The 134569-nt window shown below is 35.3% G+C and overlaps 25 protein-coding genes, 2 long non-coding RNA genes and 1 other non-coding gene across 44 annotated transcripts in view; 17 read left to right on the top strand and 11 right to left on the bottom strand.

Moving 5' to 3' along the window:
* Nucleotides 1-849, bottom strand: part of LOC105645578 (Tetratricopeptide repeat (TPR)-like superfamily protein) — a 6430-nt gene extending 5581 nt beyond the window's left edge. Inside the window, exon 1 of the mRNA XM_012231214.3 lies at nucleotides 315-849. Coding sequence (XP_012086604.1) covers nucleotides 315-733 — 419 coding nt within the window. The 5' untranslated portion in view covers nucleotides 734-849. The remainder of the gene's footprint in view (nucleotides 1-314) is intronic.
* Nucleotides 850-1071: 222 nt separating this feature from the next.
* Nucleotides 1072-5477, top strand: LOC105645579 (esterase/lipase/thioesterase family protein). 2 transcript variants are annotated; one of them, XM_020683895.3, is made up of 8 exons: nucleotides 1072-1560; nucleotides 1662-1790; nucleotides 1890-2021; nucleotides 2543-2685; nucleotides 2767-2864; nucleotides 2983-3077; nucleotides 3819-3903; nucleotides 4922-5016. In XM_020683895.3, the coding sequence occupies exons 1-7, from the start codon at nucleotides 1168-1170 to the stop codon at nucleotides 3858-3860; spliced, it is 1032 nt and encodes a 343-aa protein (XP_020539554.1). In that variant the 5' UTR covers nucleotides 1072-1167; the 3' UTR covers nucleotides 3861-3903; nucleotides 4922-5016. The 2 variants fall into 2 exon arrangements, with proteins under 2 accessions (XP_020539554.1, XP_012086605.1); XM_012231215.4 differs by having other exon boundaries at nucleotides 1078-1560; nucleotides 3850-3903; nucleotides 4922-5477.
* A 4366-nt stretch (nucleotides 5478-9843) lies between these two features.
* On the top strand, nucleotides 9844-11893 carry MGL (methionine gamma-lyase). The gene is made up of 3 exons (XM_012231216.3): nucleotides 9844-10347; nucleotides 10431-10832; nucleotides 11204-11893. Exons 1-3 carry the CDS (start codon nucleotides 9966-9968, stop codon nucleotides 11779-11781), a joined length of 1362 nt encoding a protein of 453 aa, XP_012086606.1. The 5' UTR covers nucleotides 9844-9965; the 3' UTR covers nucleotides 11782-11893.
* Nucleotides 11894-14337: 2444 nt separating this feature from the next.
* On the bottom strand, nucleotides 14338-16346 carry LOC105645581 (cytochrome P450 78A9). Its single transcript, XM_012231217.4, has 2 exons — nucleotides 15265-16346; nucleotides 14338-15091 (listed from the first exon to the last, which is right to left on the bottom strand). Exons 1-2 carry the CDS (start codon nucleotides 16225-16227, stop codon nucleotides 14468-14470), a joined length of 1587 nt encoding a protein of 528 aa, XP_012086607.1. The 5' UTR covers nucleotides 16228-16346; the 3' UTR covers nucleotides 14338-14467.
* A 3493-nt stretch (nucleotides 16347-19839) lies between these two features.
* On the top strand, nucleotides 19840-24773 carry LOC105645582 (mediator of RNA polymerase II transcription subunit 10b). Of its 2 annotated transcripts, none has more exons than XM_089720023.1 (6): nucleotides 19840-20196; nucleotides 20301-20381; nucleotides 20480-20582; nucleotides 20660-20749; nucleotides 21471-21565; nucleotides 21900-22356. In XM_089720023.1, the coding sequence occupies exons 1-5, from the start codon at nucleotides 19973-19975 to the stop codon at nucleotides 21540-21542; spliced, it is 570 nt and encodes a 189-aa protein (XP_089576149.1). In that variant the 5' UTR covers nucleotides 19840-19972; the 3' UTR covers nucleotides 21543-21565; nucleotides 21900-22356. The 2 variants fall into 2 exon arrangements, with proteins under 2 accessions (XP_089576149.1, XP_020539516.1); XM_020683857.3 differs by lacking the exon at nucleotides 21900-22356 and adding an exon at nucleotides 24529-24773 and having other exon boundaries at nucleotides 19841-20196.
* Nucleotides 21745-22954, bottom strand: LOC105646019 (uncharacterized). Its single transcript, XM_012231789.4, has 2 exons — nucleotides 22358-22954; nucleotides 21745-22255 (listed from the first exon to the last, which is right to left on the bottom strand). Exons 1-2 carry the CDS (start codon nucleotides 22658-22660, stop codon nucleotides 21866-21868), a joined length of 693 nt encoding a protein of 230 aa, XP_012087179.1. The 5' UTR covers nucleotides 22661-22954; the 3' UTR covers nucleotides 21745-21865.
* Nucleotides 24774-26336: 1563 nt separating the features above from the next.
* LOC110010705 (uncharacterized) lies at nucleotides 26337-29934 on the top strand. Its single transcript, XR_002285704.3, has 2 exons — nucleotides 26337-27053; nucleotides 29520-29934. It is a non-coding gene; the product is annotated as an uncharacterized LOC110010705 (long non-coding RNA).
* Nucleotides 29935-31535: 1601 nt separating this feature from the next.
* On the top strand, nucleotides 31536-33364 carry LOC105645583 (aldehyde oxidase GLOX1). Its single transcript, XR_016320556.1, has one exon. It is a non-coding gene; the product is annotated as an aldehyde oxidase GLOX1 (transcript).
* A 6324-nt stretch (nucleotides 33365-39688) lies between these two features.
* Nucleotides 39689-41419, top strand: LOC105645585 (transcription factor bHLH14). The gene has a single exon (XM_012231220.3). The coding sequence runs from the start codon at nucleotides 39755-39757 to the stop codon at nucleotides 41213-41215; it is 1461 nt and encodes a 486-aa protein (XP_012086610.1). The 5' UTR covers nucleotides 39689-39754; the 3' UTR covers nucleotides 41216-41419.
* A 1993-nt stretch (nucleotides 41420-43412) lies between these two features.
* LOC105645586 (hypothetical protein) lies at nucleotides 43413-46474 on the bottom strand. The gene is made up of 4 exons (XM_012231221.4): nucleotides 45415-46474; nucleotides 44998-45326; nucleotides 44595-44794; nucleotides 43413-43997 (listed from the first exon to the last, which is right to left on the bottom strand). Exons 1-4 carry the CDS (start codon nucleotides 45965-45967, stop codon nucleotides 43673-43675), a joined length of 1407 nt encoding a protein of 468 aa, XP_012086611.1. The 5' UTR covers nucleotides 45968-46474; the 3' UTR covers nucleotides 43413-43672.
* Nucleotides 46475-48331: 1857 nt separating this feature from the next.
* On the top strand, nucleotides 48332-50183 carry LOC105645587 (GDSL-like Lipase/Acylhydrolase superfamily protein). 2 transcript variants are annotated; one of them, XM_037639638.2, is made up of 5 exons: nucleotides 48332-48613; nucleotides 48858-48988; nucleotides 49067-49252; nucleotides 49391-49649; nucleotides 49756-50183. In XM_037639638.2, the coding sequence occupies exons 1-5, from the start codon at nucleotides 48376-48378 to the stop codon at nucleotides 49995-49997; spliced, it is 1056 nt and encodes a 351-aa protein (XP_037495566.1). In that variant the 5' UTR covers nucleotides 48332-48375; the 3' UTR covers nucleotides 49998-50183. The 2 variants fall into 2 exon arrangements, with proteins under 2 accessions (XP_037495566.1, XP_012086612.2); XM_012231222.4 differs by having other exon boundaries at nucleotides 49067-49309.
* Nucleotides 50184-51353: 1170 nt separating this feature from the next.
* LOC105645588 (beta-carotene isomerase D27) lies at nucleotides 51354-53312 on the top strand. 2 transcript variants are annotated; one of them, XM_012231225.4, is made up of 6 exons: nucleotides 51360-51896; nucleotides 52262-52354; nucleotides 52494-52555; nucleotides 52691-52797; nucleotides 52879-52974; nucleotides 53056-53312. In XM_012231225.4, exons 1-6 carry the CDS (start codon nucleotides 51513-51515, stop codon nucleotides 53103-53105), a joined length of 792 nt encoding a protein of 263 aa, XP_012086615.1. In that variant the 5' UTR covers nucleotides 51360-51512; the 3' UTR covers nucleotides 53106-53312. The 2 variants fall into 2 exon arrangements, with proteins under 2 accessions (XP_037495567.1, XP_012086615.1); XM_037639639.2 differs by lacking the exon at nucleotides 52262-52354 and having other exon boundaries at nucleotides 51354-51896.
* An 816-nt stretch (nucleotides 53313-54128) lies between these two features.
* On the top strand, nucleotides 54129-56645 carry LOC105645589 (endoglucanase 1). Its single transcript, XM_012231226.4, has 6 exons — nucleotides 54129-54753; nucleotides 54843-55052; nucleotides 55241-55441; nucleotides 55533-55787; nucleotides 55877-55988; nucleotides 56074-56645. The coding sequence occupies exons 1-6, from the start codon at nucleotides 54532-54534 to the stop codon at nucleotides 56559-56561; spliced, it is 1488 nt and encodes a 495-aa protein (XP_012086616.1). The 5' UTR covers nucleotides 54129-54531; the 3' UTR covers nucleotides 56562-56645.
* A 520-nt stretch (nucleotides 56646-57165) lies between these two features.
* LOC105645590 (Lung seven transmembrane receptor family protein) lies at nucleotides 57166-59006 on the top strand. Its single transcript, XM_012231227.4, has one exon. It carries the CDS (start codon nucleotides 57389-57391, stop codon nucleotides 58691-58693), a length of 1305 nt encoding a protein of 434 aa, XP_012086617.1. The 5' UTR covers nucleotides 57166-57388; the 3' UTR covers nucleotides 58694-59006.
* A 953-nt stretch (nucleotides 59007-59959) lies between these two features.
* Nucleotides 59960-64037, top strand: BLT (branchless trichome). The gene is made up of 2 exons (XM_012231229.4): nucleotides 59960-60670; nucleotides 62628-64037. The coding sequence occupies exon 2, from the start codon at nucleotides 62756-62758 to the stop codon at nucleotides 63782-63784; it is 1029 nt and encodes a 342-aa protein (XP_012086619.1). The 5' UTR covers nucleotides 59960-60670; nucleotides 62628-62755; the 3' UTR covers nucleotides 63785-64037.
* A 1481-nt stretch (nucleotides 64038-65518) lies between these two features.
* LOC105645592 (growth-regulating factor 8) lies at nucleotides 65519-67926 on the top strand. The gene is made up of 4 exons (XM_012231230.4): nucleotides 65519-66101; nucleotides 66221-66397; nucleotides 66480-66783; nucleotides 66981-67926. The coding sequence occupies exons 1-4, from the start codon at nucleotides 65759-65761 to the stop codon at nucleotides 67579-67581; spliced, it is 1425 nt and encodes a 474-aa protein (XP_012086620.1). The 5' UTR covers nucleotides 65519-65758; the 3' UTR covers nucleotides 67582-67926.
* Nucleotides 67927-68110: 184 nt separating this feature from the next.
* Nucleotides 68111-70237, bottom strand: LOC105645593 (protein IQ-DOMAIN 17). Its single transcript, XM_012231231.3, has 5 exons — nucleotides 69932-70237; nucleotides 69556-69843; nucleotides 69225-69470; nucleotides 69011-69148; nucleotides 68111-68933 (listed from the first exon to the last, which is right to left on the bottom strand). The coding sequence occupies exons 1-5, from the start codon at nucleotides 70055-70057 to the stop codon at nucleotides 68172-68174; spliced, it is 1560 nt and encodes a 519-aa protein (XP_012086621.1). The 5' UTR covers nucleotides 70058-70237; the 3' UTR covers nucleotides 68111-68171.
* Nucleotides 70238-72228: 1991 nt separating this feature from the next.
* On the top strand, nucleotides 72229-73467 carry LOC105645594 (Glutaredoxin family protein). The gene has a single exon (XM_012231233.4). It carries the CDS (start codon nucleotides 72364-72366, stop codon nucleotides 73321-73323), a length of 960 nt encoding a protein of 319 aa, XP_012086623.1. The 5' UTR covers nucleotides 72229-72363; the 3' UTR covers nucleotides 73324-73467.
* Nucleotides 73468-78424: 4957 nt separating this feature from the next.
* On the bottom strand, nucleotides 78425-80917 carry LOC105645595 (NAC domain-containing protein 43). The gene is made up of 3 exons (XM_012231234.4): nucleotides 80566-80917; nucleotides 80195-80463; nucleotides 78425-80102 (listed from the first exon to the last, which is right to left on the bottom strand). Exons 1-3 carry the CDS (start codon nucleotides 80870-80872, stop codon nucleotides 79314-79316), a joined length of 1365 nt encoding a protein of 454 aa, XP_012086624.2. The 5' UTR covers nucleotides 80873-80917; the 3' UTR covers nucleotides 78425-79313.
* A 7386-nt stretch (nucleotides 80918-88303) lies between these two features.
* Nucleotides 88304-95236, top strand: LOC105645596 (RING/FYVE/PHD zinc finger superfamily protein). 2 transcript variants are annotated; one of them, XM_012231236.4, is made up of 8 exons: nucleotides 88304-89692; nucleotides 89956-90287; nucleotides 91547-92665; nucleotides 92778-92936; nucleotides 93079-93430; nucleotides 93545-93615; nucleotides 93723-93845; nucleotides 94382-95236. In XM_012231236.4, exons 1-8 carry the CDS (start codon nucleotides 88804-88806, stop codon nucleotides 94733-94735), a joined length of 3399 nt encoding a protein of 1132 aa, XP_012086626.1. In that variant the 5' UTR covers nucleotides 88304-88803; the 3' UTR covers nucleotides 94736-95236. The 2 variants fall into 2 exon arrangements, with proteins under 2 accessions (XP_012086626.1, XP_012086625.1); XM_012231235.4 differs by having other exon boundaries at nucleotides 88305-89692; nucleotides 89911-90287.
* Nucleotides 95237-95817: 581 nt separating this feature from the next.
* On the top strand, nucleotides 95818-104095 carry LOC105645597 (ubiquitin carboxyl-terminal hydrolase 9). 2 transcript variants are annotated; one of them, XM_012231237.3, is made up of 14 exons: nucleotides 95818-95978; nucleotides 96243-96409; nucleotides 97160-97414; nucleotides 97899-98046; nucleotides 98383-98442; nucleotides 98775-98870; nucleotides 99724-100122; nucleotides 100245-100385; nucleotides 100855-101025; nucleotides 101531-101788; nucleotides 101869-102011; nucleotides 102262-102825; nucleotides 102911-103181; nucleotides 103462-104095. In XM_012231237.3, the coding sequence occupies exons 1-14, from the start codon at nucleotides 95880-95882 to the stop codon at nucleotides 103624-103626; spliced, it is 2937 nt and encodes a 978-aa protein (XP_012086627.3). In that variant the 5' UTR covers nucleotides 95818-95879; the 3' UTR covers nucleotides 103627-104095. The 2 variants fall into 2 exon arrangements, with proteins under 2 accessions (XP_012086627.3, XP_012086628.1); XM_012231238.3 differs by lacking the exon at nucleotides 95818-95978 and adding an exon at nucleotides 95985-96138.
* Nucleotides 104096-104247: 152 nt separating this feature from the next.
* LOC105645598 (Glycosyl hydrolase superfamily protein) lies at nucleotides 104248-106947 on the bottom strand. The gene is made up of 3 exons (XM_012231239.4): nucleotides 106416-106947; nucleotides 105219-106336; nucleotides 104248-104924 (listed from the first exon to the last, which is right to left on the bottom strand). Exons 1-3 carry the CDS (start codon nucleotides 106465-106467, stop codon nucleotides 104844-104846), a joined length of 1251 nt encoding a protein of 416 aa, XP_012086629.1. The 5' UTR covers nucleotides 106468-106947; the 3' UTR covers nucleotides 104248-104843.
* Nucleotides 106948-107729: 782 nt separating this feature from the next.
* On the bottom strand, nucleotides 107730-111630 carry GBSS1 (UDP-Glycosyltransferase superfamily protein). Of its 4 annotated transcripts, XM_037639636.2 has the most exons (15): nucleotides 111435-111630; nucleotides 111291-111365; nucleotides 110850-111185; nucleotides 110688-110768; nucleotides 110473-110571; nucleotides 110289-110378; nucleotides 110008-110071; nucleotides 109799-109899; nucleotides 109587-109696; nucleotides 109240-109483; nucleotides 108977-109153; nucleotides 108697-108888; nucleotides 108459-108545; nucleotides 108247-108375; nucleotides 107730-108155 (listed from the first exon to the last, which is right to left on the bottom strand). In XM_037639636.2, exons 3-15 carry the CDS (start codon nucleotides 111174-111176, stop codon nucleotides 108039-108041), a joined length of 1818 nt encoding a protein of 605 aa, XP_037495564.1. In that variant the 5' UTR covers nucleotides 111177-111185; nucleotides 111291-111365; nucleotides 111435-111630; the 3' UTR covers nucleotides 107730-108038. The 4 variants fall into 4 exon arrangements, with proteins under 4 accessions (XP_037495564.1, XP_012086630.1, XP_012086631.1 ...); XM_012231240.3 differs by lacking the exon at nucleotides 111291-111365 and having other exon boundaries at nucleotides 111435-111627; XM_012231241.3 differs by lacking the exon at nucleotides 111291-111365 and having other exon boundaries at nucleotides 111431-111603.
* A 1735-nt stretch (nucleotides 111631-113365) lies between these two features.
* On the bottom strand, nucleotides 113366-114423 carry LOC105645601 (hypothetical protein). The gene is made up of 2 exons (XM_012231243.4): nucleotides 114150-114423; nucleotides 113366-113845 (listed from the first exon to the last, which is right to left on the bottom strand). Exons 1-2 carry the CDS (start codon nucleotides 114258-114260, stop codon nucleotides 113720-113722), a joined length of 237 nt encoding a protein of 78 aa, XP_012086633.1. The 5' UTR covers nucleotides 114261-114423; the 3' UTR covers nucleotides 113366-113719.
* Nucleotides 114424-114693: 270 nt separating this feature from the next.
* On the top strand, nucleotides 114694-115804 carry LOC149497250 (uncharacterized). Its single transcript, XR_016320450.1, has 2 exons — nucleotides 114694-114824; nucleotides 114912-115804. It is a non-coding gene; the product is annotated as an uncharacterized LOC149497250 (long non-coding RNA).
* An 826-nt stretch (nucleotides 115805-116630) lies between these two features.
* Nucleotides 116631-119717, bottom strand: CP5 (Polyketide cyclase/dehydrase and lipid transport superfamily protein). Its single transcript, XM_012231245.2, has 6 exons — nucleotides 118873-119717; nucleotides 118586-118748; nucleotides 118296-118472; nucleotides 118124-118207; nucleotides 117579-117660; nucleotides 116631-117445 (listed from the first exon to the last, which is right to left on the bottom strand). The coding sequence occupies exons 1-6, from the start codon at nucleotides 119211-119213 to the stop codon at nucleotides 117006-117008; spliced, it is 1287 nt and encodes a 428-aa protein (XP_012086635.1). The 5' UTR covers nucleotides 119214-119717; the 3' UTR covers nucleotides 116631-117005.
* Nucleotides 119718-123168: 3451 nt separating this feature from the next.
* Nucleotides 123169-127398, bottom strand: LOC105645603 (Galactosyltransferase family protein). The gene is made up of 11 exons (XM_012231246.3): nucleotides 126995-127398; nucleotides 125706-125808; nucleotides 125559-125620; nucleotides 125176-125387; nucleotides 125027-125090; nucleotides 124865-124937; nucleotides 124641-124761; nucleotides 124453-124540; nucleotides 124242-124367; nucleotides 124058-124167; nucleotides 123169-123670 (listed from the first exon to the last, which is right to left on the bottom strand). Exons 1-11 carry the CDS (start codon nucleotides 127096-127098, stop codon nucleotides 123522-123524), a joined length of 1212 nt encoding a protein of 403 aa, XP_012086636.1. The 5' UTR covers nucleotides 127099-127398; the 3' UTR covers nucleotides 123169-123521.
* Nucleotides 127399-129290: 1892 nt separating this feature from the next.
* LOC105645604 (uncharacterized) lies at nucleotides 129291-134342 on the top strand. 8 transcript variants are annotated; one of them, XM_020683890.3, is made up of 8 exons: nucleotides 129291-129511; nucleotides 129849-130152; nucleotides 130827-131102; nucleotides 131179-131316; nucleotides 131645-133211; nucleotides 133425-133518; nucleotides 133623-133671; nucleotides 134008-134342. In XM_020683890.3, the coding sequence occupies exons 2-5, from the start codon at nucleotides 129862-129864 to the stop codon at nucleotides 133193-133195; spliced, it is 2256 nt and encodes a 751-aa protein (XP_020539549.1). In that variant the 5' UTR covers nucleotides 129291-129511; nucleotides 129849-129861; the 3' UTR covers nucleotides 133196-133211; nucleotides 133425-133518; nucleotides 133623-133671; nucleotides 134008-134342. The 8 variants fall into 8 exon arrangements, with proteins under 8 accessions (XP_020539549.1, XP_020539552.1, XP_020539548.1 ...); XM_020683893.3 differs by having other exon boundaries at nucleotides 133425-133522; XM_020683889.3 differs by having other exon boundaries at nucleotides 133335-133518.
* Nucleotides 134343-134569: the final 227 nt, after the last annotated feature.

Here is a 134569-nt window from a genome sequence, read left to right as displayed (position 1 = left end):
TTCAGGAGAATTGAGCAGATAAAAAGCATAATGATGCTGCTTCAATTATAGGCAAAGGCACTTTAACATGAAATGAGATCATACTACCATGCGTGCCATCATTTTAACGGACACATAGAAATAAAAGAAAGTGATAATTTTAATGCGTAGCTATTTTCAATTCAACTCCACAATTAATAGGATTCTAATCCAGTTTCCTACATTTTCTAGAAGATCCATCGAATAGTACACAAAATGAATAAACACTGAGCAAAACATCAATGAAAATACTAAGAAGCGTCCTTCGAGTGAATTCTGTATAGAAAAGACAGTACCTTTGAGGAGAGCTAACATCATCACCTTCATCACTTTTCAACTCGCTAAGCAATTCTCTCATTGTGAAAGTTCGGTTTCCTTCGTCTTTTCGCAGGTCGGGACGCGCATTCTGCTCGTTGGATTGAGGTTGCGTGGCTTCACTCGAATCGATCAACACTTCTTTAGGCTCCTCCGCCTTGGGATCTACATCCGCTACTGCCACAGCAGTTGATTCAGGTTCTGATTTCGACGCTTCTTCAGGTTCAGGAGCAAGATTTTGTTCTGGTGTAGATGCTGGTTCATTATCAGGTACAGGATTTGGTTCTGGTGTTGATGATGCTGGTTCATCATCAGGTACAGGATTGGGTTCTGGCTCTGGTACCCGTTGAGGTCCGGCTCCATTTTGCAATTCAGATTCTTCGGAGGTGGAAGTGGACATTGCAGGGAGGCTTAGGGGTTTTGCGAAGAAATTGCTGTCTGGCTTCAAAGTCGGAAAGTAGAGATCTGTTACAATGTGCAGAGTGAAGAGAAAAATCGATGAACGAATAACAGAAATTTCTTTTTTTATTATTATTATTATTTGTTAAAATTCACTTAGGCACACAGATAGGACGTGAATGCGGCCCAATATTTTTTTATGGATACATCCGGCCCAATATCGATACTTCGGTTCAGCCTTTTACGCTAAGTTGGAAATTGCCCCAAAAAGAAAAAACAGTTGTTTGGTCATTAAATATTAAATATTCATAGATCAAAACGAGCCCAGTCCCCAACTAACAATGTCGTTGCAATTATTAGAATATATTTCAACTGTATACTAACAGCCATTCCTTTTTGTTAGCTCAGTAGCTAAACTTAGCTTTCGCCCAATAAATGGCGAGAGCCTCATTTGGCTCCGTTCCCGCTCTTGTTTCATTTCGTCTACCCCGTCTCTCTCCCCAGCCAATTTCCGCCGTCCACGTCGCCGCTGCCAGCATCCCTATGGCCGATGCCAAAACTCCCCACCCTTCTATCGAAGTCATTGGCGGCGGACGTGACCTCTTCCTCCCGGCCTTCAAGACCATAAACCATCCCTACACTCCCTTCCCTTTCATTACTAAAAACCGTCACGTCGAGACCATTTTCGCTTCGCTCCTTAGAACCACCCCATACGTTCGATACAAGCGAGAGTGTATTCGTACCAAAGATGATGGAGCCGTTGCTCTCGATTGGGTAGCCGGCGACAGCCGTCGGTTGTCGCCGGATTCTCCTGTTCTCATCTTACTGGTTTGTCCTCTTTCTATGCATTGTAGTAATTTTAATGATCAAGGCCTATGGGAGATATGGAGAATTCTAGGAGGTAATTAATTTTGTACTTGAATTTGCAGCCGGGTTTAACCGGCGGGAGCGAAGATTCATATGTTAGGCATATGTTAGTTAGAGCGAAAGGAAAAGGATGGCGCGTCGTCGTTTTTAATAGCAGAGGTTGCGGAAACAGCCCTGTTACTACTCCTCTGGTACATTTCTTTTTGGTTTAATTTTGATTTTTGGAGATGCAAGGAAAGTTAGTACATAATTATGTGATAGTTTTCAATTTTACAAAACTGATAATGCAGTTCTATTCGGCTTCATTTCTAGGAGATATGCGTGAAGTAGTTGCTCTCGTTACTACTAGGTATCCCAATGCTAAAATATATGCTGTTGGTTGGTCTCTTGGTGCCAACATTCTTGTCAATTATTTGGGTCAGGTAAGATGTATTTCTGCATTTCCTTTTTCCTTGTTCTCTATTTAAAGTCTTTCCCATGATGTAATGACAATGAATATATTCATCCTTTTTTGTGTTTGTTCTTAGGTGAGGGTCTGGGTGTTGAACCCATGAAACCCACCTTGCTTTAGCATTTAGTTACTTTCGGGCTTTCAGCACATCTGATTAAGCCATTTAACCTTCAAGTTCTGAGTAATTTGTATATACAAGACTTTTGCTCTTGAATTTCTCTCATCAAACCTGTGGATGAACAGCTCTCTTCTAATATTGTGTAAAGATTAATGTTGTATTGTATTTTATTTGGCATAGTTGGAACTTTGAGTTGAAATTAAGGTATTTTCTTTTGTATTTTGATTGATATTTCTGCAACATTGATTGGTTGAATGCTCAGTTCACTTTACTATAGAAAATTGTTATTGCGTTGAAGATGTGATCTTCTCGACTCTTTTTCTCCCCTGAATATTATTTCTCGCTGTTTCACACATCTTTATTATCTCTTGCAGGAATCTCAAACTTGTCCTCTAGCTGGTGCTGTGTCTTTGTGTAATCCTTTTGATTTGGTTATTGCAGATGAGGACTTCCGTAAGGGCTTTAACATTGTTTATGACAAAGCTCTTACAAGAGCTCTCTGTAGAATTTTCCAGAAGTAATCCTGTGATGAATTTCTTTCCTTTTGTTGCCAGTTATTTCTGCTTAGAGATGATATCATTATCGCTTGTTTGTACAGGCATGCGTATCTTTTTGAAGATATGGATGGTGAGTATGACATCTCTTCAGTTACCCATGCCAGGTCTGTTAGGGAGTTTGACCAAGGATTAACACGCGGTATCTGATTCTGTACATGGAACTGATTTTGATTTTTCTTTTCCATTTATGTGGTGATTGGTGTTTCAAAATGACATGGCATTAATTTAGAGCGTTGCTACTTTATAAAACAATGCAGTTTCATTTGGTTTCAAGTCAGTGGATGACTACTATTCTAAATCAAGCAGTTCAGATGCCATAAAGCATGTCTGTAGACCTTTGCTCTGCATTCAGGTACTGCGTATAAGTGCCATTTCAAGAGTATTCTTCTGAGCCTCACAATTGATATTGAACTCCATAAGAATTTATTACTGATTCAGTTGTAATTGGTCATGTTCTATTGCAAATTTAAAACGTTTCCTATGTGAAGATAAATGGATTTGAAAATCCTAGTAAATTACATACATAGTCCTGTTAGCAATTTAATTCACTTTCTTTGGGCCTTTTCTACCATCTTGACCCCAGAGCTCATTGCTGCCATCTAGGTCTTCTTATATAACTCTATTTTAGTTTATGCAATTGTGCAAAGGACTTATGTAGTTGATATACATTTTTTCCTCTCATGGAGTTGTAACCCACATGGCAATCTCAAATGTTTAAAGATGAACTAGCAGATAAACCACATTATATTATGTGCTGTTCCTTAATACGAAGCCAAGCTTGGGCTCTGCAAGCCCAAGAAAATCTTAACCTGCTTAACGATGGCAAAAATGATGTCTTTTGAGTTCCAACTCACATGGCCTTGGTCAAGGTATTAATTTTGATGCAGATCAGTAAAAATAAAAATAAGAATTGTAGAAGTCCTATGAAATTTCATATCAAAATTAAGCAAAACCCCATTTTAGATTGAAATTGAGACCCAAACTTTGGCATTGCAATTCGTGGTTTGGTATATGTTAACTACATTTGACAACAATAAATTTGTCATTATTATGAAAGATTTGAAATTAGTCAGGCATATGTTGAATTTTCCAGACTTACCGGAAGCCATCTTCTCAAATTGCAGGCTGCCACTGATCCGATTGCTCCTGCTAGGGCAATTCCTCGTGAAGATATCAAGGTAAAGCTGGGTGCTTTTTATTCTCAATTCATATGATGCTTCTATTCACTCATCCTATATGATCAGATTATCTTCCTGGATTGCTTCTGTTTCCAATTTTTACTGTCCTTCTTATGCGATGAAGTTCTTAATTTTTTCTTCATCCATTGTTTAGAGACTTATAACGCACACATATGTAATTTGTTTTACCAGATTCTTTGATTGTTGTTGGACCATGACATGTCCATAATTATTTATGGTCTAGGTGTGGTCTTTGATTGTGCTCTATGCTGAACTCAACTCCAATAAGCCTTAATCCCAAACTAATAACAGTTGATTATTTAGATGTGTTTCTTCCACTCAATCCTGTTTATGGCTACATTTTTAAATAAATCGAGAACCACCGAGTCTTATAGAGATATGTAATTTAATCCACCATTTAAATTTTGAAGTCTTGATGCTAACATAGCTCTTATTCATTTCTTCATGTTGAGAATCCATTTCAAAGTAGCTTAGTAATTTTAAGTCTGATACCCCATGTTCTAGCTCCTATACATTTCAAAGTAAACTAAATATTAGTCAGAAATAATTTCTTTCAAATGTCTGTATATGAGGTTATGAAATGTCTTTAGGAACTCTCTTATTCATTGTAAAACTTCTGTGCAAAATCACCCTGGGTGGGCAAAATTCTTTTTCTTACCTGTCCGACATGGTTGAATTTCAAAGGCATATTCTAGTATTTTCCAATTATGTGGAAGCATAAAGTAGTCAATCAATGATTTATAGATAGATAGGGTTCATTGGCAACCATGTCTTGTTAACTCTCCAAAAGTGTTGCCATCATGTTCCTCTGATCATTTGTTTAGTTGAGTAGTTAGTTTTGCATTCCCCCCATTTCATTGCACATGTTCCAGGCAGTAATCTAAAATTCCTTTCATCACGACATTAAATGTGATGAAGCAATGCCTTCTGTAGCTGATTGCAATGAATATAATGTACCCGCATCATATTCTTAGCCATTCGTTGCCTGTTGTCCCAGAAAAACCCAAATTGTTTGCTGATAGTGACACCCAAGGGTGGCCATCTCGGGTGGATTGCAGGCCCTGCAGCTCCACTTGGTGCTCCTTGGACCGATCACATAGTGATGGATTTCCTTGAATATCTGGAGGGAGGTGGAGCTAAGTCCACCGGTTATGTGCAAAGCGAGCTACAGTCTCCTGTGGGTATGCAGCAAGTGGAAGTATAAGTTGCAAATAGTTAAAGACATTTTTCGATATTCTCCAGAGGGCATACAGCAAGTTGAAGTATAAGTAGCAAACAGATGAAGGCATTTTTTGATATTCTTACATATTTATCTTCGTTAGTGCGTAAAGCGATTGTATACCATCATTAATAAACACTAGAATAAGCGATATTCATTGGGCTAGAGGCGCGCCTTCAGTAAAAGCTTCCATGGTTGATTGACCAAAATGGAGATTCCAAATTGTATGAGCAATAGGTCTTCTATACCCGTGCTTCATAATTGGTCATTTGTATCATACTTGCATTTACCATTTATTATTCAATTATTGTTGTTTCAGCTGATAAGAACATTACACATGCTGAGGATTCTTTTTTTTTTTTTTTTTAATTTTATTTCTAGTGATATTTGGATCAAAGGTTAAGCATTTGCCGTAATCCAATTTGCTTTGTTGGTGTGATTTGTTGAAATTTAAGATTTCTATCTAATATTGAATATAATTCCAAATGGCATTCTATATTACCACGTGGGATTTAGATTGTACTGTCTATTTTGTCTTTGTCATCTAATTAGATAGAGATCCATATCCAATAGTCGTGGAAGGTTCTCGTTTTTCCATGTTTTCTGTACATGACTGTCTTTGGGGAATGATTCATGGGGATGAATTTAGCGAGTAGATAGAGATCCATATCCAATAGTCGTGGAAGGTTCTCGTTTTTCCATGTTTTCTGTACATGACTGTCTTTGGGGAATGATTCATGGAATGATTCATGGGGATGAATTTAGCGATTAGATAGAGATCCATATCCAATAGTCGTGGAAGGTTCTCGTTTTTCCATGTTTTCTGTACATGACTGTCTTAGGGGAATGATTCATGGGGATGAATTTAGCGATTTAGCAACTGGCCGCTGAATGTTCAAAGTCGAATATTTTATGATTAGAGTGTTTCGACCTTGATGGATCTCATTTCCATTCTTTTTTCTTTTGTGGGACTCGATTCTTTAAGTTTGATGGTTGAAATACGAAGGAAAGTAAGAAGAAATTGATTTTCCCCAAAAAAGCAGAGACAAGGATCTGTCGTTTTTAGTAATGTAAAAGTTTCCTTTTAATTGGTGAACGACAGAAAACTTTGAAAAGTTTTGCTCTATGCAGACAAATTTGAAAAGTTTTCCTACTTAATGCAAACGACAAGAAAACGAATCTTAACCAAAATTCAGTGAAATTTTGGAGTTCTGCTTTTTTTTTTAAAAAAAAAAAAAAAAAAAAATCAAATGAGGGTATTAAACCCGAGTTACACATTCAGTAGCCGAGGCCAACAAAAAAACACCTGCATTACCAGCTTGGAGCAATTTTCCAATAGCAGAAAAATGAACATTTACCATTCGTAAACATGAGCCTCATTTGATAACTCAGCAACAGAATTAGCTTCTCGATAAAATCTTTTTAATAGCGGCCTCGCATGCTCGATTAAGCAATTCAAAACAAGCAAGCAAGAGATTAGATCTGGTAATTGGTATAGAAGCATATTTAGGTCGGGGACGGGGGCAGTGACAGCGATGAAGATAATAATGTAATGTGGAAAAAGCAAAGGAATTTGGGATGTGATGTGGTGTCGTTTCGTTTTTGGTTGAACCTATGTGGGGACAGATGTTCTCCAACTTATCTTCTGTGGCACTGGCCACTCCACCTCACTTTCCTCCAAATTTCCAAATGAAATTATAGCAGTTGACAGATAATAACATCAGCGTCTAATATCCAATTCTGAAGAAGATAATGTAAATATGGCTCCATCTTCAAATGGCCTTACTGCATAATATATTTCATTTTGTAGATAAAATGGAATAAAATAAATGATATTAATATTTTCTCATCACTTAAACCATTTGGAAAAAAGTTTGAATTGTCAAACATAGACAGAGCAAAGAAAAACCAAACCAAAAAACAGAACAAACAGAAGAAAACGTGATGCAATAATATTATAACCTAACCTAACACCCAAAAGTTCTTGAATGAAGGCACGTAAAAAGAAATTGGGATTGGATTGGAATTACACCTCACGAAAGATCATAGAATTTCTTCTTTCTCTTTAGTGGTGGGTTCTGCCTTATCCTTCAATGGACCCAGACACCACATATGTGCACAGTTTAAGGACTGTCCATATTGTAAATTACATAAATGTACAATGTGGTTTGTGTCCTATTTTAGGGTGAAGTTACGGTGAAAGAAATTCTTAATCTTCGTGCTCATCTATTAATGCCCACGTGCTACACAATGGAGTTCCCTTACCTTTGGAGGTCATTATCAATATAATGACTTTGCAATTTGGATATTTGTAGGTAGGGGGCGGAGTCAAACAAAATTTTCCTAACTTTTAGGGGATTGAAATATAATTTTTGTATATTTTGAAGGATCAAAATGTAACGTTTTTGGAAGGCCACGGCCTCTTAGGCCCTCCGACAGCTCCGCGCTCTTTATAAGTGTCGTAGGGTAATTTTTTTCGTATATAATATATTGATCAGCAACCAGTAAATTTCATTGGTAAATTGATAAAAATCCATCAAACTCAGAAATAAAATCCAAACAAAATATTAACAGATTTCAGAATTCATTATTTTGGATTTAATTATAAACAATTCCATATCTAATTAATTAAAAATTATGAATTTGTAAAGACACTCAATAGGATTTTATATATATTTAATTGCTTATTTAAGGCAACAGATTCCTATAAAAACAATCCATGTCATTAAATAAACATAAAAAAAAATTTATAAATAACAGTATTAATGCACACCTAACTTAATTTTAACTTTTATACAAATTAAATAAATATGCCAATTTGTCACAGTTTTTAATGTGTCCATTTTTTATTTTCATATAATAGGATTTTTTTTTTAATTATTTTTTTCGAAGCATGTCCTGCACGGGTAAATAAATAAATAATCTTAATTCTTAGGTCCACTTTGTAAGCCCATTAATGATTCTATTCAACCTAAAGATCTTAATTTACGGATCATTAGGCTTAATTAAACACCATTATCATAAAATTAATACAATCCCTTGAATTCTTGCATATGTTTGTCTAATATCAAAACCTTTCTCTAACAACTTTTTATATATGAAAAAGAATTACAATAGCTAAAACTGACGTGTACGATGACGCGTGATTTTATATTTCAATTATTTTATTTAGGTCATTAAATTTTCAACTCAACTGAGAAATATGCAATATTTAGAACTACAATTTAATAAGTTATGTAACTAATAAATAAATTTAATATTGAGCTTATCTACGCTGATATTTGACTCAAAATATGCTCGTATTAAGGATAACTTATTTCATAATTATTTATTTTTTTAAAAGCATTTGCCCTTTAATACTGGTGTCTAAATTTAATTGGTCAAAATTAGAAAATTAATTGGTAATTATATTTAATAGTATCAATAACCAAAATAAATAATGTCTTCTACATTAAGCATTTTTCTGTTATATTATATGTAAAAGTGGGAATGAAGGGAATAATGAGTTTTTCTATTATTAAAAATTTAAAATACTCTAAAATAACTTTAGTTATAGCCAATTGAAAATTTTTAACATAAAAATATATATAATATCTCAAAAATTGGATTGGATGCTTTTTTAATAGATAAATATATATAGATAATTAAGCATTTGAAATTTAAAATTTTACTATTATTATCTTGTTATGTCTAATTTATGTTTCATTTCATTATATTATTATATAAATTATTAATAATAATTTTAATAATTTATTATTATTATTTATTAATAAAATTTTTAAATAATTTTATGATTTTGATTGTTAAAAAAATAAAAATAACATTATTATTATTTATAAATATTTAATTTGATTTAGATTAGTTTTTTATTCTATTATTAACGTATATTTATTTACTAAAGGAGATTATAATGAAAGTTATTAATATATAAGTTAATTATAAAACATAAAATAAAAGATATATGATGATTTTTATAAATCAATTTGGTATTTAAACAAAAAAATAAAAGCAACTACTTAAATAAAAAATAAAATCAACTACATGATAAAAACTATACGCATCTATATGTTATATAATATATAAATAATATATTTCATTTTTAAATTGCTATTTTAAAAAGAGAAATAAATATATTGATTTTTTTTCAACTACGTGATGTTTCGAAGCATTTCCTGCACGATAATTAATTCTTAGGTCCACTTTGTGAGCCCATTAATGATTCTATTCAACCTCAAGATCTTAATTTACGGATCATTAGGCGTAATGATTCTATTCAACTAGGTAAAGTTTGGTACGAAAGTAAAAATTTTCGAATCGTATAGCTTATCAAGAATTAAAAAAATAAATAAATAAATAAAAGAGGAAAAGAAGGAAGGCATGTATATAAATGAAAATAAATAGAAGACAGCCAATTAGGAACTACCAAATTCCAATAATAGGTCTTTCATCGTGAGCTGTAAGTATCTATTGAAAGAATATAGCTAATAAGGTAACTTAATAAAGGATTAATATTTACTTAAAATAAATATACTTCTAATCAGAAATTAACAAACTAATTAATTGTTCGCATGGCACGCCAAAATTTGAATGAACGATAACGATATAAATTATAATGGTGTGTCCTAATCCAACCCAACCAAACCAAACCAAACCTATTTCTTCTTAACCTGTCTACATTCACTGTACTCCGGTTTCCATACAATTTCCACAATTTATTTTCAAATTACCATTAAACCTTTTATCATTCACTCTCTATAAATAGGAATGCCCAATCCCTGATTTTACCAAATCAATCTTCTCTTTACCTCTCATCCTAACAGTTATGGCTGAAACCAAAACAAACAACGTCTTTGTTCCATCAGGGAAGAAGAGAACTGGCCAGGACGACTTCGACGGCGATGATGTTATTAAAGCTAAGAAATCAATGTTGCCATCGGCTTTGTCTTTCGGGGATGATCCTGTCGCTGCATTAGCCGCCGCACGCCACGAATTCGGTGAACATGGTGGTGTTAATATGTCCATTGAGGCCTCTGCTACCTTCACCGTAATGGAGCCTGACACCATGCGTCGCATGTTCTCCGGGGAGCTCGGTCCTGATCGTGACTTTTTCATCTACAGCCGTCACTTCAACCCCACCGTCTTAAATCTTGGCCGCCAGATGGCTGCTCTGGAAGGCACCGAAGCCGCCTATTGTACTGCCAGCGGTAAGCCTCAATATTTTTATTCTTAATGTTTTTTTTTTTTTTTAAAGGCTACAAGGAATAAAAGGTTTATGTTTCTTGGACAGGTATGTCTGCAATATCTTCGGTGTTGCTTCAGCTTTGCAGCAGCGGAGGACATGTGGTGGCCTCAAGGAATGTGTATGGCGGTACTCATGCTCTGTTAAGCCATTTTTTACCAAGGGCATGCAATATAACGACGACGTTTGTCAATATTTTAGATCTTGATATGGTAAAAAATGCCATAGTTGAAGGCAAGACCAAGGTCCTGTACTTTGAATCCATGTCCAATCCTACTCTTCAAGTGGCCAACATCCCTGAATTAAGCAGAATTGGCCATGACAAAGGGGTCACGGTGGTCGTGGACAACACTTTTGCTCCGGTTGTCCTATCTCCGGCTCGTCTAGGGGCTGACGTGGTTGTGCATAGTATTTCCAAGTTTATTAGCGGTGGAGCTGATATAATTGCAGGTATGATCAAGATCAACAATGATTTATTAATATTAGATAAATTGATCCCTTTAACTTTTGGAAAGTAATCTCTTAATTTTAAGATAAGATTGGGTGATTAATTAGCATAATTGGTAGAATCCAAAGGATAAGCATGTGATCTTTTTTCTTGATTAACATATATAATTGGTACGTGAACTTTATTTTCTCTGTCACATGAATGTTGGTGTCCTGAGTATAAGATATTATATTCTACTGTTAGGATCTCACATGTGATTCTGAGAGTGATGTTTGTTTCTGGAAATTTCTTGTCCTCCTAGTCCTGCCTTGAATGTGACGTGTCCACTTTATTCAGTTGATTCATGGCATGTCCGACACATATGAATATGCAGGTGCTGTCTGTGGGCCAGCGAGCTTGGTGAACTCAATGATGGACCTTCAACAAGGGACGTTGATGCTTCTTGGACCAACAATGAACGCCAAGGTAGCTTTTGAATTATCAGGAAGGCTTCCTCACTTGGGATTGAGAATGAGAGAACATTGTCACAGAGCAATGGAATATGCCACCAGAATGAAGAAACTGGGACTCAAAGTCATATACCCAGGTCTTGAAGAGCATCCACAACATCAGCTCTTGAAATCCATGGCTAATAAAGATTATGGTTTCAGTGCACTTGTTTGCCTTGACATGGAAACTGAAGAAAGGGCTAACCGGTTGATGAACCACTTGCAGAACTACACCCAGTTTGGGCTTATGGCAGTTAGTTTGGGATACTACGAGACGTTAATGTCAGTTTCTGGGAGTAGCACCAGCAGTGAAATGAGTCCTGAGGAAAAGAAACTAGCTGGGATTTCGCCTGGGTTAATTAGGATGTCTATTGGGTATATTGGCAATTTGGAGCAGAAATGGTCACAATTTGAGAAGGCAATTTCCAGAATGCAGGACTCAAGCTTCGGTTACAAGGGTTAATATATATATATATATAAATAAAAAATAAAAAAAAAAAGAAGGTGCTGTAATCTTCAATGTTTTGTGCCTGCAATAATAAAAATCGACCATTGTTTGGTTTAAATATTCTAAACTAGCTGAGTTCATTTTTGTAATCATCAAATCAGGTATAAATACTAAAAGAGCGCACAGATAAGTGATTCACCACAATGGGTTTGGGCCTCAAAGCCAACCCATGATTATTAATGTATTAATGGTCCAAATAATCCATAAGAAGCCCAAAATACAGTTGGGCCACTGTCCCATAAAATGTAAACCCAGATCGTATTCCTGTCTTCTCTGGTCCACAGGAAACGATTTCACCCGGTTGGTGAATACTGTAGTCATTGTCAGATGAACAAAAAAAATTAATTAATTGATATTTTTGATAAACCACTCATCATTTTCTTCTTTAAGCGAGGTGGATAATTCAATCCTTGTCAGTGAAGTTAAAATACCCATTCTTTTCTTTCTTAAGTAAAGTGGAGTATTCAATTTTTATGACCAGAGTAAATACCCATTAGAAGGCTTAAGCAAGCTTCTCAATTATGTGTTTGCAGGGGTTTTGAATCATAGAATTGGACGTTTACAGGTAAGTAAAGCCACTAGGCTTTGAAAGATATGGATACAAACCTAACAAGATAACTACAAATATAGAGCAGACACAAGAAGATCACAAAATCTTTAGTAGAGCGATGTGGACAAAATTTCTCCCATGTAAAGGAGCTTTCAGTAATTACCATCATTGTCCTTTCTCTCCACGTTTATTTCACGTGCTCTTGGCTGCTTCTTCGTGAGACGTGATTATCTCATTAATTGTAAAAGTGGGAGAGGAGGTTTTTGATATCATTTCTTTACTTATCTAGCTCACAAATTTAAACACAAGAAACCAATTAAAATCAGGTCGGTAGACGCAGATTCTTTCACTATGCCAATTTCTATATTTAAGATTCGAATCTGAGATTTTTCATTAAGAGGAAATGAGTTTCGATCACTCCATAATTATTCCGACGCTAATGCTGAATAATTTGTTGATGAAAGAATTATATATAAATAAATGATTTCATATCAATACATCAGGTCGATGTAATAAGATTGTGAAAAGCTTTAATAATACAGTGGATGATAGAAGACAATAACAAAATTGTAGCCCATACATTGAACTATCTTAATCCAAAATCTGGATCACTAACTTGTTATAATGAGTCACTACCTGTGCACCCCATTTGCTCTTTCTTTTTGGCCAATGCTTTAGCCTCCTAATCAAAAAGATAATTAGGCATGCGCATGGGAAAGCAATAGGGTCCAACAATAAAAGATCTAATTATCTACTTTCTAGCTAGGATGGTCCATTGCTAATATAAACTTTTTTTTGTTTAATTTATTAAAAGTTTAATAACCCGAAATAATAATAGAGGATTTGAACTCGAGATCTCTTACTCTTTACGTAGATAAGAAAACCAACTAGACCGCTACCTAATTAGACCGCTGCAAAATTAATTAATTAGTTGTGCTTAATCAATTCTTGAATATGTACCAAGTTTCTATTATTTAAGCAATAATGCACTTAGGGCCCAATCTGAGCACTTTCTCTTGCATTAATTGAACTTGGCTAAGGTTTTGTTTTGTGCAGTGATTTTCTTAAGCCCACTAGCCAGTTAAAGTAATGCAAAATATTAAATCATTAATACATTTAATTGTATGGAATATTCCAAAGTATATACCACTATTTAATTTAATAATAATTTATAGTTATTTTTTTAGTTAATTTTGTTTCATATAAGTTATGGATGCGGTTGAGCTCAAATTATATGTGTAGTGATATAAAAAGAAAGAAGTTTGAAGTAAATAGTAATGGTGACTATTTCACTTAGCCCAATCTCCTTAGCCAAAATTCCCAACTTCAAACTAATATCCCTAAATCTATCATCTGTTAAACGAAATTTACCAAGTTAGATCTTTAAAATAAAAAGTCCAATTTTAGTAGACAAAATCAATCCAACAGTAGTAATTATGCAATGTTTAAAATTAAAAAAAAAAAAATCAATTTTACTCATGATTTACCTTGATTAGTGTAATCCTGCATTGAACCGGTCTTTAAATTTTTCCCAATTTCATACAAACTTGCAATTAACCGCCGGTTATAAATGGTTAAACTAGAGTTTTAGGTGCAAAGTTTATCATATTTTTCCTCTCAAAATTAAGCAAAAAGACGATATATATTCTCGAAGCTCAAAGCCACCTTTTTTCACGTCATAAAATTAGCTTTTAATCGTTTAGGTTTAAATTTACTTTCCATGCGCGCTGATTTAGGAAAAATTGGGTTAAGTGAGAATAAAATGTCGAATTGGTAGATTTTTTTTATCCAAAAATTCATTTAGGGGTTTCTTGAGAGTGCAAATTGAACATTTTTTCCTTTTGTAATTACATATTTATGTGGCATAGGCTGTGCCGTCAATCACTACTCTTTCTATAAATTGAATTTATTTTCGTTTTATTTTTAATATTAACTATATGCCATTAATTAATGATTCAGAATTTACAATGAAGAGGTATATTATACTTGCTACTTATTAGCCATGGAAAGACGTACAAAGGGGATATTTACAATGTGTTCTTGTACTGTATATGTTATTAGGACACAACTTAATTAACTACTAATTAGCAATTAGCAACCTCTCCTCCTAGGATATACTTTGACGCTAAGAGGGTTTGCCAGTTCACAAGAAAGCCTTAGCACTTCCGTGAGATCCACCGGGTCACGATCCGATTGCACCCACTCGAACTCATGCAACAAGGTCCCCACCCAAAAGCTAACTGTGGCTAAACCCAATGCCTTCCCGGGGCAAGTTCTCCTCCCCGACCCGAATGGAGCCAGTCTAAGGTCCGACCCTAAAACTGAAAACTCCGTGTCAGTGTCTTTGCACATAAATCTTTCTGGCCAGAACTTGACTGGGTCCATCCAGACCTCTGGGTCCCTTGTTATGGCCCACATATTAACCATAGCTGTGGTCCCTTGAGGCACCTCATACCCATCCACTTTAGTATCCGTGATTGCCAAACGGGCCCAGGATAAAAGTGGGCCCGGTGGGTGTAGCCTAAGTACTTCTTTCACAACTGCTTGTAGGTAAATCATTGATTGAATATCTGATTCCATCAACGGCCTTGATCTTCCCACGACTCGATCAAGCTCATGATGGACTTTTGATTGGATTTCAGGATGGAGTACCATTCTTGCTAGTATCCACTCTATCAAAACCGCAACAGTATCGGTTCCTCTAAAAATCATCTCCTGTAAAATATATATATATAAAAAATTAATTAATTAACCTCTTAAAATCCATCAACAATTTAATAACTATTATTTAAAGAAAAGAATTATATATATATATTTTTTTCTCTTTCTCTTGATCCATAACAATAGTCATGATCATAAACATGCAAATAGTCATGATTATGGCTTACCCAAAGAACAGCAACCATATCTTGGTCTGACAACTTGTCCGGTCCTTGAAGTGAGAGTAAAACGTCCACAAAATCTTGCTTCCTTTGGCTGTAGTTTAACTGCGATTTGTGTTGGTCAATAATCTGGTTGACAAAATGGTTGACCTTAGGAACAAGTTGGGAGCACCTGAACCTGATCTTTTGAAAATCTAAACATGCAAGCCAAGGAAGATGATCGGACCAGTTGAGCTTCCCAAGTAGTTCATAACCTTCCTCAACAAGCCCTCTCAGTTGTTCTGTTTCACTATTATACGAACTCAGTTCGTATCTACGCCCAAACACAGACCACATCATGTTGTTAAGTGATGCTTTTTTTAGTATACTGCGGATTTGGAAATCCCCTTTCTGACATGCAATTAGTGATACCATTTGAGAACCAATATCTGATCTCTGTGTCTCTGTTAAGTTTATTTGTTTAGGACAGAAAAGATGAGTTGCTGCGATTCTCCTTAGGGTTCGCCAATATAGTCCATAAGGAGCAAAGCCAATTGCTCTGTTAAACATAAGTCCATAAGCAGATTCTTTGAGTGGACGATCTGCAAAGACTGAGCTGTTTAGAATTTCTTTAGCCACATCAGGATTGCATGTGACTATAACCCTACTGTCTCCCAGGCTAAAAGCCATCAGTCTTTTTGCCTTAAAAAGATTAGCTGCAGCTGCAAGCTTATGATGAGCTAAGTTAGCCATGAGATTCATGCTGCCCAGCAGTGGAAACCCTCGAGGACCAGGAATTATTTTGCTTTCTCTTTTAATCAACCAGTGTTTACCCCAGGCAGGGCCTCCAGGGTAAGCCCAGTAGCACAAAGACATGGTAAGCCAAGCCATGCAGAGAAACATAAGAAGAAAAAAAGTGCTATGAGAAGAGAGAGAGTTGCATTTGGAAACAAGAGCTAAAACCCAGAAGCTCTCAAGCTGTGTTTCCATGGAAAGAAGGAGAAAAAGTAGTAAAAGTAGTTGTTTTTTAGAGTAGTTTTTTTGTGTGTGCGTATGCGTGGGCTTTCCTTTTTTGGGTAGAACTATGAAATGGGAGATTGGTTTATATAGAGAAAGACTGAGAGGGAGAAAGAGGGATTGAAGGGTGGAGGATTATTAATTTATTAATTATTTTTGTACCAAAGAAAAAAAAGACTGTTAAACAGTGAATTATGAAAGCATAACAGAAAATGAAAGGGCCGTTATTGAAATATCTGCGTGCGCCGCCATGGATATGTAACGCAGCAGGAGATTTACTGGAAGGATAGTACTCAGCACACAACCTTTAATATTAAATAAAGATATAAAGTTAGAGAACTTTCTTAAAATTCGTAAATAAATTATTTGATAATATTATAACATTGCAAAACAAAAGAGGATTAATAACTAATTATAGTTAATAATAATAATATATATATATATATATATATATATATATATATATATATAAATGAAACTGCAAAAACTGATTGTTTAATTCAACTTAATTTAGCTTGAAAGAAGCACGCTGTAATTAAGGTAGCATAAACTAAGATTATTATTCTACATATAATCTAACGAAGAATAATAGTCTAAAAAAGAATAATTATATATGTACGGCTACAAACTTTAAAATAAAAATAATTTTATACTTGAAAGATATGGGGATATTGATGACAATTAAAAAGAAATCTCATTACAATTAATAATTGATATTCATTTTCATAAAACCATAATAATTTCATGCAAGCATACTAACCTATTTTTGATTAAAATTAATAAAAATATTTTATTTTTATGATTTAATAAATATCGAAATATCTAAAAAAAGATTACAGTATTATTATGTTCAAGTCCTTTTCAGCATATGATTTGATGAGTGTGTAAGAATTATGGATTCGTGTATTGTATGGCCTTTCGATCACTTAGCATCCACTGAATAAAAGATAAAAAGAAAAGCTAGTGTATTGTATAGTAAGAAGAAATATCTAAACCAGCTGGACAATTGCTGGAGAAGCTTACAGGTGTCAAGCCAAGGTCATCCGAACGCAAAGGTGGCCTGTGCTGGTGTGGTGGGCATTCTGCCATTTTCAAATCCGAAAACAATTAATTAATTAATACCATAAACATCTTTTTTAGGATTTATTAATGGAGAGCTATTTATGTTAAAAAAATTTTATTTTTTTCCGAAATAACTATCCTAGCTCCGGTCTCTCGCGTTGACACGTGGTTTGAGGGTGCATGCAATGTTCATAAACTTGACAATTAATCCGCCAGGGGGCTTGAAAGGCCAACGCTATATTTTTGTTTTTGGCAGGAAAGGATCAATTATTTATTTTATTTTATTTTTTTTCAATTTACTTGTCTTTATCATGTGCCGTTAAGTGCAGGGACATAATTGTCTTGTTAAAACATAGGATAAAACAAATTAGGCCACAGCACAGGAGATGGTCTCAGTCATTTGTCATTCCCACTTGGGTTCCTCCCTGCATTTGAGATAATAATAATAATAATATATGCCCCACTGTTGGTTTCAGGTGGTGAAATTATTATTAATCAAATTGATGTTAAGTTTGATTAGCGGAGGACAGACCAAATCTTTTGCTTGGCCATTTCATTTTGTTCCAAATTATCCTTTAATTATATTCTCTGTCTGAAGATTTTTTAAGAATTTTCTCAATATTTTACAGCCAGATCTTTTTTTTTAAACCTTTTTATCAAACTGAATTTGCTTATAATATCTTGTCCTCAGGTACATTTTGTAGATATGCAATAAAATTAATTTATATTAATGTGGGTTCTTGGAAAAAATATTCTTTTTTTTTAATTCATTAGAGATCCAATAGGCCGAAATAACACTGTGAGCTACACAATGATATAACTCTTTCATTAGATCATCAAATTGGTTAAAACAACTATTGATCGTGAGTACTGAAATTTAAGACTTTTTGCTACTCACATAAGCAAAAAGATCAACCAGACTATCACATGATTAATTAATAAATTTAAACGAGCAAAATCGTGACTATAGCAAGTGCCAACTGTCAGGAAAATTAAAACCTTAATTGATATCCTACACACACCTTATGGTTATAAAATAATTAGATATGTTTTCATGTGGAGATGCAATAATGAGCAAGAAAAGTAAATATAACACTTTCACATAATATATGTATATATCTCTTTTAGTGCCATAAGAGAATCAACATTGCCTTGTTATTTTTGTACAGATGTGAGAGATTGCTTTGGTGACATCATATGAAATTTGGATTTGGTTCAACACTGGGGACCAAGAACATTTGCATATTGTAATTATTTAATTATATGATTTTATTACAACATAAAATTTGATCCTAAACGCTAAAAAGAAATGAAACCCTTGTATTAATATAGAGTTTTTGGTCATAATATATACAGTCTTGAATTGTTTTGGTCAATAATGTTCCCATTCAGTGGATTTGATTGGTCTTAAGCAAGTAAATTAAAGAGCAACCTATCAAAGATTTGGTTGGATTCTTGTTTTAATTATATTATAATCTCCAATGAATAAAGGTAGTACAAATTGGTAGGTCTATATTTGCTCAACTTGCGTAATATATGAATCTTTTGAATATTGCTTAATCGGAAATTATATTCTCCTTTGTATTGTATTTTCATTGCTTTTTGAAAGTATTTTCTTTTATATTGTAAGCACACAAGGTATCTTTCCCTCAAAGACAAAAAAAAAAAAAAAAATATTCATTTCCACCTTCATTTACTTATTTTTATTATGATATTCGTGAACAATTAATTAAATTTTCTTAATCTATATACAATTAATTACGGAATGCTCATGTGAAACAAATCTAATTATAAGATTAATCTATATATCTAATTAAGATTTTCAGGTGATAGACAATGACACGTTCACTCTTCAATTAACATTCGAGGGAGAAAAGCAAGCAACTATGAACATATGAATCCAAGAGGGACCCTTAACAAAAGCAGTTAGTGTATATATATTGCAGCTTATCATATATTGATGGTAATGGTTTCTAAAGCTGCCTTTTGGGTGGTTATTATAGTTTTCTATTGATTTTTTGGCAACTAGAAATTGCTGACAATTGGTAGAGAAAACACAGGTGGCCATCTTCCCAGAAAACAAAGATTTTGTTTTTATGATGCAGATGAAATATGCACTCAAGGATGCGTTTTGCTTTATGATTTTTTGTGTTCCTAGTGCAACTTGATTATGACTCTTGTAAAGGTGTATATAAAGCTAAATTGCAAGTTGGATAACTCCTTGAAAACGATATTCGCTTAAGCAGTATCACTGATTATTTAATTTTGTGTTTATGTTTTAAAAAAATTATATAAATATATATTAGCACGTGAGCTTTTTTCATTTGGTATATCCAAGTGAAAGGAACTTAAATATTTCTTCTAACTTACAGTAGTTTCCTATTTTGGGTCAGGTTTCGTGTATTGGGTATTAGGGGGTTTAGGCCCGTCCCAAAAGGAAGGTCCAATGGCCCAATTAACTTGGGTTGTCTGTAGGCAATCGGCGGTTTTTGTAATCTAAATTCGATCCATTTCAAATTGACAAGTGTTTAAACAGATACAGAAAATCTGATTTGATTTTGATCAGTTTGGATTTGATAAAAGGTATCGGCATTTCTTTCCTGTAATTACGTATCGGGCGATAGAATTTTTCACTTTGCTACTGCAATTTTTTTTTATGATGGATTCATCAGAGAATACATCAATGGAGAATAGTGGCAATGGCGTATTGCCAACACAAGCCAACGATACTGATACGATAGAAGCAGTAGATCATGATCCGAAACAGAATCTAATCCAGGTTATTAATTCCATTCAAAGGACGCTTGCCTTCCTCCACCACCTTTATCTGACCGTCTCCACCTTCAATGCCGCCTCCCAGCTCCCTCTCCTCCGACGCCTGTACTTTTTTTTTTTTTCAATTTTTTGTTTTTGTAATGCACAATCCTCGATTAGGATTTGTTTGGTGATCATTTAATTTATGAAATTAATGTGTTCTTTTGCAGCAATGTTCTTGTTATGGAGTTGGATAATTTGATTAAATTGTCTGACAAATTGAACATTCAAGTCCCTACAGAGGTCCTCAGGTGAGTTTTTCCTTTTCTTTTAAACAAAAATTAGAACAGAAATCAGTCTAGCTTGGCTTGTCTGGATTCTACTATTAAGTTGAATGATTTGTACTTAGCTACATTGACGATGGAAAGAATCCAGATGATTTCACTCGAGATGTTATAAACAACTGCATTTCCACAAATCAAGCTACTAAAGGCCAAGCTGATGCCTTCAAGGTTCGTCTTATCCAATATTTTGTGATGGTTTTCTTTATGATATGTGTTTATATTTATAAGTCTTATTCATGTTATAGAGTTTACGTAGTCATCTTCTGGAGGAACTTGAGCAGGCTTTTCCAGAAGAAGTTGAACATTATAGGGAGATCCGTGCAATTTCTGCTGCTGTAAGTTATAATTTCTCCATGGAATTTGCCCATTTCTTTTTATTGTCAAAATCTAAATTCTACTATTATTCGTCTCCTTCAACCTGAACACAGTTTTCTGTTCACTTCATCTTTGGCCTCGCTTTATTGCGGTTATTCATATTCTGTGTGTAAACTTGTTACGGGATTGTCTAGATTCAAATTAGCTGTGCAAGCATCCGTTAGGATAGGTAGTGATTTGAATTCGATGTGGTAAAATTTTTTTTATTTTTTTTGATTCCAACACATCTTTAACGCCTACACTATATACTATCATATATAATACGACAAAAATTATAGTTATTGATTCATATTTCTGTTGATTTTAGTATTTAGTGGCTTTTTTTTTTTTTTGTTAAACAGTAACTTCCATTTTCTATGATTTTGGCTGATATCAATCTTCTCCATTTACTTTGCTGGTTTCAAGATATTGATCTCTTCATGTCAGTTTTGGTGACTGGATTATTTGCAGGTTGGAATATTTTGTGTAGGTTATACAGCTAATTTGGGTTTTAAATAATAGTATCAAGGCCTTCCTTTCGAAGATATCTATTTTCATACAAGATATTGCAGTGTATATATTAACTTCGTCAATTTTAATTAAGCATGGAGTTGGCATGCATAGACCTTGTACCTTACGTGTGAATCAAGTTAAAGGTGTCTGAAGATTTAAATTTTAAAGCTCTTCATCTCACCTCTGCAGGAATCAAAACAGCTTGCTGAAGCACAAAGTTCATTACCGAATGGGGATGTAAAGGTTAACAGTGAACTTTAAAGGCCACTTTGTTTATGAATCAGGTTTTTTCATTTCTTTTTTGCTCTCTGCACACTCTAAATTTTATTGCCCTATAAAATTAGGGACAGCAACATGAGCAATATTATTGATATGATATAGCAACGTTTTTTCGATTAAGTAAGCAAGCTGGTATAGCAACATTGACAGTTTAGGTCTGTCAGTTGATACTAACGACAAATAATTCCATCCAAATTTATGTGATCTTTATTTTGAAGTTGAAAATTGTCACAAAATATGTACATATATTGAAGTTTTTTTGTTTTTTCATTTCATTCATTAAATTTAAGCAATAATTGTGTTGCTCAAGACAAGAACTCCCACCATTGTGAACTACAGGTTGACTCATCAAGAAGATAATTTGACGCAAAACGATGCCAGTCAGATGAGGTCATGGAACCATCTTTGCTTTCAGTCAGATGGTTTAAAATCTTAGTTCCTTCCCTACTGCAGCCAATATTTCTGCTGTCCTGATTGCTTGAAAGAGTCTCTTCTTTGCTTGAACGAGTCTCTTCTTTGCTTGAAATAGTCTCTTCTTTGCAGCTACATCCTGCAAATAGCTGGCCAAGCTTTTCTTTGGAATCTGAGCTGGGTCCCCTGTTCTCAGGTCTCTGTTCCTTGCAACTTTCAGTTTGTTCCAACCCACAAATTTTGTTTTCCTGTTGCCTTGCTTGAACGTTCTTTAGTTTCTTTAGCTGTTCAAAACTAACACTCTTGTTAGTGTCAGAAATGAAGTGAAAAACAGTATCTTTACTCGTATGAATGTCTAGTTAGACTGAGTATATGGTTTTTGGTACCTGGATGAGCAATGACTGATTCTCTCTTTTCAAAGACTCCAAGCGTGAAGCAAGAGCATCATGACTTGCTTTGAGCCTATTGTACTCTCTCTCAACTTGCTTAGTTTTCAATCTAGCCCTTCTATTCTGAAACCAGATGGATACCTGTCTAGGCTGTAGCCCAAGCTCATTAGCAAGCTGCTGTTTTATTTGTGCCTCTGGTCTTGATTCTGCCTCAAACATGAATTCCAGGAATTTAATTTGCTCATCACTGAACCTTCTTCTGTTTGCATTACCTGATGTAGGTTGCATGCTCCTATCCATCTTTCTGTTCTGCAGATTTTGTTTGGAGTTTAACTGTGAATAAATAGTCTGCCAAGTGAATTGCGTATCTCATAACTTTTTGTATGGGGGGGAGAGAGAGAACAAATCCTTTGTACATTCTTTAAGGAGACACCTGTTCGTCTCATGTTTATACAGATTTCACCATCGCAGACTTTGTAAATTGTCCTAAACGCCCTTCTTTGTCATACATCTGCACTTTGTGCTGTGCGATTTTGAGTAATCCTTTCTAATGCATTGATCCTTCAAACAGTGGTATACGTAGCTACTATGTTTCATATATTCAGAATTTTAGAGCAACAAAAAGTTAAAGGTGATAACGAAAGCCTTTTCCAATGGAAAAAACATTTCACGGAAAGGTTGTCTTAGGTTGCCACGTTGATTCAAAGTGATTTCTTTTGATAATGGCAACTTGGGATCAAAATGCATCGAGACAAAATTTGAGAGCAAAAGCTATCCTTGAATGACTAATGATTTGAGGCCACACCTATATATTGTCAAAGAAATGGTCCCACTTAGATGATCTCCTTCCTTTGGATACTTGTGGGTTTTGGCTTTCTCCAATCAACGTGGCAACAAAATTGTGGATTTATCAGTAAGATATTGTGTTTAGGACACGTGAAGGTAAACATTGTAACTTGCTGGCTTAATGTTTGACAAATGGTGCTTCAAGGCGATTCTTAAAGATTCGATGTTTCTCACTTTGAGACTTTAGGTCTCTCTCGACGATATTTAGGTTCATTCTTACTTCTTTTATCTTTGTACCGAAATAGAAATCTGATAAGCCCATCCCATGAAGCGTAAATCTGGCGTTAAGGTGAAGGTTATGAGATTTAGGTCCCTTGTTTCGTATAGTTTTTATTCAAAATGCTAGTATTAGTTATTAAAATAACTAATTCACCGAATAGACTTTAAAAAAATTTCAGATTTAATTTGTAAGTCTATTTAAATTGTAGAAATGCAACCACATTATTGAACCATAATATTTCTGGAAAAAAAATATGATATGAATATTTTTTAGTGCTGGTGGGGTTTGAATCTCTCTCTCTCTCTCTTTTTTTTTTTTTTTTTTTTTTTTTTTTTTTTTTTGTGACCCCTGTGTGCAGTTTTAACCTAAAGAATCAATAATATTTTTTTTTGGAAAGGAGAGAATCAAGATTTATTTGAATCCAATGGTCGATTTCTCTCTATTTATAGATTGACCAATTCATACCACAGTTTAAAACAAAATATTGAGATAAAAATAAAAGTAAAAATTGGTTTTATTTATCTTTGAGGGCGGATTCACGGCGAGGACAAGATAATTATTTTTCCACTCATTGTTAATTTTGTATTTTATTGAATTATTAATTGTCTCTTTTGTCCTTTATTTAGTTAGGTTTGGACCAGGAAATATCTTAGTTCGATATTGCTTAGTCACCTTAGTAATGACCTGCAGTAATTCAGTCCAATAATACAAGTGGACCGAAGACGAAATCCCAAATAATTTGGGCCGCAGTCAACAAAGAAGCCTCTTAATATTAAACTATGAAGCCTGAAATTTGGGCCCGGTTCTCTACGTTTTTTAGTCGGCTTACACTAAGCATTGCTATAAGATTAAAACTCACTAATTAATTACATGGCTTTGCACCTTTATATGCTTTTATTTAGTCAATATGTGAATTCCAATTCTGAAGTTGACGCTTGAAGAGTAAAGATAACGTTATAATTTTTTGGATTGAAGGGTAGAGATAAATGATTGAATTACAAATTAGAATCTCCTAAAGAGAAATTAGTGCTTAATTGATTTAAAGCAACTTTTAGTGAATTGGCTTTACAGCTCTATATGCCTGATGATTAGCTTTTTACAGGATTAAAGAAGTCAACGAACTATAGCACTTGGAAAATGGACCGCATGATTGAAATGAAGAAAAAAAGAGTGTTAACTGATCCATCCTACAAGCAAAGGAATGGTATGGATGACATTTTGTCCTTAAAATTATTCAAAAGATTGGATTTTTTTTTTTTTTTTTAATTCTGTATTTATTATTTTTATTAATGATGAAATAAGAGTGCAATGGAAGGGAAGAATTTAATAAGATAGCATTGATTTAGAGTTGCAGGTTTACTTAATTAATAGATGTTGTAATTAAGAATCTTCAACAGAGGCAGAAATGTATTGTAATTTAATGGTAGGAAAACGAAAATCAATGTGTCGGGACATGAAGTTTCAAACCTCAAAAAAGAAACACGTAGGACTTTGGTTCCATTTTCTACGTTGTGTAGCGGCCAAAGAATCTTCTTTGCTCAATCAAAGACTAGTTTGGTTGTTGGGTTGGCCGAAAAGTTTTTGCAGTAAAAGCCTACTTGCCTTTTCACTTTTCAACTACTCTTCCACCTTCTTCTTTCTTTTTCTAATCTAATTTTCAACTCTCAGCACCAGATATGGATCCTAATTCATTTTCCTTTTCCTTTTCCTTTTTCTAATCTAACCCCACTTCCAATTCATCCTTTGTCACATTAAAGCAGTGTGATTTGTTGCAGATAGTGGTAATTAATTTGTTTTTGCAGAAAAAGAGGAGACAATGCCGTTAATATTTGTGGCAGGAATCGGGAAAGAACAATATCTAGGTCAAGTTTGGAGCCTGCCTACTTCAGGGATTAGGTCAATCACCATGAGTTTAGGGCTTCCTTTTCTTCTCTAAAAAAGAAAGATAATTAGTTAACGATTTCATATTTTCATTAGAAGAGATTGGAGTCAAATTGGTGACGATGTTAACAGGTCTGCAATTGACATCGATTTTTCAAAATGAAAAAACAAATTAATTTTTAGTTTTTTGGAATTAACAAACCCATTAAACAAAACCAGAAGCAGCACCAAGAAGAACCAAATTATAAAGATATGAGCAAATTTGAAATCTGAATTAAAAGATTATTTTGAACTTGAATCCCCAAAAGCAACAAGCTAGCTAAGGTGCTACTATTTCCAAAGCTTGTTGCAAGAATTAATAAGAGTAGGTCAAACAGTTGAAAGAAACATAAAAATTGAATAAGAAAATCAAGATTCAAATTCATAATGACCTAAGCAAGAGCCCAACATGTGCTTATATTTATTGTGATGCAACTTTTAACATGTGAGAGGTCACATTCTATTGAAACAACATCTATTTTTCATTTATTTTGATTCACAGGTTTTTAAATTTCAATTCCCTCAAATAAATTTTCATATTGGAGAAAACAAGGAAATTAATTAATGTGGAAGGAGAGGACCATGTGTGATGGATGGAGCCAATAGCAGCTGAATTTGAAGCAGTAAACTGACCACTGATCTTTTCTGTCTATCTGTCTTTCTCTTTCTCTGTGTCTGTCTTTGTCTCAAACAACCCGCAAGCTTAGAAATAAGTGGTGAAAATTTTGGCCTCCACGAGGCTTTCCCTTTCCATGTTATTTTATCTTTCCTTTGCCAAAAATAAATAAATAAAAATATCTTTTTCCAATACATGTAGCTAGGCCGGTGAATTAGCTCAACTAATCCCACGACTCATTTTTGGCTGGCATAAGTGTTTATTCAATTATATATTAATCTCATTTTCATCACTCTTAATTGAAAAAAAATGCAGTTAAAGTTAACAATAGTGACATGGGTTAGTTACGATTAAGACAAATATCTCTGCACGCACTTGTAAATTTTATCAGCAACTGCTTATATAATTAGCAATGAACCTCGTTAATTACTGCACTGTCATATACAATAAAATTTATGCTGATGGTGTGATTAGGTAATGATGAGAAAATTAAAGCAGACATGGGATTTGGTTTCAACGTGTAAAGAGGAAAGAAGAAAGTGAGGAGGCTAAATACTGTATGTAAGTGTGTTTGTATCTTGCATGGAACTGAAGGAAGAGAGAGATGAAAGTGATATGGTAATTGAAAGAGGGAGAGAAAAATAAGGGGGGTGAATTGAATGTCATTTTTTATGGAACCCAAGGACCAGATGTAGGGTCAGGGGGGTCTGCTACTTTTATTGCTTTGTTTGTCTTTTTCACTCTTTATCTCTCCTCCTCCTAGCCTTTTTATCTCTTTGTTTTGCTTGCTCTTTTCTCATTCATTTGTCTCTCCCTCTCTTCCAAAATCAAAATCGGTTTTGGTTTTTAAGTTCTTCTGTCAATTGGGTTCTGAAGAAGCTGTATATCTTTTGAGGGGAATGTTGTCTGGCTCGAGGCCACTAACTAGATCTACAAGTTTATCTCAATTGATTTTCTTTTTCAAATTGTTGAGGTATCACTGATGATCATGTGTTAGTGACGTCGGACCAGGCTTCATTCCCCCCAATTGTTGCTTTCTTCCTTTCAAACTGTTCATCTTTACAACCTTGAAGGTTCTTGATCTTAAAAAGGTGAGTTTTCTTTTGTATATACTTATGTCTGGTTTTTCCTTTTTCTTTTTTTTTTTTTGTTTGAATTGATTTCGGAATGATTAATACACATGGGTTTTTTAGTCATATGAAAATTTAAGGTTGTTGGGCTAGAGCAGATTGGTGTAATGATGAAAGATTTTGACTGCTTTTTTTTTTTTTTTTAATCTTCCTCTCCTTTTCTGACTGAAAGAGGGAAAGGATCATCATTACAACTTATTTTTTATCCCTAAATTTCATGGATTGTGGTTTTTTGTTTCTCTGTCAGCCTATACAACTCTTTAAGCTTCATCATTGAACTGATCTTTTTCATGATGGCTTCAAGAATCTTCTCTGTCCGTTTCTGCTCCTTCTTGATCTACACTTTAATTGGCCTTTTCTTCTTCTTTTCTTTTTCCAACTCCTAACACCACTGTTTCTAGGGTTTCCTGCTTCAATATACAGTTTCCTAATTAGACTAATAGTAACTCAAAAGGCCAAAAATGGTTATAGATGTGTTTTAATATTAGAGCCATGACAACCTAAACTGATATGTTCTTGGCTTTAATCTTGTTTCTATAAGAACACTTTCCATTAGATTCTCTAACAGTAAATACTACTACTGTAGTATCATCTATATATCAAAGAAGAAGAGCAAACCAAGAAACTATAATGAAAAAAAAAAAAAGTTAAATAGAAACCCATACTGAACAAGCCAGGGCCATGCCAATGCCTGTTTAATTATACAGTTGCCTGTGTCTGTTTCTGCCTTCTCTCACTCATTCTGTCATCAATTTCTGAGTCTGAACCATATGGAACACTGAAAGCCTTTAATGGTCTGACTCTCTCTCTCTCTCTCTCTCTCATTATTTACTATTGTACAGTTTAGTCAACATCAGCATTGACGCCATGGATTCCTGACCTGTGATTAATGTGCACTATCATTTCTCTATTATTTGGCACAGTCATATCTTATGTTAGACCCAGTTTTTGTATTTTGTATTTTCAAGAACTTATTTAGATTCTATACTCAAATTCTGTCAGCTTAAGTGGTGGAAGTTGGAATGCAACCCTTCTCCTATTTCACTATCAAAACAAACACATTTACTTCACCTCCTCAACTCTAAAGCTTAATTAGTTCTCAGCGTCTAACTGTTTCCCACCTATACTCTTCTTGGTCATCTTCCAGCTTTTTTTTGTGTTGCCCTTATTCCTCTGCCCTAACAGTCTAGCTCATAAATTAACCAGAAGAAAGTAGAAAGTATAAACTGAGCATGGCCCCTCCTCCACCTCCTTCTCTTGCTTCATAAGGCAATCCCCTTTACACCTCCACCACCTCCATCTCTTGCTTCATAAGGCAATCCTTTTTACGCCTCCTTTCCCCAAGCACCCTCTCTCCCCCTCTCTAAAAGGAAAAAATGTAAAACCAAAAAGGAAAAGCAAAAAGAAAAAGAAAGAGAGATTACACTTTGTTTGCTACTTTACTTGAATTATTGACCTAACTTTTAACAAGTCAATGCATCAGCTTTTCGCATCGACCAAAAATGTCCCAAAAGTTAGAAATAGGATCAAATGTACCTTTTTTTTTTCAAAACAATATTATGAACTCCATAGTAGTCTAGCTGCTTGTAATAGAACAAGCTAGCTTATAGTAAAAACACTGCTTGTGATAGATAGATATATAGGAGATGAGTAGATCCTTGTCACTTTGGTGCTCCAAAAGAAATCAATACAGGAAAAAATTAGAAATAATGCTTCTATCTATACATGGAGAGATAGGGACAAAATAAGCTTTACTGGCCTTGGATGCCTACACATATTTATAATCCATCACATACACACTCTTAAGAAATAAAGAAAGGGTATATATGCTGGTTGATAACAATTTAATTTTTCCTTTTTGATAGAAAAAGCACATAGGAATGATTTTTTTATATTTCTAGTAAGGAAGTATCTGAATATCTTACCAACTCCAAGAAAATACAACTCAGGCAAAGTCAATTGAAATTGGACAAATCAAGAAAGTTAAACACAACAGTTGAATAGAGAAAATCAAAACACTAATTACAACTACCGAAATGCACTTACTGTACAATTAAAATTATGTATATATGCCTTGTAGTGAACTGCAAAATGGACAAAATAAAAATTTTAAACTGTTAATTAAGTTAAAGAATCATCATGAGCTCATGCATTGCTTTCTTTAGCTAGTGCATTACATCTCTGGACTCCACAATCTCCATGAGTAGCATATTCCTTTATTGCTCAGTTTGTTTGCTAGCTTTGTAATACTTTGCTTGTGGCTTATTCGCTAGCATATTAAGGTTAAGCTGCATAAAATCTCATTAGAAAAATTTAACTGTTTTCTAGATTGAAATGGCAAAAAAAAAAAAAAAAAAAAAAAAAAAAAAAAAAAAAAAAAAAAACTAAAAGTCAGCAAGTCTGATTAGAGTGGGGATATTTATACAGAAGAAGAAGAAGAAGAAGAAGAAGAAGAAGAAGAAGAAGAAGATATTAGCATATACACAATAATTTTTTTTTCTTACAGTTTTGTTTTATGAACTGTTTCCTGCTCAGCAGTTGTTTTTCGTAAATAGTAGTCCTGCAAGAACAGGCATAAAAAACTTTGAAGTAGGGGAGTAAAGAACGAGTGAATTGTGAATAATTTTTCTAAATTAATTAATTTGGAGTCAGTGATCATCGGGCTCCAGCCAAGGCCCATCTCTTCAAAATATTGGACCACTCACACAACAAAGGCCCACCTCAAGGCTGTATATGTATAAGGTTGCGGCTGTATTTGGAATTTTTTGGGCTTGATTTGTGTGCTGTCTTTTGTGTCTTCAAAGCCCATTAACGTAAATAATCTGTTTCTATTTGTTTCTAATTTTTTTCTCTCCTCTCCCCCACTTTTTTTTTTTTATTCAATTTGTTCTGAATTCTTTTTAAAAATTTTTCTAAAAAAAAAATCATCTTGTGCTGGTATTATTGTTTCATTAATTAAAAACTACTGTATATATTTAATTCATCTCCTACGTTATAAAATGTTCTTCATTTGTATTAGAACCGTACGTATATAAAATATTAAGATTTGGTTTTAACAAATTCACTAAATAATTTAAATTTCATCACCCAAACTAAATTACCGTGATGTACTTCGAAATTTTCAAGTGATAAATAGTATTTCATTCGTCCCATTTTGTTTGCATGGTTTGACAAAACACACATATTAAGAATTTAGTCAATAAAAGCTATTTTATCCTTAACTTATTAAAAAAATTAATAAAAGTCTTTCATTTAATGAAGAATCATAAAGGTTATAATACGAAAAATAATTATTTATATGTCTAAATTTAGAAAGCTTGCAAACATTTTGAGACAGTCAAAAAAATAATAACAAGCAAACAAAATGTTACGGAGGAAGTAGATAATCTTGAATATATTTTGTTAGAAACAAATGGGTTGTGACTTTCATCAAACCACCGTGATTGCATACATTTTGCCCATGCTATGCAACCTTTAGAAGCAGCACGGTGCTATGGACGCCATCATTAACAACGAGGCCACCGCACCGCACCACCAACATTTGTCATTTAGAGTGTGTATATATATAGGAATGGATAATGTATAATAGCTCAAGAACATTTAATGAATCAGATAAATTATATGTATTTTTGCAAATTTTCTGACTTGTACATAAATATAAATGTCATCTTGCTCTTCAATTTTTTACTGAATCTCTATTCCGAGACGGTGACCGACACTCGATTCGATTCAATTTAACTCCGGCAGAATTATGTAAAGTCAATTTTTTACTGAATCTCTATTCCGAGACGGTGACCGACACTCGATTCAATTTAACTCCGACGGAATTATGTAAAGTGTAAACAAGTGACGATCACTTTCACATGCACTCCAACAGTATTCTTAGTCCCATCAGCATTGCACAGTTCAACCACTTATTATAATGTATTGACGAGTTCCACAAAAATAAAAAGCTGAACTTTGATTTTACAAGAAGGAATATAAATTCAAAAAATGAGCAATTTTTGCGTAAGATTGATGCCAGCCTAGGCTCTAAAACGCTTGATAATACTATAAATATAACTGTAGGAAAATGAGACCATTGCTTGTCCCTATCCACCAGCAAAGCCACATTGTTGATAAATAGAAGCAAATTATCAATTGTCATGGTTGTTCATGCATTTACAGCTGCTTTAACGCCATGTCTGAACCTGCCATAGAAAGGTCAAAGCTTTTTAAGAACCAGAGCTAGTATAAATTGCGCCCGTTAAACAGTATTAAGCATATGTCTGACACTTGCCATTAATCATAAATTTCTTCTTGTTTCAAAATATGTCATATAGAAAATAAACTTTGTTCACTAATTAACGAGTATAATTAGTATTTAGTGATGTCAGTACCTAGCTAGTAGTAGTGCTTTTAATGCGAATTGTCGGTTGATCCAAGTCAATATAACTAAGGCAATTTTTCACACACAGCTTACACAAATCATCAAAATGAAAGCGGAAAGCTTGTCAATCTTAATCTTAGCAATCTCTGCTTCTCTCTTCATTTCAGCAATTGGAGATCCATTGTACAGAGGAAGATGGAAGTTGTTGAAGAGAAGCATTGGGATTTCCTCAATGCACATGCAATTGGTACCCAACGATAAGATAATTACCTTCGATAGAACAGATTTTGGACCATCCAATCTTTCTCTACCAGAAGGGAAATGCATTAGCGAGTCACAAAACAATGATTGCTTTGCCCATTCTGTTGAGTTTGATCCCCTCAACCGAAATGTTCGACCACTCACTATACTCACCGACACATGGTGCTCTTCAGGATCATTGTCTCCGGACGGTACATTAATGCAGAGCGGTGGATATGGACTTGGGGAAAGGGTAGTTAGGACGTTTAAGCCGTGTGCTGACTGCGACTGGGTGGAGGATCCAAATGGTCTAATTTCACCTCGATGGTATGCTTCAAATCAAGTTTTACCAGATGGGAAAATTATTGTTGTTGGAGGGAGATATCAGTTTAATTATGAATTTATCCCTAAAAGCTCTATTAATGATCAAAAACTTTACCAGCTTCCATTTCTGAAAGAAACTAGATATTCTCCTTTGATTCCAAATAATTTGTACCCTTTCTTACATCTCTCTCCTGATGGAAATCTCTTCATTTTTGCCAATGACAGAGCAATTTTACTAGATTATGTCAATAACAAAGTAGTCAAAAACTACCCTGTAATGCCTGGAGGCATTTCGCGCAACTATCCAAGCACTGGCTCTTCAGTTCTGCTTCCTTTGGTACTCCATAACAATTTTAGCAGCAGCCCAAATGCAGAAGTTGTTATCTGCGGAGGTACATTGCCAGATTCAAATGAGCAGACCAATGCAGGGATTTATATTGCTGCTTCAAAATCCTGCGGTCGGATAGCGATAAACAAAGAGAATCCCGTTTGGGAAATGGAGGAAATGCCTGTTAGAAGAGTAATGGGTGACATGATAATGTTACCAACAGGCGATGTGCTTATCATTAACGGTGCTGCTAATGGAACCGCCGGCTGGAATGCTGCAAGAGAACCTGTTCTAAATCCTGTGCTTTACAGACCCAATATTCCTACAAATAGGTTTGAGCTAATGAGTCCATCTCCAATTCCACGTCTCTATCATTCTGCTGCTCATTTGCTGTCAGATGGTCGTGTTTTGGTCGGAGGCAGTAATCCTAATAGAAATTACAATTTCACTGCAATTTATCCAACAGAGTTAAGCCTGGAAGCATTTTATCCTCCATATCTCAGCCCAAATACTTCCAGGCCAGCAATTACTGAGATAAATCCAGAGGCAAATCTTAGATACAAGCAGAAATTTACTATGGGTTTTGAGTCAAAGACTGAAAAGATGGTTAATTTACAGAAAATTTATGTGACGATGGTGGCTCCATCCTTCACTACCCATTCTTTTGCTATGAACCAGAGGTTGTTGGTTCTGGCTTTGGACAATAATGGTGTACAGAAGGTGGGCACCGGAAAATATTCTGTTCAGGTGAATACTCCGGTAACCGGCGCACTAGCACCACCGGGATACTATCAGTTGTTTGTGGTCCATGAAGGTGTTCCAAGTAGAGGCATGTGGGTCCATATCAAGTAGGGGGGTAGTTGATTGCCTTGAATTTAGAATTTATGAGTATGGTGTTGATAATTTGATTTCATGCATGAGATTCCTGTAATGGTCTCTTACTTATGAACATGAATATTGAATTGTTAATGACAAGCTACAGTTGAAATGTGAAATGGATTTGACAGATTATTTCTGTTGCTTCTCCGAATATATTAATTTGGACATTGTAATATAATGATCTTTCCTTCTGGGATAAAAAAAATAAGATATTCTTTGAGCTCCAATGAAGGGGACAATTTAGATAGAAATAACTTAAAATTTTTCTAAAAATTTCAAATAAAACTATATTCTTCAAACTGTAGTATCAAAATGTTTTTTCAAAGAAGAAAAATTTGCCCTAAAAATTTCAAATTGAGGTCAGTTGGTAGACCTTTAACTGAGCAATTGTCTAAGCTATGATTGCATTTGGGTTTGGGCCCACGTTATTAAGCTCTGTTAAAAGTTGTAATCATCTGACGAGGCATTGCTTGTTTAGTGCTCAATTTTCACGACATTAATTATCGTCGCCGCCAATCGTTAAGTCAACTATTTATACCACATGCTTCTGAAAGTATGTAACGTTGCATAATTAGCACAGACGAAAAAAATTTTCTGTATTCATATTCAAAAAAAAAAACAAAGAAAAGTAATTTTCTTTGAAATTATAGGATATTTTTTGCGTCGCTCTCATTCTAGAAAAAAGAGAGATTTGGAATTGGACGGTGCATTCATAAAAGAATAACCTTTCTCAATTAAGAAATTAAATAGTAATCAAAAAGAATAAATAGATTATGCATGTATTCACCAATGAAGTCATCTAAAATTTACTTTAAAAATTTACACCACAAAATTACAAAAATAGAAATTTTTTTTAATTTAGACTCTTTGACTTTTGAAAACTCTTTTAGCTTTTTTAAGCTTTAATTTCTGGTTCCGTGATTGCATTTATTTGTTACTGGATTATGCTTTATCGTGCAAAAATGTAACTTTTAATGGATGTGTTACAAAAACATTATGTGAATTATAATTAACACTATCTCCTATTTCTTGGTCATAGCTGTTGGGCCTGCAAAATGTTAAATAAACTCAAGGATAGTCCACAAGCCCATATTCTTGACTTTCTCTTCTTCGTTGACCAATTTGTACTTTGACAATTTGGAAACTTGACTTTACCATATGCTTCACGATCGACGACACAGATGTTATCCGCACATGTTTTTTTTTTTTTTGTTTTTCTTTTTTCTTTTTTAGTATTTCCGCACCATGTTTTGTTTGGGAGCTTGCTTACCCTGTTGTAACAAAAAAAAAAAAAAAAAAAAAAAAAGGAATCCCTTTTTATTTTCTTCAACTATTTCCCTTTATGTTTCTAAATTTAAAAAGATTACTTCTCCATTGACGTTTGTTTTGATTTGTTAGTTTGTTTTGAAGGATATATAATGTCCTAGTACGCATAATTCCTTTTGTACAAGAATCTTTTCCCCCTATTCTTTGAACGAAAGCACAGTTATAATTAGAAGAAACAGAGTAATGGGACAACATATGATGATTGATCATATACACCCAAAAGAAGCATAAAGCTCTGGTCTTTATCAATCATGATGGACTTCACATGAATGTATTGAAATTCTGTAACATATGAATATGAAAGCTTGAAAAAATTGTCATGCCAAACGTGCATGGATATGTATATGTCCCTTCCGTCCATGACTTGAGAGATAATGACTAACCTTTGATTTTAATAATACAATTATTTATGGCATATCATTTCTTTCTTTTTCTTTTTTTTTTTAATTTTATTTTTAGGGTGTGTTCAGCAATATTTATTGTTTTAGTAACTGTTAGTTGTTCTAGTTATCACTAGTGTTCTATTAGAAGTGTAGCGAATTGTTTTATGTAGCTGTTTAACTGTTCAATTACCTAAATTTAAGAAATAATGAGCATGATTGTCAAAAAAAGTTAATTAATGTCTGTGAAACGCTAAATGTTAAATATTAAAGTATTTAACGTTTCATAAAAAATTTTATCAACCTCAAAAAACTATGTTATTAAATGGTACAATTAGAGCATGTTCTGTAAAATTCTGTCAAGTAAAATTAGTTGTTTTGGTAGTGTGTATGTGTTTGAGTAGTTAGTAGATGTTTTCATAAAACTCTAAAAAGCTAAATGCTATAAAGGTTAACTTTTTGAAACGCTACCTTAACCACTAAAACTTAGTTCAAATCCTATATTTCTAAATATTATAAAAGATAGCCTTTAGTGTTTTAATTAAAAGCTATTTACAAAAATATTATCAAACAGGGTCTTAGTCTTAATAGAGATAGAGTTTTGATTTGGTTAAAATGGTAAAAGTTAGTTCAAAAAGTGTTGTGGCAACTTAATATTAATACGGTAAGAACACGGTAATATGATAAGAAAGGCACTAATTACATCATTAATCGTACATGCTTGCATAATGTATGATTAAGGCAGCAGCCACCACATGACCAGAATTGGGTAGTTAAAATTGGTTGATGAAATGGACGGTAGGCTAGCTATAAGCATTCACTTGACCTTAAGGTACAAGATAGAAAGATGATGACAGTTAAACCAATGAGTATGAAAGAAATAGAATCCTGTGGAAAAAAAAGAAAAGGGTACGGAGGATGAATGTATGTATCGCATAACTCAGCCGCCCACGCCTATCATATTTATATTTTCCTATTACTAGTCGCCGAGGGGATATCAAGATCTTCCCCTTTCCTTTTCTTTCATTTTGAATACACAGAAACTTAATTTCTCAATTAAGCAAAACAATGACGCCGAAATAGCATATTTTGTCTCCATCCATGTCACCTCTCATTACTGTAACTAAATGCTCTGTGGTGGCTGGGGGATGTATCTGCTATGAATTATATGAACATGCATATTCTTGAAATGGAAAAGATGGTTCTTTTCAAAAACCAGTGAATCTTTCCAGGACCCTTTTCGCTACCTATTACATTATCTTCTCTACCAATTTCCTGGACCATTTTAACGTTGCTGTTCCATTCAATTAAGTCTTGTCTCACTATGATTTGTGATTAAAAAACCCTTTTGTCCAATTTTTTCTCAGTGAAAACGCATTAAAGTACAGAGACATCACTTGTTTTATGTAATATAATACTGAAATTGTTTCTGCATCGAGTTTATTACTTTAGTTTCTAGATGAGTGGAGCATTAAAGTTGGAGGTTGTAAGATCGTAAGAATATAATATATGAAAAGAATAAAAAAAGAAATCAAGTCAATTTTGCTTTAATTAATTTCATAGTTGCTTTGGTCTTTACACTTAAGGAAGCACTGGCCAATTATGGAAAGCTTAGGTGTAGAGACTTAAAATTTGAAATTAAGTTGAACTTTATAAACTTTTTTGATAAAAAAATATTACACCGTTATCCGTGGTAGTCTCTATTGTCTACTTTTTCTTTCGCCTTATTATTATTATTATTGTTATTTTCTTTATATATTTAGAGTTTTTTTTCTTTCTTACGACGGTTTAATCCTTTTTTGTGAGCGTTTGTTACTAAATAAAGATATGCAATTTGATTTTATTTGGTTGAAAAATTTAAATTTTTATATATAGATGTGAGTCCTTAATCAATGGAGCCTAATAATATGACATGTTTCTCCATGACGCATGGTAGTTATGGAAACTCATGTTCGTACGTTACATACCGCAAATTCATGGAACAACAATCAGATTTAAAGAAGTTATTATTATCCAAATCAATTAAAAAATTATTTGCAATTAGAAATCATCTCTAATTTAGTTTAATTATTCAAAAGAATAAAAAAAATTTATCTATTAAATGATAAGTGAATTCTATTAATTTTGATTGTAAAACACAATGTCTAATTTATAATATTTGATATTATTATTAAAAAAATTATACTTCTATATTATGATTTATTTTTCAATTCATGATGATTATGATTTCAGTCTCTATTTTATGAATAGAAAATTGAGTTGATAAGCATGATCTTAATTAAGCAAGTGGACGATTAATCATAATCCTTTTTTTTTTTTTTTTTTTGACAATTCATCCATTTTCTCTTTGCAAAGTCTATATTTGCATGCGCATACACTAATTTAGCTTCCATTCATAAATTCGTGCACATCCATCCATGCCTTTCTTTTCAGAAAATCTTGATTAATCAATTCAAAGAATATGTTTTAATGTTCGAAAAATAATTAAAAACTCCAAATTACAAATATATGCTACTTCTGTTCTATAATATTTATGACATTTGGAATTTTACGTTCCTTAAGAAAATTATTAAATTTGTCTAAGTTACAATAAATTATTGAATAAATTGAATATATTATCCTTAATTCAATATTAATTCTCTAAGAAAACCATTAGATTGAAGTAATAATTATTGGTTATATACAAAGGGTAAATATGGATAAAAATATTTATTACTCTTTGAAACTACAAATGTGACAAGTATTTTAAAACAAGTTATATGTGATAAGTATTATAAAATAGAGGTAATAATTAATTTATATGTCATATTAATATTCAAAAGAAGCACGTTGTAAATCTTCTTTGGGCAAAAAAGAAAAAACACAAAAAGTCACAACTTCAGTTCTTGATTCAAACTTCAACTTTTGACTTTTTTAACTTTTTATTTTTTTGTTTTTCCATTTATAATCACGGGCGCCGAAAAACCGTTAAAATATAACTATATTCAGCTCAAATATTACAGAATTTATATAGAAGACGGCTCTCCCAGCCTTACAATTTTCATATCGTTTTATGTTTTTTAAGTTAGCCAAAACCTAATCCCCTTAACTTTATGCTCTAGCTTTGCCTACGCCCGTAGAGCTCCAACTGAAACACATGCCAACTGTAATTTTGATTTTTGACTCGTTTAATTCTATTTTCTAGCTTAATTTTTGGTAATAAAAAAATATTTAATTGTTTAATTAGGAAGAGACTAAATCGGTTGACTTCGTTAGGTATAGGCTACACCATCTTCAGTGTTGTCAAAGCTTGTAGGATGCTCGACAACTTGTAACGTTTTGCAAGGTTGAAACAAGAAGGAAAAGACACCATCTTTCGCATTCAGATTTAAATTGTTTTTTCTGGGTAATCCCACGTCGAATAAATACAATTAAATGAAAGGGCATATAATGTGAAGAGTGAACCAACTAAAATGGCTTAAGTCATTTTGTGTTAAAGGTAAGCCCAACCCATTATAAGCCCAATATTAAATATATAATTGAATTTAATTTGATTAATTGCTCCTAAGGTCCAGATTCTCAACATAGTATCAGAGCCTGGGACCCGAACCTGCATGAGGGAAGTTCCTGTGTTGGGTCGTACCCTGATGGACTCATGTGTTGGGCCATCGTATGCTTGTCAAGTGGGTAAGTCCCACTTGAGGGGGGAGTGTTGGAATATGTGGGTAATCCCACATCGAATAAATACAACTAAATGAAAGGGCATATAATGTGAAGGTTGAACCAACCAAAATGGCTTAAGTCATTTTGTGTTAAAGGTAAGCCCAACTCATTATAAGCCCAATATTAAATATATAATTAAATTTGATTTGATTAATTGCTCCTAGGGCCCAGATTCTCAACATTTTCCGACCAAATTAACAGTTTTGATTCATGTTAGTCTGAATGGTGTATGTGTGTCCATCTCAATCAGGAAATTCCGGCAACAGAGGAGAGGTGATACTCTTTGTTTGTCTTATTAATTAATTCATGGCACGCGTAATATCGAAACTATATGATTGCAATTTCTTTTAATTCTTAAAAACTACTGTATTTGTTCTATAACACTTGTCACATTTAGAATTTTACGTTCTTTAAGAAAACCAATAATTTTATCTAAGTTACAATAAATTAATGAGTAAATTGACTATATTATCTTTGATTTAATATTAATTGCCGAAAAAAATCATTAAATTGAAGTAATAATTATTTACATAATTTTTGAAAATCATTTTTAGCCAAATTAATAATGTAAGATAAAAAGTAATTTTATTACGTATAATCTAGGAGAATTAATTATATTTCAATCAGATCACCTTAAATGATAGAGGAATTACACTTTATTTTAGTTTTTGAAAATCAAAGAATTCAATTGTACATTATTTCAAATATCTAGGGGCTCTTTGTAATATTAATGATATTCATACTTTATTTTTGATAAAGTAAACTCTTAGATTTCATTTTAAAAATTTAATTACAATAATGGCAAAAAAATTCCGACTAAGGAAAAAAAACCAATGTAGAAGAAAGTGACAAGGTTCAATGAAAGCTCAAAACGACCGGTTCATTTCGTTCATGTATAAACCTGGTTCATGTATAAAGAAAGTGACAAGGAGCTCACTTTCCCACGTGCTAATTGTGCCAACTAAACTGTGAAAAGATTATGACAGGAACAGTTGTCAAATGAATGTCTCTTCTTAAGTGGCCCGATTCTCTCCCTCTCTCTCGCGCCCTGCCCAAAACTTACAGAAGTAAAGAAAAACAAAAACGAAAACGAAAACCTGAAAAACTACCCTTCATGGAAGAGATTATGTCCCCTACTTCTTCATCTTCACTTTTGTCTTTTTGTCAAGAACCTCCACATCCGCTTCCTATCCAACAACGCCTCCAGTACATCCTCCAGAACCACCCTGAATGGTGGCTCTATGCTATTTTCTGGCAAGCGTCTAAAGATGCCAGTGGCCGCCTTGTTTTATCATGGGGAGATGGCAGTTTTCGTGGCTCTAATAAAGACTTTGCAGCAACAAGACCTAATAAACACAACCAATTCAAATTCGGATTCCAACTTGAAAGAAAAAGATCATCAGTCAATAAAGATCAGTTACAATATCTTTTTAGTGAGAACGTGGACTTGGATAGATTAGGAGATGTGGATGTTACTGAGGATGATTGGTTCTACACAGTATCAGTAACGCGATCATTTTCAGTCGGAGATGGAATTCTTGGCCGCGCGTTTATTACTCCTTCAGGTTTCATTTGGTTGAGTGGTGATCGTGATCTACAGTTATATGAATGTGAAAGAGTTAAAGAGGCTTCTATGCATGGAATAAAGACTTTGGCTTGTATCTCGACTTCTTGTGGAGTTGTTGAGTTAGGGTCTTTCAATACGATTAATGAAGATTGGAGTTTGGTGCAACTCTGCAAATCCATTTTCGGAGCCGATGTTGCCTGTTTGATCTCCAAACAACCTACTCATCAGCTTCCAAATATTCCAGAAGGATCGAATTCTTCCTTTCTTGATATTGGAATTTCAGGTGCTCATCGTCAAAAGGACACCTCTTCCGATAAGCATAATCAAAATGAAGGCAACATGATGTTAATAAAGAAAGATAATGCTACGGGTCAATTAGGCCGGTCATCTTCTGACTCTGGACCTTGTGATTCCGATGGTAAGTTTGCTCCTGGAAGTACAGTTGATCGGTTCAAGAAAAGAGGAAGAAAGCCAATAAATGGCAAAGAATTGCCTCTAAACCATGTCGAAGCAGAAAGGCAGCGTAGAGAGAGGCTTAATCACCGGTTCTATGCGCTCCGATCTGTAGTTCCTAATGTGTCCAAGATGGACAAAGCATCTCTACTTGAAGATGCAGTTACTTATATTAAGGATTTAAAAGCCAAAGTTAACGAATTGGAGACCAAACTACAAGCAGTGCGCAAGAAATCCAAGAATGTTACTAATATTAATGCCAACACGAATAATTACGTTGTTATAGGACCAGAAGTAATGAGTCATAATAAAGTTATGACAATGGAGGTGGATGTGAAGATTGTAGGATCAGAAGCAATGATTCGAGTCCAGTCCCTGGACGTTAATTATCCAGCTGCAAGATTGATGGATGCGCTAAGAGAACTAGAGATTAAAGTTCATCACGCGAGTGTGTCAAGGATCAAGGAAATGGTGCTTCTAGACGTTGTGATCAGACTTCCTGATGGACTCACAAATGAAGAGATTACGAGAACTGCTATTCTTCAAAGAATGTAAAATTAATTAATTAATAATTAGCCTACAAATGTATCAAGTGTGGGAAAATCTTCTCCAACTGTATTATGCATATGCATATATATCTACCTCAAGACCAAGTTCTTCATGTAACTGAGGAACATAAAATAATGGTTATGTGCTTACATTAATCAACTGTTTGTTATTTTGTGCTCCTCTTTAATCAGCCTGTTGCCTTCCTTCTTAGTATGTAAGTTCACAAGAACATCAATTCATGTTAAAAGAAAGTTTTGGAAATTGCAGTGTACAATACATATGTACTGCATCTTAATTCCTTCTGAGAAGCAAATAATGGGCTGAACAAAATCCTCCATCCACTGGCATATTAAGGTAATTAAAAATTAATGCTGAGCGAGGAAGTAATAAGCAGACTGACTTTCTAACTTACAGAACTACTGCTTAATAATTTAACAATAAAATCAAAAAGAATATGATCTAATCTCAAATACATTCCTTCAAATTAAGTTATTATAACAAGTTTTATATTTCTTTTTTGAGTTACAAGTCCAAATACAACATTAATTCTTAAACCTTTGTGTTATCTCCCCAGAAATCAAAAGTGTTCATCTGCAGATGGCAAAATTAAGAGATTCATTGTTTTGGTTGTTTAACTTGAAAGGAATATACATGTATAGTGTCGGTTTGAAAATGATATCATTTTCAATTAATAGGCTGATTCTATCACCTGGTATCAGAAAAACCAAATAAAAAAGCGATGAGCTATGCGAAATTCTTGATTAACAAAGTATGTATTGCGCCTGCAACAAGCTGAGTTTGTTGCTGACCTTATTGCCAGTTTATTGACCAACTGCTTTGTTTTTCAGCAGAGAACGTGCTCATTTCAGCATAACAACAGAAATAAGGAATATCAGGTACAATGCTAATTATTTTCGTTATTCAACTTGTTGAATTTTTGAGAATATATATATATATTGTTTGTTTGTTTGATGATTTTTCGTAATTTTTTTTTTTTCAAAATTAAATTATTGATGGGTCTGGTCATTAAAGCAGAATTTCACGTGCAATGACTTGGATTTGGGAGACTAATCAAATTCTAGTCAACGCTAGTTTCCGTGATGCTTTTTGTTAAATCACACTCATGAAATTCTGTCTCCGTTTTTTTCATTTTGGATTTTGCAATTGCCTTCTTCGGTTTTTCCTTTCTGAAAATGTAAGGCTTTTTAGGCCTAATAAAAATTGGGCTTCGATTCAGATTACTTAGGCAGAAATTGGGCTTCGATTCAGATTACTTAGGCTTGTTTTTCACGTGCCCTAAATTGTAATAAAGTGGAAATGTTTATATCTTTTCTGTTTTTGTAATAACAACACAAATATAAAAATAAAAAATAAAAAAGAAATTAAGAAAAGAAAATTGACATTTCTATCCATATTGAATCTTAAGAATTCATAGATCGAATAATTCAATCTAAACAAACGTTGGATTCATAAATCGAATGATTCATCTGCCACATTTCATTAAATCTTTATCACAAAAAAAAAAAAAATAATAATAAGAAAAATGTGTATTTAATTAGCTAATTACAGCTAGAAAATGTTAGGTTGTTTGTTTCCACCAACCTCATAAACGCAATACGTGTAGACATAAACCAAGTTGATATTCACTTCACGTTATTCGATTACATGTACATGCAACCTCTGAATACTAATTTTCAGATGCAATTTGCACAGTCAAAGTTGGTTAACGCAACCCCAACCATTTTTAGAATCAGAATTCTCCTTCAATAATCCTTTTTCATTACACGACCAACAAAAAGTATATGCAGATGCAGGAAAATTTTCCAATTAAGAAAGATTATTCCTTTGTCTTTTTATTTTTCTTCGTTAAAAACTTGTAAATGGGCTCAAAGTTATTCCTCTGGTTTCATTGTCAATTTTGTCGCAATCTGCAATTTTCTTGTAATTATTCACATGCATATGCATCAAACTGATGGATTTGTAGTGATTTAATTATATAGATAAACCCAATTAATAGTTTTACGTACGTTTAAAATTATCAGGTACGGTTCTATGATAGCGATTAGCAAAAGACTAATTGGAGTTCCAATGAAAGCTGGCCAATTGTTCTCTATTAAATAGCTAAAGTGCTAAATTGATTAACATGACAACTAAATCAATATGCCTTATAAGATTACAAGAGAGAAGAAAATAAAATCGATAGTATGTGGCAAATGCTAGATATTTAATAAATCTAGCAATAATTTGCTTTTCATCTCTTATCAAATTCACAAATTTTTATAACAAAGAAGCATGTCATACCTCAGTAATTTATGGGGAGTAAATATTTTAATAACATTTGCTAAGTTGAGATTTCACACTGGAAGAAGAAGGAGATTAAACCTATCCACTTTGGTAGGATATATATGTATGTATGTATGTATATGGTGATTACTTAATAAATAAGCAAGAAAAAGTTGTAAATTAACCACTTGTTCTGCTCCAAATTTCCTCCAATTCCCTTGCAAAGGCCTTTTGTCTACCAACAACAATGGTGATATGATCTTTCTTCTCTATAACTTTAACACGAGCACGAGGAACTCTTTCTTGGACATTGTAGCTACATTCAACCGGAATAAGCTCGTCATTTCTGCCATGAAAGATATTGACGTCGCACTTCAGGCTGTCCCGGAGGATGTCAAGGTAATCGTCGAGCTTGCTGGCCGTGCCACAAATGATGTTGTGTAGAGTATGCCAAGCTGCGTTGTGAGTATGGCAAAAGAAACCTTCACACAAGAACGTTCTGAACCTGTCAAAATTTTTTGGGAAATTTTCGTTAATTAATGCCAAGAGGACGAAAGTAGATGCATGTCTATGTCATTCAAAATTCACAATCACTCTCGGTCACAGTTCGTCAGAGCAGCATAATAAGTGTCGGACATCTGTCTCCATTGCTTCTGAGTTTACTCTGATAGACATCTGGATAGCTTTCAACGTGATCGACTATACCTACTTCATTAATTTATCAACATCTAATTGAAATAATTACAATTTTCATATTTGTAAATACATATAAATGCTAAAATATGCAAGTTTCACCGCTTTAAATGACGCAGGTAGCCTACCCAACTACAAATTATAATTCTGATGCGCTGATATATATTTTGTGAAGTTTTAATTATTGACTATTATTAGTAGTTTTTGCCGGTTGTTTAATTAGTATTTAATCGTTTTATAGAAGTAATTTCTTCGATCTTCTTTGCAAATATTACAAATATAACAAAAAAAAAATTTTTAAATTATGGTTGGTTGGGTAGTTTGGAAAGTATGCAGAGTAGCAAGAAAGTATAGAACTATATTTTAGAATGATAAAGAAGACGTTGGATTTCAGGTTTGAAGAGTTTACCTATTTCTTGTAACGAGTTTGACAAGAAATTCCCATAACCTATGGTTCTTGCATATAACCAGACAAATCGTCCGTGATATGTGTTCATACCAACAAGCCATGGACGCGCCAAATGCAATCGGTGGCCACACGCGCCGTGGACCTAATTTTCTCATCACATACTGTGTCGCCTGTACCCCCTTTGGCACCGGAAAATATGGCTACAATTACAACAAAATGGATCAACACCTTGATGGTGAAAAATGCTTTATTTGTATGGCTGAAAATAATTGTCTACACCTAGTGTACGGGACCAAAATTGACGGGGGAACACGTGGGAGCAAAAAATAAAAAAATAAAAAAATAAATATTATTTCTTTCTAGGTAAAAAAAAAAAAAAAGACAAAAAAAAAAAGAAACTTACAGGTGCAAGGAGAGTAAGTGACTTGACGGATCCGGGGTGTTTTACTGCAAGTGCAAGGGCCAAAATGCAGCCTAAAGAATGAGCCACAATGTGGAAAGACTTAACTTTGTAAGGTTCAATAACAGATCTTTCAATCATGTCTACATGTTCTCTAAGGGTGTAAAGGGAGTCTGTTGGCTTAGGACTCCGACCGAACCCCAACAAATCCACAGCAAAAAATCGGTAACTCGATTTAGCAGCATCTGAAAAATTTGGAAATACAGTTTCTGTCCAAAATGCTGAAGATGAAATAAATCCATGGATGAAGACGACATCTTCTTTTGCCTCATCTGACACAAAGGTTAGGTTACTGAGTACTAATTAGCTGCTTAATATATCATTTTAATTAATTAATGGAATAATTAATGAATCGATTACCTTTAGGGCCTTGAGCTTTGAGAAAAAGAGTTTCTTTAGTAGAGGTGGACCATCCATTGCATAGTTTACAATCACAATCAGACCATCTCGGGATGGGATGAGAGTGGTTGCCTCCGATCTTTCCTTGAAGCATTTCAACAATGGTGGAGTTAACGGTGAACGTGGATCTAACCGTTCCATTCTTCATCTTGTCAACCTTGAATCGTTTGAGCTCATTAACGGTCAGTTTAGAAACTTCGGAAAGTAGAGAAGGGCGAGAGTAGAGAGTATCTGAGATATCATCTAGTTCTAACTTGGTAGAACTGAGACAAACAATCTTGGACTCGCCTTTTTCAGAGACCAAGATCTTACCGCTGCTAGTAATAGCTTCTTTAGCAGAAGTGCAATAACAGGGTTTCCATTCTGCTTCAATCAAGAAATCTGCGACTTTGTACGAGAAACATAGAATAAAATCAACAAGATCAAGAAAAGAGAAGACAATGAAGCTAACGGCCTCATGTATAGCTCTGCCTGTCAACTTTAAAACCATTCCGGTCTTGCTCATTACACCCATTTTGATTTGGTGATTCCGAATAGACAAAAGAAGAATATATATGTATTAGTTAACTAAAAGAATGAGAAGCTATAAAAACATAGATGATGCAGTTTCAGAACTGTAATCAGCTCTCTCCATCAACTGTTGACGATGGATCGTATGCAAATGTACGATACTAAAGAAGAAAAGGATTGTATTGATGATTACACTAGCAGAAACTCCTCCTTCACGCTCACCAAATGTTCTGAACGAGTTGATGAAAGCGTGTGGGTGAGATTGATCCCTTGAAAATTTATTAGAAAGAAGAAATGGGTACAGACTATAACAGATCGAAGATGAATGAATTAATTGTTTCATTTAACATCGTTTGTTGGCCAAGGAGAAAAGGTAGGTAGTGGTTGAACCTCCCAGGGGAAGAAACAATTCTCCTTATCAAATATTTTCCTCACATTAATTTAAGTTTCCCTAATAATAAATTCTGTTATTAATAACAATTATATCGATTAGAATTTTTTATAAAAGGAAGAAAAAAAGAAAAAGAGAAGACTCTTTCTTGCACTTCAGAAATAAGGAGCTGTTTCACGTATAAATTTTTTTCTCATCCACTGGCTACGTTAGATTACAGCTCATCCTTTCTTACTGAGAATATGGCCTAACTCATTAATGCAAGGATCAATTTTTCAAAATCAACAGGTTTTCAGAAGTCCTATATTTATTGTATCCTCTGTAGGTCACATGACCTGCTCTATCCAAGCTCAGGGACTCTCACTCTCACCTCCACCTGCACCTCCACCACCACAGTCCTTAAGAATTCTTGCATTTGCTTTAATTTGATGGAGACAATGCAAATGGGAAACTGTTATCCCTCTAACGCATATATAGATGTAAAGTCCTTTAAAAGACAACTCCTTAAAAGATAGAAATTACAAAGTCCTTTAATTTACCCTTCCTTTGAAAAGGAGTTTTTTTTTTTTTTTTTTTTTCCCTTTTTGGAAGAAAGAAAATATGACAAAGCGAAAAGAAAATAGGCATTATTTTCTAATAAGGGTGAGGAAAATATTAAAGAAAAGAAAAGAAAATAAGAATTATTTTTTTCTCGGATCCACAAAATTGGAACATTTCAAATAAAGGAAAAAAAATGATGTTTGAGAAAATACTTAATATAAAAAATATATTTTGTTGTTTTTCATTTTCCATTATTTTATTTCTTCCCTTTTCCAAATAAAGTCTTAATGCTTTAGTATGTAATTTGACATTCTCTTGAAAGATTAAAGTCTCCTTATTTACCGTTTAGAGCTATATATATCTTTGCATTTAAATTTTGCACTGCTCACTTAAAAATAATAAATCTTTAATACCTAACGTCAGGTTCAAATCTCTCTAAAAGGGCATTCATATTATTTATTCGGAAAATGACTTACGTATTTATTTATTTTGCTAATTTTATGAATTTTAATTATCTATATATATATTCTATTGGAGGAACTAAAAGCAAACCTCTATGTAAGCATGTTTGATGCTTCGCTATTTCACTCGTAGAAATTGAAACCCAACATGTGATGATAGTGATTTATGGCCTCAAAATGAAAAGCTACTGTAATAAGATTTTAATGTTAGTCTATAACAAATTAAGCTATCAGAATCAGTGAAATCACCTCATGCATTATATTAATCAAAAACAATTTTTTTATTGCAACAGAGAGTTCTAACCGATGAATATGAATAAGATACTTATATTTAAAAAAAAAAAAAAACTTTACGAATATATGTAAACTTTTTTTACCACTAAACTCTTAATTTTTTTTCCCGATAAAAATACTCTCATTTGTTTTCACATGTGTCTTTATTGAAATATGAATGAACGTATACACTCAAGTATAATTAAGTTTTATCTTTATGATACACTGTAAATTTTGATAGACGATCATACATCAAAAGTAGACAAATTTTTATTTTTAGTCCAAATATAAACTATTTCTTAAAACCAAAGATACGGTACATCTTAAATGCAAAAAAAGAAAAAAAGATTAGAAATATACTTGGAATGATATGATTTTTTCAATTTGTTAAGATATATATATGTCACATTATAAATTAAATACATAGAAAAGTCCCATTTTAACAATCAATTTTGAAGTTATTATCATGTAACTATCTTTAAATATAAATTATAGTTAAATAAATAAACTGAAATTAACATCTGGGTCTGCTTTCAGAAGAATTGAGTACAATCCACCTAATCAACAAACCAGGTAAGAATCCACAGGCTCCCTAAAAGGAAATATATGTAATTAATTGACCAATTCCCAAATGACCTATTCAAAAAATGACTTATTATAACCGGTGTGCTTTGTCTATATATGCCATTAAAAATCCGCACAGACCACTTAAGACAATTAGCGGATTTTGATGGACTTGTGGGTGAAATGACAACTTTTCGGTGTTTAATGTTAACAACTTTCTTGATTTTGACCTTAAAGGCTATTTGTGGCCACAGTTTCACTTCTTTTGTGTTCGGCGATTCATTGGTGGATGCAGGGAACAACGACTACTTTTTTACCCTCTCAAAGGCCAATTCTCCTCCTTATGGTATTGATTTCAAGCCTTCTGGTGGCCGACCCACTGGACGATTCACCAATGGTCGAACCATACCTGACATTATCGGTAAATTTACTATTTCTCAATCACTCTCGTTCGAAAGAGATTAGTCTCTTCTTTAACCGTTAAACCGGAGATGGAAAGACACTCTTGATTAATAATAAATAAAAAAAAATACTATTCCTTAATGGATTTAGCAATCCATCTCATCTCCGACCAAGATAAACACAGTTTTGGCAAAACAATAGTTTCTATGTAATTTTTCTTAACTGTGAAAAAGACTTTTGAGACATTATGCATTGGTAATCAGGTCAGGAGCTTGGAGCTAAGACTTTTCCACCTCCTTATCTAGCACCAAACACTCAGATTAGTGCTATTATTGGAGGAATAAATTATGCTTCTGGCGCCTCAGGAATCTTGGATCAAACTGGATTTTTATTTGTAAGTACATTCGTTTTATAATTAGAGATCATACTTTTATTTTAATAATTTTTTACAATTTGAAATTTACTGAACCAGATTGGAAGAGTTCCTCTAGGACAACAGGTAAGCTATTTTGAGAAAAGCCGAAGTTATATGGTGAATGTGATGGGAGAGCATGGGACCAGGGAGTTCCTCAAGAAAGCAATCTTCTCATTAACTACAGGGTCCAATGATATACTCAACTATATCCAACCGTCCATACCATTTTTCGGAGTCAACAAGGTTTCTCCTTCTGTGTTCCAGGATTTTATGGTTTCCAATCTCACTGTACAGCTGAAGGTGGTGATAATTAATATTTAGATAACGAGTGCTTAACTAATTTACCAATTGAAATTTTAATTCTTTTTTTCCTGCATGAAGCGACTCCACAATTTAGGAGCTAGGAAGTTCATCGTGGTTGGGATTGGACCACTTGGTTGCATTCCATTTATTCGTGCACTGAGTTTACTACCAGGAAGAACATGCTCAGTAAATGTGAACGAATTAATCAAAGGCTACAACAAGAAATTGAGAGAGATGTTAAATGGATTAAACCAAGAAATGGGACCAGAATCTGTCTTCGTGTTCGCAAATTCTTATGATATTGTCCTAAGCCTCATCCATAATTATCGTCAATATGGTAAGCTGGCAATTAATGTATACTCATCTTATTCTTAAGTTATTCTCTACAGAACAGTTAAGTATACATTAATTATTTTCTGTGAATTCCATGTTATTAATGGTAGGATTTGAGGATGGATATGAACCGTGTTGCGGAGGATACTTTCCACCGTTTGTTTGCTTCAAGGAAAGAAATGAAAGCAGCTGGAGCTCTGTTCTGTGCAATGATCGGTCCAAGTATCTGTTTTGGGATGCATATCACCCTACAGAAGCAGCTAATATTATCATTGCCAAAAAATTGCTCGACGGAGATAAAAGTGTCAGCTTTCCTATTAATATAAGGGAGCTCTACCGTTATAATTCCTAGCTAAGCTAGATAGTTTAATTACGTAAACCAGATGTATTTTCTCCTTAAGCTAATAATTCAGTGATAATCTGATAGACTGTCCCTTTTATACAGTCTCTTTTCCTTATAAAATTTCTGCAATGTATCAAAGTTAATATTGTTTCAAAGAAATATTAATTGAAAATGAATTAAAATTGATGTAATTAAGCAATATAGAAAGCATATGTTATAAATTTCAGTGGCATTTATGGTATGGACAAGGTCAACTCTACAACCGTTTCTGACACAACTATCAACAACCCTTCGTGGGGACGAGTTAAGCTTGTATAAGCTTAAGCTTGTTGACTCTGTCTCTTACTTAGATTATGACTTGGTTCGTTGCTAGAGTCTAAATAGATCGAGTCTTCGTACCTGAAACCTAGCGTGTAAAAAATATTATTGCTTTAAGGATATGACTTGTTTATATTTGAAGTATAGAACTAGATACATCAAGCCAATCAAAAAATATTTTTTAAAAGATTATTATTTTATCTATATTTTTCTCGGGAAGTCATAAATATACTTGTTTAAGCAAAAAAAAAAAACTATTTTTAGTTGGTTTGCTATTCGGGTGAGTCCATACACTCGGTCCCTATTCATTAAATAGAAACATTCGTTCACCATGGCAGAATTTAATATATAGATCCAACTCGAATATACTCAATGAATATGTGCTCATTTTTGTATGTCCTAAAACTAATGAAACTAGGACATGTCTGTATGGTCTGTCTAGACAATGTGAAATTATTAAAGAGAAACGTGGAGAAATAAATGAGAGAATTAAACCCTGAGGTTCTTTTTTCCATGCATGCACTACTCTGCTAACTTATAAATGAGATAAATAACATTTTTATCCTAAAATGTTAATTTATAATCTGCTAACTTCTCTGGATTTTATAGTCATTTGGTCAATTTGATTTAAATTTTAAATAGAAAATCATCAACAACAACACAATATATTTCCAAAAGAATTGACATTCTAGAATTATTTTAATTATAGCCATGCATCCACCCATCCAATGTAGTAAAAGAATGTACATTTAAGTGCAATGTGGGTGGACCTGACTATCCTCTTCTGGTCCTAGTATGTGCTCCTTGTTGGGCTATTAGGTCTTACTTATATTTGATTCACATCGGGCTTATTGGACCACCTTCGGCCCACATTACTTTTAGTTGTTAGAGCCCATCTAACTTCCAAGAGTGCAATTCAAGTTGTACTACTGTTTTCTTTCTAGGGACCCTGAAATCCAAGCGTGGCATCTTTTTCGGCCTCAAATGCCATCCTCTGTGCTTGTGTTGCTCAAATTTATTTGAAATACATTTACAAATAAATATGCATATATTTATGGATCAGACTTCACCAGCCACACCTTTTTGTCCTTAACACATCAATTCTTTCTTCTGCTTCTGGAACCCCAACAAAACAACGTGAGGATTATCAACTAAAACATACTTAAGCGAAACTCTTAATATTGAAGCTCAATTTTCCATAATTTCATGGTGGCTCTAAGCTTCCAAACTGTCCAGCTTACGACTGTACCTCGAAAGAATCATTCTTTGCGGAAATGGGTACCTAGAAATTTGATTAGGTGTAGAATTGCAGAGGCGACAGGAGAGCCAGCTCCTATGGGTCAGAAAACGAAGTACAATGATAGCTTCTTTGAGAAGGCATTTATGACTCTCTTTGCAAGGAAGATGGAGAAATTTGCTGCTCCAGCCAAAAATGGGAATGCTAGTAAAGAGAAAGGGTGGTTTGGGTATGATTATGAGAGTTTCGTTGATGCTTCAAAGAGAGTAATGCAAGGAAGGAATCGCCTGCAGCAGCAGCAAGTGGTTCGTGAGGTCCTCTTGTCCATGCTACCTCCAGGCGCACCTGAGCAGGTGCTAGTTGCCTAATAGTCAATTCTCTTTTTCATTTTCCTTTTTGGAATGGTCAAAAAAATGTTAGTGTTTGTGATTAGGAGGCGAACAAAATGATTGTCATACAAATGTCATTTTTAATTTCATAATTCTGCTGATACAAAATTGAATTTAATGATAACTTTATGTTATCATGCACGCAATGAAGCCTACAGAATTCTCTGTTTCTTGATATAGACTGGACAGTTTGTTTGTGCTAATATGGTCGATAAGGAGAAGTTTTTAAGCTCATTTATGATGGTTCTGCAATTGGCACGAGGTAGCTTGTCTACCACGTAAACTTGAAAGAAAAGCAGGAATCTTTACCCATCTGCTGTTTACTGCAGTTCAAGAAATTGTTTCCACCAACAAGGTGGGCTGCAGAATTCAATGCTGCATTGACAGTGCCTTTCTTTCAATGGTTGGTTGGCCCTTCTAAGGTAGAATAACAATACTAATTTCTCTTATCTGCATGTCGCTTTTCAGGGTGTTTAGTTACAAAACTAGCAGTTCTAATACTAATATACCCCAAATGACGCTTACAAAATTGTTGAAATTTTTGTGTGTTGATCGAATTAGGTTGTGGAGGTGGAGGTGAATGGGGTGAAGCAAAGAAGTGGAGTTCATATAAAGAAGTGCAGGTAGAGCAATCTGCTGTAGAAGCAAAATATAGCCACAGTTCATGAGGAAAGGAATTAATTAGTGGTAGTTGTGTTTATTCTTTATGGTAAATTTTAGAGACTAAATGCAATTTTGGCAAATTCTTTTTGATCAAGGTACCTTGAGAATAGTGGGTGTGTAGGGATGTGTGTTAATATGTGCAAGATTCCTACTCAGGATTTCTTCACCAATGAATTTGGACTACCATTGACCATGAATCCCAGTAAGTCTCACCTTCTGTACTTTTCTGCAATTTGCCAAAACTACTGTGAACATAGTGGTGATTTCTGCCTTTAAATATCAGATTTTGAAGATATGAGCTGTGAAATGGTGTACGGACAAGCTCCACCTCCATTTGAAGAGGATCCAGTATCCAAACAATCTTGTTTTGCAGAAATCTGTAAGTTTTGAATATTGTGCTGTATTCTATGGCAAATAAGCAATGCTCTCCTTCTCTCTTACCTATAGCTGTCATCGGCAGGTTCCATGGCAAGTCCAAACCTCGATGTTTGTCATAAGCTGCAAGCTTGAAAGGATGGTTATTTGTTCAATTGCCTGTAACATGTAATTATTTATACATGTCATCATTGTTCTGCAAAAGTATATGTTGTTCTAAATGTAAAATTTAAGGCTCAAGTATAATATCTCTTTCAGTTTTGTAAATCTTGAGGATCTGTAATAATTTTGCAATATCAAACCGATAAACTGAATAACATTCTGCAATTTCTTTGAGGCTGATGTTATCTGTTTATAACCTTTATTTTCTCTAAGCATATCAGCACAAACTCAAATTAGGCTAATTAAGGTTCAACGTTTTCTACTCTGCAAAAACTTTTCTTAATCAGGTAGGTAACTGTTTGATCTATCAGTACTTAAAACTCTTTCATTTTTCAGTCATTTGACCACTTGGAAATGAGAGTTTAAGATGGTGTTTCATAACATAATTCAGCATTTAAAATTAAATTTCACAGCAGTTAAAAGTTATTTGATGAAAAATCATCTGTACATCACCTGAACATGTATAAGCTTAGCCAAGAGAGGCCCGACTTGGTGAAAGAAGACACTCAAACAAACAACATAGCATATCAGAAGATTATAAGTCAATCAGATGTGCTGAGATGGTCAAAGACATCATATACCCATCAGGTTGAAAGTCCAAAGTTAGGCTGCTTGTGGGTTCATAGAATGACAGAAATCCAAAAATCAAGGCGCTGGAAAGAAAAAAGCAAACAAAGTCTGACTTCTGCGTTCTAAATCACATGAGTTGAGGTATAACGGATTGAAGTCTTAACTAATAAAACTGTTGATGCAAATTGTGGATAACAGTAAACTCTTGTGAGTGATTGTTTTTAGCTCTATACGTATCCGTGACTTCCTTGCTAAAAGACAAAATATGTGTCTACAAAATCCGATACAGCACTCCATACTCTGCCATTAATTACGGTATCCAAAGTTGAAGAATTTGCCCAACCAATAACACATTACTCTTTTTTATCTAAGAAGATAAACAATTCTCACTTAACTTGCGCAGCTTTTAAGACTTCGGCATGTCTTACAGTGACTCTCTTTATCTCCTGTTGGTTTCAATTGCTTTTGTACTTTGAAATTTAATATGCAATACCCACGAAAATTATCAGTGTATGGTTTATCAAGTCTTATATTCTTTGGCTGTGTATTTTTCCTGTCGTTTCTTATAATTTTGAACAAAGCAGCTTCAATCAAGTAATGTGATTACGTCCCTACAGCAAAAAACGTCCAAATTTGCGGAGTTGATCTCGTGAGCTGCATGAAACGCTCTCCGTCTTTCTCACTTTTAACGACCAACAACGAACTCCCCATTTTCTTGCATCTATCTCCCTCTCTATAAATTCCACCTTTCTTCCCTCAACTCAGACCCACAAGCCCTTCAGTTTGAGTCCTCTAATTCATAACTACTTACAGTTAAAAGTGAAGAAGAATGGTTAGAGTCGATAAATTTTCGTTAATGACGAAACAGATTCTTCTCATAGCAATTCTTTCACTCACCCAGTTTTGTTCTGCATTCACTCCTCAAGATTATAGTGATGCTCTTGAAAAATCCATCCTTTTTTTTGAGGGTCAGCGGTCTGGCTCATTGCCGGCTAACCAGAGGTTAAAATGGAGGGGCGATTCTGGATTGTCCGATGGCTCCAGTTATCATGTATGTATAATTCTAATGAAGAAACTCTGATATGCTTGTTACAGAATGCGTATAACACTGACAAATTTGCGTATTGATTTGGATTTCAGGTGAACCTAGTTGGCGGGTACTATGACGCAGGAGACAATGTCAAATTTGGGCTTCCTATGGCCTTTACTACTACATTATTGTCATGGAGTGTCATTGAATTTGGCAGCTCTATGCATGACCAGATAGATAATGCCAAATCTGCAATCCGTTGGGGTACTGATTACCTTTTAAAAGCAGCCACCGCCACCCCAGACACCTTATATGTTCAAGTGAGCACGTAAACACTAATTCTTTTGGGACCCAGACATTAAAAGATAACACATGTTTTTATTAAATTTACGGTGCAAGAAAATTTACAAGTTAAACATGTTTAAAAGGCTAAAATAACCACAGCAATAATATTGAGCTCTTACACGACAGCAAGAGACAAAGCTGACGTAGGTATTGGATGATTCAGGTTGGAGATCCAAACATGGATCATAAGTGCTGGGAGAGGCCGGAAGATATGGACACACCACGCACTGTATACAAAGTAACAACTCAAAATCCTGGATCCGATGTAGCTGCTGAGACAGCCGCTGCATTAGCTGCTGCTTCAATTGTTTTCAAAGATTCTGATCCTTCTTATTCTTCCAAATTGCTTCAGACAGCAATGAAAGTATGCATCCACAGAATCCAGTAATTAGTTTCTTGTCTTCCTCAATTTCTACCATTTCCATTAATAAAATAAGATTATTGTGATCATGCAGGTATTCGATTTTGCAGACAAGTATAGAGGTTCTTACAGTGACTCTCTCAAGTCAGCAGTTTGCCCATTTTACTGTTCTTATTCAGGATATCAGGATGAGCTTCTCTGGGGTGCATCCTGGCTTCACAGAGCCTCACAGGATAGCTCGTACCTGGCTTACATCCAATCAAACGGTCACACAATGGGTGCTGATGAGGATGACTACTCCTTTAGCTGGGATGACAAGCGACCCGGGACAAAAATTCTTCTTTCCAAGGTTTTATTCCGTAACTAAACTCCTATTTCACCTTAATAAAATCTTATGAGATCAATTAAGCTTTAGACTCCTTTTGGGATTTCCAACAGGAATTCTTGGAGAAAAGTACAGAAGAATTTCAGTCATTTAAAGCACATTCAGACAATTACATATGCTCTATAATTCCAGGAACTTCTAGTTCCCAGGCCCAATATACTCCAGGTAACCAACTTTCTCCTACCCTTTTATTTACTGTAAAATCATTAACTAATCTTGCTAAAAATGACATAAAATTAACATTTTGCAGGAGGGCTTCTATATAAAGCAAGTGAAAGCAATCTCCAGTATGTAACTTCCACAGCTTTCCTTCTATTGACATATTCTAAATATCTTAGTTCAAATGGAGGAGCGGTCAAGTGTGGAGGTTCAGTAGTAACAGCAGAGTCACTCGAATCAGCGGCAAAAAAGCAGGTTGATTATATTTTAGGTGATAATCCAGCAAAGATGTCTTACATGGTGGGGTTCGGAAATAAGTATCCTCAACATGTTCACCACAGGGGTTCCTCTGTACCATCTATACATACACATCCAGAACGCATTTCCTGCAACGATGGCTTCCAATACTTCAAATCTACTTCACCCAATCCCAATGTCCTTGTCGGAGCAATAATTGGTGGTCCTGATAACCAAGACAATTTTGCAGATGACCGGAATAATTACCAGCAGTCTGAGCCTGCCACATACATTAATGCACCATTTGTTGGTGCGCTTGCTTTCTTATCAGCTAAAAACTAAAAATGTATTAATTAGTATAATTATGTCTCTTTGTCAAGGATTAATATCCTTCTAATAAAACATTGAGATATATATTACTCTGTCTCTTTTTTGCAAGCTACAAAAGAGTATTAAGTATATTTGTAAAAATGATTAACTCATCTTAATTCTATAAAAGTATCATATAAATGAAATAAAAAATATCAAAATGAATGCTAAATCTTGCTTTCTGATAATGGATAATAGAATGGCATCGATTGGGCTTTTAGGCTAGGCCTAGTCCAAGAGAACTAACTTTTTCTATTTGCCATCATTATCATGGGCCGACTAAGATGGGCCGGAGACTTGAGTATTCAATTCAATTTTGAGGGCAGAAAGCAAAATATCATTTTTAAATTATTTTATTTTGACAGCTTTGACGGACCAACCGGAGGAACGTGGGAGCAAAAAAGCAATAAATAATTAATATTCAACCTAGAAAATCAGCCAAGGAAGACTAGACTCAGACTTTTGCAAATGATGGCAAAATCAGTAAATAAAGCAAAACCTCTCATCCAATATTGTAATCTCAGCCCAAAATTGCCAGTTTATGTTACGTTATTTAGTGGGAAAAAAAAAATAAATTAAAAAAATTATCGAAATCGTCTCTTTGCACGACTCCATCTCTCTCTATCTCTCACTCGACCGACATCGTCATCCCTCCATTTGGTCTCCTGTTAACTTCATATATCTAACTATTTTTTAGTTAATTCCTTGGCTTCGGAAATACTATAACTAAACGAGGCATAAGCAATTAAGGAACCTTTTAGATCTGAGAACTCCCTCTCCTCTCCCCGTCTCTCAGATCCATGGCTCGTTTTTTTCTCTTTTCTTTACTTGTTTCTCTTCTATTTTCTATTTCTTTCGCCGAGATCAGATCCTCCGATATCCGATCCGATGACCGCCCGATTATCCCCTTCGACGAGTTCGGATTTACCCACAAGGGTCAACTCGAGCTCAATGTCTCTCATATTCAGCTTTCTAACCAGAATCCGGATCTCGATCTCTCCAGGATCGGATTCTTCCTCTGCACCCGCGACTCTTGGCTCCACGTTCTCCAGCAGCTCGAGGACGGGGAGATCACTTGTGCTCTCCAGTCGGACCTCATCAAGCACGTCTACACCTTCAATAAGCTCCAAAATGGTCAGACTAATTTCACCGTTATCTTCCTTGAAAACGACGCTGATCAGCATACTCTCGTTTTTGCCAATTGCTTGAGCTCGGTCAAGGTATCCATGGACGTCAAATCGGCTATGTACAATCTCGAAAGGAATGGCAACCGTGATTATCTTTCTGCTGGCAAGACGATTCTCCCTAGGGTTTATTTCTTATTCTCCCTCATTTATTTTATTCTCGCGGGATTATGGATTCACGTTCTGTATAAGAAAAGACTCACTGTTTTTAGGATCCATTTCTTCATGCTGTCGGTGGTTATTTTGAAGGCTTTGAATTTATTATGTGAGGCAGAGGATAAGTCTTATATCAAGAAGACTGGTAGCGCGCATGGATGGGATGTGTTGTTTTATATGTTCAGCTTTTTGAAGGGGGTCATATTATTTACTTTGATTGTGTTGATTGGGACCGGATGGTCGTTTTTGAAGCCCTACTTGCAGGACAAGGAGAAGAAGGTTTTGATGATCGTAATTCCTCTCCAGGTAGTGGCAAATATTGCTCAGGTGGTCATCGATGAAACAGGACCCTATGGGCAGGATTGGATCACCTGGAAGCAGGTGTTTTTGCTGGTCGACGTTGTGTGCTGCTGTGCCGTCTTGTTCCCCATTGTTTGGTCCATTAAGAACTTGCGCGAGGCCGCTAGAACGGACGGGAAGGCTGCTGTGAATTTGATGAAGTTGACTCTGTTTAGGCAGTATTATATCGTGGTAATCTGCTACATTTACTTTACCCGTGTGGTCGTTTACGCTTTGGAGACTATTACTTCGTATAAGTTTCTATGGACTAGCGTGGTTGCTGGAGAATTGGCTACATTGGCATTTTATGTGTTTACCGGGTTAAAGTTTAAGCCTGAGGCACATAATCCATATTTTGTGATTGATGATGAGGAAGAAGAGGCTGCAGCAGAGCAATTGAAGCTGGAAGATGAGTTCGAGTTGTAATTGCGTTAGATAGCTATAGAGGAAGATGCTGTGCCAAGAAATTGAGAACATTGAGATAGATACCTGATAATTGCTTCAATGATCGGGTCCTCATGATCATTTTGACTGTTAAGAGGGGTAAATGTGACTGTTTATTATGTGCTTCTTTTTATGTTCTTGTTGATCTACTATGTTTTTGAACTTTCAAGTTAAAATAGTATAGTCTGATAAATTTTCATCTGTCATTGATACTCGATATTGGGTACTGTATACGTTCTGAAACTAAATCTTTTCAACAACTACTATGGCAAATGGGTTGTGTTTGTACTGGTTCCTTGCTATGTCTGCTTCTAATTAGCTTCATCTGCATTGTAATTGTTGCTTTCTCATGCAGTAGCTATCAAGCAAATTTGGCAAATTAGTTCCATACAGTGAGTATTTGATAGCAGTCTGTGAGCATCCTAAATGATCCAATCTTTACATTCAATGTACTTGGTTGATGACAAACATTTTTTCTCGTAAGATTCTATGTGGTTTTTAGTTTCCCTGTTTCCAAACATGAAGTCACCTGCCAGATGACCTCTTCCTTGTTTTTAACCATGTTAAGTATTATCTTGTAGCTGATCAAGGTAGTGCTGCAATTAGATGTTTAACCAATCTGACATTTTTTCACATGTTTGAATATGATCTTCTCGATATATATATATATATATATATATATATATATTTTCCTGAGTGTCAGTGAGGAAGAAATCAGACGCTGGTTCTTTACCAAAATCAAACCGCTGAGTTAAATCTATTTGCAATGGTTGGAATTCAACCCAAAAAAGCCAACATTAACCTGTGTTAGTAGATGTAAGGTTTGAATTAAAATTAAAAGAAGTTGACACTGGGGAAAATGTGTAAATTATTTTCGTTGGTAGCATAAATTAAGACAATTTAACAAGCTCAAGATTGCTGTTGGATTTGTAGTTGGTAGTAAGTGTTATTGAATGATTTTATTTCAATTGTTTGTTTTAAAAATTATCCTCTATTAACGCGAGATAGGTCCGCTTTTTAATCCGTCGTCTACGATCAAGACGAGTTGAGTTTATTGAATTGAACGGCTAGTCGTCGAAATAAACTTATTTTGAAAGACAAGCCGACTCTGAAAAACGACAGGGAGTAAATGATTATGCGTAACAAACAGATATAACCCCGATTTCCTTTTTGCTAACTACGAGAAGGTGAATTTGAGCACCATAATGTACTTAATATCTACATGCTCTTGGTTTCGAGGATTTAAGCTCATTCTGAATTGTGAAGAAGAATGCAAGTGAGGTTCTACTTACATACCGATTGCTTTTTGATATCAAGAGGTTTGGAAAAAAACTCAGATATAAAGCAGAGAACCACAAAGGATGCACCTAAATTACAAACGATTTTGGGGCCAAAATATATTCGGTGAAGATAGTTCTGTTGACAGAGTGCACGCCAAGTGTTTGACGAAATGAGTAAATAATTATATTGTATTCCATCAGTAGCCAAGCACGGAATGAGGATCGAAGAAGATGAAGGATTAAATTAACTGCATCTACAAGCAGAAGTAGAGACAGAATCAGAAAGTTTTTTGAGGATCTTATATTGCAAATAACAAATGCAATAGGCTTCAGGGTCTTTTATTTGGGCCCTTTTTATACTAGTTATGAGAATGGGCTGGTCCACCAGTACGTGGTTGTGATGTTTGCGGTGCTGTGGGTATGAGAATGTTATTAGGAAAAAGAAAATTGCCCAATATGTGAAATGGCCGCATTGGAGGACGGAGATCGCCAATTTGGCTGTGGATGAGAGATATCGGTTTGAGCCGGCGATAAGTGTAGATTGCACATCCACATGCAACAAAACTATGGAAACAGAGACAGGTCTCAGTGGTTTCAGGCCCCAACAAATTGCTTCTAACTTCTGAGAACGCAGAGCAAGTTTCAGAACCACAACCACAAGCACTACAAGTTAAGGAAGGTCAGCAACTTCGTCTTCTTTTTTCCATTTCCAAATATTCTTCTCCTTCCAAAGCTACAAGTCTTTTAAATTTGACTTTGATGATAAAGTTTATATAAATGATGGTAACTAGTCCGTGTAAGTTTTGATTCACATGCCATTATATATTTAGATTTGGTGGCAAATACAATAGATGGCCGAATACATTATTGAAAGGTTATGATTTGTAGTCAAAGACAAACATCAAATGATTATGGAGGAAGAATAAATCTCTATCAATATAGAAGACAAAACTTACTAAATATAAAAATGTAAACAGAGGTTTATAATTCCATTCTCAAGCGACAATTCTAACACATGTTATCTAGGATGCTTAGTTTTTGCATGTGTAAGCACATGCCTCTTTTCCATAAAGCCTAATAGAACTCAGACCGGATGCCTCCTTTAACCCAAATTACACAAAACAATCTTCGAGTAAAAACAATTTAATACTGTCATGATCGGAAAAGTTTGATGAGACTAGACTAATTACTCCCCTAAAAGGAAATTAGAAGACTAGTGAATGACATTAGAATAATCATCAAGGCAAAGACTAACACAGTGTCCATCGAGTTTCTTATGTTAATATGGTTACATAACGTATTTATAGTGATAGAGAAATCGGTTTTTGCAACACTCGAAAAGAGAACATCATGGAAGACATCCATGTGGAACCTGTAGAATAAGTACATAATAACTGGGACCCCATCACATATTAATCTATGGATTGTGGTGTCCTTTCTCTGTTAACTTTTTTAGAGGACCAGCAAAGATGGGTCTCATCTAATGTATTTGTCCACGGAATCTCATCAATTACACCTACGAAAGCAATTTCTATTTGATATTTAAGTTTCCCATTTAGCATTTGAGGCACATTGTTTTAAATACAATAAAAAAAGAGCATTCCTTTTAGCTTTCTATCAAAATATGTTGCTTCTTAGCTACATCAGTAAAGATGCTTGAATCCCCAATTATACTTGTGGGTCTCCAGTATTAATAGATGGGCTCATTTGTTCTTAACTCCATCATTTTAGTTGATTTAGTACTTGATACAATATTTGGGCGAAGGGTTATATGATAAATTAACCCTCGAACTTGATAGAATTTCCTGGTTATAGGGCCATGCTAAAACTGATCAGGTAACCCAACTTCCGTATCCAGCTAGAGTGTAAATTCTCCAGCCAGAGTGGGGTCCCTATTCTAAGAGACTCAGACAATATACGAAGCTTAGTTGGTCCGGTGGACCCAACTCATTCATTAGGCTACACAGTTTTTGGTCCATCAGAGAAGTAAATTCTGCACTGCTCTATGTTGCTTCAAGATAGTAACTTTAACACAAGTTTTCCCTTAAATTGTGAGAAGAATACAATTACAAAGTTGTTTCTAATTTCCTACGATTAACGTTGTACTTTTAGCATTAGAGCTTCTTAAGTTATTTGGAGTAGAATTGCAGTTTCCTTCTGCATGATCATTTATGAGCTGCAAGGACTAAAACTTATCATTTGTTCGTGGCAAATAATAGATGCTTGATGGAAGAAACACAATTTTGCCTGTCATTGTAGTCTAGACACTAGAAGAGCACAGAAACACATGTTAGCACATTTATTTTTGTTACACAATTAACTTATACAATGTTGATCAATTTAGTCTGACATGACACACTACTTCAGACATGACGCACTACTTGTTTATCACTCTAGAAGAAGGGATTGTATATACAAAATAACCATTTTATATCACATGATATTTTAATTATCCTTTTTGATACAACATCGAGATAGATGTAGACGGATGAAAGAATGATTGGGAGGCAATGCCTCCTCTAGTATAGCTAGCTATAATTAAGCATGTGGCACATCTTTACCTTTTACACTCCACATCTTTAAAGCAAGTGCGTTGAAGGATAAATGGGTCTACACCCCGATTGCTTTCTTGACAGGGCAAAGCCTCATTAAAAAAGAAAAAATAAATAAAGGGAAAAGAAGAAAGAAAGCAAGCGAAGCAAAAAGCACAAAGAGAAGTGCTTCAAAGAAAAGTTTATAATAGAAAATTCGATAGAAAGAAGATATGGAGGACGTGAAAGTGATGATGATCAGTAGCAAAGAAAATCCCATCAATGAATCCTTTCCTCAAGAACCTATCACCACCACCACTTGCCCAACCTGGAAATTGTACCAGAATCCTTTTTATAATTCGCATCATAATAATCCGAATCACCAGCATTGCCAAACTAACACCAATAAGCAACTTCATCACCTTCACCTCCCTCTCTCTGCTCGTAAGATTGCAGCTTCTTTTTGGGATCTGACCTTTAAACATATCATGGAGACTGAGCTAGATTTTGCTCGAGCCCAGATCATCGAATTGAAAGCTGAGCTGGAATATGAAAGAAAGGCAAGAAAGAAAGGGGAGAGCATGAATAAAAGATTGGCTAAAGAACTGGCTGAGGAGAGAAGAGGAAGAGAAGCATTAGAGAGAGTATGTGAAGGGCTTGCCAAAGAAGTTTCATCGGATAAAGCAGAGATTGATCGAATGAAAAGAGAAATGGAGGAGGAAAGAAAGATGCTAAGGGTGGCTGAAGTGTTAAGAGAAGAGAGGGTTCAAATGAAGCTTGCAGAGGCGAAGTTTTTCTTTGAAGAAAAGCTGTTAGAATTGGAGGGAACTAAACAGGTAGAATCTGATGAGAATCCAATGTTCAAGATGGAAGAACATAAATCACCTGAAATGGTAATTGCTTCTAAAGCAACTGCTAATTTATCAGGCAAGTTTAGCAGGCTAGTTCTAGATGACAAGTTCTGTGATGAAAATAACAGTGCAGATCCAACGAGAGCAGTCTCTAGTGAAAAATCATCTTCATGTAATGATAATCTTAGCAGTGTTTCTTCAGTAACAATTCAGCGAAGAGCATCACCAGAATCTGAGAATCCTCATATAAAGCGAGGGATTAAAGGGTTCGTTGAATTCCCTCGAGTTGTACGAGCAATTGGATCAAAAAGTAGGCACTGGGGAACAAAACTGGAGTGTCAAAAAGCTCAGCTACGGATTCTGTTGAGACATAAAAGCCCCATCAGATCCAATAATCTCATTATCAGTTAAAACTACTGTCATTCTTTCTTTCTGTTGCTTGAGTAATTTTAATTTTGGTTTTTATTTGAAAATTGCATTTTGATGTTGGTTTCTTTGTTCAAAAACGAAACGATAAGCATTTTTGTTTTTTTGGTTCTTGTAAGTTTGTAAGGATACAGTAAACATGTTTTGGGTTTGCAATTTTAATTTCTGGGAGAAGACTCCTATAAAATGTACATGAGTTTGTGTTTTATTAATATTTGAAGGCTTCTTCTTTTTCTTTCGTTTGAGGCTTATGGAAACCAAGTGCCATGTTGCTTTAGATCTGAGCAAAGCCAGACAGCTATTCTATTATAATGATCTGCAAAAAGTTTCATCATTTGGATCATCAAGCCTTCTTCACATTCTGGGTTTCAATTTCAAATGATAGATTACTAGATAGAGAATAAGAAAAAAGAAGGCATCAGATTCTTATTGCAGCTAATCGCTCCCCATTACATGTTGAAGACCAACTTAAGACATAGACAGATAGATAGAAGGAAATTGGATGCTCCAATAGAAATTCCTCTGCTCCTGTCCTGTCCTGTCCTGTCTGCTACACTTACCCAAGCTTTTTAATTTCCACTGTCCGTCACGTTGAGCTCTTAGATATTATGACACATCAACTTGTACATTATAATATTCAAAAAGAATTGTGTACTCTCGACAATAAAATAGTCTACGACTTGACTTCTTTAGCAAAACAATAATAATAATTATATAAATAATACAAGTGCCAATGTGCATGTATTCAGTTTACAGGACAACCTTATCTTAGCCACTACGTACTAATATAATATTTACTAAAACATTGGATTTTCTATCCTAACAAATGATATTTTTTAACCCCAAGAGTGTAGGTTCAATTTTGGTAGGCTTAACATACACTAGCCCAGCCCATCAGAGCCCACTAGAATCCAAACAACGATTATTTTATATCAATAGCCAGACCCAACAACCCAAGGCCCCGACCTGCGAACTCGTTTCAGTCTTATTTACCTCGATGCTTCAGCGAAAGTGAATTTTATCTAAACAATTATTTCTTTCTCAATTATCTTAAAAAGGAATTCTTACTACCTTTTAAATTTTGTCAACTAGATGAACAAAATTCCGAAGTTACCATGAGAGATTAAAATTGTCAAGTAGTCAAAATTAGGTAAGTATTGATTAGAAAAGAACCCACCACATTCATATTAATAGAATCATCTAACAGAATATAAACTTACCCATTATGGGCAATGGATAATTCTAATCTTGGGGAAAAATGGGATTAGGGTGCACTTAAAATTGTGAAATAGTGGGTCCAAATTGAATGTTTGGGATGCTAAATTTAGTACTAGTAGAAAATGTTCAGTGGGGGCCTAAGCTCCATGATAATTTAGTTACTGCATCACATCAATTATCAATTCCTTATGGTCCCCCTCACGAAACCCAAATGGACCCCCCACAAATGGTTAACGACGTGTTGGACGGAAAGGAACATATCTTGACAGAGACCGTCAGTCAACGTAGTCAAACACAGTGAAAGCAAAATCAGATTGAGGCACTGTGGAAGTGACAGCCAATCAAATAAAAGCTTTTTGTAGAGAAAACAAAAGGTCAAAGTATGATGTCCAGTAATAAGCAGCCGTGATTCACCAACATGGCTCATGAACTGAAGACCGTTAAGCCGGACGGGAAGCGCAATTTTGTCCGTATTCTAAAAGGGGTACGAATGTTGGAAGCTAAGGAAGCAAAGCAAAACCGCATGGCTAAAAATGGCGGCACCGCTACACCTTAGCTTTATCAACAACAGTTGAATATTGAGATAAGAAAGGAATAGAGAGAAAGAGTTGAAATTCTTACAATAGATTTTTGTTTTCAAGTGCAAGATACAGTGTGGCGTGAGTTCTAAGGGTTGTTTCTTTCTTTGTTTTTTTGTTTGATGGGAAAGTTAAGTTGGAGGTATTGTTTTTTTATGTTATTATGGGAATGAGAAGTGGGGTTTCTTTTGTGTGTTCAAAGGAAGGAACTACAGCTAAAGAGTGCGATGTTGGGTTGGGTTTAAGGATGCAAGACAAGGAATCTTGTGGTGTGATATCATCGCCGTCATCATCATCATCATCGTCTACTTCTTGTTGCTGTAGTGGTGGTGGTTTTGATGGAGGTGGGCCAATGTTTTATGGTAGAAGCAACGGTGTTGCGTGTTTTGGCGATATATACGATGTGGTGGTCGGTGGTAGTTCTAGTGGTGGTAGCAATGCGGTGACGGGGTCAAAGACGTCTCTGCACTCTTTCAATTCTTCTCCTTTTGCCTTCAATTCCTCAGGTAAATTTTGTCTCTTTTTTTATGTACTGACTTGTATTTCAGTTCTTACTTCTTACTAGTCTTGGGAAAGGAAAAGGAGGGAGATCTAAAGTTGCAGTAATCCCTATGTCTGGTTATAGGAGAAATGAATCCGTCGTCTATGAATGTGGCTGTCCCTTTCACAGCAGCTCAGTGGCAAGAACTGGAGAGGCAGACTATGATTTACAAGTACATGATGGCCTCTGTTCCTATCCCTCCAGAGTTACTTATTCCCATCACTAAAACTCAATCAAACCCTCCTTCCTCACAATCCCACGGTAAATATCACTAATGCTCGTATCAATTTTCAATCTTTTACAGTACTGCACATTTAAACTGGCACTGGATTTGTTTATTTAGCTTTAAAAGGTTCATTAGAGTTGGGGATTTCGGGCTGCAACTCGGATCCAGAGCCATGGAGATGCAAAAGAACAGATGGGAAGAAATGGAGGTGCTCAAGGGATGTGGCACCTGACCAGAAGTACTGTGAAAGGCACTCTCACAAGAGCCGTCCCCGTTCAAGAAAGCCTGTGGAATTACACACCGACTCCATGGCTCAATTGCTTAATCAAAAATCTCACTTCCCTAATCAAACAAACTCCCATAATTTATCTATCTTCCGTAGTCCAACGGTCTCAGCTGCCGCCTCATATGATCAGTCCAGGTGAGCCACTAATCTACATTGAATTTTTTTGCCATTGACAAAATTATTAGTTTAATTATATATGATCATAACAAATTATTATTTATGGTTAATGTGGCCCTTAGTTATTTATTTATTTTGTGACTTTGGAACACTAAATATAGTGTCTTTGTCTCTTTTTGAAATATATATATATAATAATTAATTAAATGGTGAAGGAACTTGGAATGGTTCTTGAAAGGCGAGACAGTTCCTGTTGCTAGCAACTCCAACCAAGAATGGCGTTATCTGAAGGATGGCGAAAGGGTATATAATTATAGACAAGGACAGCTTGACTCAAACTCATATTTGAATATGAATTTAAGAGGTGGCCACCCATTGCAAGCCCATCGCCTAAATGAAAATTGCAGCTTGTTATTAAGCCCCAAATCGACAAGCTTGGAAGCAAATGTAAATCCCAGCAGCCAAGAGACAAGGCACTTCTTCGATGCTTGGTCATCAGCAGTGAGAGAAAGCAGTAATAATGGTGGAATTGGCAATGAATGTTGTGTTTCTTCGGGTGAGAAGCTACTGCCACTCTCATCTCTTACTTTGTCAATGGCTGGTGGCGTTCAAACGAATCAAGACAATGGAAATGAGCAAGCAGCCAGTTTTGGAATGATGGGACAGGAGAAGATGAGCCATGGTTCATGGATGTGTTCACCACCTGGTGGACCATTAGCGGAAGCCTTGTGCCTTGGCATTTCAATCGGTGCAAAAGCTGATTCAAATTTGGCATCTTCTCATGGCAGCAGCTATGGCATTAACAACAAAAACTAATTACTTAATTTAACGCTTTTTCATTAATTGTCTGCTTAGCTCCTTTCTGTTTTATTTGCTTAGTGAAACTAATATTGCTCAATTTGATTAAAATGACTTAGAGCTGAGCCAGGACATGGTTCTTAGTTGGGCAATCTATAGCACCGCTCCCACTTGGTGTTCTTCTTCACTATTTGTATTGTGGATTACGTTTATGGGAAACGGGGAATAGGTAAATTTAGAGGGAATGTAATCTTAAGCACAATGCCTGGCCTGTTTCCCGCTTCTAATGTTCAGGTTATTTTTGTTTGTTGTGCTATTAAAAGACAAGGATCCAAGGAAATTAGTGAAAATTTTAACAGGAAATTGATACCATGTCTTAAGCTCAATCTGGAAACTTCCTATGATTATTAATTAAAATAGAGAAACATCAAAATATATACCCTAAATGTTTATCAATTATGTTCGAGAAGATGGTATTAAAATTGTTTACAAAGACGTGAGCTTGATTTTAGTCGAAGACCAAGCAACTGGTAATTAGTCCGAATCATTGAAGAGAAAAACTTCGAAGCTACTTTAATTAATTGATAAAATGATACAATAAAACTAGACTATTTCAACCACCTTAGATCAGTAGTTGAACAGGGAGATATTTCCCCACCAATACTCTCAGTATAACAGGAGGAATAGTTGGATCGGTGCTCCATCCCAAAATGAGCAGCTTGCACACTCTTGAAGCTGGGGCTTCTTAAGTTCTGGCTAAAGCTACTACAATGTGGCTCCGGAGCTGGATATGATAACCGTTTCTTGGCTGATCCACTGCGTTCTCTCTCAGGCGTTGATGGCCTCTGCCTGGGTGCACTCTGGGACCTGACCCTAGCCTTTGCAGACTCAGTGGCTGCCATGTAGTTTGGCATTGCAGCACTGGCGCTACTTCCACTTGCACCCATTCCATAGCGATACCTGGAGCCAAGGCTTGGTGTATGTGCAGCTGAATAGCACTTGTCTTCTTTGACGCATCGAGGGCTTGCAGAGCGAACCTGAAGGGGTTTGGTTTTGCAGGGAGATGGGGTTATGGGTGAGTGGTGGAAAGAGATATTGTGGTGCGTTCTAAGGATAGAATGAGGCAGCTGGCAAGTTTGTCTTTGTTGGTAATTTTGAGATTGTGATCTTCTACCTGCAGCTGGAGTAGTAGAATAAATATATGGCCTAGAAGTGTCAATTTCTACAGTTTTTATAGCTTCTCTTCTATCAGTTGATGCTCTGCTATTGCTTTCCCATTGCTTTGTAGCCATCCACCGGTCGAGCCATTTGGTTCCTTCCTCCATTTCTTTTTCATCTCCTGCTGATGGGCTTCTTCGAGATCTCCATATCTTGATATCAGAGATCAATAACTAATTAGCTCATTAACAAGTTTTATATTGCTAGCCTACAAGGCAAGAGATGTAACCTGGCTAGAGAAAGCATAAGCAAGGGCTTTTTCCCGTTTCAAAGCAGCTTCCTTTTTGCTTTGCACTATGGCTTCAATCTCCTTACTTGTATATGGGCGGTCATCCCAATTATCTAGAATGGAGCTTATATCTCTGGACTGTAATATTCAAAACTTCATTATTAGTTAAAAAGAGTTAATCAATTTATCGGGACAGAATTGATTTGTCACTTACAATAGACCCTCTCTCGCTGATGTCTTGTAGACATGTAGAGTCCCAGAAGCCATTAGATTCATCAAACATGGACTTTCTGCTCCCTTCATGTGAAAGCCTTGCACGTTGGTCGCGTACCCGATCTTGTACTCGAACCAAAGCTTGCATGCACTTAAGTGTTACCTTTGCTTGCTTTCTAACATTATGCCCTCTCACCAGTGCTTGAAGCTTCACTAGCCCTTTAAGTGCACGTAGAGCTCTCCTTGCCTACACTCAAGAGATTAGCTGATTAGAAAATGAAAAATATCCTGGAAATATATGTTTAGTGATATGTACTAAGAGGTAAGCTTACTAGGTAGCCTCTGAAAGCTGTTTGAATGAGTATAGCAGCCCAGTGTTCTCTAACGAAATTTGAAGGCCTAGTGAGCCTAACAATCTCCACTGCTGCTTGTGCTGTTGCCGCTGCTGCTTCAGCCGCAGCAGCTGTGGCTTCTGCTACAGCAATTGCATGCCTTTGTTCCGCATCCGAAATAGGACTCACATTATTTGCTTCTACTGCTGTTGTTCTTGTTCCACATTGTTGAACTTGGACATGGTTGTAATTGAGCTTTCTAAAAAGCCATCTTCTTTTCTCTCTCTTCTGCAAAAACCCAGAAAGCCATGCACCAAGAAATTAACGAAACTATACGTCGATGCAAAATAAGAGTCGGTTTGGTTTAAATAATTACCTTTTCTTCCTCTTCTTGGTCGTGTTCTTCTCTTCTTCTGCTAGTCTTTTTCTCATTCTCCTTAGTTGGAGAGCTGAATGCTCTTTTCACTAATGTCAACCATGAGGTACCACTCTTCGTTCTCATAGAGGTCCAGGAGAACCAGTATTATTAGATTACATATGAACTGAGGGAATAAATAAAGAAAAGGAAAAGAGAGGGGAGTTGCATTTTTGATTTACAAATCACAATCATTTATATATAACAGATAAAAGAGCAGGAAAGCTAGCAATGAGAGAGACAGAGAGAGAGAGAGAGAGAGAGAGATTGAAAAAAGAGAGTGAATGCGAAGTTTATATGTGCAGAATCTAACATGTATAGTACGAGCTCTCTCCAGTATACGTGCTAAAGGCGTAGGTGTTTTCTAGTGGCATGAGATAAAAACTAATGGAGGTGTCAGAAACTGTCAATAACTTTGTGATAGAAAGAGGACATGAGGTAGAAAGATTTTTAATTATACAGAGCTACAAGAATCCAAAGTCCATTAAAAATACCTAATCTTTCTTGATTGAGCATGCCTTTAATTTCCCTTTTTAAATAACCACTGAGCACCCTCTATCGTCTTCACGTGTTATCATCAGCAGCAAGAAAAGAAACCATCCATTTTTTTATTTTATTTTCGACCTACCAAATACCAATTACTATCATCATCTTCTGCATTGGAAGACCTTAGACCTCGAAGACCACCACCATTTTTTTATTTTGTACTGATGAAAGCGGGGAATCCTTCCTGGTTTTGGGTTAGCGAAAAGAGGTTGGCTTCATTTCCCGGTAGACTGGTCAAAAACTGTTGTGACTCTGTCGTCTTCTCCACAGTCTACTTTCCAAAATTGTCTCTTGTCCGAATTTGCACCATATGGACAAAAGATGCATGTAAAATTTAGTTTAGTTGCAACTCATTCCCACGTTACATTTTCTGTTTGTAATAACGGCGAGGATTCTTTTGCATTCTTTTCTTCAGGCACCATTACTGTACTAATTAAGATTATCTTTCCTCAAAATCACAAGGAAAATCCTGAGTTAATATTATTTTTTGGTCTGGAACAAATTCGAATGGGAATTGCTGTTTACTCTCCTGAGTTATTGATTGATGAGTATTTTCCTGTTGGAATCAATTATCAGAATAGTGGTAATAAAGAAAAGGACAGCCGATGAAATAAATGTTCCTCAGTACGATGTGCTATTTGGGAATTGAAATGCAACAATCACTTGCCATCAAACTGACAACTGTACTTTCAAATTAAGCTCATTGATTATAGAATTTCATCAACATATGCATGAAACTCTTATCCTTAACGGTAACTAATTTTAATTATTAAATAAATATTTAATCAATTTAATTTCACAAATTGAAGTGTTTAATTTAATAATTTCATAAATTATATTGTTTAATAAATTAAAGTAAATATTAAAATACTATAAAAGTGAATTTATGCATTTAACTTACGTTTATTTTACATGCATGTAATTTTATAATAATGAAAAATAGCAATTTAAATATTATTTTCAGCTTAAAAATTCTGTTTTATTTTTTTCTCATTATGCCTGACCATTATGTGCTGTTGATTAAATAATTATTGAGGGAGGGCCCTTCAATGTGGTCTTTTCCTTCAGTCCTTACTCAGTGCTCGCTTGTCATCTAGCAGACCAATAATTTTTGGTGGCAGTGTTTGAATTTTATTTTCCTTTCGAGGTTTTCTAATCTTAATTTAAAAAAAAAAAAAAAAAGCCTTCTTATATGATTTGATTATATAAGAAAAATAAAATTATGAAATAAATAATATAAAAGCTCCTAGTTCCATTTTCTGTTATTTATTTCAGTATTTATATGATAAGATATTGCAAAGTGAATTCAAAATATCAATCTAATATTTTTATTAAATTCATAACAATATAAAATTCATAATTGATTTTCACCAAAAAATTTAAAAAAAAAAAAAAAAAGGAAAGGTTCTTAATAATTTACACTGGTGAGAATGAGCTAGTGTTGTGTTGGGGCCGGTTGATCTCAGCCCAACGTTAAACCAGCCCATGACCGGCACGAGACTAGTTGGGCTTTGGCGTGAGAAGCATGAAAAAATTAAATACAGACTCCAACAAGGCTCCACGTCACGTCGTCTTCAATTATTTATTTTTGAAATAAAATTGAGCGCCCAAAGAAAAGCTTCGTTTCGTGTTTCAAAACTGAGTGGCCTAAAACGAATATAAAAAAAAAAAGCTCTCTGTTCATGTCTTTATGATATGTAGTAAATAATTATAATAATAATAATGTGCATTAAATTACCAAAAGTAAAAAGTCGTCCACTGTTTCCACCCTTTTGGTTCTCTCTTTTGCTTTATTTTGCCTCTCTTCTTCAAATTTCAAAAATCAATCATCGGCACCGCCTACCGCCATGGGTTGTGTATCTTCCAATTTGCTAAACAACGAGGACGACTTCACTCAACTCGGCAGCTCAGCACTCGGTCACCACATTGTCTCCCTCACCTCCACCACTTATGGTCTCCTCAATCTTGATCCACCGCCGCAGTCCTCTGTCACCACTCCTCCAACTCCACCCGCTCGCTTCACCCTCGGCTCCATCTTCCCTAGCCCTCTATGCGAGCCTAAGTCTCTCTGGTCCGAACCCAGGCCTCTCCGCTCCGATTGCCCAGAAACCATCAATTCTTGGGAGCTCATGTCTGGCCTGGACGCCGATAGCTTCCGATTTTCTCCCATTATCAAGAAAGATGAGAGTCCTTTAACCGACAAAGAAAACTCAAATCCTAATTTCAGCTTCAGTGCTTTGAAGTCGTTGAAAGACAGCAGTTTTGCCTCAAAAGAAAATTCGCATTCGCTAGATAGATTTGAAAAGTTGTGTCCGCCAAATGGGGAAAACAGAGTTGTGATCTACACGACCACGTTGAGAGGCATAAGAAAAACATTCGAAGCGTGCAACGTTGTTCGCACAGCAATTGAAGGATTTGGGGTCGTAATTTGCGAGAGAGACGTGTCAATGGATCGTGGATTTAGAGAGGAGTTAAGGGAGTTGATGGGGGAGAAAGAAAGAGAAGCAACGTTGCTGCCAAGAGTATTCGTGAAGGGAAGGTACGTAGGTGGAGTGGAGGATGTGATGAGGATAATGGAGGAAGGGTGGATGGGAGAGCTGCTACAGGGTTTGCCAAAGAAGAGAGTAGGAGATGTGTGCGATGGGTGTGGAGATGTGAGGTTCCTGCCCTGTTTTTCTTGCAATGGAAGCTCCAAAATGGTGATGGTGGTGAAGGATGATTTCGGACAGAAGCAAGGGAGAACGATGGCGGTCAGATGTCCTGATTGCAATGAAAATGGTTTGGTGCTCTGCCCCATTTGCGCCTGAAGCTTTTTTTTTTTTTTTTTTTTTTCAATCTAGTTGGGGTTATAAAATCAAAAGCTAAGTCTTTGTTGTATCATCATAAGTAAGTTATCTCAATTTACTTGTTTCAATTTTAGTGAAAATTGATAATCCTGAGTTCTCAATCAATCTACCGGAATGCGTCGAGGTTATTATGGGATCAATATAGTATAGTTGAACTTGAAAAGAAATAAACTTTGAAAAGCATCTGAGCATAATTTTCTTGCATGTTTATGTAAATCAGTTTATACTTATGCTTCCTGGCTTTGTGGAAGAGGCAGAGTAGAAATTTTGGATACTGTCCCATCCCAATTGAACTGAGTTTTGAGTGGCGTGAACTGAATATGAAATTGCAGATCTTTTTGGATATTTTCTTTGTAACTAAACATTTGAATCGATTTGGCCAAATATAGCTGAGAAATATTGTTTAGGAGATCGCTAATATTATAACGAGGGGGTTACTTAAAAACGACATAAATATTGGAAAATTTTCTTCTGCGTGTTCATGTGATTTCCCTCAAAAACGACAGGCATATTTCCTTCTGTCGTCGACACTTAAAAGGCAAATTTTGAGTAATCAGTCGTTTTAAAAGTTGGCTACTTAAAAACGACCGTACCCATTTATTTGGGCTGCCTACAAGAGAGGACCAGTTATCAACAATTTGTAGGATACCTGAAATGAGCTACAAGCCACTTTAACCTCCTATTTGAACTAATGTGTTGCTCAATTCATTCACCAATCTAAGTTTTTTTATTTGGAATTAAAAAAAAATATGAAATTCAATTCAATTCAATCAAAATAGATGTGATTTTAGAATGAATTTTAGTAAACAAAACAACTCAAATTTGATCTAATGTTCAAAAAAATCTGTATTTTTAAGTGATTTTGCAATTTTAGTCAATTCCTTAAATTTTAGAAGAATTGGCTAAAATTATAAAATTGCTAAAGTAGAGGCTTGTTTTTGAACATGACACCGCAAATTTGTGTACATTCTTTCCTCTTGTCAAGCAGTTTTAAAACTGAAACTCTTATCTCGATAGCAGCTTCTCTCGCTGCCATTGCTATTCTCTTTAGTTTCGTAGTCAACGATCTCATCCCCAAACTGTTCATGACTATTGATAGGACCCTTTGAAAAATATTAATCCGTTTATCTTCTCAGCTCACCATCATCATTAAAGAATTTGCTGTCTCTCTCCAAATCAAATGTTTCAAGCCCGTTAGCTAGAAGAGTCGAAGAACATAAGCTAGAGAAAGAAAAGAAACCATTTGTTACTATCTGGAGATCAAGTTGCTTGATGTGCTTCAAGGCTTTCACACATAAATGGCTGGGATATTCTCTTTAGGGTTCTGATTTTTGGTAAAAAGTAATTAACTTTGATTTACACATATCATATATAGGATGAGCTTTTCAAAGCCTTGTTGCGATCATCAGTACCTGTAAAATGAAAAATGTTAAGAAAACAGAGTACCCTTTTTGACCGTTAATTTAACAAACTATTGAGAATCAAATTCCATTTTTCCCGCTTTGTAAAGCTTCTGTTCTATGCTCAGGATCTATCCAATTTTAATGATTACAGTACGCAGGTGAGTTCATTTCAATCTTTTGGATGTTACTTTTCTCCTTGTAATCTGGTCCTACACACCTAACAATATTTATTTCTTCGTTGAACTGTCCTTGTACTACCTTTTTTTTTTCCCTTCTTTTTGATGAATTTAATTAACAGATGAATAATAAACCCTAATGAGGATTAATTAATTGGTGTTTAACAAAGTTCAATTCTGCGGCTCAGATGGAGAAAAATGCTGATCAGGGCCGAAATTATATTTTATATATTTATCTGTATTAATGCAAATAAAAGAACTCTAATGATGTTGATAGATTTCTTGATAGAAATGATTAGAAATGCTCAATGAAAAAGTTTTTCAACTCAGCATGTCATGTGGGTTGTTGTTCAGATAACCATGATTATAGCTACCTAATTATTTTTTACCTATAGACGACTTAGCAAAAATTAGTTATCATAAATCCGTAGGGTAAGATTTGTCAATCCATCCAAGGCTTAACCCTAAAAGTTCATCGGAGAAGGAGGGAGGGAGGGCTCAGTCTGAGTCGGTAACACCCTGCAAAATGGGGTGATGGGGCCACTACTTCTCCTTATGACATCTGATTATGAATGTTCATTCTGGTCCTCAACTCAAAGGATATCCTTTTGAATAATGAAGTAAAACTTTTATTAGTTTTTGATGATTCAACGACAAAATAATAAGTCTTAAACCTAAGTATCAGCAATGAGTACTACTGAATAAGATTTGGAAACAGAAATCTAATCATAAAATAGCATGACCAAATGTTAAACTACATACGAATATATTCTTCGAAGTGATATATCTTCATAGACGACAGAGGACCCTAACCACTTTCAAATTCCATTCTTTGATAGTTCAGTTCTAACAACATTTACATGAGAAAATATTATATATATCAGTAAATAACACTCACAACTAAAATATTATATATATACACTCAGACTCAGTTAAAGAGAAAAAAAAAAAAAAAACTCTGATACATGTAAATTGCATGGCAAAAGAATGTATTTATGAATGTTTTTTCAGACACCGACCATTGATGTAAACTGACCACTTAATTAGCAGACATAAAATCAAATTTCAGATCATATTATTATACAGAAAGGGACAAAAAAAATTATATTCTATCCAGAAAAGCATAAATTTCGGATTTTGGTGGAGTTGGAACCCTAATTTCTAACATTCTATTTTATTTAAATTAATGAAGTGACTGAAAGCTTGTCATTCGCATAAATTTCAACCTTAAAGGAATAAATATATATTAGGTCTAAAGATGAGTAGGTAGTGGGCACATATATTATATAGGCCATTTGGTGACACTCCTTTTCCAACCACATTTTTATCACATCTAACAGAAATCCACCCTTTCATTCCATTTTTCAGTCCTTATCCCTTAATAACCCGTTAATCAAAATTCTTTACTAAAATAAATAAATAATGCCTATATACAGAAGGTGAGCTGTAATTAAGTGTTTGATTATATATCTTTTGTTTGCATAATTGTACTGTCAAGTTTTAACAGTCCAAACGACAATGAGTATGTTGGAGAAATTTCAGACGGGTTCAATGCATAACACCCAACTAACCCTTCTTGATAATTGATAGATTAATTAACTCTAACAAAACTGGTTTGATTAGACGAATAATATAATTATTTAACAAACTCTTAATTTTGAGAGGATAGAATTTAGGTTAATAAAAGATTGAAATACATTTTTTATTAATTAAAAAATATGTGATATTGTGTCAATCAACTATGATCTTATTTGTGAAGGAAAAATTTTGGATTCGAGTAATCTCAACCATAAGGAATTTTCATCAATTCGATAAATTAAAAAAAAATAATTTTAATTCATTGAATCTTTCAATAAATTTTTTTCAAAAAAGTAAATGATATGATGATAAATTTAAATAACTTGGAAGGGAAAGATGTTATAATAAATCACATTTTTGAAAAGAAAAATAAGGTAATTAATGCAAAGAATTACATACATAATATGCTAAATTATAAAAATTAATATGATAACCCAGAACAAAAATTATTTTTTGGGTCTATTAATTTGCGTTATTGTTTTTATTTTTTAGATGGTCAGCTAGCTCGTGAGCTTACTAGAATTACTGGTTCTATATTTGACCAGATGGAACGAATGCTTACTCTTTCATCTTTTATTTCGATCTACTTTTTTATGATGCTATTAATAATTAATCTATCTTTTCAGTCAAAAAAATAATGATGACAAGGAAGCTTCATGCAAACGTACCTTGCCCACGATCGTCATACATGCATCATGTATGCATGTGAATCTACATAAAATATGTTATCATATCGTGTTTCTCTATTTATTTACCTAAATTATACATAAAATATTTTTTAATTTAACTAAATTATCCATTATTCTTCTCAAAAAAAAAAAAATCCATTATTATACTTAATTACTTCAATTTCAGTAATGGTCTCTTCATTACTCTACCAACCATTTAAAAAAAAAAAAAGAGAGAGATATAGTAATAAAATAGATTTCAGGAAATTTTGGACAATAATTATTCTATTTAATAGAAATATTGGGAAAATTGGAAAATATAATGAATTCTATTAATCTTCTCAAACCAATAACTCATAATTTGGATGAAACAAAATTTAAAAATGACAGAAAAATAAAGGAGAGAGTAATAATTTTGCATTATTCAGGTTTAGCTCTCGATTATATTAAATTTTCATAACATGTCATATTCTCATTTCAAAAAAAAAAAAAATGAATAGTACTAATACAATGATTGTAAAAATAGTCAATGTATGATTTGATTATATTTATACATATACTTACACAGCAGCAGCAATGCATGACATATATATAGTAATGTGCACAATATTATTATATAAATAAGGTCAATTGTTGAACAATCTTCCAACATGGTTTATATGACTATAAAAAGCAGAAAAGAGAAAACTAAAATATTCTCAAAGGAGGCAAAAGAATCGAACCAAAATATAATATTTGGCAATAATTGCTTACATCATGTACTTGAATTATGATTTTCAACACTCTCTTTACTCTTTAAGCTTAATTTGAGCTCATCAAAATCACTAAGTGATGGTAATTGATTAGGTCAAGAATGATTTTACTGGTTACGGTAACCGATAAGTAATGGTAATTTTAAGACAACTGCTAACGCTTCAAGTTATTTTTTCCTTTCATGTCAAATTAATCCATCATAACTCATCGATACGCATTCTTTTAAGCGTAGAATATTGACTGGAGATATTTATTTGTGAAATTTGAAAACTTTTAAATAATTTCACTTTTATTATCAACTTTAAGTATTAAATCGGATTAAGATACAAGTTATTCATTAATTCATTTCAAGTTTTAATGACTTATGAATGATGTCCATTTTTCATTTATGAGCCTTTCGTTTTTTCTGCAATCTATTTTCATATTTCTACAAATTAAATGTTTCAAATTTCAATTTCAAACTTTATAGAATTATGCAAATATATTGAAAAGTGAAGATCTTCTATATATATCTATTCTTAGTGACCTTACAATCCTGTAGATATATATCTTATGAAATTCTAGGACTTGACATCAAACAAAGATAAGCTCCTTAAACGCCGATAAATTCATCACCACCAGTTTCACGAGCAGCCAGAGATTCAGAACAAATATAATTATGAATTCTGCCATTTCAAAATAGAAATAATCTCATTAGATGCCAACAATTCATGATTCTTCTTGTGCGGGGAAGCATCTCCTAGTAGGGTATATATAGTCATCTCAGCTCAAAAAGACAAATCAAATCACCTTTAGTTCTCCCTTTGCCATATCTTTATGGGTACATCGTAGGTTAGGTGAATACCCAGAAAGGTTGAGTCTTGTTCGATATATATATGTATATTTCTCCCACACACAGAATTTAGGATTGACGTATTCCCATCCCACTTAGTGGGTATTATCATTTGCGACCCCAATCCCGCGTTAAAGTCAACACAGAGCCATAATTAGCTTGTCGAGCTTTTTCAACATGGTTAACGAATTCGTGTAAGACCTTAGCTATTTGGATATAATTACAGGTAGAAAGTGCAAATCACAGCACCGAAACTCTTGTTTGTATTTTAATTCTGGGATAAAAATCTATGCATGGACGACATGGTTAACGTTATTAAGGAAAATAACATTATAATGTTTGACAATGCCACCCTATCTCAAATATCACTTTGATTTATTATATATTGTAATACATATACTTTATATTAGCTATACTGATAAAGACTGTATATGTATATTCATACATACGTATTAGAGTAATTATATATATATATATATATATATATATATATATATATATATATATATATTGTTGTGGTATATTTAGATGGTGGTGCTGGTTATACTGACAAGTGGCATAATGGGTCCGACGATGATTTAGTGAAGCTCCAGAGATCATTCTCGCTACTGTAGACCTGAGAATTGGGTTGATTTGATCTACTGGAGTGCACATGCATTTGTGATAATTGCACATCATCATCGTCATCGTCATCCTCATCATGAGACAGACCGAAATTTCCATTTGGGTCAGTAAAGCAGGAAAGTTGTTTGGATGTATCTACCTGACCATTCAACTGTGATGCAACCAGACGATCAAAGGCTACCCAGTCGTTAAGCCCTGATTTGCTGTTGTTGTCAAGTGATTCAATGCATTGATTCTGGTTGTTGGTGGAGGAAGGTTCGTTATTTTCTGCAAGAATATCATCGTACGACTGATAACACGCTCCGAAATTTCTCTCTTGATGATCAAACGATGAAGGGCTGCTGATTGGAAGAGAAGGAAGAGTTGGGCTATCAAGCCTTGGAAGATGCATAAATCTTTCATGGAGGCCTTCACTAGTGATACCAACGGCGTTGTTATTAGCTGAAAGAAATCTGAGAGCGTTATTGTTGGAGAGATTGAGATGGCTAAAGGATTCATTCTCCATCTTGCACGTTCTTCCCATGTAAACAAGTATTTGATCAAGAACTCCATCGTTTCCGGAAGTAAGAATCTGATTCTTACAATCCATGGAGCTTGACGAACCTTTAGGACTCTCTAGGGTCTTTTGATAGTTCTTCTTTCTAAATACACGGCAGACCACCCACCCCTCCTCAGGGATTGCTTCTCCTATTGGATTATTCGAACCCTGATAAATTTCATTATGAACATAATTAATTATAAATTAACAATAATATATGTATGGTCGAATTAATATAAAAAAGGAGAGTGAATAATTACAGTGGTGTCGTGAGAAGTTTCATCAAGCCTATACTCATGCATGATCCAATCAGATTTCTGTCCATGTGGAGCTCTTCCCTTATAGAAAACAAGAGTTTTCCTTAAACCAATTCTTCTAAAGCCGCTGTATATGATCTTATCCCTGCCAGTGGCTTTCCAGAATCCGGCAGCTGTTGCTCGGTTTGTTCTAGTCCCAGTTGGGTATTTCTTGTCCTTGTGACTGAAGAAGTACCAGTCATTCTGTGGGGTGGATCCTATTTTGCATTTCTCTGAATATTTTCACAAATAAATCAAGATACAGTACCAATTATATATTATATGAGAAATTAAAGAGAGAAAAAAGAAAAAGAAGAATGAAATTAATGAAGCACCTTGAATATCCCAAGGCTCAAGTTTGTTAAGATCAACTTCACGAATGACATCAAGATCTATCTTTTCATAAGCGACTTTCTTCCTGAGATAGTAATGAAGAAGTTCCTCTTCGGTTGGGTGAAATCTAAAACCAGGAGGGACCTGAGACTGACCATTTATTGAAAGATTCATATCCTCGGGCATTATAAAGAAAGGGAAAAGAAGAAAAAAGAAGTGGTGATGGACGGGAGATGAGAGAGAGCTAATAGAGGTTAAAGAAATGAAGCAAAAGGTTAAGGTGGTGAGCGTAAAGGGTAATGCAGTCATGATAATTTATAATGGTTAGAGGCTATAAGGACATGGGGAAGGGTCCAAATATGCATGAAAAGTTATAGAATCATGGCCATTAGTGTACTTAGTGTGGGGTCTAAGGCTTCCAGAAGAGCCAACCACCAAAAACTAAGAGAGAAAGAGATGGGACCCAGAATAAATAATAAATAATAAAAAATAGTAAATAATGTTTTAGTAAGAGGGGCAGGCGGCAGCTGGGCGGAGGGTACGCCCCCATCTAAACTACGACCCATGACCTTAATATCTAAATGAAAAGCACCTCTGAAACCACCACAATATCCTAAAAGAATCTCTGAACATCACTCGTTTTACTTATGCAACCACCTCAACGACAAGAGGGCAACACAGGGATGATGGGGTCGGAGCCACTGAGCTTTCATGGCCCTTCGAGGAACAAACCCATGATGGACTCTTTCCAGACTCTCTCCTTCTCCCTCTCTTTTTTTTATTATTTTTTATTTTTATCATTCTACTCACCAACTGTGTGGGTCACCACATCATCGCAAGTCGCTATTTCAAATCAAACCTCAAGCAATTTTTCTTTCTCGTTTTTCTTTTTTAATATCTAAAATACAAACAAATTAAAAACTGTACAGACATTTCGACTCTCTGCTTGTTCTGTGCTATATATTTATATCACCAAATCTTTGTATAGTGTACATGAAACTGGATTTTGCACGTGCACTAGCGTCTGAGTTTGCTATAGATAGAGTTCAATTCTGGAGCCCAACATGAGGTACCCACAGAACGCAATAATTGGATACTCTAGTTCTTGTTATTGGCACTCAAATAAATCATTTATTATTTTTTTTTTCAAATTAATGGCTCACGAAATGCATAATTATAATGTGTATATATCCAAATTTGCAGTCTCGATGTTAATTATATACACTCCAAAAGTAGAGGGAACGTAATTGAAAATTCAATATTTTAATTTTAGCATATTAAACCTTTTCTAAGATATGCTTGAATTTTTCAATCTTTAACTTTTTTTTTTTCTTCTCCTCTTTTGAATGATTTATACATGGTAACCGCTAAATCTTTCATTTGATAATAAAAGAAAACGCAAATCTTAAAAGGTTAATAAGGCAACCACTAAGAATTCATAAGAAAGAAGCAAAAATAGCTTTTTTCTTTTCTTAATCGGATGATATATTTCCTCAGTCTCAAAATATAAATTATTTTAGGTGATTATTTTATTTCAAAATATAAATTCTTCTGAGTATTTTAAAGTGTAATTAACTTTATCTTTTTTCAGTTTTATCCTTTTTTTACATTAGATACGATAATTATCTTCACAAATAATTATTGATTTTGTTTAAATTTAGTCAAATTAGTTACTTTTTTAATCCCGTATAAAAATTTTAAACGACTTATATTTTGAGTCGGAGGAAATACACATATAGAGTTACTATAAATTGTACCAGCATAACCATTGAAATAAACTGTAGTGATCTATCCCATTTATTAGCATGTGTATGGCCATAGGGAATTAAAGCTCCACACCTTATATATGATGTTCTTGCTCATTGAAGAGCAGAAATGTTATGATGAGAGGGAGGAAGAAGGAAGTAGCTGCAAGTGTCTAGCTAGCTCATAATCCTGTGGCATTTATAGAAAATTTACTGTATTTATAATAATGGAAGGTAGTAAGTATAATTAATGTGTTTTGGCTTGTTGGAACATTGGTTAATTAAAATTAAGTGCCGGGCTGTGGCTGCTTTTGTGATTAATTATTTTTAATTTTTTTTCACACATTCCTTACACGTGCTTTTCTTTTTATTTTTAATTAAAAAAATCATTACCCTAGACTATTTAAGAATATAAATAAAATTTTGTAATAATATATACAAGATATGTTTCACAGTTTGAGTGTATTTTTTTTTTTTTTTTTTTAGGTTAATTGAATTTTGTCAAATCAATTATCTTTTCAAGAATCTTTGGTTCTTAAAGGCATATTTCCTCTTATCGGTCTAACATATTCAAAAATATTAAATATTCCTTCAATGCATTTACATTAATCTTTAAAGAAGCATATTTCTATTTGTGTCTTTTCTTACTTTCCCCAAACTACGGACAATTGTGTTACTCTTTACACGACTACTTTGCCTAACCTTAGTCTCGAAGAAAATCCAATTACAGTAGATAACTTAAATAAATTATATTTTCAGACATTTGACAAATATTCCTTTTAAATTAAATTCGATGTTGTTTAAAAACTCGCATACACGCATCTAATTTCGTGTTTACACTTAACTCCTACCATAATTAACTGCAATACGTAAATTCTTTAAGATACTACCGTAACCTTAAAATTATAAATTTCAATAACATTTTAAAGATTTTTAATTATTTAAAATATTTAATCGATTAAATTTTAAAAATTGAATTTCTTTATAAATTAAAACACTTAATAAGTTAAAATAAAAATCGAATGTATGCATAAATACAGTGAGAGTATTAGAGCCGCCACCATATATATATATATATATATGCATGAAGCATGACGAAGCCTGATATCATCCTGACAAGAGAGAAATTGTTAGCAAATTGATGCACAAGCTTAGAGACCAGTAGTCTAATGCTGCAACAACATTATCCAAAATCGAATTGTCTTTATCAGACTCTACCAATTTATGCAATCATCATACGCATGCACATTTCATACCAAATAATCAAAACTGAAATGACCTCATCAAAAGTTGTGGCATTCCAAGAGAATTAACAATGATAAGTGAAAGAGTATTCGACTTGATATTTCTATTTTTTATTTTTTATAATAATAAAAAGATCAATCAGATCATATTTGAAATTTGAAAATTTGAATAGGAGTAAATTTTAATATCTTTAAATATGAGTTGGTGTGTATAAAGTTAGAAGAAAATATTATAATAAGAAGAATGTGAGTAGAACGAAACCAAGCACTTGTTTTTTTTTTTTTTGGTGTGGAGGGGCATGAGTACGTGCAGAGACTATTGTTTTCACCGACATGGGTTTGGCCAGTGAGCTAACAGCTTAGTGGTGAATATCATTTTGCAGGATCTGTCTTTTGGAAATTAAACTCTTTCCCTCTCTCTCTCTCTCACACACACACATAACGGTAGCACTAAAAGGAATTCCGTTATGGTGTCTCAATTTTAATCATGATCGTTATTTCTCTAAATTCCATGGCTAATCATGGTTTGTGCCCAACAATTGACGGAGCAACAACTTCTTACTGACCAGCACTGGGACATTATATCCTCTGCTTTGGTTGGTTGTAGTTCAATTTTTATATTATCTACTTACTTACCACTCTTATTTATTTTTTTTTTAAAAAAAATCTCTCTAATTAGCTCCTAATTACTAATTAATTAATTAATCAATTCCTCTTTCTTCTTCTTCTTTGGCTAAAATGACGTGGGTTGTGACGACAGCCCATTGATTTAGAATGTTTTGATGGTTCTTTTTTGTCTAGTGACGCAATATGTATATTTGCATGACTGTCACTATGGAATTATCAGAGAGGACTGATTAATGGAGGGTAATTAGTAGTAACTAGTCTTCTATTCTTTCTTTTTATTTCAACTTTGAGTTAATTATTTGTCTAGTCACTGTGTATATTAGCTGAGGTAAAAATTACATAATTTGAAATCATACCATTTTTTCCATATTAGCATTTTAACCTATTTCGTCTAAAATTTATTGTAGAAATTTGACCTATTTTGAAAAAAAAAAAAAAGAAATTAGCATTTTTATTGATAAAATTTATTTCGTAAGTTTTGTGAAATTTGATCTATTCTAATTTATAGAAATTGATTTTATTGTATTAAATTCTATAAAATGAATTATATATATTCTTTGAAAAATTCAATTATTTCAAATGGAATATAATTAAATCTCTTGAAATCAAGCCTGTAATAATCACATAGGCTCCTTTGCATCCATTTTTACTTTTCTTTTTTTAAGAAGAAGAGTTTATTGTAAGTCTAAGGAACAGTTTAATTAAATTACGTTACTGCTGCTTTGCTATAGGCTTACGTTGATCTCGTGCAAATTATATAAGCACCGTGCAATAATTATGAGTTTTTTTTTTTTGAGAAATATAAATTATAATATATATATATATATATATATTAATGTAATTTTTTCTGGTATAATTAATATAATTTAAGTTAATAAAATGGGTTCCATAACACTATAATTTTTCAGTTTATTTATGCAGTTTTCAGCTTTCGCAACACAATATTTTTCTATGCATTTAATTATATATGGGTAGGTCTACATGAACTTCTTTTATATAATATACATCTCATTGGATAAATCTTTTTAAATCATATGAGAAAAAACTAATATATAGTGAATTTAATATCATATCAATATTTATTATATACACGTAACATATATAGTTAAAACCAACATAAACTCAACATAACCGATCGATATAATCTGGTTGGTATGCTCACTTAAGTGAGGAGTGAGAGAGAGGTATTAAAATCGAAACTTCTCAATTATAAAAATTGAAAGATAATAAAAAAAGTACATTAAATGTATATTACACAATTGATTATGAATTATAATGTAAAAGCAATCATTAATTAATGCATCACTTGATCCGTCATTGATCGTATTACAAGGGCTGATTTTTTTATTTATTTATTTATACATATAGAGAGGAACTGAAAATTTTTGAAAAGAAAGATTTGAAGATTTTAATTATGAAGTAGTTTTTCGATTGATCCATATCTCTCTTTTGACATTTGAAAAGGGGAAGCAATTAATAAAGGCAAAAATGGATTTTTTTTTTTTTTTTTTTTTTTTTTTTTTTTTTGCCATAGCTCTAGCTAATAATACCCACAGGAGTTGCAGGCAAAGGGGTGCAATTAAGGTCCCATTTGGCCAGCAAAAAGAGTGATTTAATTTAGCAACCACCACCAGATTTGATGAAGCTTCTATGATTAAAGAGAGAAGCAGTCTCTTCTTCTCTTTAGAATCTCAATCAACAAGCTTTATAAAAGTTCCCATTATCATATGCCAATTATTACTGAATGATTTATAATATATTAAGAGAAAGCACAGTAAAATAACCTTTCACCTTTGTCTTAGCTCCCAAATGAATGGTTAGAAGTCATAAACATCTTTTATTAATGTTAATTAATTTCAGAATTTGATAAACAATTTTCTAATCTACCCTTTTTTTTCTCTTGCATTGTCTATGTCACACTTTGTATCTTTTGGAAAATATTGAACAATTAGACATGAAAAGTAGTTTTTTTCCTGTTTGAGAGAGAGATATTTGATTACAAGATCTCGAGAATTCTCCCTTCTCCAAATTAAAAAGCTAATTACCTTTTATTATCAACTTGCAAATAATTGTCACTTGATTTGATTACAATTTGCTTCTTTCTTTCCTTTCTTTTCCTTCTTTTTGCTGCTACAAAATGTTTCAAATATCCCAAATTATTTGATAAAAATCAAGTATTAAATCAATCATGATTACTATAAATTTCAAGTCATACATGTAAAGCAATTAATTCAAATTTTGTCGAATAATTAATTAATGACAGTCAATTAGCTATAATTTTTCTGATTGAATAGCACCAAATTTTATTTATAGACCGCGGCGAGAACGCTATTGAAAAATTATCAATATCCTATATTTATTATTTTTCTCATGAAGTAGCCACGTCATGTGGCAAATTAAGTATTTTAATTACCAACCAACTCAACTAATTAAACCAATTTCGTGAAGGGTATACATTACTACCCAATTATACCTTAATTGTTTTGTTTTACTTTAATCACGACTTAATCTAGGTATAGAAATGGGGTTGGCTAGTCTAATCTGGCTTATCTAGGTTTTGCATTTATAGAGTTGGCACCCGATCCTTACGGACCTAAAATCTTATGCTTTATTTGATTCATCTTCACAATATATATTATCGAACAATTATAATTAATTGATTAGCTAGATTATGTTTCAAAATAAGTAAAATTGAATCATTATAGCAACCAACTAATCGGGATCATTATATGAACCGTCGGTTTCAATTATGCTCTATTCATAATGGGGCAAGCCGCAAGCATTATGAACAGACAGAGAGGGACATACCTGAACAATTCCATGCCAACAATTGTGTGCACGGTTTGTCTTTCCTTCAGTGTCTTAATTAATTATCATAATTAAATAACGTAAAAGTCAAACATTTAAGATTTTTTTTTATATACCATTAGGTTAAATTTAATCTTGATGGCCGCCGGGTCAAGTGTTCCAATCAAGAAGTTTTTCTATTCACAAGGTTGAACGCTCTTTGAGGAAAATCAGTAAGAATTGTCTTTTCACCAACCACCATTGGGGAAAATTCTCTCGTGTTATTTGCATGTGTTGATAATTTTCTTTACGAAGATGCAGAGGTTATCGGTGGTTATTGCGGTTGATGCATGTATAGACTGACAGTGCAGCTGAAATCATTGAAATGTTAGATTACGGCTGTCCCACCATTTTGACAATCCACCTGATCGATGTAGAAAATCACCGTTATGTTCTTTCACTCCCAGTACTACTGCTAGGAATATTGTAACGCTAATGGTGTGTGTGTGTGTATATATATTAAGCAGCCAGTTACCGTTAGTTCTTCTGACACAGATTTTAGTTTGAGTGTTGTTGAATGGAACACACATATGGAGAGAAATTATATAAAGCAGACAGATATTGTTGTTCTTTGTGATGAAGCAATGAAAATCACCTATGTCAAATTCGATCATACATCTCATGATCGAACGTAAACCCGTTTCAATACTTAAAAAAAAAAAAAGTCAATGTTTCAAAACTTGCTGTATTTGCACATCTTTAGCAAGCTGCATATGCAGTGTTCAAAACTTAACAAAAGATAATATGAAATAAAAGTTAAAATTTTCTAAACCATAATTTTTCAAAATAAATATAATATTAAAAAACTAAAGTTTAATTTTTAAAAAAATCTTATATAGTCATATAATTAAAATAATATATTTTTATATTTAGCAGTAAAATATTATTTCAATCAAAATCAAACTATTAACGTGGAAGATTAAAAATTTCATAAAGGAGGATCCATCCATGATCAATAAGCTGAAGTGTAAACTTGCCTAATTTTTAGGAATTATAAGTAATTTTAATCCAAATAAATCTTAAAAATAGGATTTGAATCGAATTTAATAAAATGTCATGAGACTCATTTCCACAAAACCAAAAATAAAAGAAAAAAGCCCATGAAGGATTTATGGTCCAAAAAGAAACCCAGATGCGAGCCCGTATCCGTTCCAGATGCGACCTATATCTCGCGGCAAAGGGCGTTTATTGAGCCTGTGATATTGTATTATTAGCCAAGCCGCGAAAGGGCGGAGTCAAAACTCAAAAAGTACATCCGGACGCCAAATAAAACCAAAGCGCTTCCAAAATTTCCCTATTCATTTTCGATTCCGCTAGAGCTCGTACGCAAGAGCCATTTTCGTCCTGTGCAGACAGAGGGAAGAAACAAGTCCTCCACTCTCACATGCGAAGCTCTTTTAGCTCCTGACTTCTCCCTTGCCTTTCGCGAATCTCCTCTCTTTAGTCCATTGAGCAAGCGATTAAACTCTATTGGTATAAAGTGGGCAAAAGGCCTAGCCAAGAGCAAGCTCTCGAGAAAGGGAGTAACATCTTTGTCGGAATTCAAGTTTGAAAACCACCGGGTAATTATTCTTGTCCCGTGCTCTAATATTTCTACTCAGTGAGAATTATGGAAAATTGTCAAGCTTCTCCAATGATTCAACACAGAACAATGTGAATTAGCTTTCGCTTTAATGAATTTTGTGATCAATTAGGGTTTAGGTATTTCGTTTCCTTGTGAATCGTAGGGAATTTTTTTATATTTATTTTTGGCTTATCGGAAAACCGGCTTGAAGATATGAAGGGACGGTCTCACCGTCTCCAGAGTCATGACTTGCACGAGGACTGGGTCGATGGCTCCTGGACGGTGGATTGCGTGTGCGGTGTGACTTTCGATGATGGGGAAGAGATGGTCAATTGTGATGAGTGTGGTGTGTGGGTGCACACTCGCTGCTCTAGGTACGTGAAGGGGGATGAGTTATTTGCGTGTGATAAGTGCAAGAGCAAGAACAATAGAGAGGATAGTGAGGAAACTGAGGTTGCTCAGTTGCTGGTTGAATTGCCCACCAAAACTATCCGACTAGAGGGTAGTTATGTGCCAAATGGGCCACCACGCCGGCCTTTTAGGCTCTGGACTGATATACCAATGGAGGAGAGAGTGCATGTGCAGGGAATTCCTGGTGGTGATCCTTCATTATTTTCTGGGTTGTCATCTGTTTTTACTCCAGAGTTGTGGAAGTGCACCGGATATGTGCCTAAGAAATTTAATTTTCAGTATAGGGAGTTTCCATGCTGGGATGAAAAAGAGAGTGGTGAAAGTGGAAATGAGCAAGAGAATACTGTTGATAAAGGTGCAGGTGTTTTGTTTTCATTGGCAAAGGAGAGTGTCTTGGAAACCCCTGCAGCGGCTTTGGTTGGTACGAGGGGAAGAGGCGTGGAAGGCAGTTTTGATAGGAAACAATACTCGAAAGAAAGGAAGAATTGGGTGAATGAGGATGGTGAGGTTAGGCATTTGCAGATTGGGGTTAAAAAGCAGAGAAGCTTACTTCAGCCGCTTGTGATACATTCCAGTAAGAGAAAGAAAGAAGATCTGGGAATGCCCAAAGAGCGAAGTGGAAAGAAGAAGGCCAGAGCTGTATGTAAGGAAATGGATACAAAGAAGAGGGGTTTGCATGTTTCTAGAACAGGTGGTTTGATGCACTCTGCTATGCTTTTGTTCACACAGTTTTATTACTTTTAATTTATGCTAATAAGTTTCTTAATTTCCCTACCCTAAATTTTCTTTAAGTTATGCATGATTTATACTAATATCAGGAATGTTAAGGGTGGTCACATGTTGTAGTGCTAGACATGCACTTGTTGACTCCAATTCTTTTTTTTTTTTTTTTCAAATTCATATTCCTAGCATTTACATCCACCAGTGATGCAAAACCATTGGAATTTTATGAAGACAGAGGTCCGAAGTCTATCAAGAATGATAGCCAGAGTAATAAGAACCAGAATCCAAGAGACTCCATAATTCAGGAGCATGAATCAGAACGTTATGTTTCTGTGGACAATGCTAATGAGAAGTCCAAAAATAGTGTGGTGGTGGTTGAGCGCTCTTCAGAAATTTTGTCTGCTGGCATTGATAGACATAATTTTTCAACTGGAGCTGATCAAAATGAAGGGAAAGCTAGCCATAAAGGCCCAGAAGCAGTTGATGGTTCTTCCAAATTTGATAATCTAGCTGCCTCAGTACCCAAACAAAACGATATTGGGGGAACCCCTGCAGGACAAGAGGTATTTATTTCTATGCTTGCATTTTTCAGTTGTAGCTTGTGGAAAGTTTATATGTTTTGGTTGTCGCTACAGATAATGTCTTGTTCTGTCCCAATTGAATTGCACTTGAGATGCCCTTTAAGCTGTGAGATGTTACTGATACATGGCCTCCTAGGGCCACGTATTTACAGAAATAATCGAATGCCTTCATGCACATGGAGTGTGGAAATGGCGTGATGCACTGTTAGAAACAAAACCCTGTTTAAGACATCTATTTTGAGGCTAAAATTATCATACAAACAAACAATTTGAAGGAGAAAAAGAATATCTATTCAAGTTTTTTGGCAATTGTCTGTCTCAATTGTGTTCTAAAGGGAAAGCTCGATTACATTCTCATGAGAGCTTTTACTGGTCTCCTTTAAGTTTCTGATTCCGAAAACGAGTAGATATTCCTTGTTGTAGACACATGCTGGCAGCATTTTATTAATTAGGGACAACTCAGAAACATAGATAACAAAGGTTGAATTTAGTTAAAAACAAAATTTAAAAGGGACTTCCTATTTGGATATCTGGATATGGAAGTTTTGCATTGCTGATGTACAACACCAGTTTCAACAGTATTTTAAGATCATCACTTTGGAAACTGATATTGTATTACAAAGTCACAAAAATGAATTTTGGTTTTGTTTAATAGCTTTCCTTATATTCAAATTGCCATTCACCAAAGAATAAGTTAAATAAATGAGGACCCAGCTGATCACTTGTGAAGAGGGTTGCAATTAGATAGATATCCTTTTGTAGAAATGGCCACATGAGATTAGAGATGTATTGTAGACTTTTACATGCGCACATTTTTATATACTTGTATATAGAAGTCCTATGACCATTGTTACAGGATAGTGCTTTAGGAAAATTTTGACTGCAAAACTAACCCAAATAGCTAAATGAGACTGCAAAACTAAAAATGTTTTGTAACGAGTGAATGCATTTTGTTAATGTTTCTAGTGAAGTGGAAACCTTTAATGTTGAAAGAGAAATGCTGCTGGTGAATTGTAGGAGAACCTTCTTTTGCCTGGTGGCCTATAGTGCTGCTTGTTTCATTAACCTTTGATGCTTATTATTTGAACTGAGGTTTGATCCTTAAAGTTAATATAGTGCAGAGATGTGTTGGTGGTGTGAAACTATAGCCAGTTTCTTTTTGGGTTCAATACATATCCATTTCTTGAATGGATATGTTCTTCACCTATTATGTTGGAATGACTTGACCTCGCTTACTGTAGGGAAATAACATGCCAAATGATAATCTTGATAACAATATAGAAAATTCTGCTGGAAGTGAAGTCAAGCCTCCAACTGGTAAGCGGGCATGCTCTGTTCCAGAAGGCAAGGATAATCAGAGTAATGGTGATCATGACATGTTTCTCAGTTCCTTTAAGCCCAATGTTAAAGTACATGTAGATGATGACGATCCTAGGAGGGTCTTGAATGGCCAATCTTCTGTTGGGGATGTGAAAGATATTCGGCTTTCTTGTGATAACATTACTGAAAATTCTGAAAGGAATAGTACATTTTTTAATGGCTCATCATCAGGCGACCATACAGCTCAAGAACTTGACAGAGCATCAGAAGCAGTCAGTGATTGTCATGCAGATAAACAGAATGAACTAGTTACTGATCCTTTTCCAATTAAACAAGAATTGGAAGGGTCTGAGGGTTCATTTCCATTGCAAAAATGCCCTTCAGAACCAAAACTTGATTCAGCATATGCTACAGAACCATCAAAGTCAAGTGGAACCACATTTAATGCTTCACTGTTGCCCAGCCAGAATAAACTTGTTCTATGTGTTGGAAAATCATCTTCCACTTCATCCACTACCATCATCTCCAAACCTTCTGCTTGTGACAATTTTAGATCTGCAGATACTCTGGATTCTAATGCTAATACTAAGAAACAAGCTACATCTGAGTGTAATTCTAACATTAAGAAAGATCAACCCACAAGTGATATTGTCAAGGTCAAGGATGAAGATGGTCAGGAAATGTCGAGAAGAACAGTAAAAGAGTGTCCAAAATCCAGTTTAAATTCTACTTCAAAAGTGTCAAACTCAAACAAGATTTCACATACATCTGTTATTAAGAGAACCATTTTTTATTCAAAAGATTCTGCACATTACTCATGTTGTAAAACTTCTTCGGCACTGAATTTGTGTGAGACTACTGGATTGCTGCAAAATGAATGTGCTTCACAGGTACAGAATAAGGCATCACCTTCAGGTTTGCCTCTAAGAGGTGAAAAGTTTAATCAGTCTAATAGCCAGTCATCATCCAAAGCAAATCAAACGTCATCTATGAATCCTCCACCATCTACCAATTCTTCTGCGACTTTGAGTGATGAAGAGGTGCAAACAGAATTTCTATTTCTTCTTATTAGGATTAATTTTGTTTCCAGCTGGTTTACTTGTGAGACTTTTGTTTCTTTATTTGTTTTTAATTTTTCTTGTTGTTTGGCAGCTTGCTTTGCTTTTGCATCAAGAACTCAATAGTTCTCCTAGAGTTCCTCGTGTTCCACGTGTTCGTCATGCAGGCAGCTTGCCGCAGTTGGCTTCTCCAACTGCAACAAGCATGTTAATAAAACGTACATCTAGTTCTGGAGGAAGGGATCACAGTTTGGTAAGATACACATTGTTATAAATTTATATAATTCCACAAATAAAGTTATATAAGGCATTGTCCCATTGAGTATTGTCTTTCTGAAAGTAGGTTATCATCACATTCATTCTTTAAAAAGTGTAGTTATTGATAAAAATTGCAGGTCTCTAGAAGGAAAAATAAGGATGCATCTAAAGATGGGTTTTCCCGTTCTCATGAGCCTGATGATGAGGCAAAAAAGACTGATAGAATGCCATCTTCACCTGATCAGAGAAGACAAGATACAGGATACACAGTTGATGATTCGGCTAAAAGAGAGGATAAAGGATCTCCAATAGCAATGCATCCTGTCAAGAAAAATGTCACTCCTGCCTCCACCTCAACTGCAAATAGTGGCCCATCTTCCTCTACTGAGGTTAATGACCATCATTTATCTTCCATACGGAATTCTCCAAGAAACATGTCTGATGAGGAGACAGGCACTGTTCGGGGTCCTGTTCATCGCACTTTACCAGGTAGCCAACTTACGAGAAATAGAATCACATGTACCCTCTTTTTCTCCTACATATACTCTTATTCAATGCTTAGTCTAATGTTTTTTATATATGTTCATATTTGTTCATCTATAGGCTTAATCAATGAGATTATGAGCAAAGGCAAGCGCATGACTTATGAAGAACTCTGTAATGCTGTCTTGCCGGTACACTTTTATTGAGTTATGTGCCAACTATTTGGTGAATGATTGCTTCCTTGTTATTTACAATTATAAAAAAAAAACCTGCTTCAGTATTATTGTTTTACTTGCAGCACTGGCATAACTTGAGGAAACATAATGGAGAACGATATGCGTATTCAAGTCATTCTCAGGCTGTTCTTGACTGCCTTAGGAACCGACATGAATGGGCTCGGTTGGTGGATCGAGGTCCCAAGGTATGGGTATAAACTGTTGAACAATTTGTTTTACACTGCACATTATATATTTTCACTCTCCTTTCAATCCATTAATTGAAGAATGCTATCTAATATCTATCCTTAAAGTAAGGAAGTATTTGACCAAATTAGATGATATTCACTAAAACTTTTTTTTTTTTTTTTCATGTGTTGTAATGGGAATATTAGTACTGCATTTGTGTATGTGTCGGGTGGTTCTTGCTATTGCAATTGATATTAAACTTATCTATTGTACATGGGTCTGCAGCCTAAGTTGTGTTTTCATGGAGGCTTCTGATTTGACATCAGTTACCGTTACTTCTGCGCATTTTAGATATGCTAGACATGATGATGATGATTTTGGCCATTTTACAAACATGCAGATGAAATTTGTCTCTGTTTACTGTACTTCACTAATCACTTAGACATAGAATAGAATATTATTATTCTTGTCTTTCCCCAATATCTTGTGATCTTGGAGATGGTGCACTTTGCAAGACATCATTTAGATTTGAATTTTGATCATTCTGTTGCAGACAAATTCAAGCAGAAAAAGGCGTAAGCTTGATACTGAGGAATCAGAAGATACTGACTATGGGAAGGGAAGAACTGCAAAGGAAGGTGAAGGTAAAAGTCTTGAGTCACAGAGAGAAGAGTTTCCCAAGGGTAAGCGGAAAGCAAGGAAACGGAGGCGTCTGGCTTTGCAAGGAAGAAGAATAAAGGAGATTAGGAAGAGGCGGAAGGCAGATTTGCTCACTGATGATGATAGCGGGCCATTTTCTAATTCAAGCGAAGATAGTTTGTTCAGTGAAGATGAGATTCAAGATGGTGGAGCTGGTCAAGTTGGAAGTGAGGCCTCAGCTACCTCAGATGAGGCAGGGACAATGTAATTCTTGATGTGTGCTGTGCAATGGGTTTTGGACTGTGTTCTCGAGTTCATAAGTCTCTGGTGATGTGTGCTGTGCAATGGGTTCCCTTTGGGGCGGCTACCGCTACTGGTAGTTTCATGAATTTGGGGAATTTTACCAAGTTGTTAGGGTGTGGTAAGCACTGATGTCAATGGAAGTCTTGCTAGTGTACATATTTAATTTTTGTAACTTCATATAGGCCTTTATTTTTTGTCCAGTCTTAGAGTGAAAGGAGAGAGAGAGGGGGGCGGGGGGGGGGGGGGGGGGGGGTGGGTTGTGTGATCCAAGTAATGCAAAATTTTGTAAAAGCAGCAGCAAGGGGTTTATGGTGGAAGTATCTTGTTTGTGGTGGAAGAATCCACTGGGTTTCTTCATGTGCTATCCAATTAATGCGAGCTTTTGCTTAATTTGTGGGTTCCGAATATCTGTAACTTGAAAGTTTATTGTTTCCGTATTTAAGAGAGGTATGTGTGCTTTGGATTTTGTTTGATGCAAAACCTATATTAACCTGCTCTGCAGTTGAAGAAAGGCAAGGCTGCGACTAATATATTGAATTGGATTGAGGCAACACCACCACGTGGAGCGCGCTTCCCTTGGTTTTAGATTCAGAAAATATAATATAATAATAATAATAATAATAATAATAATGTTGATCGTTAACTTTTTGTTGGATTGTTTGTCAATTGGATTCGTCCTTTTAGTTCTAGGAATCGATTTTAATTTGTTAAGTCAAAATGAAACCATAGCAAAAGACTTGTTTGAATTAAATTATTTACTGGTAACATTTATCTAGAATTTTCGATGACCAAATTACAAAATGTAATTGGAAGTGTATAATTAATATATATACATATATATATATATATATATGTATTTACGTAAAACAAAAATCAAGATTACCGAGTAAATGTCCTTGACTTGAAAGTTGGACCAACCAACACGTGAACGATTAAGTATAAGTTTAGCATTTATGACATCACTCCCCCACAATGTAAAACCAAAAATAAAAATAAAAGTTATGCATAAATATTACATGGGCTGTAAAGAAATCAGAGGAGAGGAAAGAAAGAGGGAAAGGAGAAAACACAAGGATAAAGAAGATAATAGCACTAATGGCATAGTGGTTATGGTTTGGGGTTTATTTTCTGCAGCTGTAGGCAATAAAATTAAAACGGTCCGTGGCGACTCCAAGTTAAAAAGAGACAACGAGGTCGTTGAAGAGACGGTAAAGAGCTCTCTCTCTCTCTCTCTCTCTCGTTGTCTCTCGCCAATCAGACCCTTAAATCTAGGGTTCTCTCGAATGTACCCTGCCTCTCTCCTCTTTTTAACCCGCTCTCCTCTCTCCTTTGAAGCTTCAAATACATTTCAAATATTTATCTGTCGAGGTCTTTCTTCCTCGATCTCAAATTCTTAGTCGTTTCAGGTCTTTCGATTCTATTTTGCTTTTTCGCAATTTAATGATTGATTGATTGGCTTGGAATGCTTATAGAGTTCTAGCTGTGCCATGACGATCGCTGATTCCGGTTGTTTGATGGAAAATGGAGGGAGTTGCCTGCCGTGCACGCCCGAGGAGGAGAAACAGATTGTCAAGGAGTTGATCGATGAAGCCGAGCTTGATTTGAAGGAAGGCAACTTGTACTACGTTGTTTCCGCCAGGTACTTCTGTCTGATCTCTGTTTATCCGTGGTTTGCGATATATGTATATATATTTATCGTGGTTTGATTCTTATTCTCGTAGATGTGGAGATGCATGAGAGTAATATATGAATTTGATTTCTTCGATTACTTTCTCATTTTGAATCTGCATGAAAAATCTCTTGCAGTTTTCCCTCCTTACACTAATAAGCTATATAAAATACTTGTATTAAATTCTGTGCTAAGCAAATCATAACTCCAGTTATTTTGAATTCAATGGCAATTAGGCAACCGTTATCTTGTTGATTGCACATCGCTTTCTAACTTCGTATGCCGGTGTTTTCACTGACGAGGTTTTTGTTGATTTTTTTTTTTTTTTTTTAACATAATTTCATCCATCATAGTTTTGCTGGAGCAACTGGGCTATTACTGCTTTTTGCTTTGCTAACTTGTATAATTTGGGGATGTTGTCCACGTATAATGTATCAAATTTGATCATCCTTGTAAGAATGTCATGATTTTTTGCCGAAATGGATTGGCAATGCTTTTCTAGGAACTTATGCTAAGAACAAGTTGATTATTCTTCAAATTTGTTTCATTTTAAAATTTTTTTTACTAGTGATAGCTGATAAGTTCAGCTACAATTGAGGAGCAAGGCAGAATAAAACGTGATGCATGCATTCTATTATAACCCAATGGGAACTTGCTGCTGTAATTTGTACTCTTTAAATCCTTTTCTAATGAACTGCTTACAAGTTTCTGTTAATTCAGGTGGTACGCAAGTTGGGAGAAGTATGTTGGGCAGGGTAGTGATGATCTCTTGGTTGATGGGCAGTCTCCTGATTCTCAAGATTTTCATGTTGCTCCTTCAGGAATGGCTGATAGACCTGGTCCTATAAACAACTCCGAAATAGTTGAAAATGGAAGTGGTGGTGAGAGTGATGATCTAGAGCTTGCTAGAACATTGCTGGAAGGTAGGGACTATGTTTTGGTTCCCCAAAAAGTTTGGGAAAAGCTTGTACAATGGTAAGTCCTCTTCTCATTTTATTCCCTTATTTCAACAATTGTCCTCCTTACCAAAATAATTTCTTCATTTAGAGACAATATAACTTAAGCATGGGATCTACATACATTCGGCTCATTCATGAACAACCTGAAAGTGGTAATCAATGAACTATATGATTTTTGGTTTATGCTTTATTTGGGTTTCTTGTTCTCAGAGTCCCAATAGATACAAACTAAAGTTGGGCAACTGAAAAATATAGAAATTTGAAGTGAAATTTCTGCAACTTTAAGTTTTGCATGTATGAAGTCTTCTAATTGCTACATTTTGCTGCACTAAATTGATGTTAATTAGCCACACCATTTTATATTTGAACTGAATCATTTCGGCCTCTTTCACTTTAAGAATTCATGAATTTGGGCCTAATACGAACATGTGGTATGTTCTAAGCAATTCTTTCACTAATTGCCCTGTTATGGTTCTGTTTATCATTTTCTGCCTTTTTAGGTACAAGGGAGGACCAGCATTGCCAAGAAAGATGATTTCACAGGGTGCTTTTAACAAAAAACAGTTCAACGTGGAGGTTTTTCCACTCAGTCTTAAAGTAATTGATTCCAGGGATGACTGTGAATTCACTATCAGGTTAAGCAAAAAGGTACCTGCAATGCAATTAGTGTGTGTTAATGCTTTGATGGCTGCAATTTTGGCATAGGACAGATTAGACTATGCAACATAGACTCGTAAGTAGATTGTACGGGTTGGGGGTCTTGGACAATTGGTAATTCAATATTTCTGCTAGATATATGAATTTTTTTTAAAACTTGTGTAGGCTGAGGAATTCCCTTCATCTGCATGACTAGACCTGCGTAAAGCATGGGGCTTTTCACTATTTGAAGAATTTTATTTGTGGGCTGCTTTTGTATTCAACAGAATATTTTCTTTTCAAGTTGTTATTATAGGTGACGGTTTTAGTTTGCTGTTTCTGTTTCAGGCTTCTCTCCATGAGCTTTATGAGAGGGTTTGTACACTTAGAGGAATAGAGCGAGATAAGGTTTGTTTATGTTATTTATTTTGAAAAATTACATCTATGTACTGAACGTCTGTCCATAATTATGTCAAGGGAAAATTTTAGTAAAATTGAAATCCAGCCCCAACTACTGCTTCATTTCTAACAAAAAAAGTAAGAGATATTTTGTCATTTGGGAATTTTGAAAAACTTTTGGGGTTTGTAATTAAGGGCCAACCTCGGTCTTGGTGACTAAAATGTAATTTTACCCTATTGTTATTTTGCACATGGATATTTTTTATTTTTTATAGTTTTTTGTGCTTTAATTTGTAATTATTTTGTTGTTTTTTTTCTTTTGGTTCTAATGCATGTTACAGACCATCATATGGGACTACTTTAATAAGCACAAGAACTCACGGTTGGTTGATTCAAATCGTACCCTGGAAGAATCAAATTTGCAAATGGACCAAGAGGTTTTTTTATGTACATTTTGGAAAGCTAATTTCAGTTTTTACTTTTAATGGCTAGATGAATTATTTTATGTGCCTTTGTTTTTATATGAAAAAAATAGAGCATTTTTTTAAAATTCCATTTCACCAATGTTAACTTAAGTAATAGAGCCATCTGATGATCCAAAATTAGGGCCTTTTGTGTGTATTTATATTTGTATGTATGAATGAATGGTTGAATGAACTAAAGTATGAAATGTTGACTCTCGTGGTAAATGGTTCAGTGAGAATGTGTAGAATGTTGATTATTTCCCTTTCATCTAAGCATTTTCTTTAACTATTGAATTTATGCTCCTAAAAATCATATGGGACTTTTAGTTTGAACTTCAGTTTGCCTATAAGTAGCACCTCAAGAACAAAATAGTGCAGGATTATTACAAAAATAATATGAACTAGTAGAGGAAAGTATTTTGAAACTGTGGGGAGGCAGTTGCAAAATAATACTTCTCATATTGATTTAGAATGTCTGTGTGAAATGAGTATACTCTTGGAACCCCTGAGCTCAAAGCAGGTGTTATGCAAATCATGAAGATCCATTTATAGTCAGATATTTTTGCTGCAGCTCATACTGATATTTTGTTTGTTTTCATGATTTTAAATGTTTATAGTTGTATAATCTATAAAATGTTTGTTAATTTAAAAATAAGTTTCCCATCCTACACATACATGTACTTCTGCAGTTGGCATGTAACGTTGTGTCTTTTCCTATTTACAACCCACTGCATTTCTCCCTTTCCTTTGATTTGAAGATCCTAGGTTGTATATCTGGTAATTGGATTTTATCAATCAGTGTAGTTGATGCATCTTTTTCTGCCAGATTCTTCTGGAGCTGCAAGTTGGTGTCCCTTATCCTTCACAATCTGGAAAAGATTCGACGGGAAATGAGTTGGCTTTGGTAACCATGGAACCTTCAAGGACCTCACTGTCGATTGCAGGGGGGCCTTCATTGTCAAATGGTCATTCAAGTACTTATAGCTTGAATTTAAGGCCAGGAAGTGCTTTAAACGCAGGATTCACAGATATTGATCTTGGATTTGGTGCTCAGACTGCTGTTAGGAGGGGTGAGAGGGGAGGGTTGGCAGGATTACAGAATATGGGAAATACTTGCTTTATGAACAGTGCTCTTCAGTGCTTGGTTCACACTCCCCCACTTGCTGAGTATTTCTTGCAAGATTACTCTGAGGAGATCAACACTGAAAATCCTTTAGGAATGCATGTATGTGGCTACTCTTATTTATCTTTAGTCACTGGGTTTTCTGTATGAAGTTCTGAATGATCTTAAAACATTATTTATAATTACTCGACATTGAATTGCTAACTTGTGTTGTAGCTGTGTAGGGTGAACTTGCACTTGCATTTGGTGATTTGTTGAGGAAACTGTGGTCCTCAGGGAGATCTACAATTGCACCACGTGCATTTAAGGGGAAACTTGCTCTTTTTGCTCCACAATTCAGTGGTTATAATCAGCACGATTCTCAAGTTAGTACTTTGGGATTTCCATTTAATTCCTTTTCTGCAATTTATAGTTCTATACACATGTACAGGGCTGTAAACAATTCACGCTTCTTGAGTTCTGTTGTAGGTTGGCTAGTTACAATTCTCTATTAAGCTCATTCTTTATTTGCACAAACCAAAGTATCACCAACTTAAAGCTTTTGTTTGTTATGAACAATATTAAACATCTTTGACCTCTGTTGGATGTTCTTCAGCAGCTTGAGGCTAATCTTCAGCATGATATTCATTCAATTTAAAGATAATATAGAATAATCACAAATTAAGATGGAAATGAATTTTAAATGTTCAAAATGACTATACTATACATTGCCCTGATAAAAATGCAACCCTTAGATAAAGACATGATGGGTCCCATATTGTTCCTGATTCTTGTTTGTTTTTAATTATCGACTCCTTTTTGTTCAATTCTAAGGGGCTGTATATTTTCTGATAGGAACTTCTTGCCTTTTTACTGGATGGGCTTCATGAAGATCTGAATCGTGTCAAGCAGAAACCTTACATTGAAATGAAAGATTGGGATGGTCGTCCAGATGAGGAGGTTGCAGACGAGTGTTGGAGAAATCACAAGGCTCGAAATGATTCTGTAATTGTGGATGTTTGCCAGGTGAGGAAGTAATACATTTTATCTGCGTGTTCATTTTCATGTTATGTTGTTTAATATAGTTTTATCTTTTATCTTTTAGCTCAGATTTATGAAATGCTGTTTGTAATATAGTTGAATAACTGCATCCTTCTTCAAATCTTACTGTGTTCTGGATTATGTATATCTTGAGCTCAGTATCCCTGATTGATATACAGATATCCAGAACAATTAGGGGATATCCAAGAAAGGATGGGACTGCATTTCATTTATGTTTCACTGTTATAGTGAATTCGTTCTGAACCATTTAGTTGGCTTTCTTTTTATGAGCAAATAACATATATTGTCAGTCACATGATGCACTGAGTTCAAACTGTTTCCACATTTTCCATTTACTGGGAATTGGTGGTTTTGTTTACCATACGATCTGTTCAAAGAGCTTCATTGTTTTCTTCTGACATGGGAACTTATCTTCAATTTATTTGTGCTACTAACTAACAGTTTAAACATGTTGGACAATGATGTTCAGGGTCAATATAAGTCGACACTGGTCTGCCCAGTTTGCAGCAAAATTTCAATTACTTTTGACCCCTTTATGTATTTGTCACTGCCGCTACCTTCCACTGTCACTCGTTCAATGACAGTAACAGTGTTTTATGGAGATGGAAGTGGTCTTCCAATGCCATATACTGTCTCTGTACTAAAAAATGGTCATTGTAGAGATCTTATTCAGGCATTGGTTGCTGCGTGTTGCTTGAGAAGTGATGAAAGTCTTCTGCTTGCAGAAGTATGTAGTTTTCACATATTTCTTTTTTCATTTTTCTCGATTTATTTGTAGTAGCTAAGGTTTGGATCTGTTCCTTGCAGGTCTATGATCACAGGATTTATCGTCTATTTGAAAATCCTTTTGAATCATTGACTTCTATAAAAGATGAAGAATATATTGTTGCATACCGGCTTTCTCAGAAGGGAATAGGAAAAAGGAAACTGGAAATTGTTCACCAGGAAAGGTGAGCTCACTCACTTAGATTCTAGCTGCTCTATCTGCTGAGGGGATGCAAAATTCTGTGTTTTTGTTATAAGTGGCACTTGTATAGAATGGTTCATGCACTAACAGTGTTTATCTCGAACTTATTGTAAAATTCTGCATCGGTGAAAGATAAATTTATTATAGTAACATGTGGCATGACTTCATAACATGTAATGTCAAGAGCGAGCTAGTTAAACTGCCTTGAATTTTAATGCTTTTTTGTTTTGTAGGTCTGCACCAGACTTTGTGAAAGGCAGTGGATTCAAAGATTTTGGAGCACCTCTGGTTACTTACTTGGACGATGACCCGCCAAGTGGAGCTGATATTGAGTTGGCGGCTTCTAGACTTCTCTCACCCTTGATTAGAACATGCTCATCTAATGCAGTTCATTGTGGAAAGGAAAATGGTTTTCTTTCAGAATCTAATGGTGAAACATCAAATTGCTGCAACGGTCATGCTGAATTAGGAGACCGGTCAATGGACACTATGGAACTAGAGGACACATCTGGCCAAGAGTTATCATTCCAGCTCTTTCTAACAGATGATCGGTATTCAAGTCGCAAACCGATATTCAAGGATTCTGTCATCAAAACTGGAGCAAATCATATAAAGGTTTTCCTAGAGTGGACTGAAAATGAACACAAGTTATATGATCCTAGCTATATGAAGGATCTCCCAGTTGTTTATCATAAAACTGGGTTTACTGCGAAGAAGACCCGGCAGGAAGGTGTCTCTTTATTTTCATGTTTGGAGGCATTCTTGACCGAAGAACCGCTGGGGCCTGATGACATGTGGTAATTTTTTTTTCCCCATTTTGAATTTCTTGCAAGTGCTCTTCATATTTTGCGTATTTATGCTCATGTGAATTACTTGATTCAGGTACTGCCCTGGTTGCAAACAACATAGACAAGCCACCAAGAAACTAGATTTGTGGACATTGCCTGAGATTCTTGTTTTTCACTTGAAACGGTTCTCATACAGCAGATACCTGAAGAACAAACTTGATACTTTTGTGGATTTCCCTATTCATAATCTTGATTTGAGCAAATTTGTGAAGCGGAAAGATGGGAAATCATATGTATATGAACTCTATGCCATCAGCAACCATTACGGTGGTCTAGGTGGTGGGCACTATACAGCTTTTGCGAAGGTGAGCAATAACTGCAGTTTGAGTGTTAAATCATATGTTGTATTTGGATGGAAGGTGCAGATGAGTTCTCAATACATTTTCATTTTGTGCATGAGGCTATTGATATTGTCTACTGTTGGTATTAAATGTTGTGGATTTAGACCTGTGAAATTCTTGAGAAACCAAATGTATACATATATTGTTTATTATGATGTCACTTTTATGCTTTTAAGTTCTTTGTCGGACACATTGAACTGTATGCACTGATTTTCTAAGTCATTTACTTCACCAATTTTTGCAGTTGATCGATGATAAAAGATGGTACAATTTTGACGACAGCCGAGTTTCTCCAGTTAACGAGGCTGATATCAAGACTTCAGCTGCTTATGTGTTGTTCTACCAAAGAGTTGAAACAGCAACAAAGGTGGGATTGGGAGAGACATCACAGGGTAATACTGTTTCTTGAGAGGCTAATAATGTCTGTGTCCTACTGTTTGGTCTCGTGGGAGTTTAGGCCTTCGTTCACCAAAGTCCAAGCTGACAGTGGTAGCCAGCTTTGCAAAGATCTCATCCTGTACAAGCCTCACAAAGGTATAGATGAATTTGTACATGCATAAAGGAGCAGGTGGACGAGGAACAGCTAGCTAAAGTTATATTTTATTAATTCTTTCTTGAGAATCTAGGCTTAAGTAATGTCAGGCTGCATTATAAATCCCTAGTTTTAACTTTTTGCAAAATGATTCGGTTTAAAAAGCTACCATGCTTTGATTTCTCTCAACCTCTTAGGATCATTTCAGCACGAGAGTTGTGCAAACTGAACGAAGGATGGCCGCATGTAATAACCCTTGCTGGTGTTGGCGTACTTACCATTATTATTTTCTTTTACTTGTTAAGATTGATTATGTGAAATGTATTTTTCATATCCAGCCTATAAATTTTGCGACTAGTGCAAGTGAAAAAACATCTCAAGAAAGTTTCACTATTTCTTTTTTTTTCACCTTTTTTTATCCTGGGGTTGCGAAACTCGGTTGCGTAGTTAAAATATTATGAATCAATCAGGATGCACACAATACTAAGGGATAGGATATAATGGTAGATATTATCATATCTCGTTCCACTATGAATGAAATGGGAGTTACAACTAAGACGATGAATTTTAATAATCTAAAGTGCGAACAATCACGCCACACAGGCTAACCCTCAAGCGATGCTAATATCCCGAAGAAAATCTATTAAGGTAATGAAATTATATACCCTACAAAAAGACAAATGAAGAAAAAGTTACAATTAATTGCCAACTAGAAAGTGTAAAAGCAAAATTGATTCCTCTGGATTTTCTTTTAATCAGCCGAACCAAAATCAATTTTTAATCAACTAACCAAACCAAGAGGTTGGCCCACTCACAAAGGCAGCAACTTTGAACGAAAGTGCGCAGCAGCAAGCAAGCTAAGGGGCCCAACTACGGAGATTATTTAAAGCTCATTGGGAACTTATGCCTACTTTCTTTCTGACAGTCAACTTCGCAAAAGATGAATGCTTTGCACTTTGTAGCGTACAACTAAGGGAAGAGAACTTCACCTTTCCTCATCTCCTAAGCTGCCTCTTATTCCCTCCCACCATACATTTTCAGCCTGGCTTTCAACGGTTGATTCCTTTTCGATGAAGGCGTTGCAAAGGCAAAGTTCAAAACGGAACTTTGAAGGCCCAGCAGATAATGAACGCCAATGTAAAAAATAGACGCCCAATGACAATATTACATGTTTCCTGAAAATAGAGAACGACGTTAGTTTCTTGTGTAGTCCAATGGATACGGCATTGTCTTCACCGGATCGTCATTATCAGGGGATAGATGCGTAAGTGATCTATGCATTACATTGCTACTTGTAACATTTAATGTGATTGATTAGTGACTAAAAATTGGACCATGCCCGTTAACCACTCAAAAAAGAGGACGTTATCTTCAACCACTACACTTTCACATGCTCAAATGCCAATATTCTGATGGTTAGGTATCGGAATTCAAAGAAAAGGACAAGTGAAAACCAATTAACAACTTACTGTTGCGCTAGAAATGGACAAGTAACCAGTAGAAGAACTCTCCGGTGCCGCCGGTGGCGTTCCGGGCGTTCCGGCACTGACACTGCTGCCTCCGCTTGAGCTCGTGTTATTAGTCAGAGCGTCGATTGAGGAGATTCCAAGTGAATACGCTGGCGTTCCATCCGGCTTAAATAGACCGTAGTTCCTCTCGGATGTTGGTCCGGGCTTCATGTTCTCATTAAATAAAGCGAATACATAGATGTTCAAGTCTGTGTTTGGCCTCGCTGGAGTCCCCTTCTTTTGAGAAATCAGCTTAATCAGGTTGCCATTGTATTTCTTGGCATTCTCCGGCGTAGCTCCAGCCTCGTCCTCGTCTCCTTTGGATGGCCAGCCAGTTTCCGATATGTGAATTGGTAGCTTCCTGTAGCCCAGGGATGATAATGCAGCGTAAGCGGCGTCGATCTGAGCAAACAGCATATTGTCGTAGTGGAGGTTGGAAACAGGATCTACAATACCCTGATTGGGCTGGAAGAGAACGAAATCTAAATTGACTTGCTTTGGATTGCCCTTGTAGGCGAAGTATGGATAAGCGTTAATCAAGAAAGGTGAGCCAGTTTTGGCATGAAAATTTAAGATTGGAGTAACGCATCCAACCAGATCTCGCCGGAAAGCTCCTGCGGACGGAGGATAAGAGGTTTCGAGAATGGCTAGAGAGTGAGCGGTGGTGACGGTGACTTGCTTGTCTAATCCTAGATTGACAAGCGCAGTGTGTACACTTTGCATTGCGGGAAGAAGGTGGTCGGTGAGAGAGGTGTCGTTGAAGGTTAAGATCTCGTTGCCGACAGTAATGCAAGTGATTTTGGTGGCAGGTAAGTAGCACTGAACGTTTGATTTCACCCAAGCTTGAGCTTTATCTGGATCTCTCATCTTCGATAGATACTCGTTTCCAAGTCCTACTATGAATTCCACTCCGGTGTTGGCAAATGCACGAAGCACCCGTGGATCTGCGTCGTACAGCTTCACCTTTGTGGCGCCCACTGATTTCACCAGCGCTACTACATTATCCGGCGAGGGAAGATTGTTCGCTATCTGGCCGTAATTGATCCCGATTGAATCTACCATTACAGGAAGCAGAACAACTGCATGGGAAAACTGTTTTAGCTAATCAAATCAACACAACACAACTCCTAAACCAACGAGTAATTAGGGATAAACTACCTGAAATGTGAAGAATTAGAGAAGCACAGTAATAAAATCTATTGAGCTCCATTGTTGGTTGGAGCTTGATCTTGCTCAGTAGAGATCTGCACACTTGGAGGCAGTAGCTATGAATTTAGGCTAAGCAAGCAGCGGGAACAGTAGGTGAGTGTGACACGCAAACTTGAAAGCAATTGGCTGGCTGAGGGAGAGAGAGAGAGAGAAAAGTGGGCGAAATGGGCAATGGGTTGAGGATATATAGAGAGGGAATTAAAGGCGGCGTTTAAAAGCTTTTGGTACAAATACTAATTTCGGAATTTGCAGGTGAAGTTATTGACATTTATTAACATCAGCTTTTTAAATTCTCATTTTATTAATTAATTAAAGGCAAATACACAGAGCAGAAAAGCTTATGTATTTGATTCTGACGGAGGAGGAAGAAGATGATGGCCGTTTAATCGTTGGATGCTTTGCTGGTTTTGATGGGTCCCGTTCCATTAGGCTTCTCCGACACTCTTCACATGGTCACCATTCCCAATTGATTGAGGTAAGGAGGGGACCGTTTTTTGCTTTATTGATTATTATTGGCCTATTAGCCAACTTTTCTATTCTAATTTGCTCTAAGGAAGAAACAAAACAAGGAATTAGCATACGATACGTGGCATACATGCAAAGCAAACAGAAAGCAACTGTGATGACCTTTCGGTGACTCCTACCTAATATATATTTTTTCAATAACTGATTTCTTTTTTATTTTTAATTTTCAATTATTATTCCAAACTCTCCCTAAAAAGGCTCTGGGCCCATTTGCATACAAGCCCATTATACTTGCATCTGCTACGCAAGACAGTCCACATATTCAACAAGGGTCCGTACGGAGACGAATAGACAATGTCTGTTTGGAGACGAGAATAGGAAATTTCTTCTTGGGATTGCTTACCAACATTGCTACGTGGTGCTTTGATTACCAATTTTCAGCTGTCTTCTTCATCATCTATTTAAATGAAACAATCACAGGTGTCTTCACAGGCACCGTCCTTTTTAAGCTTTTGTTTTTGTCATAAACATCATTTGCCATTTCTCAAATCCAACTATAATTATGTTGAGAGCATTAACTTCCCATCTCATTATCATTGCTTTATTTGAAAATTGTATCTTTTGTTGTTGTCCTATTTACAGAACAATTATAATTCTTGGGTCCAACAAACCCAAAAGACAATTATTCCATCATCGCCGAGATATCTATTATGACTTCTGTATTTATCCTCGTTGTCGACATTTTCAATCAATGTCTATACCTGTTAGTAAAGCAGGCTTCAGGAGAGACAAGAAACATTATTTATCAGATGATAAAATTTTATTTACTCACATAAAAGCCCTTGCAAAAAGGCTGTGAATTTTCTGTTAAGATCCCACACAACGAGATTACACACGTTAGTTGGTGAATTCTCTTTTACCCTGATTGAAATAACATTCATCAGGAAGAGAACACCATAACAGAAAGAGGAAAAATGTAGCAAAATCCCTTTGATTCGAGAACTGGACCGATCGCCACAAGGCTTGCGACTGGAATAGATGTCTATGTATTATGTATTTGCTACGGTCAAACATTAGAAACCCTCAGAAACATATTATCTTTGCTGCTCAAGGAGTGGCGAGATTCTCCTTAGCGAGAGGAGCAATCTCCTCCCCTTCAACGCCAGGTTCACTGCCAGCAGCTTCCAGGTCCAGAAGCATCTTCTCCCACAATCTGGCTGGTCCCTGCATCAAACCAAAATGGATTTTCAAGTTGACAAATACAGCGCATTTTTAATTACCTTCTCTTCATGAATTAGCCTTGAAATGTACGAACCTTCCATGAAAGATCCTGGGCCATGCAGTTCAGAATCATTTCTCTTAAAGCAACGGTGCCATAAGTGGCAAGAGCTCTTACAACAGCTGTAACCACTGCAGCTACATCAGCCGGATCAACTCTGTCACACTGGAAATATCGCATTGGGAAGTCTTATTATTTCAGTATTAACAGAGGAAAAAAAAAAGTGACTAAAGCAATCGGCCATTTACTTCAACGTGGAAGGCCCCCATTTGGAATCCTGTGTAACCTTCTTTAACAGTGTCAACAAGACCACCAGTGGAAGCAACAATGGGCACCTGCACCCAAATCAATACTATTACTAAAACAGCAGTATTGCCATTACAGAAAACAATAAGAAAGATCAAACCAATGAATAGTCCCAAATTAATGGACTAAAATAAGGACAGCAGCCATAGAAAGAGAGGATAAAAGATTGAAGGCTATTACCGTTCCATATCGCATAGCATGCAATTGAATGAGACCACAGGGCTCAAATCTACTTGGTATCAACATAAAATCAGAACCAGCTATGATCATATGGGCCAACGGGACATTGAATTTTGCAACTCCTCTAGCCTTATCTGGGTACAATACCTCCAGCTGTCGAATTTGCTTTTCAAAGCCTTTTTTGCCAGTTCCCTTAAGGCAACGTATTATCAAATTAAATACTGCATAGTTCATATACCAACATCGGTTGCACGAGAAAGGACATTCTTGTCATACTTACAAGTATTACTATTTGCACATTGTGTTGAACCAACTGTGAAATAGCTGCAACCAGAATATCTGAACCTTTCTGCTCTTCTAGTCTACCAATGAAACCAATTAAAGGAATGTTCCTGTCAACAGGCAACCCAACTTCTGCTTGAAGAGCTTCCTTTAATAAAGGCTTTGCATCCATAACCTGAAAAAGAAAATCCGAATAGTCGCCCTCTCTTTCGCTACTGATGTGTATTGTTTGATAATTCAATTTACTTTTAGTGAACTTACAGTTGTTGCATCATAGTTGATATCTATATATTTGTCAGTAGCAGGATTCCACTCCTGGACATCCATACCATTTACAATACCAGTAATGCCAGTTTTGCGAATGATATTATCCAGCTCCACACCTCTATCTTCTCCAGAAACAAGTTCCTGGGCATAGTATGGGCTCACAGTCAAAACCCTGTCTGATTCCAAGATTCCAGCCTTCATCCAATTGATTTTCCTTCCCTTGACAGGCTTATTATATCTAGCAAGAGAAAGGCGGTCAATGCTTGCAAGACAAATAATTGAAGAAATGCATGAACAATTGGTATTTCGAATTAACATTAACTGCCTCAAACAAATCATACCCATCGATAAAGTCAAAGGAGCCCTTATATTGATCTGGCAAGTTGAGAAGTGAGAAGTCTGAGAAGGCAAATCTGCCCTGATATGCAATGTTGTGGATGCAAAAGGCAACCTTACATCAACAACGAAAAGAAAAGGTTATTTAAATTATTCAATTCTGAGGGGCAAAACAGCAGAACCATAATTTATTCAATTCAAAGCAAGGGAAACAAACCTTGGCACTCTGGTAAATTCCCATAGGTTTGTAAATGGATTTTAGGTAACATGGAAGAATAGCAGCGTGCCAATCATTGGCAATGAAGATAACATCCTCTCCTGCATTAAGAGAATTTCAAACAGCAAAACGAATGTGTTAAAAACTACTAGTATTTTTCAACAGTGAAAACTGAAAATATCAATTAAATTTTGTGGAGAGGTGCACACCATATGGTCCTGAGAAATATTTGTTGCTGTTCAAGTTCAGAATTCTTGGTGCCTCAAGAGCAGCCTGAAAAAATCAGATTATAGCAAGATTGAACATCATCTAGCAGCTAGAAGAAACAATAAAGTTTTATCAACTACCCTGCTAGATACTATAATATAGCAGTTGATAAAAACGAATTCCAATATAAGTCATTATTAACTTCTAACAAGAAAAATCAGTTTAAATAAGGGAAACTTTATGTTTTTCTGCAAAAATTAAAGCCATGTGAAATTATACTCACTAGGCACAACAAGCTAAATCGCATTTGGTTGTCCTTGTAATCGATTCCTGCTCTGGGGCCATAGATTTTGGACCCAGTTTTGCCCCAAACCTAAACATTCAAACAATTTAGAATTAGGGAAAAAGACCCAATTTGGAATATTCTATCCTATGCATTTTTCTGAAATTATAAAAGTTTTTTGGACCTTCTCAAGGAAAATTGGGTGATCCACGAACACACGATCAACTCCTCGCTTGTAGCAGTGGAAGAAGCGGACAGTTTCAATTTTATCCCCAACTTTAATCTGCACATGAAAAGCCTATGACTTGAGGAAATGGTCCTACAGAAGGGATGGGAAATACAGGAAAAGGAAATACACGATTCCTCCTAAAAAAAATGTAAGCAATAAAATGACAGCACCTGCACCAATACACTGGTGTCCCATGCGTCCCTGTACTGGTCATAGCGAGGAGAGACTGTCATCACCCGGTGCCCTCTTGCCTGAACAGGACAACAAATTACAAATTACTTGAATTAAGCCAGGCTAAGAATAACTGAGAATGAGAAGGCCAATCTACTAACAGCCATGGCCGGGGGAAGTCCTCCAAGAACATCACCAAGTCCACCAGTTTTGCTCCACGGACCAACTTCAGCTCCAACAAAGATCAAGTTCATGCCTTGCCCACAAATGATATTGCCGGAAGGTCTATCATTCTTTGTTGCAGACACTTTTTTCCCAGCTTTGGTAGCCACTGCCTTGGATTGTTTTCTCATTTGCAGCTTATCCACCATGTTGAGAGACCTTAAGCCATGGTAAGTCATGGTTTGAGTCCTGAGTCCAATCTGAGGCTTTGCTTCTGATCCATGGCTGCTCCTCGACACCAACTGTGCAGCTGTCAGAGTAGCCATAGTATTCTCCTGCTCTAGCAGAAACAGATATTAAATTAAACAGAGAAAAACCGTAAGTTACAAACCACTGGGAAATAGTTAGGCTAAACAGAACAAATTGCATATAGAACCTACAGGATCAATCTATATATATTTAGTCGGATATCACCAAACTAGCGAGAAAATCTCTCAACAAAATCCTACAAATTTCTTTAAAAAAAAAAATAAATCAGAAAATATCTACATGTTTAATAAATAATAAACTGAAACGCTACCCACAAGCTTAGGCCGAGAAGTCTGTTACGTTACGTCGAGAATGTGTCGGTGCTGGTCGAGGAGAGCAGAGGACCGAATAGAGCTTCGGTTTCGGGTTTATGATTTGGTTCTGTCACTGAAATTTTCAGTAGCTGATGAGACTGAGAGCACTGGAGGGGTTTTCTAGAGAGCGGCGTAGATGCATTTGCTACTATACGTGGCAGCAAGTTAATGGTTTGAGATACTCCCAATTACTAGGCACCTCAAGATTTGTTCCCAAAAATCACGTGAAATGGGTCCCATCCTGTATACGAATATGCGCAAAGATCTTTTATTTCGCAGTCGTCAGGCACGAAACGACATCGTAGCGTCCGTTCTCACGGTTAATATTACATTTGTAATGTTAAGGGCCTTGATGGGTCCGGGACCGGGTCCATTCACCGGTCACCACAACACATCACCCATCACCTCTGAAACGACGTCTCTTTCACTCAGATTTTAATTTTCATATAGACCGTCACATGTTTTTTTTTTTTTTTTTTTTAAATCCCCAAGAATGGACGGTGCATATGGAAGGTAAGAAACGTCCCTGTAGTATGTAGTACAGTAGTACAGCCACAGAGAATGATTCTATAAATTACAAAAATGCCATTCCATTATACGACTTTGCTGAGATCTTTTGCTGAGTGAGTGCGGAGTTTCCACTTGCCAGTTGCTGCTCGAATTGCCAAAATCAAATTGAGTTTGCCAGGAAATTAGTTATAAGCTCCTAAATATTTTGAATCCCACAGTAAATTTCTTTCCAAATTAGAAATTTTAAATGCATTTATTAGTAAAAAATTAAAGAAAAAAAACTTTCTTTCAATAGTTTTTCTCCTTCCCAAACAAGTTGTTAAAATTTATATACAAATATACTAATTTGTATGGCTTCTGTACTATTGCAAGATACTGTCTAATTTTTTGTTCAATAATATTTTATTAATGTGCTTTTTCCACCGTAGAAAATATAACAGGTTGTCGAGTTGAGGGGCTGAAAGAGTGAAAGCGATAGACGCGCGGTGTGGCCAAAGATGGTGTGTTTCCCCTTGGAGGCGAGCTGAGGGGCCTCCATCTCTATGCACCTCTCATAATTTGGCCACAACAACACCATCTTCTTCTTTGCTTGTTGATAATTAAACATAAATAATTATTCTGATAGTATTATATTAACTAAACATCAAAATACAAATGAGGTTTCAAATTGTATAGATAATGCAAATGTGATTTAAAGCAGAATTTGAAACCTCGAGTTTGGGTGCGGATGCATATCCTATCCTAATAATTTTCAAATCATGTTGGTAATTTCGGTTGATGAATTTTTTAAACTAAAACTTAATAATTATGAGCTATAATATTATTTAAGTTCAAATAATAAAATATAATCCAAATTAATATATCTTTAGTTCTTCTTTTTGTTTGTTATGCTCTTAGACTTATTTATTCTCTTCCTATAAATAATGAGATTTTAACAAAGAGGAAGTTACTTAGGGTTAATGAGAAATGAACATTACAATAACACTAATACGTAAAAGAGGAGGAGGATTGGTTTCTTATTAGTAAAGTCTTCTTTTCTTGTTTGAGCAGTTATCATGATTTCATAATCTGCTAACAATATATAAAAGCTATGATGAAAAGCAGTTGGTGGCCGCTCCTTAGAGTCAACAAACCAACTTGGGATATTCTTCGTCCCTCAAAGCATAATCTTTATTATGCAAAATTCTTAAGCCCAATCTGAATTTCTTAAATTAAAAAGCAATTAGCTTAACAATAAATTAACAATGAACGAATGACTCAAGTTGGCATTTGTTTGCCTTTTCGAATTAAAATTTTGCCTGGTATGAAAAACTGGCTTGTTAGTATTAACTTTTCCAGGTAATGCACAGTTCACTGCCAGCACATTTCATCAGAGATACATGTCGATCAAACCAAACAGCTGTTTCAATCTCCTTCAAAATTAATAATTTCATGCTCAGAGTCAAAGAGACAAACAGACAGACAGGTAACCCGCCTTTTAAATTAATCAAAATTGGTTTTAAACGCCGGAAATTCCATAACACAAGGAGGAAATTCGACAAAACTGTGACCCTCGTGCTTTGGAGTTTATGGCTACATCATCAATCCATTACGAAAATGGCAAAAGATGAACAACAAAAGGACCTCGCTAAACTGAAAAGAAAAAGATTAACAAAAACTCCTCGCTAAGCTGCTTTCTCTCCTTAATCACAACAACCAATGGGGTTTCCCTCAACAAATGGAAAATAGAACACAAGTTATCTGTGAGCTGTAATCAGGGTCTCTATGAACCTTAACCCATCAAATCTTGGCGCGAATTTCTCCTTGTCTAAGGATGCACAACCACCCGGTACCCTATGTCTTCCATTGGCAGGAGTTGAGCCCTGTTCAAAATCAAAATAAAAATCAAAACTTTACAATGCAAGACGCTACAATCACAATTTCCAGGAATGAAACGAGAGCAGGAAACAGAAATTAAAAGCGAAAACAGATATTGCAGGCTAAACAGAGTTTAGATCCAAAAAAAAAAAAAAAAAATCGTCTTTATTTCCATTAAATCAATGGGCAAATGGGAAGGAAACAAAAATCATGACTTTCATTTATCCAAATACTAAATGAGCATTTTTAAAAGAAGAATCTACAAATCATAAAACGATTAAATTTTTGAAAAGGGCTGAAACAAAATACCTCGTTAGAGCAAGGATAAAAAGCCACGTCGCGATCTCCTGCAGAGGAGGAGGATATAGCCACCGTGGACGCGGCGACAACAGAAGCTACGAGAGTGCACGCTCCCTTCATTCTTAACGATTTCTAATTGTCTATGTTCTCTCAGTATCTCTCCGCGGAATGAAAATGGGCGAAATCCGACGAGGCTCGCCGGATCTCGACCACAGCTGGAAGTCTTGTTTGGTGTGCCTTGCCCTGTTTCGCCCCCTATCTATTGCAAACTTCTTTAGGGACTTTATATTTCGGCAGTTGCTGATTGAAGGGAATTTAATTCAATTTTTAGTTCCGTACACATGGATTCTGGACCACTCGTATTCATCAGATGGGGAAAAAGCCACGTGTACGGAGAGTATGTTTAGGTTGGGTTGGATTTAAAATCAAAGCGGTTGAAGGTTAGGCGTGCAGCGGAAAAGAGAGGGTAGGCCGTAGGCGGGTCGATTAGCATTTTCTTCTTTCTTTTTCTATAGCAGAGAAGAGAATAAAAAATAGGCAGACAGCGATGGTTGCTTTGATTGGAGAGAAATGTCTGCACCGTAACTTATGAACTGCATACGACCCTCTTTGAAATAAGTTGTGCATTTTGCTTAAGCTCGAAGCCGTCGCCGTCGGTTAAAAAAAAAAAAAAAAAACAACAGAGTATGTATGATCCTCTCGAGGCATACGATTATTATTTTTATTATTATTATTTAATTACTGACCATATTGCTGATATTATATTCACAGATATTATATTATAAACCCCATTGCACATGACATGCACTCAATTGAAACATGGGTGCCTCGCAAGTTGATTACGAGGAAATTTCTCCAAACGGTAAAGGGAGAGACAATCAGACAAAACACTTTTGGAAGGTTAGAAAAAGAATGGAGTTTAACTGGATGACGATGACCTACAATTTCTATTTTCTACTACTTTGTTCCCAAGAAACTGTGATTTTGGTGACAAAATAATGGCATCAATAAGGGTGGTGTGGTGAAGAGAATCCAACCAATTTGTGTTAGTACTATATTAATATTCACAGGACCTGGACAATTCTTGTGGTCTGTGTAGGCGGCGGATATAGTCAAAAGAAGGAAGCTTTCTTACTCTTACTTGTACGCTTTTGAATCAACTTCTTTTGACGCAGAAGCAACTCGGAAACCCATTTTCTCGTCCTTAGCTGCAACTATAAATTAACTCCCTCTCTTGCCCCAACACAGACTAAACCAATTTTTTTAATATTGGACAACAATGAATTCCATCTTTAGCTCCTTCGATGCTCTCTGCGCCGAATTGTTAGGCCAAACAATCAAGTCCTCTTTTGCATCTGCAACTTCTTATCGCTTGCTCAGGAACCCAGAGCAGAGAACCTCATCGCCGCCACAGGAAACAAATCAACGGCACCAGCAACCGCTAAGGCCCCCGAGATTTGCACCGGAGCTTGATGGCCTCAACTGTTTCGAGACCCTTATCAACTATTGATGATTTTGTAATTCAGTTCGATGTCGTTGTAACTAGGAATTCTTTCGTTGATCCATAAATATATCACCATCTTAGAATTTTGTAATTTTGCGAGATCAATTTGCAAACATTATTTGTGACTAATGAATGGACAATTGCCTGCTTATTCGAGAAATCATCCTCAGCTTTCAAGTATTACTTGCTTGTTATCAAAATTTAAGCAAATTTAGACAAAGGCTATTTCGATCCGTAAATCTCATGTGTTTGTGAAGACGTTCTCCTTAATTATGTTTTAATTAATTTTATAAATATGGAAGAAAGAACACACGGTTGATGGTTGTTATGCAACATAACAGCGGGAAATTTTCTTAATTCACGGTCCTTTGATTATCCACAATATTATTAGCACCTAAAACTTTGAACATTCAAGATTAAATTCAGCATATTACTAATGCTATTAGCCTTTCATTTCTGATTTTATCTTTGTATTTGGTGTGGAAGAATCAACTGTGCTACTGTAAGACACGTTTGGACATGTACAATGAACAATCCCATCGTCATTCGGACACGCTTAAAGAAGTCTGAGCATGTGAAGAATAAATAAGTGGTGGATCCAATACAAATTCAACCAAGTTGCTGATGCATCCTTCAAACAATACGGCTCTCTCTCTCTGTGCCATTTCAAAGTATGAAACGTGGAAAACGTCAAACAAATCCCACACAATAAAAACGAGGCCCCAATAATTGACTCAACCCGCACTGTTTGTGAACCGCATCACACGAAGAATGGCATTTTGAAATGGTGAAACTAAAAAACTTCACATTGGGAGAATGGAAGCTGACTTTGATTTCATCTCCATCGTAAATAAGTAGACTTTATATGATTATGAATTTCCATTCAAACTTGTATCAATATGACATCCATTTTCCAAGGGGAAAAGCAAACATGCTTTGATTATTTGCCAACTCATAATCCAAATTCAGTTCAGTAAAAAAAGAAATTAAAACAAGCAAGTAGATTGGCCTTTCATTATTGGTCCAAAAGGAAATGTATCAATTACTATATTAAGAACAACACAGAATGACAAGAAAAGAACCTCACTGTTTCTGTTATTTTTGCAGCCTGAGGTTCTTTGATTACATTGCCCTATTTCATGAATACAGCTTGCATGATCTTTTTCTCTATCTGATCTGAAGCTGCGCCGAACCTCAAGCACAAGGAAAAATGAGTACAAAGCTCGTATCCATTTCAACTAGGTGAGTTAGGGCATACATCATCTGACCATTTCTCAATTCACTGCAACCCTCGATTAACTTCGGCTGTCATCTTCCAAATCAGGCAATAAAAAATAAAAATGAAGAATAAAAATTCCTAATCACAACCTCCTTCCAATTTTTGCAAATCTTCTAGCTACTCCAAATATAACAGCTTTAGTCAGCAGCCCTCTGTCAAGAGTACAAGCAAGAGCAATAGCCCCACCAAGCACTAGCATCCTAGGTATGTTTCCCCCCGATTTCTTGGATGAATCCTGCGTTGCAGCCTCCAATGAACTATTAGCATTGCTCTCTAAAGATCTCAGGTAATCTGCGCTTACTTTGGTGTTGATCTGAGCCATGAAAGCACAACGTGAAAGTGGGTCTCCAGCTGCTCTCTGCTTTTGATATGCACGTAAACCCGGTTCAATCTTTTTCACAGCTCCCCACATACCCTGCCGGACTCCAAGCTTTGCAATTTCCCACGGAATACCCATATCTTCATGATGGAACAGTAGCACCTCACATGCAGTCAGCTGGCCATCCCCCCTTTTTGATTCAACTGGATCACAAATGACAGATACAAATTTTAAAAACTATATAGGAGTTAATAAAGCAGAAAAATACTACAACTGTTGTCAAAGAACAGATGTTTAGAAGTTTATAAATGAAAAACATGAAAGTCAAACAGTTACCTGCACGAACGCACCAGCTTGAATAGTACAAATCCACACGTCTTGGTTTGTTGCGCCTTGGAACAGACATGCAAGGAACTCCCTGAAACATGTAAAGACAGACTAACAAATTACTTCCAGGATTGAATAATTTGGACGCATAAAAACAATATGACATGAGCAAGGGGGTAGAGGAGGGAACTGTATAAAAAGAAACTCTGACAACAATGAGACTTAAATTTCAACTCACAACAACACAACCAGTTTCTCTCTAACTTCACTATAAAACGCAATTCGTTGGTGCACGAAAGTTTGAACCAAAACAGTGAATTAAACACAATCCAAATGGCTTCAGCAATCAATAAGCCACTGCTGCTACTATAGGAACTGTTAATTAAACAGTGAAAAAGCCTAATGTTTGTATTACATCTACACAAAACTGAGACTTGAATCAATAGAAAATGAAAATTTGCCACACTCCCCATCTAAATACCATTGAGAAAGGCCATAAACCAACAGAAAATGAAAGAGATGGAAGATTTAGTGTCAGTTCATCTTTAACATACCTTTGTAACACAGTAATACAGTCGACCTGATTCCCAAATTCGACGGCCTATGATGTACTCTCTGTCACTGCAGAAGAAGGGAAACTGTGCCAAAAAAAATCATAAATTTAGTATACAAATCAGAACCAAACATTTCATGAAACAAAGAGATATTATAAAGTAACCTCCCCACCTTCCGCACCCACTGAACTATCATTGTTCCTGTGGTAGGGCACTCCTCCAAAGTTGCAGCATGTATAAGCATGTCATCCCATTTCATTCGAAATTCATCATCCCAAAAGAAGTCCCTCACCATTTCAGGAGTGGCATCCTCAAACACAGTGCTACTACGATATTGCGGGGGGCCATTCTAACAAATTGATATAATAATCCAATTAATAAAATGAACTGCACAATTATAGAACTGATTGTAGCTGCATTCATATAACTAAAAAAAATGGATTTTGAGAAAAGGAAACCAACCTCAGGGTCCCTCCGCCAAGCTTTATAGCTCATAGTTGGGGTAGAACGATCCATCATCTGAATCCAAGCAGGACCTCCATCTTTCTCTTCCACAAGCTTGCACAAATGCTCTAAATCATCTTCATTTACTATACCGGAACTTTCCTTTTGCGACTGTTTGGAACTGCAAATAGAAGTGAAGCAGATTAAGGAAAAAGAACCCCCAAAACCCAATTCAAAAATTCACGGTCAATAAAATTTTCGAATTCATTTCTTCATAGTTAAAATGCTAAGCAAACCCCACAAACCTGCAATCAGCACTCAAGGAAGGTGGGGCTGGGGGAGAGTCCTTTTGAATCCCATCGTCGGCAATCCAAGAGATGCAACTGGGCAACTGAAACTTCAAAGAATTTAAGGTCGGAATCGAGGAAGATGCTGGCGATGGTACTGTGTTCGCAGAGTCTTTATTGACAGAAGAATCCAGCAATTCTCTACCCAAGTTGGCCCATTTAGGCTTCCACGCCCATCCTACAAGAACCCCAATAATAACCGCAATCCACAAGGGAGCCATAAACATGACGAGCTCAGCCACGATATCACCAATAGTAGGCCTATTCAAAATATCCAATAAAATCGACCACAAAGCCATCTGACTCTTCCTTCCCAACGAAATAGAGACAAACAAATAATACCCAACAATCCAGAAAAATTAAACCCAAAGCAAAATTGAAAAAAGAAAGAGAAAAACCCTCAATTGAATCGAACTTGTAAGACGCTTAAGCACAGCGATTACTCGAGGGTTTCAAAGGAAGAGCACCGAATTCAGCAGAGGAAAAAAAATTGGACCAATAGAGAAGAAGAAAGCAGAGAAAGGAATGATTAGATAAAGATATGGGCGTTGAAGAGAGGCAGCAGAAAATTGAAGAAGAGGACAAAGTATTATTAGATTGTTGAATCGCTGCGGATAAGGATTTGAGAGATAAGCGGTAGACAGACGTGGAGTAAGGATTACCGTAGGGCCAGCTGATTTTTGAGTTTATTGGGCTTAAACCTTGTTATGTCTTGCTTGTTTGTATCGCGGACGATACCGTTTAGGGCGAATTGAAATGCTGCAAATGGAAGGCGGGTTGGTCTTTTAATGCCTAAATTTATGGACATGCCTTCTCTGCTGCTGCGTTGCCGTTTATTTTTATACCACTCGGATATGTCCATCCACAGTGCGGTGGTCTGTGGTTCACCGCGTTCTCGTTTTTCACGTTTGCTGTTTTTTTTTTTTAAAAAAAAAAAACAAAGAAAAGTAATTGATCCAATGCAATTTATTAACAATAGCAAGAAAAATGATGTTTCAAAAAATTTAAATTTATTTACATTTTATTATCTGAAATGTTGATTCAGTTATTAATGTCTTGTCCCCAGCTCATATTAAGATAATTATATATTATTTTTTTAAATATGATAAATATTATAGAACGAAAAAAAATAAATACTTGCACAGAATTCACTAAAGAAATTAAAAAAAATATAGTACTATTTCAATCATCCATTCTATGATTCAATTCTTTGCTTTATCATTTTTATTTCTATCAAACATAAACTTTTAAAAATATGAAATTTAATAATTCTTAATATTTTTAAAATAATTCTCAATATTAATAGAAATAAGTTAAAAATGATTTTACATAAAAAATATTTTCTAAAAATAAATTTTGAAAAAACGCATGAGGATCCTACAGTAATTTAAAAATAGTAGTAAAAGTAAGTATTCTAAGTAGGTGGTTATGGTCATAAATCATATGCTTTGGATCATGCAACTAATCATTCTCATCCACGTATGCATAATGAGCTTTTTATATGTTTTTTTTTTATTATTATTATTATTTTTTTTGAGCTTTTGAAGTGATTGACTTTGAATGGCTGTGAAGCGCTGAACTAGACGCGGATTAACAGACTAAGTAGCACTCTTTGAAATTTTTATTTATGCTTTAATTGTCGGAATTGGAGACTTATACTGCACCTTGGTTGTTTGGTCAAATGGTTTGTTCAACGATTTTGACCTCAAATTCCCAAAAACCCAAAAGAAAGACAAAGGCGAAGAAATAAATTATTGTGATTCAATTTCCTAGACAATTTATATATTATATATTTACATTAAACTTATGATATTTTACAAAGCATTTATATATTCATATGATATTAAAGTGAAGTGAATAATGATATAAATAGGTAAAAAATAAATTCTATTCATATTTATCTTCATAAATCTCTCTTTCTCCTCTTATTTGTATGTGTTCAAAATAAGAAGCTTATTCCTAACATTGTAGGAAAAAATTCAAAATTTTAGAAAAAATCCTAATTTTAAATTAATAAAAAAGAAGTGAGAAGTTTACCTTCACCCAAAATCATAGAAGAGGACGAGAAATTTCAAGAAAGTGGAAAAAAGAAGAAAAGAAAAATAAATTCAAATCTTCGTTTGATTTTTTTTTTTTTCCAACGAGATGAACATAATTCTTTGTAATCAAACAAAAGAACCATAAAAAATTGAGAAAATTATAAATTAAAATCCCCAATCAAAAGATCACAAAAATCAAAGGAGAGAGAACCTAAAAATCTCGCCAATGTATATAATAAAAAACGCAAAGAAGATGATTCAACAAACACTGCACATGCATACATTCGCTCACACACAGCTTAAATCAGAAATAGAACTTCAATTGCAAAACTATACTATTTTGCACACAGAGCAGCCAACACCGAATTTCAAAATGAAAACTCACTCTCAGCTCAAATGTCGCCAGAATTATTATAATTATTTCGTTTTAACTTGCAGTAACTGTAAATTAGTAGTCTATTCTTGTGTTTTCTCGGATACCAAACATTCCCACATTTCATGAAAGGTTTTTTTTTTTTTTTTTTCTTTATTTTCTCTATATTTCCTTCATCTTTGTCAATTGATTTACACTTTCAATATGCTTTCTTGAGCTGATCCTCTTCCAGATAAAGATTTTGAACAAATTTTTGTTTTAATACAGACTCTTAGATGCAAATTTTTGTTAGGCACAAAGAACACATGCATTTACAGACAAAAATGGGTTTTAGCTCACTAGAGAGAGAGAGAGAGTAACTAATACAAAAGCAACAAGAGCAGAAATAAAAGACACAAAGCAGAAACAATTACGGATAGATCAAGTTTACTTTCGATAAAAAAATTTCTCAATCGATCAAGTTAATTCTTTTCCACAGTACGATCTCCTCCTCCCTTTCTGCTTTCTTTGTCAATGTACAATGGAAAAAAAAGAAAAGAACTAATGCCGCTTTCTACTTTTGTTTCGTCGTTTTCTTTGCTATTATGATTGCAGCTTTCGATTTCACCGTTTAGATTGCCTTCTAGAATTTTTTGTTTTGGTCCGCTTCATCGTTTGCAAAGGACCATTCAAGACATCAAACTGAATCAAGTAAGTAGCAATAATCTTTTCTCCTATAGAAATAAAGAAGGAAAGAAAAAAATAAAATAAAAAAGCATCCGCCGACCAATAGTTAGGTAGACGTTGCTGTACTCAGGAAGTAATACAGTATAGTACCTCAATAGCACTGTTAGGAACTGTTGGTTTGTACTTGCAAAAGCCACGTGTTTGAGAAATTAGGAGTCTTCTCTTCGATTCAATTCAAAATCACGAATTGCACATGCAAATAATTCTGATGGTCGTCACTGTCACATCGCAACCTAACCCATTATCGTTTCTGATTGCTCTATCAATATAATAGCCGGAGTATAAGTTAGCTCTTGGTGTGAATGTCCCTTAGCCTCCTGCTCTTATAAATCAATCTTAGACTTAATTGATAGAAGACGAAGTTCTACCATTAAAGATACTCTTGTATCCCAATCATTTTCACTAAAGATACTCTTTTTACGTAATTGGATATGCCTTATTTCGGTGTGCAAATTTAGTTGCTTGCTATTGCCCCACACTTAATTTCAAAAAGTGAAGATGGCAACGTAATGTAACTTCTTGATTTTGATTTTTTTTATCATCTTGATGTTATGGGGTTGCCTTCTTGCTTTTTTTGTTAACAAAACTTGCAGTTCATAGTTTTAAGCCATTCCAATACAAGTAAATTGCTTGTTTATCTTTTATATATAGTAAAATTTGAATATAACAAATGGAACCATCCAAAGGTTTATGAAATTGCATTCATGGGGTAGTTGCACTTGAAAGAAGATTGATATGGTGTTCTCCATTATCTTCAACTTCGATACTATTAAAACTAGAACGATGGTTTTAGTAGTGCGAGCTTTTTTTCCTGGCCTAAAATGCCCCACCTTCACCTTCAATGAACAACACGTGAATACACTTGCTCAAGAATACAACAGACATGTTTCACACTAACCAAAGTTTGACAAGAGGACGAAGGCGTCGCTATTCTTCGTGAGTTTAACAGCGGAAGCAATTAACTGTATCAACCCATAGTGCGCAATGGCTTACACCATTATGTGTATCTTAAGACATGCGATGCAATTATCAAGATGCACTTGATGTTGAAAAATCCAGCCGCATTCTCTGTACATTATACATATTTTAATAGATGAACATGGAGGGGAATCCAGATTTGAGTTGAGCCACAGCACTTTTTTCTTATATATATATATTAAAAGGAGTTCAATTATGCCATTATCACGCATAGCTACATGTGACAAGGCTATGTTGTTCTGTAAGCTGGCTGCTAAGTTACTGTTAGGTTGTTTCATCATTGGATTATCCACAAAGAACTCTAATGTTTGTGACAGATTTTCACTTTTTTTCCCTTTTCATTTTCTGGGCTTGACAATCTGTATGTGCAGGTAATTGATATAATCATGCACCAACTGTCCGAGACATCAAATGGCAAAAATCGGGCAGATGGTGTTTTTCCAACCATAGCCTTGATCACACATACACAACTAAATTACAACCTACAAGTTTCAGAAACTCGTGTGCCAGATTGCTCCATCACCTTCCCCACAGCGCTGATGTACCTCCACCATTCTCTCCACTGACTTGCAAATGCCGCTGCAGGTCCAATCAAATGATGCAGCGCAAGGATTCCCTGCTTGAGCCTTCCACTCACAGTCTGTCATAAAATTTGACAGCATTAGCAGCGCAATTTGGTGCAATATATCAAACTTTGACGAAGGAAATATAACTTAATATTCAGTAAAACAAACTTCCTAATGACTCCAAGGTCTATTACAATACATGGGATGAGCAGCCACAAAAACAGTGTCCATGGAATTAACAAGTACACGGATCTTTTTGATTGTTTGACCCCAAATGCAAAAGCCTATAAAAAACCTCTATGCCTAGTGTCGCATTTAAGCAAAAGCTAGTGAATTCAGTAATAACAGAGTTCAATAGACAATACTTCAGTTTTGGCATGTCAAAAGCAGAAACAGTTGAGATATTAAAAGTAATTCATATTCTGGGGACACAAATAACAATGTAATTGAATGTGTCTTACCAGGAGGAGTTCCACAACAGAGGCTTCGTTCATCAATGTGCTCAACATCAAGGCCAATAAACCAAGATCCCAAGGAAACGTCTTCATTTGAGTATCTATGAAGTATGTGCCTGGAGACAACACATTTATCATCAATTGCATGGTGTCTACAATCAAGTAGAACAATTATGTCACACAAGGTTACCTATTTACTGAAATATAGGTGGCCAAATCTTTAGAAATTGCATATATTTGCCCTGTTGCATGTCTAAAATACTTATTTCCCTCCTCGCCAAATTTCCAGTATTCTGGCTCATGGTACTTCACACCTCTGCATGTCAAAGGGAAAGATGTATAATTGTGGCCAGAGATAAATGATCTGAACATCAGAAATTTTGTGATATTTAACTCCTTACTTCTGTGACAGAACAGGTCCAGATTTCATACATCCAATATAAACACGGGGTTTTGATCTATGGCGGGCCAACGTAGAGCCAACCATACCTGCCAGATATTGAAATCAATTCAGTAAAATGAAATCACAATCATTTTATGCTCCTTTCTTCAATGAAGCAGCAAGGGATTAAACATAAAGATAACTAACCAAGATTTACGTGTACATCATCATCAACTTTAATATAGAAGTCAGCATCCCACTTAGCAACCGCAGTTGAAAAGTAAATTTGTGTTTTTGATGACAATTCATGATATCCTTCAATATGATTCTGCATCATGTTACCGATATGTAAAGCTTCCCAAATACTTTTGAAAATCACTTCATCCTCCACCCCAACACAGTAGCTCCGGGGAATTTATATAGAAACTTACCAGCCGTAGAAAATCCTTGTGTTGCTCTTCTTCTGCATCGATAGCACGATCCAAAACACCACCTGGCGATGCACTGTCAATCATGAAATTCAAGAATATTTAGTTTATCTACTGTCAACATGGGCTAGACTGCTAATCGGTTGAGGTTTTGACTAAGCTCACCTGTGTCCAATTACAAATCGTAAAATGATACCCTTTTCCATCTCCAATTTCTTTAACTCCTCTCCTAGAGTAAAACAACAACCAAAACTGTAAGCAATTAGGTAACCATGACAGCAATCAGTGGTCTACCAAAACTAGAAAAGTTTAACCTTTGGCCATCCAAGTTTCTCTAATTGAGTCCCTTCGCTTTCTGCTGCTGAATGCTGTAATTATACCCATAACAAAGAAAACTTTCTGTCGCTCCTTCAAGGGCTCAGTTCCAGATTTTGTTCCCATTGGAGATCCTTCCTCATCATCAACTCTGACAGCTCTTGCAGCTGCCAGCTGCATTTCCAATGATGAGATTGTTTTGTCTAGTGTCCTGCAATTATTGTCATAAATGCATCATATGTAACATCATGAATTTTATACAAGCTCCAAGATCCCATTTGGAGGTTGGAACTTGGAAGCTACCAGTCAAAGTTCGAAAACCAAAGAACTAGAAAAGTAATTTGGAATTTTCAAGAATTATCGGCAAGCAAAAGAGCCTTACATGATTACATCATGAGTTTGTGAAACTTGAGAAAGGATGTCTCCTGCCTGGACAGATGTTTCCTGCAGTACCATAAACAATATCATTAGCATGCCTTACTGCACATAATGAAGCTTGTGACAACATTATTCTAGTGGTCGGACTTGCCTTCTTCTCACAATTAACTATAGGATGAGACGTTTTTGATTGACGGTCCTTCACAGATAAGGCTTCTTCTTCCACTTTAGCTGGATCTGGAATGGCCCAAAACCTAACAGATATAAGAAGTGTGTTAGACATATTCATCTCTCCACCTCCACTCCTAAAGAAAATAAATACAGAAAACGTTAAAGGAAATATAAAATTCCAACTAATATTGCGCACTGTGTGACAAAGATTACCAGAAAGTTAAATTCACGTAGGAATCGCTTAACAAAGAAAAATACTCTATTGAACGTACAAGTTCCAGAAAATAAAGGTGAAAAGCAGAAATAATTTCACAGACCATAAAAAAATGTGAGTACTGCAAAGTACCAGCTACAACTACAAGACGCAGCATCTGGCTATTTTAAGTTCAGCTGCTTGATATATGGTGTTAAATCATGCGTTATCCTAATATTGATGAAGAGCAAGAAATAAAATATGGACAAAGTTGTTTTACTTACTATCAGTCCATTGATCTGCTCCTTAATCACACTCAACAATTACATTTAAAAACAGAAATGTTCTTTAGATGCTAATGCTGATCATGCAGATCAGTATTAAGCTAGCATTTCAATTTCATTGTAGACCTTTATGATTAATGCCATAAACAATTTAATGGTTGTCAAGATGATAAGAATAACTTCAGCGCCATTCTTTCAACAAAAAAAAAAAAAAAATTCAGCGCCATGCTAATTGAAAATGGACCACGACTTTTTTGCCACTTAAGTAAAAACCATTAGCTTATCAGCACCATCAAAAGCTACGCAAGCAAAGCAAACTATAAATTCAACCTCCTAAGTAATATATCAAATAAGTTCTCCATGCTGTGGAACACATTTTCCCGTTGAAGGCTGACTAAACTCATCCTTGCCTAGGTCTCAAGCATAACCTAATCCACTGACTTGTTACAGGAGACAAAGATGTCAAAATACACATCAGTTCTCCAAATCTAGTAAACAGAGGTCTTATTCCAACATACATTTATGAATTCATTCATAAGCAACGGCCAAAATCTATCAAGGAAAAAAAGGGAAAAAGCTAACATTTTGCATATGATTTTTTGAGGGGCCATCTGAAATCACCCATCTCGATCAAAAGCAGCAAAACAGAACTAAAATAACAGTTAAAGCTTCTCAATCCTACTAATAGGAGCTATAAATCTGACAGATGATCATTCTAAAGTCGAGATCTTTGGCATTTCAAAGTAGAGAGAGAGAGAGAGAGAGAGAGAGAGAGAAAAGAAGAAACAGAACCTGTTGACAACAAGAACACCCAAGAAGAAGCTGGCAATGCAGAAGACAGAAACCAACTTGGTGGAGAATCCACTGCTGGGTTTTTGAGGCCTGCTCAAGCCCATTTCAATCTAACAAGCTTCAGCTTTAAGGAAGCTTCCTCCTTTATTGAAGCTTCTGGTGCTACAAGGAGATAACAAACAACCCCATTTCTTAGAGAGAGAAGAAGAAAACAACAGAGATTAATGTCTGAACTCAACGGGTTTCAAGTAGAAAAGAAAAATGGAAAAATGGATTTGTTGCTTTTCTTGCTTTCAGCTTTCTCAATCCAATCAAAATCACTAGGACAATGGGCAAGCTGTAATTATGTTTGCTTTCCTTGTTTTGTGACAGAGAGAGAACTATTTTAAAAAATAATAATGCAAATGACAGAGGTCACGGCAACCTCCAAACTACCAATTATACCCCTCTGCTTTCCTGGTATGATCACTGTCTTATTATGCCTTGGAGTCCTCCAATCCCTAGGCTTTTCCCTCTCCTTTGTTTTAACTTCCTTTTTTTCGTTTATTACTATTAGTTTCTTCTGGACCACTTTCTTTTGTAAAAAAAAAAAAAAAATGGCTGTATTGCACTGTCTCTTTGTATCAGTGGGTGTAGATTCAATTCAACTCCATTTTTCATACCTTTGCTTCACGCCTGAGACGAAAATTTGTGCGGAAGTTATTGATCCAAGTTAAGCAGCTTCTGCATTAAAATCTCTCTTTGGTGTAATTAGGTATGATTTTGATAAACATTGTTCATGGCAACTCAATCATGTTTAGGTGCTATCCTTTTTCTTCTCACAATTTCTTGGGAGGAAAAGTAGTTGAACCCATTTTCTTATAGTTATCGTATTTGATCATCAAATTATTAGTTGAGTGATATTAAATTGTTTTTTTTTTTTTTTTTTTTTGAAGTCTTGATCATCATTAATTATGTTTCTACTTTTTTCTTTTAAAAAAAGAAAAAAAAAATATATATATATATCTCCTTTTGCCTTTAAACTGAAAAAACGTGGATAAACATTTGGGTATGAAGGATGTTATTTGAACTTTGGGTTGTGCTAGCTTTTTCCTAACTTCCTGTTAGTGTTAGGTGGCACTAGCAGGTGATACTTTCACCATACAAATCAGGAAGCTATTAAGTTGATTTAATTATTTTGCCAAACCATTACCGTCTTTCTAAATCATACTATACTTAATCGATTCATAGAAAATAAAATTACAATGATAAAATCATAATTTTTGTTAAAAACTCATTTTTTAATAAAAAGAGAAAAGCGGAGGGTAATTTAGTCCATGGAAAAGTTTAGTTGAGGTGGGTTGGGTCTCGCTGTCCCATATGGAGCAAAACGACTCAAAAATTTAAACGGGAAGGAGGGGTAAAATAGTCCATTTGGGAACAACGGTGTCCTGTCCAGTCCACTGCTCTCAACAGCAGGACGGGCGGTGCCAATAGAAGAGCATTATGATCCGAACCAGACAAGACGACGTGGTGAAATCAAGCAGACAACTTTTGATTCCATTTCATAATTTATAAAGAATCTTTATTCGGGATTCATATATCCCATTTGCACCTTTAAATAAATTAACTATTCATGAGATATTCAAGGTTGGATTCATAAGAGAATGAATCTACTCATCAAGCTCCTTCAATCAACCGGCCAATTTCAAACTTTCAAATGAAATTTACAAATTCAACTTGAGTTTGTAGATGAGCCATAATTTTATTTTTGAAAGCTACAATATCTAAATATACAGACTTATAATTATTTTACAATTCAAATGAGTCCGACCTTAAATTTCGCTATTTTTTTAAAGAGTTTGAATTCTGAGTATATTTAAATGAATCAATTTTGATTTTATCTAGATTCAACTCAATTACTCCCGTATTTGTTACTAATGAGTATCCATTTTGCCAAAAAAAGATAGAATTAAGAAAATTAATATAATCCATTAATATCGGTGACACTTTACTAAAATGCCCTTCAAATAATGATAAATTCAATTGAATTAAAAGGGTATATTTGAAAGTAAAAGTATAATGTTACTTTGATTTCATAAATGGACACTTGAATTTAAAAAAAAAAAAAAAAAGAGTAAATATTGAAGATAAATGGGCTTTGACAAGCATCTTGGTAGTGGGCCGGGGGAATCAAAAGGGGCTTTGAATCAGTCAGGCCTCATTTCAAATCCAATTGCATGGATAGGCTTGGGCAGCTCCAGCAGAAAGTTGGCTTTCCCTTTCAAGTTTCAACTGAAAGTAATCAACTTTTGACGTTCTATTTTGCTCTTTTTGGGTTTCTCCTTCTATTTCGCTATGTTTTCCATTCCTGTCGGTTGTCTCTTTCAAATGCATTTTTCTTTTGTGTCTCTTTCCAAATTCACCATTTTTGTTTCTACAGATTGAAATTGCCACCAACCAGACATTTGACGTTACATTACATTATAATAAGCTCATATGTCATTCAAGAACGATGATGAAGAAGACATAGCAAAGGTATGCTGTCTCAACTCTGATATTTTCTTTCTTTAATGGCTTTCATTTATTAGTTTTCTCATTTATGTCTCACCCGATACAATTGACATTCTTCTCATCCTTATCTTTATCTTTGTCTTTCATCAATTATTAAGCTTGATGCTGCATTTGTTATTATTAACAATAATAACAATAAGCAAACAAAATATTTGCGTTCTATTATCTTTGTAATGTCTGTTATTCCCGTCGGGTACTGTTCTTGTTTTGTTATATCATTCCGATAACTATTACTTAGGTCGCTGTTATTTTTATCAAGATTTGGCTTTAAAATGTGGAATTCTTTTGTGTTTTCTCCAAGATTGAGTCAGTGAATGGTTGCAATGGCTGGGAGAGACAGGGACGGGCTTGCAATGGCCTCGCAGAGGCTCGTAGAGGCTGCCCTCAGTGGAAATATAGAGTACGTGAGAGAAAGTTTGAAGTTAAAAGCAATAGATGTTAATTACATAGGGACGGTGAGCTTGAGACTGAATTGCATTGAAACCGTGTTAAGGGAGAATGAGGCTGATGAGATTGAGATTGAGTACAGGGATTTTGTCACTGATGTCACTCCACTTTTTGCTGCTGCTCATTCAGGTCACGTTGATATTGCCAGGAAACTGCTGGTACGGATTCTGTTTCATTTTTGTTGCCAATTTACGAACTTTAAGCAAAGTGAATCAAATAGTTGCAGATCAAATTTGTAGTTTACAGGCAGCGTCCCTAATCAGTTTTTCTTTTTGTATTTTCACAAGTCAGTTTTATATTTTTTTCATATAGCGCAGAAGTTCATTATTAATGGACTGGAATTGCTTTTAATTGATTCACTGTTGTTGGATTGTTTTACTGACTTTTTGGACTCCTGATTTGTGTTAACTAGCTTCCTTGTCCAATTAGTAAATAGATATTCCTGAGATTTTTGGTTTTTCTTCTCTGGTAAATCACTACCTAGTTGATAAAAGTTTCTGTAATTTTTGCTTGTTTAATGATAATTGATTTTGTGCTGTGTCATTGCTTGTCCAACAAAGTTATACCACATAAATTATTTTTGGTTGAACAAAGCTATGTGAAATAGACTGGTAGAATTCCATCCTTGGTGGTGGCCTGATCATGATTCAGCATTTGCTGGAGTCTTGTTATTATATTGTCAAAAGATTCAATGCATTTATCAATTTAGATTAATCTGTCAAATGCTATTGCCTATTTTTCATTAGATACTTTTTGACTGGCTCCAATGAACGATATATTAAGCTTCTAATGTCACCCATCATATTGTCTTTTTTCTTTTGTGAGTTCATAGTCAGCTGGAGCTGATGTAAACCAGGAGTTATTTCGAGGCTTTGCTGCTACAGCCGCTGCTCGTGAAGGTCACTGTGTCCTTCTTGATATGCTTCTCAAGGCAGGTACATGTCGATCAGCTTGCGAAGATGCTTTACTTGAGGCTTGTCTATGTGGCCAGGTTAAAGCTGCAGAATTATTGCTGCATTCAGATATGGTAGGACCTGATGTGGTAAAACATGCACTTGTGTCTGTAAGCTGCAGAGGATTTGTCGACGTTGCAAAAACCTTAATCAAGGTGTAAATTTCGTGTTTCTATGGATCTAATTTTTCAGTTGGAAACATCTGAGCACGCAATTACTTTTGCCTTACAGAATGGAGCAGACATAAATTGCACACAAAGGGTTCTATTGCATTCATTGAAGCCTGTATTGCATGCTAATGTTAACTGCACACCTTTGACAGCTGCTATCGTGAGCCGGCAAGTTTCAATGGTTAAATATTTGTTGGAGGTAATGCCCTACACTGTTCAATTTGGCACAGTTCTCATTCATAATCCGCAGATTACTTTGAACTGTAATAGCGATGTAGAAGGCATTCTACTAGTATTTTTGTGCTTCACAGTATCAACTGCATTGCAACAATTCCTTTCCTGCTATTCAGTTTTTAGCTTTGATTCTACATCAGAACTAAACTCCATCCTTGGTTTTCTACATTAGCGTCCTAACTTCTATTTTTTTCCCATTTTATTCTTCAGTTTTCTGAAGGTCCAAGAAACTAATATTATTCACATATGTAATTCCAGTTGTTTAAGCATTGGATTTATACATGTATATTTAGGCAGGTGCAAGAACAAATTGCCTTGTTAGGCTGGGAGCTTGGTCATGGGACATCTTCTCAGGTGAGGAATTGAGGGTGGGTGCATGCTTAGGTGAGCCATATACTGAAGTTTGGTGTGCAGTTGAGTATTATGAAGCAAGTGGTCAAATTTTGAACTTCTTTCTTCAAGATCAAAACTTATGTCTTGAAAGTCAACAAGAAGGCAGAACCCTTCTTTGCCATGCGATCCTTTGTCAGAATCCTGATGCTGTGGCTTTGCTTCTTACTGCTGGAGCTGATGTTGAGTTTCGCATGAGGACCAAGAAAGGTCATGAATCTCGCCCTCTTCATTTGGCAGCTAGAATGGGATGTCTTCCCATTTTAAAGCAATTAATCTTGCATGGTTGCCAAATTAATTCAAGAACAGAAACTGGTGACACAGCATTGATGTTGGCTGCTAAAGCTGATCAGGCTGATTGCTTCCTTGAACTTATGATTTCTGGCGCTGATATGGGTCTGGTAAATAAAAGTGGGGACAGTGCAATACAATTGGCAAAAAGAAGCGCGTTTGGATCATCTTTGGTTGGTATCCTTCGTCGGGCTGTTATCACTGGGTCAAAAGTTTGTTCAACCAATCTTGAGGTGTTCTCTTTACTGCACTTTGTTGCTGGATATGGAAACGCACAACTTTTACAGATGATCCTTCAACGTTTGCAAGATGATATAGATAAGCTTGATGGCTTTGGTTTTACACCCACAATGATTTCGGCAAAAGCTGGTCATACTGAGGCCTTCAAACTCCTGATTGATTCTGGAGCTAACATTAGCATCAAAAGCAGGGACGGTCAATCGGTAGTGTCTCTGCTGCAGCACCATGACTATGCTGGTATCAGGATTCGGTTTGAAGAGATATTGCTTGATGCCGCACTTGGTCATAGATTGACAGGTTACTCTGAGTTCAAAGCTCTGCACTTCTCAGCACGTATTGGCAATTTGCCTGCCATGGTTCGACTCTTGGAAATGGGGTTCCCTATAAATTCTGTGGATGATAGTGGGCATTCACCTCTCATGATTGCTGCTAAGGAAGGCCATGCTGATGCCTGCATGCTCTTGTTGCAACGAGGTGCTGTTTGTGGGATTGCCAATTGCAGAGGAGAGACGGCATTATCTCTGGCTAGGAAAAGCAATAAATGTAAGGCTGCAGAAGCAGTGATCTTTGATTATTTGGCTCGTTCTCATGTGCTCTTAGGGGAGGAATTATGGAAGTACACCCGTGATGGTAGAGGTTCACCACACAGAAGGGTTGTTCAGATGCTCAAATCTGGCTTATTAACATGGGGGAAGACAAGTAGGAGAAATGTGGTGTGCAAGGAAGCAGTTGCAGGGCCAAGTGAACACTTTTTAAAGAATCGAAAAAAGTATATTGAGAGTAGAAATCGAATAGTTTTTAGGGTGATAACTGAGACACTGAGGGAGATTCACTTTGAAGCAAGCTCGGCTATAAATTTGGAACTTTGGGTTCATGGCATTAACCTCATCACGAAGGAGGCCGCTTCTGGTGTTTGGGGATGAAACTTGTTAGATAAAAGTAAGATAATTTGCAAGCAGTGTGAAAGACAGGAACTAGGGTTTTTTATTTATTTATTTATTTTTTGTGACTTTGTTGACAACAATTCCCTCTGCTATCTTATGTTTTTGTTTTTGAAGCTAGAATTTAGATGTATAGATGTGATCATGGAATGCAAAATGAAATACCAAGACTTCACTTTCTTGCTGATCTTTGTGAATGCTGCCATTTAAGGTCAAGCATGGTTTTTGAATGGAAGGCAGTCAGAAAGGCCTTTTTGTGAATCAAGTAGCTGTTGATGCTGGCTGTTTTGGAAGAAGTAGCTAAGGTAGGTGTGTGTTTTATGCTTTTTGCAGTTGTTTTGTGTGTTTCCAAAAGCATATTCAAAGAGAAATTGGGTTTCACTTCCTGCTCCTTTTGATTTTCTCGCAGCTATTGAACCTTAAATATATGCAGTCCATATAACAAATGGGGCAGAATGGTAAGCTCTAAGCATATATTCGAAGGAGCTATTGCATTGCAACACCATGAGACAGTAGTTTAAGAAGTCTGAAACAGATAATAGATTTTATCAGAATTGTACGCCATAGTGCATGCTGAGTGCTTGAGCTAATGTTTTGTAACTCGCATTAGCAGATATTCAATAGGTAGAAGTGACCATGTTGTACGAGTCAATAAAATATGTATACTCATCTTGGATTTGCTTTATTTATTTGTGTTTTATCAATTGAACTCCTGAGGAGCAGTACAATCATTTCTATGACCCATTGACAAAATCAGAAAATAATTTCTCACATAGTTCTCTCTTTATTTCCAGGTACTATTTCTGTATTAGAATTTGGATATCTGCTAGTGAAATTTCTGGAATTAGCAAGGAAACTGCAGGAGAATGCAACCGAAGTGTGACTAGAACTTAGGAATCTCTACACTTGTTCTATCCTTGTGGACTCGTTTTACTGCAATCTGTCATAATTGATGTTAACCCCTAGATTGATTGTAAATTTAAGAATCTTGGGATGATCCTGGGGAGTGAAGAGGTGTAATAAGCCCTGTAATAATAAAGAAGTTCTCAATTGACATTTAAAGGACATCTGTATGTAATAACATTTGTTGTTGAGGCATGTATATTTGATGAAGGTGCTTTTCTTGCCAGCCCATTCTTTAGAAATCTGAGACAAAAATTCGTGGCCCCTGTTCATATAGGATGCGAAACGAAACCTACTTGGTGAAGATTGTTCTTGCTGAATTTTTGGCAGCAGCAACAAAGACACTGTTCTAGAAAAAAAAAAAAATGGCAGTCCTGTTCATAACTCCATATTATAATTCAATAGTCTTTTTCTATATTGATATAAATGTTATATTTATATAACGCACAAGTT

The sequence above is a fragment of the Jatropha curcas genome, chromosome 4, assembly GCF_041381405.1.
Source record: "Jatropha curcas cultivar XTBG-Jc1 chromosome 4, XTBG_Jcur_1.0, whole genome shotgun sequence".
NCBI lineage: Eukaryota > Viridiplantae > Streptophyta > Magnoliopsida > Malpighiales > Euphorbiaceae > Jatropha > Jatropha curcas.
Note: the sequence above shows the minus strand (reverse complement) of the source record. Positions and strands in the feature narration are given on the sequence as shown.

Coding starts and splice junctions, on each gene's coding strand:
- LOC105645596 (XM_012231235.4), top strand. CDS start 88,804: ATGAAGGGACGGTCTCACCGTCTCCAGAGTCATGACTTGCACGAGGAC. Junction 92,937..93,078: donor GAGGAAGGGATCACAGTTTG/GTAAGATACACA, acceptor TAAAAATTGCAG/GTCTCTAGAAGGAAAAATAA. Junction 93,431..93,544: donor TGTTCATCGCACTTTACCAG/GTAGCCAACTTA, acceptor GTTCATCTATAG/GCTTAATCAATGAGATTATG.
- GBSS1 (XM_037639636.2), bottom strand. CDS start 111,176: ATGGCTACTCTGACAGCTGCACAGTTGGTGTCGAGGAGCAGCCATGGA. Junction 110,769..110,849: donor GACTTCCCCCGGCCATGGCT/GTTAGTAGATTG, acceptor TGTCCTGTTCAG/GCAAGAGGGCACCGGGTGAT. Junction 108,546..108,696: donor ATGCTATGCGATATGGAACG/GTAATAGCCTTC, acceptor ATTTGGGTGCAG/GTGCCCATTGTTGCTTCCAC.
- LOC105645598 (XM_012231239.4), bottom strand. CDS start 106,467: ATGGAGCTCAATAGATTTTATTACTGTGCTTCTCTAATTCTTCACATT. Junction 106,337..106,415: donor TCTAATTCTTCACATTTCAG/GTAGTTTATCCC, acceptor TTTCCCATGCAG/TTGTTCTGCTTCCTGTAATG. Junction 104,925..105,218: donor TGTCCATTTCTAGCGCAACA/GTAAGTTGTTAA, acceptor CTCTATTTTCAG/GAAACATGTAATATTGTCAT.
- LOC105645590 (XM_012231227.4), top strand. CDS start 57,389: ATGGCTCGTTTTTTTCTCTTTTCTTTACTTGTTTCTCTTCTATTTTCT.
- LOC105645603 (XM_012231246.3), bottom strand. CDS start 127,098: ATGGGCTTGAGCAGGCCTCAAAAACCCAGCAGTGGATTCTCCACCAAG. Junction 125,091..125,175: donor AGAAACTTGGATGGCCAAAG/GTTAAACTTTTC, acceptor GTTTTACTCTAG/GAGAGGAGTTAAAGAAATTG. Junction 124,168..124,241: donor ACCTATATTTCAGTAAATAG/GTAACCTTGTGT, acceptor TGTTGTCTCCAG/GCACATACTTCATAGATACT.
- LOC105645587 (XM_012231222.4), top strand. CDS start 48,376: ATGACAACTTTTCGGTGTTTAATGTTAACAACTTTCTTGATTTTGACC. Junction 48,989..49,066: donor ATCAAACTGGATTTTTATTT/GTAAGTACATTC, acceptor TTACTGAACCAG/ATTGGAAGAGTTCCTCTAGG. Junction 49,650..49,755: donor CCATAATTATCGTCAATATG/GTAAGCTGGCAA, acceptor TATTAATGGTAG/GATTTGAGGATGGATATGAA.
- LOC105645579 (XM_012231215.4), top strand. CDS start 1,168: ATGGCGAGAGCCTCATTTGGCTCCGTTCCCGCTCTTGTTTCATTTCGT. Junction 2,022..2,542: donor TTGTCAATTATTTGGGTCAG/GTAAGATGTATT, acceptor TATCTCTTGCAG/GAATCTCAAACTTGTCCTCT. Junction 3,078..3,849: donor GACCTTTGCTCTGCATTCAG/GTACTGCGTATA, acceptor CTCAAATTGCAG/GCTGCCACTGATCCGATTGC.
- LOC105645601 (XM_012231243.4), bottom strand. CDS start 114,260: ATGAAGGGAGCGTGCACTCTCGTAGCTTCTGTTGTCGCCGCGTCCACG. Junction 113,846..114,149: donor TTTATCCTTGCTCTAACGAG/GTATTTTGTTTC, acceptor GATTTTGAACAG/GGCTCAACTCCTGCCAATGG.
- LOC105645604 (XM_037639634.2), top strand. CDS start 129,862: ATGGTTGCAATGGCTGGGAGAGACAGGGACGGGCTTGCAATGGCCTCG. Junction 130,153..130,826: donor ATATTGCCAGGAAACTGCTG/GTACGGATTCTG, acceptor GTGAGTTCATAG/TCAGCTGGAGCTGATGTAAA. Junction 131,103..131,178: donor TTGCAAAAACCTTAATCAAG/GTGTAAATTTCG, acceptor TTTGCCTTACAG/AATGGAGCAGACATAAATTG.
- LOC105645586 (XM_012231221.4), bottom strand. CDS start 45,967: ATGGGTGTAATGAGCAAGACCGGAATGGTTTTAAAGTTGACAGGCAGA. Junction 44,795..44,997: donor CACTTACTCTCCTTGCACCT/GTAAGTTTCTTT, acceptor TTGTAATTGTAG/CCATATTTTCCGGTGCCAAA. Junction 43,998..44,594: donor AAACTCGTTACAAGAAATAG/GTAAACTCTTCA, acceptor AAATTTTGACAG/GTTCAGAACGTTCTTGTGTG.
- LOC105645595 (XM_012231234.4), bottom strand. CDS start 80,872: ATGACTGCATTACCCTTTACGCTCACCACCTTAACCTTTTGCTTCATT. Junction 80,464..80,565: donor TGAGCCTTGGGATATTCAAG/GTGCTTCATTAA, acceptor GAAAATATTCAG/AGAAATGCAAAATAGGATCC. Junction 80,103..80,194: donor AAACTTCTCACGACACCACT/GTAATTATTCAC, acceptor GAAATTTATCAG/GGTTCGAATAATCCAATAGG.
- LOC105645593 (XM_012231231.3), bottom strand. CDS start 70,057: ATGAGAACGAAGAGTGGTACCTCATGGTTGACATTAGTGAAAAGAGCA. Junction 69,844..69,931: donor ACCAAGAAGAGGAAGAAAAG/GTAATTATTTAA, acceptor GGGTTTTTGCAG/AAGAGAGAGAAAAGAAGATG. Junction 68,934..69,010: donor CTTATGCTTTCTCTAGCCAG/GTTACATCTCTT, acceptor TCTGATATCAAG/ATATGGAGATCTCGAAGAAG.
- LOC105645592 (XM_012231230.4), top strand. CDS start 65,759: ATGGGAATGAGAAGTGGGGTTTCTTTTGTGTGTTCAAAGGAAGGAACT. Junction 66,398..66,479: donor TCCTTCCTCACAATCCCACG/GTAAATATCACT, acceptor TTGTTTATTTAG/CTTTAAAAGGTTCATTAGAG. Junction 66,784..66,980: donor GCCTCATATGATCAGTCCAG/GTGAGCCACTAA, acceptor TAAATGGTGAAG/GAACTTGGAATGGTTCTTGA.
- LOC105645581 (XM_012231217.4), bottom strand. CDS start 16,227: ATGGAAACACAGCTTGAGAGCTTCTGGGTTTTAGCTCTTGTTTCCAAA. Junction 15,092..15,264: donor ATATGGTTGCTGTTCTTTGG/GTAAGCCATAAT, acceptor TATATTTTACAG/GAGATGATTTTTAGAGGAAC.
- LOC105646019 (XM_012231789.4), bottom strand. CDS start 22,660: ATGGATAGGAGCATGCAACCTACATCAGGTAATGCAAACAGAAGAAGG. Junction 22,256..22,357: donor ATCAGTCATTGCTCATCCAG/GTACCAAAAACC, acceptor AGTTTTGAACAG/CTAAAGAAACTAAAGAACGT.
- BLT (XM_012231229.4), top strand. CDS start 62,756: ATGGAGGACGTGAAAGTGATGATGATCAGTAGCAAAGAAAATCCCATC.
- MGL (XM_012231216.3), top strand. CDS start 9,966: ATGGCTGAAACCAAAACAAACAACGTCTTTGTTCCATCAGGGAAGAAG. Junction 10,348..10,430: donor CGCCTATTGTACTGCCAGCG/GTAAGCCTCAAT, acceptor TTTCTTGGACAG/GTATGTCTGCAATATCTTCG. Junction 10,833..11,203: donor TGGAGCTGATATAATTGCAG/GTATGATCAAGA, acceptor ATGAATATGCAG/GTGCTGTCTGTGGGCCAGCG.
- CP5 (XM_012231245.2), bottom strand. CDS start 119,213: ATGGCTTTGTGGTCGATTTTATTGGATATTTTGAATAGGCCTACTATT. Junction 117,661..118,123: donor TGTATTACTGTGTTACAAAG/GTATGTTAAAGA, acceptor TACATGTTTCAG/GGAGTTCCTTGCATGTCTGT. Junction 117,446..117,578: donor AAGCTGGTGCGTTCGTGCAG/GTAACTGTTTGA, acceptor TTTGTGATCCAG/TTGAATCAAAAAGGGGGGAT.
- LOC105645585 (XM_012231220.3), top strand. CDS start 39,755: ATGGAAGAGATTATGTCCCCTACTTCTTCATCTTCACTTTTGTCTTTT.
- LOC105645589 (XM_012231226.4), top strand. CDS start 54,532: ATGGTTAGAGTCGATAAATTTTCGTTAATGACGAAACAGATTCTTCTC. Junction 55,053..55,240: donor CAGACACCTTATATGTTCAA/GTGAGCACGTAA, acceptor TGGATGATTCAG/GTTGGAGATCCAAACATGGA. Junction 55,989..56,073: donor CCAGGCCCAATATACTCCAG/GTAACCAACTTT, acceptor AACATTTTGCAG/GAGGGCTTCTATATAAAGCA.
- LOC105645588 (XM_012231225.4), top strand. CDS start 51,513: ATGGTGGCTCTAAGCTTCCAAACTGTCCAGCTTACGACTGTACCTCGA. Junction 51,897..52,261: donor CTCCAGGCGCACCTGAGCAG/GTGCTAGTTGCC, acceptor TGTTTACTGCAG/TTCAAGAAATTGTTTCCACC. Junction 52,355..52,493: donor GGTTGGTTGGCCCTTCTAAG/GTAGAATAACAA, acceptor TGATCGAATTAG/GTTGTGGAGGTGGAGGTGAA.
- LOC105645597 (XM_012231237.3), top strand. CDS start 95,880: ATGGTTTGGGGTTTATTTTCTGCAGCTGTAGGCAATAAAATTAAAACG. Junction 98,047..98,382: donor CTATCAGGTTAAGCAAAAAG/GTACCTGCAATG, acceptor TTTCTGTTTCAG/GCTTCTCTCCATGAGCTTTA. Junction 100,123..100,244: donor AAAATCCTTTAGGAATGCAT/GTATGTGGCTAC, acceptor GTAGCTGTGTAG/GGTGAACTTGCACTTGCATT.
- LOC105645594 (XM_012231233.4), top strand. CDS start 72,364: ATGGGTTGTGTATCTTCCAATTTGCTAAACAACGAGGACGACTTCACT.
- LOC105645582 (XM_020683857.3), top strand. CDS start 19,973: ATGATGGATTCATCAGAGAATACATCAATGGAGAATAGTGGCAATGGC. Junction 20,197..20,300: donor CTCCCTCTCCTCCGACGCCT/GTACTTTTTTTT, acceptor GTTCTTTTGCAG/CAATGTTCTTGTTATGGAGT. Junction 20,750..21,470: donor TCCGTGCAATTTCTGCTGCT/GTAAGTTATAAT, acceptor TCACCTCTGCAG/GAATCAAAACAGCTTGCTGA.